Below are 115159 nucleotides of genomic sequence, written 5' to 3' on the forward strand. Positions count from 1 at the left end.
AAGTTTTTATTCAATTTCTTCACCTTGACGTGCAATTTCTCCAGGAATAGTGTGTATTGATGTTGCCAAACTACTTTTATACTTGTGTGACAGTTGATGTTAAAAAGAAAAGTTTATTACTGTTATTACCCCCTCATTTGTCATCAAAGTTAAGAGTGTTAAAAGTCTTTTTTGATCATCCGGTTTCTATTTCCATCATATCCTATGGGAAAACAAACCCGAATGGATTGTGTTTGACTTTCCTATTTGCGGCGTATTTGTGGTTTGTGAGAAGTGCTGGGAAATAAAAAGGCAGACAAAACATTGTGTGAAGTACAGGAAAGTACTAGTTTTTATTCCTTCATAATCAAACTTCACAAACAGCTTGAACTTGTACAATACCTCAGAGAGTGAAAATTACAAAAAAAGTGCTGGTAACATTTACAAAAATCATCCTTACTTAGCAACAATCAGTTTATTCTTCCACACTTTTTTTAGTCTTTTGTATTAAGGCTTAATACTTCTGTATAAAGTATATGCAAGATAAGTCTTCACAGTTTTTCGAAAAAAGTCACAATATTGTGTAACATAATGAAGCTTTTACGGCTATTTTCTTTATAATAACGAATACACATCACTGGTAAATATATGTGAAATACAGGGCTTATTGTAAAATGGCAAGTTATGATACTGGTTGCTGAGATAAATGGATTCCACACACTAGTTATAGGAAAGTTTGCGAGAACTGAAGCAGGAGGAGGAAAAGAAGAAAAATGATAAGTGTCAACAGTTGGGGAGATCGCCTCCAAACTTTGGCACATCCCACGAATGAGCAAGTCGCACAAATATGAGATTCCAAATGAAAGAAGAACTAAACTGGCATAAAGTGAAAACATGCTGTGTAGTAAGGTGCTAAATTAGAGATATTACATTGCCAGCCTTTTTTTTTCCTAAAAAAAAAAAAAAAAATCATTATTCTTTTGTTTTCCCCACATGGACTGACATGAATAAGGTGCATTTTAAGACTCAACACATGTCCGCTTTTTTTTTTATTAGTTGTTGACAAAAATATGTAATAAATACAAGTTAAAATAAAATTAAATTGACCAAGAGTCTTGAGGCGACCTCATGCGTTCCCGTGGATTGAAAAAAAAAAAAGAATACTTAATTCTCTTATCGTGGCATGTGAACATAAAAGCAGTATTGTAGTTATGGTGTTGCCTGTTTTTTTTTTTTTAAATATATATCACAACTTTTTTTTTTTTCAATTTTTTCTTAATTTTTTTTTTTTTACAATTGAAACTGTGACAAACCGGATGACTAAAGGAGATGGAATCAAAAGCCGAGATATATTCACACGATCCTCAAGAAGCTGCACTGGGTTTGTTTACAGGTCGACGGATGGGCCAAATTACCCTCATGCATACTGTACGGTTTAAAGTGACGCAACAAGCTCGCTTTAAATAGTCTACATCACAAAACAAAAAGCAATTTGGTTTTTAGTGCAAACACAATTGGCTGGCTTCAGCTTCTCAATAATAACGAGATTACAAGAAGGCACGTACTTATGCTTCCTCGAACACGCAACATATTCAGACAAACCGCGACACCAGACAAAGCGGTGGGAACAGGAAGGAAAGCTACTTTGCCGCATATGATGGTGACTTTTCTCTCTCTCTCTTTTTTTTTTACACTAAACAATAATTTATGTCAAGGTCAGACCTTGACTTTGATGGTGGGACAGAAAAAGGAGATTTGGTGGATGCAGCCAAATGAAGTTTATATCACAAAAAGGTGCATTTCATTTTTGGAACGTTCTAGATTAAAAAAAAAAAAAAAAAAAAACCCACTCAAAATGACCAAATATTCAACGTTTTAGTTTGTTCATACGACAATAGTTGATGAAGACTCAGAATGGATCCCCTCCCTTATTAACCTAACCTATCTCATTTACCTCACTTCTGCTTTGACTTGTCTACATAAGCGGGAGGAAACTTGAATGACCCTCAAAAGCGGAAAACATCAATGTGTGCCACGACGGACGCCAACAAACAACTATGGTTTTGACAAGTTGTTCAGTGAATAATATTGCTTTTTGATAGAAGACCAAAATGAGTCTTTAGTGCAAATTTCTTTTCTGGCTTGAGAAAGTGGAACAATGAGAAAATTGGTTTATTATCGGCTTAACCATAGCAAGAAGGCGTCCAATCTGGAATATCCCTTTATGATGTCTTACCCTAACCCAGTGGACTAAGGAGGGGTATTATCATTATTATTCGTCAAAAAAATACACATCTGATGAGCAATTGATCTAAAAAAAAAAAAAAAAAGGTTCTGAATTCCTGTTTCTAAGCCAACCGGTGCACTTCATTCGGACTCAACAGCTATGCAACAACCAATTGCGCACGATCAACAGAGTTTTCCCAATCAACAAATGAATTGATTATTATGCCTTGGCAAGCAACGATTGGGAAGAGCGGGTCACCTACGTGGGTATACACCCCCCCTTCACCCTAACAAAACGAAATGTCTTGACATCTCAAAAATTAGCCCCCCCTCCCCATTTCCTGTGCAGTCATGTCTGTCAAATACATCTCTCAGCTTGGAAATGTTGGAAAACTCACTCCAGTCCAGTGTTTGACAAAACGTTATATTTAAAAAAAAAAAAAAAAGACGTCCATGCACATACTGAAAAATTCTCCCCTATTTCAGAACAGCAGTCAAAACATTTCAAACAAGCTTGTTTCATAACAATAATAATAAAGTATAAACTTGGAGGATAAATGACCAAAAACTAAAGTCGAAAACACATTACTGCAGCATATATCTCAGGGTTGTTTAGTTTGATGTCATCTTTAACTACCGTTTACTACAACAGCTCCACTTCTGACAAGGTTTTTTTTTTTTTTTCCAAGGGGGTTACTGGGTGAGTTTATAAGATAGCAAGAGGATTGAGGCAGAATCAAAATATACACACAAGCAACATCTGAGTTTACAAAAAAAAAGCATGCCATCTCCAAAAAAGATATCAGAGCAACAAAAAGCCAGATAACCAAAAGAAAAGACGAGAAAGTGCCCGGCTTGTAAATTCAAGCAATTTGTCTTTACGCCAATTACCACAATTCAATTACCTATTTTGAGAGCACACAATAAAATAATATACTCCAGAATCTTGACAAGAATCTTTGAAAACAAAATTCAGGATGACGCTTTGTTGTTACAAAATGATGACAATTTTGGAGCACATTTACGTATATCGAATTTTTCTTTGCTGCTCCAGTGAGCATAACGATATTTCACGTGTGGTTATTCTCAGTTTTTGGCTTCATAACTTACAAATATGTGCAAACTTAACATCTTGGTCCATATCAAGTACAAATGGCTAAACGTCTTCAAAAAGTTGTGATGTTAGTTTTGTTGTTGCAGGGATAGCCTTTATAATGTGTAAATCCGATATTTAGAGGGAAAAAAAGCTAAGAACAGAGAGTAAATTTTAAAAATGCAATCTATTAAATGTAAAATAATGTAAAAGTGAATTTCAGGGGTCATCGATGAGTTCAAGGTGGGGATGACACATGTTCAATGTTTGTTTGTTTGTGGAAGAATGAATGTGGTTTTATTGAAACAAATATCAATGGGTGTGCATTTTTGAATAGCTTTATAGGATTTCCTAATTAAAAACCTTTTTTTTTTTTGCCCTTACCCTAATCCTAGCCCTACAAATGAAGACAAGCAAAACACTACAAATAAACATTAAGCTTTCTGCCTTTAAAACAAAAAGCAAAAACTTTAAGAAAACAACCCCTTTTTTCTCCAAAACAATCTCAACCCTTCTTTGGTTTGTGTGAACTAACAATGTCTAGTTCCGTTTTTCCTCACCAAATGGACTTCAGAAAATAAATACGGCTCCATTGATTACTTTAAGTCTTGATGACGTCAGTTTTTAATGTTTGTGGTTGAGGCCAAATATTTAAATGTGTTGTCGTGCATGTTGTCTACAGAAGTGGTCTAGCTAGAGAGCTTTGTGATTTTGTGGAAAAAAAAAAAAGGCAAATTAAATGAAATACAGTTGAAGGGGAACACTGACTGGAATGTTCTGGATTGAACGGGAACGCAACCGAGTTGAACAAAAATGGCCGTAAGCAGTGATTCTCAACCTGGAGTATCATTGGCGTCATGTGGCCTCCCTCTAGTGGTAAGCAAAGGAAGTTTCAACAGCATAATTAATTTTCCTTACCCTGACCCCACACATTTTAACACATACAGTTTAGTTGTATTTAATTTGCATTTTTTTAATCTACATGTTTTCAAATATTTATTTTGGTAAAAAAATTTAATTTACCATTTATGTGCAATCCATATGAACTGAGCTATTTTTTAAATACAGATTCATTAATGTTCAAACCGCATAATCTTTTAATTCCCAACCAGAGAAATCATCACAGGTGCAGAGGGAAATTATCCAATGTTATTTCATCTGTCCTAAAATAATCGTTAAAAAAATCATTTTTATTCAAATAAATTCAGACTGGATCATCATTATTTCAACGTCAATTTTTTTGGGGAAAATAATAATAATAGATGTTATAACGCAATTTGAGAACCACTGCAAGATTTTTAACAGGACTAAATGATACAGTAGACTTGTACTGATACGACAGGTGGCAGCTTTAAAAAAAATGCAATAGTGTTGTGTAATAATGGAGAAAAACGGTCATCGGGCATATAATTGTGGGTGGATGTCGACTGTGTGTGATTGATGCGTGGATGACAGGGACAAGTTATGTTGCCTATACTGATTTTGAATGTCAATGAAACTAAGCCTTCCCCCCCAAGATATCTGTTTATAGTCACAGCTGTTTTCTCCTAGTGAAAACTATGAATGATGGAGGACTTAAAGAATCAAAGTAAAGGCAATCACTTTATTTGGTTTCACCTCGGGGATGTCTTGATTTTCAGAACTAATTTAGAATGTAAGCACCCAATTAGGAATTTTGCCAAAGTTACCGTAGTTAGGCTGTTAAATTTTCAAGGATTTTGTCCTCATGGGACAATTCTTTTTTTTCTTTCTTTTCTGTGCGGCCTTAATAGTCCTTTGTACTAATTGACAATAGTAGTTTTAATGTGAAGTGTTCCCACCCCGCTAAAATTTTCAATTTGGCACGTTGACCAGGGTGGAGAATGAAAGTATGGTAATGAGTCCACAGGGGACACAATAATGAGCCGGTCCAAAACCTTTCATCTCGCAGCTACACCGTCATCGCCATCCGAAAACTTCATGTCTGACACAAAGCGCTTTTAGAGATCTTTGTGCAATAATCCTGTGTTGTGTTCACTTAATTTTCTAATCTGATTACAAGACTTTACCGCCAAAGAGGGGTTATAAATAAAAAAATGCTAGTTTCTTTTTGCACGTGGCCCCATTGTACGGCTGTATGAAGGCAGGAAGTTAAAACATTCGTTAATATGAGATGAGAAAATTTAGCATCGGGTAAACATAGCCAACTGCTAATCTACTGAGGATGCCGTGTTGACAATTTGATATTTACCCACAACTACTCCGAAAGCTGCATCAAATAATAATAATAATAATAAAATCGCTGAGGGGACAAGCTGAAAGTCACAGCACCTTACATTCATGCAGCTTCTTCTACTGATCGCCAAGCCGCATTGCCTTCCCGCGACAAATGTGAACAACGTGCAAGAAGAAAACAGTCATTAAACATTTGTAAGTGACTGTGCATCTTTGATATCTCTGAATCCTCCATATAGCATACATGGAAAAAAAAAAAACACAGCTGCTTTTACTGTATATGTATGTATAGAACATTTCAGGTATTTTAAAGGGTTCGGATGCATTCACAACCACCTGGTTTTATTTGTATAAATACTGTCGTATATTTTTAACTAAATAGACCATTGTGAATATATTGTATCTGTGCAATGTAGGAGAGAAAAACTATGAAAATTCTGTATAGTTGCTGACTGTACTGCTAGGCACTTGATAGGTATATTTCCAATATCCCGCAAGGAGAAATGCATTCAACTGTGTGGAGAGATGATGATTTCTTTTTTTATATACATTTTATATATTTATATATACATATCTTTACCAGACGTTATCTGTTTCACACTGATGTGTGCTGTAGAAGAGCAAATAAAAAGCTGTTACGTATAATCTGAGTGGTTTTATTCTGAACTGTGACTTAATTCAAGCTCGAACAAAGAAAAACTGATGGAGACGGACACTACTATGAACCCTCACCATTCCTGTCCTGTATTTTCTTAAGCCTATACTGTACGCATATGTATAATACACTGTGAAAGAAATGACTTCATTACTTGACTACCCTCGACCCAGCTAGATGGAATCTATATGTATGTATTAACAACACCACCGTACTGTGTGATCACCAGAACACAAAAGCAGGATGAACTAAAGAAGTACTGTGAAGAAATGAAGAATCAAATGTACGGCTAGAAAGACATAACAACATATTGTAGACCCCAAATGTCTATACTAAGATAAATAAAACATGTCATATGATTGGCAAACACAACACAAACAGCTGTGAGATTGGTATCCAGCATTCAATAGGGTTTGTTTTGGAAAATAAGCCAACGTTTTGACCCCCCCCCAAAAAAAAGGAAAATCTCCCTTAGCTGAAAGTACAAGAAATGCGCAAAGGACCTGCTTTCCCAAAAAGGGGCTGCAATCTTTTAAACCATTTTTACAATTTTTCTTTGCAATACCCGAGAAAAGACTGTGAAGCACCACCCACAATTATCTGAAGCAGAATAAAGAATATACTGTCTTGTATAAGTATGGACAGTGAAAGGAAGCTAATGCACACCAGGGAGAAGAAGAAGAAGAAGAAGAAGAAGAAGAAGAAGAAGGCTCAGTTCCTTCCAATCTTATCATACAACAAGTCAACTGATGATGGGATAAGTTATTAGCACTCATCCGGAGAGATTGGCTACTTGTTATTCCAGAAAACCACCACCACCACAACAACAACAACATAAAAATGATAGCAAGACACTCTTATAGTGTAATTTTGAAATGAAATATTGTCCAAAGCCAACGACAAGCTACTTAACCTACTATTTAGACCATTGATACCACAAAGCTGGTTGTACTCATCTAGCTACAGTCTATAGTGCATTGGATATATGTGATTACACAAACTATGCAAAAAGCGGGTGCCGTGAAGGAATGCTAAATCACTGAATACGTACATTACACGCATACAACATGTCTGCCTCTGCGCTGAAAATTAGTTTGGCAGTGTTGGTGCTCGGCTGACAAAACACCGTAAGCTGTGTGCCCAAAAATGTGGCAATACTGTTGGAAAAGAGAACTCGGCAGTTTGCTTACATAGACTATTTAGTGCATTGTCTGTTAAGGCAAGAGATGACCCTCCACGTGCTGTGTCAAGACAAATAGCACTAGCACTAGCATGCAGCACATTTGCCATCCTGGCAGCGACAGCTACAAAACAGAGACGGCACACCATTTATTCGATTTGACTTTTTTTTTTTTTTTTTTTTTTTAGGCCAATACGCAAATGAGACGAGGAAATGTGAAATAAATGTTCACACGGTTTGGAGAAACCACTACAGAATCTCAGTCACGTTGGATGAAATTTGGAAATGACTTGCGACTCATGATTTCTTGCGAGCCCAAAAGGTTTGGTGAGGAGTCGCTCCTCGTCTCGTACCTGCGCTGCATATTGCAAAGGAAGCCCTAACAAGGTCAAGATAGTTTGCTTCTCAACAGTTTGATTCGGCTTAAAAAGCACACAGACAGACGACACCCACTAAAGGAAGGAAAGGACACGACGGTGCACAACCCACAGACACATACAGTATTATCAAAGAAGCTGCATTCCATCACCGATCCAAGCCCACCCAAAATTTGTACTAGGACATGGATATCATCTATGTAACACCCACACACACGCACACACACAATAATAAATCATCATTATTATTATTATTCATAGCGTGATAATGGCTGTTATTATCACTACCACCGAGTCTGACAGAAGTTGTCGTGATTATTACTGTCTTACTACTGTTTCACTGTTTGGCTCTCAGGAAAATTCTGTCTCTTAAAGAAATGCAACTGAATTATTGAGTTGCAGGGAAGTGACTCCATAAAACATTACCTTAAAAAAAAAAAAAAGATCAAACATAGATGCGCACACGTCATGTTACACATTTAAATAAATGCTTGCATCGGCACAAGTACTGTACTGTACAAACAGTATATGGACTGATATACTGTCGGTGACTGCAAGCAATAACGAGAGCCGAGAACCGCTCGATTACTTTCAAATTGAAACAAAGCTATGCTAACACGTGAACTCTATAACCAAATGTTAGATTTTTTTTGTTTAAAAAAATCCTCTTTTCTAAAACTATATCTCTGTTAACAGTAGTGCACTTATTGGTTTAAGCAGTGCAACATATATGCAACAAAATAACGCAGTCCACTTATCAAGATTTTTTTTTTCGAAAAAATTGTCTTTTCTGACTTTAAAATTGAATCAACAAAAAAAATCATAGTTCATTTAATGAATATGATTAAATATTAAGCACAGGCATTTTAAGAAAATGTGCAAAATAGCACGTTTTTGTCTGGGTTTATTTTATATCTGCTGCACTGTGAGCAACATAACTACAAAAGTTTGCTCATGCAAAGGAGCAAATCCTTTACAATGCAATTGTGTGTCTTTATTTTTTTGTGTATACTACTGAACACTTATACAGTGTGCATATATATATATATATATATATATATATATATATATATATATATATATATATATATATATATATATATATATACACACATACACACACACACACTGTAAATAGTCTGTGTGTTTATGAGTTGGTGCATCTGTGTGTCCTATTTGTTGAAAATATTGAAATCCAAATATCAGCTTACAGTGCTGTCATGATGCGTGGATTTTTTCTTTTAGAAAAACTGGAATGTATTCTATTATGTAAAAGTTCATCCACAATTTGTTGAGTGTGCGTGTAATATATATATATATATATATATATATATATATATATATATATATATATATATATATATATATATATATATATATACACATAAAAATTGTGTGGGAGAGCTACTTGTTTTCCTCCTATCTTTCCTTTCAGAACGCAGCAGTCTGTTTGAGTGAGTGCTGTATCGTTATGAACAGGTTCTACAGGTTCTATCTTACAATCAGACGGCAACTATTTCAAAAACTAATTGGGACTGCAATTAAATGTTTCTCTTTTTAGCGCTGTTCATATCCACAGTCAACCTCTGATACATAAACTGAGTGAAAAGAAAACGAAAAACCACGTAGGATAATCAATAACAACAATAGTTTGAGATAAATCTTGTTTTAAAATCTACAGGAGTCCGATTTAAATGGTGGAGCAGCAAATACGAAGGAAGGAGTTTCATCTCGTATTCTGAGCTGCTCGAACTGTAAATGGAAAAAGGCTAAAAATGAAAATAGTATTAAAAAAGGAGGAGGAAAAAAAATCGCTCTCATTTTATGATTGTTGTAACCTTGACTAACAGTCTTTTAGGAGATTAGTGGCAGTGTATGCAAATGAGTTCAGAAAAACATTATTTTTTTCAGATTTTTTTTTCGCTTTGTCTCATCAACACAGTTTAATTTAGTAAACTAAATCATCAAAAATGCATGGACAGTTACAAAACATACGAAATATTATTCCCGCCATCTTTGATGGGAAGTGATTGAAATTTGTACCTTAACAGCTGCATTATAATCTCTTAATACCATAGGAATAAATAAAACCCAGTGTCAAATTTACTTTTTCTTTTTCAATTGTCTTTAGAAGGCAATCTTGTGACTGTCAGTATTTTAGAGGGAATATATAGCCCAACCCAGATGATTTTTTCCTTGTTGTTATTGTTGTTGTAAATTATACCACAGTAAGTTTGGACATCTATCATTTCCAAACAGGTCAGTATGGGTTCACAACTGCCATTTTAAATGGCATTTCTCTCTCTCTCTCACACACACACACACACACACACACACAAACCCTCCACACACACATACACACACTGGGAAACATGCAGATCCACACACAATGCACACTTATAATCGCTCAGATAGATCTACACTAAAGGTGTGTTTGTGTGTACGTTTCTTTCGTAGGCCTTTCGGTAGTGTTCAACACATAAATCAGTATTTTAGGAAATCATACATTTAGAGGCCTGTAGTTAGGATCCATCCAGTAGATCAATATCAAACTACTAAGCCTTAAGGCCACCATCTTTTTTGTTTATTTAGAATAACAAAAAAGAAAATCTGTTTGTTTTTTGTTTTTTTTTGGGAAACTTAATGTGCCAGTGTCTATACTCATTACTCTCCATACCTCAAAAGAAGAAAAGGAAAATCTAGTGCCATTTTGTTTGTCATTCTTTTGGAGTAGTTTATCTAGTTGTACTTATCCGTCAGAGACATGCATTCGCATGTGGTCGTTGAAGTGCTCCATTTGGTCGAACTTGACGGGGCAGACGGAACACATGTAGGTGGTCCCATCTTGGCAGCTGGCCTCCGCCGCCACGCCCACTCCCGTCGGGACCCCAGGCCCTTCTCCCGCTCCTCCGCTCACGGGCATGGCGAGGGCCACAACCCCGGCGCCGGGCTCGGCCATGGGGAGGGGGATGGGGATGGAGACGGGGATGGAGACGGGGCCGGGGGTGCCGGCGGGGCCCGTCAGCCCGGCCAGGGCGCTGCCCGTGCTGTGCAAGGCCATGTGGCGCTCCAGCAGGGTCTTGTGGGAGAACTTCTTCTTGCAGATGACACACTCGTAGGACTTCTCGCCACGGTGCAGCCGCATGTGGACGTTGAGAGAGCTCTTCTGGGTGAAGCGCTTGTTGCAGATGCTGCACTGGTAGGCTCGCACCCCTGTGTGGGTCACCATGTGCTTGATTAAGTAATCCTTCAGGGAGAAGGAGCGCCAGCAGATGCTGCACTGGTGAGGCTTCTCTCCTGTGTGGGCATGAAGGACAGATATACAATTATACACTGAATGCTCACCCAGAAGCATAAAAAAAACATTTGACCATATTCTCATCAGCAGACTCATGAGTGTAAAAATATTTCCCCTTTCCTTATTCGAGGCTGAAGCTGCTCCATCTGTTAACGAAACGCACGTCGAAGCCAACACTGGTCATTTACACAAATCTGCAACACTGTGCATGTACTCGGCACCGGAAGCCAAACAGAAGGTGTCCAGTCCCCATTTCATTAAAGAATATGAGCTCGTCAGCAAGCTGACAATTCAAAGTTAATGCTCCTGCTGACTTCATCTAGTGGACGCCTCAAGGCCACTGGTGGGGAAGCATTAAAACGGGCTTTGTGTCTGGCTAGAGAGACATTTATGTCTAGACTTACTTTATCTAAATTGAAATTATGAGCATTCTAAATTTTATATTAATGGCTCTTGTCAGATATAACACACATTTTACACAAGGAGACATGTCAATATTCCAATCACTCATTTTCCCAAGATGACTGATAAATGTACTGTGGAGTGTGGAGGCAGACGTTTGTCAGCAACAACAAGTACTCAAGCATAGTATTTAGTATTCTTTTTTAATTAAATACTGATTGCCCTGGCACGAATACTGTCTGAAATTTGAGGGTTGAAATTTATGGGCAGTCTGGAGCCCGGAGCTGATTCATTTCAAGATGGAGTGAGGCAATGTGACTTACCAGTATGCACAAACATGTGTTTGACGTAGTTCTGTTTTGCAGTAAAGGTTTTACAGCAGAGAGTGCATGCATAGGGTTTCTTCTCCCCCTGACCCATTGCCTGCTGCTGCTGCTGGGATGGCGTCGGGGGCACGGCCATGGCGTTGGGGAATGATGGTATGGCAGGGGGCGGCACCGTCACAAACTGGGCCTGCTGCTGGCCCGGAAGGTAAATGAAAGACTTGCTGTCTCTGGTCGGCTGCGGGGGGAAGAGCGTGGGCAAGAAGGTGTTCCCGGCGCCCAACACTTGGGAATTGCTGGTCACGGCGTGCGGCATTCGGAGATTGCTGGTGTGTGACTCCACCTGCCGCAGGTAGTGCGGTGTGCTGGCCAGGGATTGGGACATGATGGGGTTGGCCAGGGGATGCATCATGGTACTATCACTAGTGCTGTGGCTCTGGTCGCCCTCGTCGGGCTCCTGCGCTTGCTCCGGGGACGAGTCGTTGACCTCGATCTGCACCGGTCCGCCTTCCCCGTGAGGGCCTTCACCGCCCCCTTCCCGGTTGAAGCTCAGGTAGGGCTGCTGATCCATGGCGTCTGGTTCGGTACTGATGGAGGAGCTGACGCCCGAGTCAAAACTTTCCACCTTGGACTCGCTCACCACGCCCTCGGTGTGGTCGTTCTCCACCTGGCAGTCCCCTACGTTGTTGAAGCAGCCGTACTCGTCTTCGGCCTCCTGCTTGATGTGCATGCCACCTGTTTGTAGGCGTACCGGTCGGGGCTGCTTGCGGCAGTGCGTGGTGGACTCGGCCGTGGAGATGAAGCGCTCCACCGGTTGGCTTCGATCCGGGATGCGGTTCATCCAGGGGGGATCCTGCGACTGCTGGTCTTTCTGAGCGCCGGCACTCGGATCGTAATTGCTCGTCAAGGGGTTGATGTAAAGCGAGCGCTCGCGGGTGCCGTTGGAGAGGCCGGAGTAGGAGTAGAGCGACGTGTACGCTCGATCCGCGTTCTGCTGGGTTGACGTTTGCATACAGCCCGACTCGGCGTCGCTGCTCGGGCCGGACGTGGCCGACTCGGGCGTGCCGCGGGGGGTGTCCTGACCCGAGTCTCCCGGTATGACGGGGAAGCCTCCCGGGCCGGCCAGGCCCACATTCTGGGACACGATGCGAGTGCACTCATCGATGACGGTCTTGATCTGCAAGATGCTGGCGGCAGTTAGGATCTGCAGGGCCTCCGACTGAGACACTCGCAGAATCCCGCTGTACATAAAGTCAATCAACTTTTGGATGGATTGCACCGAGACCACCGAGGGGATCTCAATGTCGCTGTAGCCCAAAAGTAGCTTGTCCTGAAAGAAGGGGCTTCCAGCGGCCAGCACGCAGCGGTGAGCTCGCAGCATACTTCCATGGATCCGAACAGTCACATCACAAAAGTGCCCACGGTTGCGCTGCTCGTTCAGGGTCTCAAGTACAGAATTGCTGAAGTTGTGGAGATTGATGTTATGAATGCGCTCGGTCATCCCCTTGCAACTGATGTGACCTGAAAAGCAGGGCAGCAACACACCTCATTTAGAGAGACGCTGCATTATTTAGCTGCGTTAGTCACACCGCACTTGTCCCGTGTGTGCTGTTACCATATTGGAATTGCTAATTGCAATAAGAAGCCGTCTTTAGTGCCATTCTCGCACGCGTGATTTAAAAACGGACAAAAACACTGGGGGCCAGAAAATCTAACCTTTGTTGGAACACATGCAAGCATTTTTTATGTACCATTAAATTACTAAGGCTTAGAAATATAAAAAAAAAAAACACATCAATTATTCATCCATTACATATGAAATTGTGTTAATTAGAAAGAAATTTGTGTAAATTTCTATAGCATTTTAAAAAGACTATATTTAAATTACATTAGTATTGTGCAGATTTGCTCAAAATATTAGTTTGTATAATGCAAGAGAAATAACTTAATTTTTCCTTTTTATGGATAATACTGCTTGACTAATTGATAAACATTGTGTGCACCACTGAAAGCGTTAAACCAATAGCTCTTTGACCGTGTTGATTAAAAATCTTATTCTTGTAAAAACAGATGTTTTAATTCATTTTAAATCTCATTACACTGAAAAAGTATGATAATATAATAATAGTAGTAATAATAGTAATAATAATAGTACAGTAATATTAGTGACGATAATAATAAGAATAAGAACAATGCATTTGACTGAACCTTAATCTTCATTTCACAGTGCAATGAACAAAAAATTTGTAAATTTAATCAAGTTTATTTTCTCAAGAGGTATCACAAAACAAAGTCATCTGGATCCAGATATATATTTTTAATTTGATGCATGTACAATGAAGATTTTATTTCGTGCAATTATTTGACAGAATAAAATGGAATAAATTCAACATTTTTTCTCAGTGAAGATTTTTTTGGCGTGTGTGTGAGAGACGCTCCTTTAATCGCCAGTGGGTGGCGCACAGGGCTCAGAGGACAAGCAGACTCTTTTGTTGGTCATGTGCTCGCTATAATGGTGCTTTTAAACTCAAGACACACTGAATGTGCTGCCGTAGATCAGTGTGTTTAGATTATTAATCTTGATGCGTTTTTTTCCCCCTCAAAGTTTAGCTACAAAATAAGAGAATCATAGTTTTAAATTACAAGTGAATTACTTTAAATTTGCTCTTTTACACTACTTTATACATAGTATACATTTAATTCATTATCACGAGGGAGCTGGGGCATGTTAAAAAAAAATACAAAAAAAGAGCATAATGCATAATTTAAACCACAAACGCTGGCCCCACATGAATAAGTGCAAATGTATATTTAAAGCTAGTTAGCTTACCCTGTGAGCAAAGGGTAAAAATGATTATAAAATATATTTCGAGTCAAACAGACTGAAAAACAAAGCATGGTCACAGTGAGCCAAGGCAAATAGCTTTTGCTTCAAATTTCCACTTGCGCATCGGTGCATGATAGATGTGAAATTAACAAAAAGTGTGGAGCATATAATCATAATGTAATACCCCTAATATTCCCATAACCTGAATCCAAATGAGATGATATTTCCAAAAAGATAGTAGTATTATGCATAACACAGTTGAATATGAAAACGAGGGACTCACAGTTAGATGACGTGCGGCTGGTGATGAAGTGCGGGTCAAGCTTCAGTTTGCTGGTGGAGATGGCTGAACAGAGGCCGGGCGCTAGGCAAGGCTGTCAGTCCTCTCTTCCCAAATCATGTGTTGCTCTGCCAAAGTGTTTGCAGGGGAGAGAAGAAGGAAAAAAGACAAAGACAAATCTTTAGATCACATCGATATTGCCACTCCCTCGACGGACCCGAAGCAACACGAATGTCTACCTCCGACATGCTGCAACAGATGTGTGAAGAGTTTTCAATGCCAAATTAAAACAAAAAACAAAAATGGACTGTCCTGTGTACAATTCGGCAACAGGGTGAAAATTATATCGGAGATAGCTAGTCTCTCAGCAGTTATCTGAGTCACTGGGCAACAAAACCACACCCTTAAAAAAAACGATCTTGATTCCACATTAATTAATGCACTCAGTGTGTGTATGTGTGTGTGTGCAAGCGCGTGTGCGTAAGTATAAGTGAGCGTGTGTGCGCGCGAGCGCTATTTTCTCATCTCCAACAGCTCAAACAAGACAAAGACGTCCCGCAGTTCTTACAAGTTGTAATAATAAAAAATGAATCCCAATATTAAACACACAAGACATTCATTGCAAAACACAAGCCCGCCATTCAACACCATTAAGCATGTGACAAGCTACTTTTGGTAATGGTTAGGCAAGCATTTATCCAGCAACTTTAATACCGTATATAGAGGGCAGTCTGCAGAAAGTTAAATTAAACTAGCCAAGATGAAAAAAAAAAATCTGAAGCAATGAGGTATCATTTCAGGTCACTCACACTGGGGGGGAAAAATAATTTGGCGCAGTGTGAAATTTCCTTTTGGTGTCCCAATCAGATTTCCAACACGAAAAAGTGCATATTTTCAGTCATATGGGAAATGGCGGTAAAAGCAGCACTTGAATGCATTTGTCAGTTAAAACCTGCAGATTAAAAGTGTATCTGACCTTCACTCAAGTGACCTCTGGTATTCTCCCCTTCCCTCCAACTGAGCTAGGCCAGAACATGTCAGATCTCTTTGTGATTTGTGTCAAAGAACTGGGAATGAAAACCTGAAAGAGTAATGTATTTACTTGCTGTTGGTGTTTCATTGTTATCGGAATAATTTTATTGTGGTCTTGCGGAGATTGCAAGTACAACCTGCTTTTTTGGCACACAAAGAGATGGCTTTGAATTTTAAGTACAAAGTATTAGTACTGCAAATGAAACATCAGTAAGCAGAAGTCAAGCTGAAATCTCTAAGTCTGTTATAAGTTGAACAGTCAAAAATTTAGGCCAAAAATGTATGACTGTCCTCAGGGCAGTTTGTAGTCCAAAATGGGTAATTCTGGTATCATCTGCATTAAATGGAAATAGATAACTTTGAAGAGATTTCCCATGGCAGCATGCAAATGTTGGAACGGAACTGGGCCAAGCACAAAACCCTGAGGAGCCCCACCCCGCAAAAGATACGGACAAGGCGATCCAACAGAAAACAGAGGTAAGAATATGAAGCATTGAAAAGACACACCTATTGCCTTGAGCAGAACCTAAGGAGCAACAATGTCAACCTAAGCAAGTCAGTGTCAGAAAGGAAAGGAATGAGCAGGCCAAACGTGTGAGCATATTTCGAGAGACCTTATTACAGAAACAAACTCTCCTATAAGTGCAACTTGTGTTCTCAATAACCCGTCTCGCTGCCTCATTCGATTTGACTTTGTCAAATTTGAAACTGAATAACATTCATGAATCTGCCAAAATTGTATTTGCCATCACCATAGCAAATATTATTTGTCAGGTTTGCCTGTTGCCAAGGGCGCTACAGTTAGGCAAAGCAAACAACATACTGTACATATATCTGCCTTTCTGGCTGCCCTGGTTAACGCCGACATGGAAATCCACCTGCCTTAGGGGTAGACTCAAGTGAACGGTGCCAAAAAAGGGGTGCAGGCCAAAGGAGGCAGGCTCCACTTGCCCGGACTGCCACTCACAACAGTGATTCCATTTTAGCCATGACACAGTGGGTGAGCAGCAGCCAGCGCCTACCTGCAGTGAATTCTAATCAGCCCAGGGGTCTGCCTCGCGCCCCCCTCCCCTACCTCCAGTACCCTGCCTCACACTAAAGGGCCTGATGATCCTTCAAAATTAATTAGATCCTGGTAGGTGGCAGCCATTTTCTTCCCACATCCGCACGCTCCACCAAAAAACAAAATTTCTCCCAAATCCAACCAAATCTGAGCCCCCACTCCCCAGCCCCTCGCGCTGATCTCTTTCTCTGTATCGCTACCTGTTTCCTGTTTCATCATCCACCTCGCCGCCTTCCCCCTCCATCTGTCTGTCTCCCTGTCTGAAACAATCACCCACCACTCCTCTCCTCTCCTTTCCCCAGCTCCCCACCCCACCCCACCCCGCCCCTCCCCTCGCCGCCTGCCTCCATGCTCCGAGCTCTGTGTCTGCCTCTGTGGAGTTTGCTGTCAATAAATCCCCAGAGGTCAGTTTGTCTACTGGAAATCAGACACAATGCTTCAGACCGCCAATGCGAGGCATGCTCTGCTGCAACCGCCACAACAAAGACTGAGGAGGGCTCAGGGGTGGAGAGGAGGTGGTTTGGAAATGGCGGAGGGGGGAGTCCAAAAAATTGGGTTGTAACTCCACCAAGCAGCCAGACTCCAGGTTAATCAGCTGCCTGTATTACGTGACAAGCTCATGAAATATGTTGCATCAAATTGGACATCAGTTAATAAGGCGGTGGTGTTGGGGGGGGGGGGGGCTAGGGTTTTCGAGGCTGGGGCGAGGGGGGGTGAAGTGGCGAGACTGGGGGATGGGGGTTTAAAACAGACAAGAGGCACGCACGCGTATGAAAGGAGCAGTATCAGCCATGTGAATAACATACATCTTGAATATGCTAAATAGTGCTTACAGCGTGCATTCAAGGCCTTTGCTACATTGGCCACATTTACATCTGGAGACAAAAGGCCACATGCAGAGAATTGCGGCCACAACACAACACAACACAAGATCGACATCGCTCTGTTTTTAAGGAATCCTTTATGGGTCTGTTTGAAGCTCCGACTGATTGATGAATACCGTTCGGCGCTGCAATTATTTCTTTTAAAATCAGTACGCCTTGCGTACGTAGATACGTCACGTTTAATAAAACGTGTATAGGGAGAACAATGGTGAATTAAACGGCGTTGATCAGACAGGTGAGAATGACCTCAATAGAGGAGCCTGTCTTTTATTCTCTTTTCTGACTAAGCCCCTCATTAAAGTACTAAAGAATGCATTAGGTGTTTGTCCATAACGCCGAGGCGTTGTACAGCACGCGGAAATGTTTCACTTACTGAAAAACATTTTTCATTTCTTCAACTTGGAATTTGTGAGGCGTAACGCAACCTAACTGATTCAATGTTTTTCGAGTGAGTCATGATGTCATGTGATTATTATGGAATGTTTGAATTACATGGGGAGTTAGGGTTGCCTTTACATTTTATTCAGGAGACATTTTCTCCTGAACTTCGAACTTGCCAAAAAATATGCCAAAAGAATACATTTACATAACAGATACAAAAAAAGATTTATCTTGCTTGCATAGCTGCTTGAGTTGTAAAGTAACAAGAAAGGGACCAAATAATGCAACATTTTTCAGCTCAAATTTCTTGAATAACTACATTTGATAAACTAAATATACTTGGTATGATACACACAAAGGCTAAATACAGATTAGGGCTGAATAACAACACAAAATCAACGTGTTAAGACATTCAGTCCAACAACAGGGAGAAAAAAACTGAAATGTGGTGAAATGAAATAAATCCCCGCAGAGAACAACATACAATAAACACAAGTGCAGGACAGTCTAAATATTTTTTTTGACAGGACAGCTTGCTCAACTTTCTGTCAAAAACACACCCACCACCACCCGTTAGCCATAGCAGATCCTTTGTCCAGTTACAGATGGGAGCAAATTCTACACCAAATTTCTTTCTCTCTCTTTTTTTTTTTCCTGTCGAGTAAAGTTAGCACGGACATTCACTTTATTCCATGGCAACATTTCACGCTGCATCTCCTCATTAAATACTGCAAATATTGTCCATGAGCTGTGCTTTTGTTAAAGAGCATTTGACCCAAAAGACCCATCTGACAACTCACATGACCGTCTCCTAAAGTCCTTCACCCGCCTCCTCACCCAAAGGCAGGTAATGCTCATTTCAAGACTTATCATTTATGATCATTTATCAAGAGTAATTAAGCATCAGCAGAGGCTGCCTCGTTACAGTTATGTCAAGGATGATTTGTTACAAATTCCGCTTCAGAAACAATAAATGTTTTTTGTTAGTGTCACAATACCAACAATATATAGCACGAAATATGAAAAAAATTTAACATATTATAAAGTAGACTCAAGTCATAACATCCAAATAAAAAGTCTCGCAGCTATTGTGTGATGAGAAGAAAAATGCGACAAGGTTGTTTAGTGTATTGTCTAAAAAAAAAAAAATATTAAAACAAATCCAACTGCAATCGTAAGAGTGAGAGTATTTTGAGGTTATAGTGTTGTGTGCGTGAGTGTATGGCCATATGTAGTGACATGTGTGTGTGTGTTCCTGAACGCTTTAAACACTTCCAACTCTGTGACCTACATGTTACATCCATCTGTGCATTTAAGTACACAAAAGCAACACTCTTTATCCTTACATGGACACAAAATCCTTTGGGTTGGAGTTTTTTTGGCAAAAGATCCTTGGCTCTCATTATGCCGATACATTTATTGGCCACATTGGATAGACCGGCACGATCTGAGACTGAGGAGCTGAATCGAGTGTTAAAAAAAGTTAATCGTGTAGAGTTTATTAAGGTTTTCATTTAATATTATATTTACTATTGTGCTTGTTGTTTTGTGTGCTGTATAAATGAATTAAGGTTCAATATGCAACCACAATCATAAACATTCAAGTATTCGACTCAAAAGTATTTCTTTTTGTTATTTTCTCTTTTTATCTTTGTATAGGAGGAATGTTTAATTCCGAAAGTACCAGCCTGTAAAATGGATTGATATCAACTGGATTTTGGCAGTGTGTGTTTTAGCACGAGGTGAGCAGCTGAACATTCGACAAACAGCGTGTACAAGGGTGCTTTAAGCTGTTCAGCTTGACCCTGCACTTTTTGTCAGTTGGCCTGTGTTTCAAGGGGCCGCAATTGAGCCCCTCTTTCAGACGGTGGCCGGCTCAAAACACTCTTTGGAAAAACTGACAGGGACAAATAGCTTAGCGTGACGGATGAAATGGGGAAAACACACCAAGATCTACGACCCGAATGCTGCATGTCACGGTGCATCATTGATCAGCTAAACGGCTGCTTTAGACTTAAGCATTTATACGTGAATGTCATATCCGTGAATTCAAGCACTTGGAAGTGTATTTATAGTTTGGCACGTCTTTGTGTAGTAAATACATGCATATAATACAAACCTCATCAGCTCACTTGACATATGACCCATCTGAAAGTGTCACGCTGACGCACTGAAACGCGGCTCGACCACGTGACGACTCGTGCACCAAGTGCTCTACGACCCAGCTGAGCGATTCCGATTATGTAATATAACTTCAATCATATACTGCGCCGTGCTACGGCGCATTGAAAATGCAAAGGTATCATTTTTGTCAGTCAGGCAGCAAAGAGCTGCCGTCTGAGCTTATTAGGAAATATTATCCATATAATAGTGTTGCAAGATGGATCTGTTAAGCAAGCTAGGTCCTGCATTTCACAAGAAAACAAAATGTCTCTTTCGCAACTGTATATAAAATCAATGACGACATGATGAAGATAATTAAACAGAATAAAAGCTATAATGGGCCTGAATGGAAAATTGCATTATTCAGTAGAGACCATCAGATAATCCATGGAAAGTACGGTCAATCAATCGGAAGAAAATTGCAACTAAAAAAGCTTCTTTACGATGACCAGAGGCACAATCATGAGATGAGTTTCTAAGAATTTGGTGTGACACATTGTTACTCAACACATTGGAGTTATCTGTCCCCACTCCAAACTAGTTGTATAATCTAACACGCAAATTTATCTGTGCTCGCCCCACTTTTATTATACAGAATTCTTATGCATGCAAACGAAGGAACAAAAAAAACTTCAAGGTTGCAGACGACCACTTTGTGTACGACTTGGCACCCTGAATGAAATTCCTGAGGTTGTGATACTGTACATGCACCATAACATTAACAAACTGATGTGTCAACTCCAATTTACCGTCTAATCTGTAAAAAAAAAAGAAAAGAAATCCGCCAAGATATTCATGTTCAGCTGTAACTGATACTATCTTGTATATGTATTTTATATTTATATATATTTATAATTGTACTTTTCAACTAAACTCTAGAACAGTGGTTCTTAACCTGGGTTCGATCGAACCCTAGGGGTTCGGTTAGTCGGTCTCAGGGGTTTGGCAGAGCCACCACTGCGGAGGTCCGAACACACCCGTTTTATCGAATAAATTTGTGATGATGCATATCTGAACTGGTCTTGCAAAGGCAACAGCAGATGTCACATTGACTTGCATGTATGTAATTTGTTTTGAGTTCATGCATTGTGTTGGTTTTGTTCATTGAACAAGGTGATGTTCATTCATTCATGGCTCATTTTGTGCACCAGTAAAAAACATCGATGTCTTGAATTTGAATTTTTTTTTCCACTAAAGAGGAGTTTGGTAAATGCGCATATGAAACTAATGAGGTTCGGTACCTCCAACAAGGTTAAGAACCGCTGTCTTAGAATGATGCTCTTTCATGGACACACTTCCGCCCTTGCATCTCACTTCAATTGCATAAAATCTATAAATGCACAGAACTTTGTGCTGATAAAATTCCACGAAAAGCTTGCGTCCTATCATTAACTTTGTCATAATTAAATATTTGGTAATGCTCAGGTATGACTCCAGGAACAAAATGTCAAGGTGGTTTTACGAGTTGTATTGCTTATAAATTACTGAGCATACAACCACACATTATACTATCATACAAATGGTTTACAAACATTCAAGTTTTCTTAAGGAAATCATCTTTTTTTCTAAGCATTTCAATTTGACTAATTTTAAAAAGGGGAGGGTGATTATTTGTTTACTGTAATACAAGCCTCCAGCTGTAAGTACAGGCTCAAATGTATCTTATCACGCTATGTACATACTTAGTTGTTTACTGTTTCTAACCAGAAAAGCCAGTCTAGCCGTACAAAGCCGAATGCAATAAAAATAAAAGCCCACTTTGTTTGCAAGCGTTTCCAACGTCTTACTTGACTAACGTTGTTTGTTGCTAAGAGATGCAATGGATTAGGATACGAGCAACACCACAGAACACTGTGCCTTCCCCGGCGCTACACTTCACAGATTTACTGTCATTTACTGTTTAGTGGCGTAGTTGTTGTCTCGAATGTGAGTCACTACAGATACGCCTCATAGCACATGATCGCCCTTCAGTTTGGCCAGTGGTAATCACCAGCCTGGCTAATGCACATGAATGGCTGGTTAGTGTGGTCGCTTTGGATGTGGCAGAATTCTTCTCTTTGAAGAGCAGTCCCCCCCCACACCCCCCACCCTACCCTGAATGCAACCAAAGCACGTCAGCTGGTTCTGGTAACATTCCGCTAAATATCGTGCCACGTGACCCTCCGTGCGGCTTTGCCATCTGAATCCTTACCGAAATACCAGAGGGATTGAAGGCGGGTTTTCGCGTAACTTTTTTGCGCAACAACTCTTTAATGACTACTTGCTGCTACTTCAATAGGAGTGTTGCAATACACTGACCATTAACCCTCTATAGAGGTAAAGAATGAAAAATAGAAAACGGAAACTGCAGTTCACTATAGAAATGAATGAGACATATTTAGCTGTTGGACTGAATTTACGGTGTAACATTTGCTGGTGCTATTACATATAGTCAAAATTAGTCAAATGCGTGGTGTCAGAATGTGTGACCGCAGCAGTTGCTGTTGATTTTTGAATAACACTGACTGCTGCCAAATACATCTTCATGCACGTAGGGATTTTTTGTTTGTAAATGTTGTTGTATGTTGTATAAAAAGTCTCCCCCCCCCCCGTGCACCCCCCCCCCCCCCGTTCATCTGCCATGTTCTTGTTATAAAAAAATGAAACCAAGATAAATTGTTCCAAAATGTTTCCACCATTTATGCGACCTGCAACCTCGACATTTCATTTAGCTTTTTTCAAGGGCGGGGGGAGTAAAAATAAACAACAGGAACAATCTGGTTGCAAAGGGGGTTATTTTCTCTTGAAAGTACGCACAAAACATACATGTTAGTCACTTTTATTTTGCAGTGACAAGGTCTTTTTTTTTCCTTAGACCTTGGTCACAGTGAAAAGAATTATGAACATTTCAAAATAGCAATCAGTGTTAGCACAAAAGCTCTGGGCTTCTGCTTGAAAGCAAAAAAAAAAAAAAAAAAAAAAAAAAAAAAAACCATGTCAAGACAACCCTAACAGAACAGCAAAATTTGATTTGGGGTTAATTGGAAGAACTTCAAATGTAGGCAGTTGTGTGCTGACTAACATTTAACAAGAGATTGAATGTGATTGGTTAATTTCACACAGTCAAAATCCAACAATTAGAGGGTGTGCGCACTTGTGCAAACACATTTCAGTTTTACTTTCCTCTAAAACGTTTTTTTTTTTAAATTGAGATGTATATGTTATAGGTCACATTTTTGGTAAAAAATGCCCTATGATCATCACAAAAGCTGGCATTTGAAAAAAGGTGTGTAGACTTTTGATATCCACTGTACAGTGCAGGTATGTGCGGACTTCCCCATAAAAGACCCAAGAACAATGGAAGGGAGGTTTTTACTCTCTCACAAAAAAGCTTAACATGGTTGTGCATGCGCATGATTCAACGTTATGCATTTATATTATTTGGAGTAGGACTCCTTTTGCATGAACAGTTTTGATCAGATTTTAACTAGATACCTTGGTGAGAAACATTCCCATGACCTTGTTGCAGCAAAAAAGAAGAGTAACCAACTTGTATCTTTGTGTGTACTTTGAAGAGAAAATAAAAACCTTATGTGTGGCAACAGCACAATACATTCCACAAACCTGAAGCTGCGAGTGCTCTGTTTGGTTTCTTTGTATTTATCCTAAACGTCAAGCATATTGTGAAACAGTCTCATTAACTTTGCCTGAGACCAAAATAGTTTTTCACCATTTGGTAGTTGAGAAACAGGTACCGCATACCTTTCCTTTCATCGTGAGCATAAAGCTTTGGCAACCAACACGAGGAAGAGGGAAAAAGTTTTGGTTCACAGTTTACCGTTGAAAGCAGCCAAATTAATAACGACTCTCCAGCAGGAGGGGGGGGGATCTAGATATCTTTCTGTGTCTTTATCAAGGTTGACTTTCAGGCAATAAACAATGTCGACAGTATCCAAGAGCGATATTTGGAGAGGGATTATATCACACTCACAATAAAAATGAGAATTCAAAAAAGAAAAGTGTCTGCCAAAAAGCTTCTTCTAATAAACAATGTGCATTCTTTTGGCTGTATTGGTTAGATTGTGCGGGGAAAAATGCTATAAATTCAATGTAAACACCTCCAAAATGTCTTCATTTTAAGACAGCGCAACAATGTAAACAGTATTGTGGATTTAGTTTAGTCGTTTCACAGTGCATACAGACAAACCTGGAGAGAGAGCCTGTGCGCAACCTTAACATTTTGGCGGCTGTGGCTTCTGTTTGCTGGCTCAAGGCTTAAAAAAGGTCTTTCCCGAGCCAAGATGGAAGCAGAAAATACAAAAGTGTTAGTATATTAGTTTGAAAAGTTACCAAGCATTCTTTGAATAATAAAAAAAAAAAAACTCAAACCTTAGCAACATAGCAAACTGCTCAACCTCTGCTACGATTCTTTTCCCATGCAGCGAGGCCCAGCTCACCATGACTTGTAGCGAACCATATGGGTAACAGGGTGAACTGAGGACACACATGCCTCTTGGCAAACTCACATCTTCACTATTAGAATCCAGGATACATTTTTCACATGATTTGAATGCCAGGACCTGCTTGTGTGTTCAAAGCAACCGAATGCAAACTAAGTTTCAACGCTTGTGTCTTTCTCTCTCTATCTCTCTCTCTCTCACACACACACACAAATGAACTTTTTCACAAAGTTTACGCCACACATTCTATTACTTTAACAGAGCTCTGTGTTATTAAGAACTTTACTCGTGGACGCTAAAAAGCTTCGGGACAAGCTCTTGTTTTTATAGCAAACAGAAGAGGCTTTGAAAAAGTAACATGTAAAAAGAATCATGGCAGTTGAGCTAAGGTAATGGCAACACATGGTCCCACGAGTCAATAGCATCTGATGAACACTGTAATTACTTTAAAATGATTTATTGTGCGTGATTATTTTACAAAGAACTGCAAACCCTGTGAAGGACTGAAACGATTTGACATGAAAGCTTTACTGGCTGAAACATGACGTAAAAACTTGTTTTCATTGAACACGGCAATACTGTGCTATAATAATTAAATAAATAATAAAAAGGTGATTTCTTGTTCTTTTATTTTTTTATTATTCCCATAGCTCTCTGTACCATCTCTACTGTTTTGTCTCCGTCGTTCACCGTCAGGTCACAGATAGCCCATATAGACTCTGGAGGTATGGTGGTGGTGTAACTGTATACTCTGTACATTAAGCAAGAGCAGTAACATTTCGACATGCCGTCCCATGTTGGAATGTTTGCTTTGTATTTGCAGTGTCGAGAATATCAAACAATGCAATCCAAGAAATGCTGTATTTATTATCGCGCCGAACGACGGCAATGACATTGTGCTTCATATGAGTGACATTTAGACAGTATTGCATCGGTACAAAAGCCTGCTGACAACAACGTGCACAAATTGGGCCTCAATGTGTGCTTTCATTATGCATTCCTGTGATACTGGCAGGGAGCAGAGATTCCAAAGCGAAAGAAACCAAAAAATATGCCTTCAAGTTTTGTGTCTGACATTTTGGCTTTGTGAGTCAAAAGATTTGGAGGGGTTCCGAAATTTGCTATGCAATTCAGCCAGTTTCAAGAACCTAAAACATATTTCCTTAAACACGGGAGCATTTGAGCCTGCCAAATTAAAAAAAGAAATAGTCATTATGAAAGTTAAATTTAAGTCCAATGAATGCATAAAATTGGATGGAAAATATTTAGTTATTCCATGTTTGATCTTGATTGAAAAAGAAAATTCACCACATTACAAAAGATCACCACACCCACCCCTCCCTGCCCAAACCAGATTAGTTTCTTTCCTTGTCTTGCTGCTGAGAGGAAAATTACCAAAATTCATGTAACAGCATTTTTCAATTGCACGAAAGCAGCGAGAGGTTGCGCCGCAGAAAACTCTCATTAATTACATGCAACAGCAGCACATTTCCCTGTTGTGTTACTAGTATGGGACAAGTTGTTTTTGTTGGGGCGAAAATATAGTTCTGTGCAATGGCAGCAATCCACCAAATTATTTCTTGTTTGCTAACATTCACATTCGGCCCAATATTTAGGAGGATTACCATTTTTTTGCAGTCGCTTACTTTTTTTTAAATCCATTCACAAATAATGTGTTTATCTGAATAATACCAGCTGCTGCCACAGGTTTCTGCTACTGTTATTATTATTATTAATCACAAAAGGATTTTTTCCCCCTGTTCATCTATTAATCTAAAACTCGACATCTCAATGCTGTTCTATTTTTTCCCGGCTGTTTTATAAAACAGCATATTTGAAAATTCACAAACACCAATAATTTTAGCACTAAAAGTATCCTTTTTGGTCACACAGCTTCTCTAAGTAGGTGTATTTATTATTAGCAAAATATAAATAATGCAGCATGCATGCATGAATACATACAGGCATACAGACATATATACATACATATGCATACACATACATACATACATACATACATACATACATACATACATACATACATACATACATACATACATACATACATATATATACATATATACATATACACATACATACATACATACATACATACATACATACATACATACATACATACATACATACATACATACATATATATACATATATACATACATACATACATACATACATACATACATACATACATACACAATCCTCAGAAACCTGCCCAGAAATTTTTTGTGGTGTTATACTATACATTTGTACTGCTATTTGTAATCATATTTACACTAATGTCTTATGTATAATTATTACTCCATTTGTATTCATTACACATATATATTGTGTATTTTTTCCACATACTGTAGTTCTACTGCCTTACAATGAGTTGGATGGTAACCATTTTGACTTGAGCTTCCCTTACCAAATATGCTTCCATGTAAAGTGCTACAAAATTTCACCTGAACCAAAGATTAGCTTTCCTAAAGCTTGAGAAGAGTCTTTTACCAGGCAACATGTGGGCTGGAAAGGACGAAAAGTGCTGATAAAGACACAAGGAATGGACATCAAAAGAGTTTCGGTGTGTATCGTTTGTTCCGTCAGCAAATTGAAAATACACTGCCAAAATGGTTGTCAAGACTACAGTGGAGCCAAGATGGACTCTAAAGGATGATTGGATTTCAAGATCTGCAATTTTTTATAATTTTATTCTCTGAATACATTACTTAAAAATATTTTGTGGTTGAAATGCATAGCACAGGGACATATTTCTGCCAAATTTTTAATAAAGCAATATCCACAACAGAAGCATCAAATGTATACAAATATATTTTTGTGACGTAAACTGTACCCCATGACTAATATTGAATGCTTTTTGACACTCACTTCTATCTTGAAAATATTTGCTGGTAAAAGGTTTTGTGCAAGAGAAAAAAAAATATATTACGGAAATCTAACACCACATGGTCCTTCAATTGGGGCCATAGTCAATAACATCATTTGAAATACTGACCTGTAATTTGTATGCAGGTTTGGTCAAAACAGAATTTGAGACAATCACTGTGAATATCACTGAATTAAACACATCTGCAAGACTATTTGGAATATTAAATGTGTGACTTGATTGAGGCTGTCTAAAGATTTTTTTTCTGTTGTTTATGTGAAAAATACATTTGAGGATATGAATTGTTGACAAGCTTCAGACAACAAGAGAAAAATGGTGACACCAAAAGAAAATTGGGATTGATTGCTGGGTGTGGAATAGCACCCTCTTCACACACGCACGCACGCACACACACACGCGCGCGAACACGCACACACACTCGGGTGCGCGAACACACACACACACACACACACACACACACACACACACACCTAGTTCCTTTCCTTTTGCTTTCTCCTTCATATAATAATGAGCTTCTTGGTCTGCAGACATGCTCTTAAATATTCATTAGTCATGGGTGGGATTTTAAGCAGAGACACAAAAAGCGGACGCACGGTGATGCACAAACACTGTGCATATTAATGTACACGCGGAATATATGCATAAAATAAATAGTGATTCCACCGAGATGAAACATGTCACACTGAGGCCTTATCTCGCCTCCTCTGGGCTGATGAAATCACTTTTGGACATCAAGCTGCGGTAAGAGCTCACACACACACGCACACACACATAAACACAAGTGCTCTTCAATTCATCAAACAATAAAAAATGTCCAAAAATACAGGTGTTGAGTTTAGTCTTTGCAGATAAAAGGACTCAATCCCACATGCACATTTTACTGCACTCTCCCACATGCCAGCCAGTCGATCAATACAATCACATTTGCAATGATCTCACATCACATGTGCCACATCAAGCAACAATAGTCGCCCTTCCACATGTGTCAAGTCACAAATGAACCATTCATTCCATAAGGGACTGTAACTAATTTCTGTTATGGTGGCAATTTATGGAAGAAAATCCCCAAAACTGAAAACCAAAAGGACGGTTTGGGGATAAAATAATCGGGACTGGTTTTGCTAGGTTTGGGGCAACAACAGGTTCAACCTCTGACATTGACCCACAACGCACCCTACTTGGATGGTGCCGCATCGTGGAACGTTTAAGGCACACAAGAACATGCATGATGTCCATGAATCTGACGAAGACAAGCACAGTGGGACAACATCTGTCAGCAACTCACACACTCGCACGCTCTGTCTTGTCCTCACACACATACACAAAAAAAGCTCACACACATTTAGGCGCACGAGTGTATGATGCCGTAATAACTGTCAAGTTCGGCCCCGACAGATAATTTGAGGACATCGTATATACATCCACCTTTACGTAATAATACTTAAAAAAAACCTAGCATGTGACCCCTCCTCCCACCATCAAAATACCCTAAAGGCGCACTAAAAAGCTCCTCTTGCAACTTTAATCACACCACAGCATACACGGCTCCAAATCTAGGCCAGCCTCCGCCAAAAAAAAAAAAAAAAAAAAACATTTTCACATATCGCTGGCAGATCATACAAGGTGCACAATGAACTTGTGACACACACAACCGATTCGAAGCTTAACTGTATTGTTGAAGCATTAGCCAGGCTTCCTTCTCTGCTCCGATGAGCACGTCTACGTGTATCACCATCTCCAAAAGCTCTATTGATATTAATTCGTGTAAAAAAATGTGGGGCGGACATGTGCTCGGTTGGAATCGAGGTTAAGTTCCACAAAGTGATATCGCATGGAGAAGAAGTGGGCGCTTGCGTGCCATGCTTGAGAAAGCGAATCTGAAGTGACCTAAAATCCAAAACGCGCACACTTGTTCCGCTGTGTAAAACGTGAGCATCGCTGACGGACACTTGAACGCAGCAGCAGCATTGTTCTCAAGTAAAAAAATAAAAGAAAAGAAAAGGGTCAAAAGAATAAAGTACCGGGTGTTACGTTAGGTTGGGTTATGTTAGGTAGGTGGGCACGATGAGAATAGTGACAGATGGGGAAACTTGCGTCATGTCCAGCTTGTTTCCCCCCTCCCCGAATATAAATGGACATTGAAGCCTGGTGGCAGCGTGGACTGAGCCCACTTCTCTTGCACGGAGGACGTTTCGGTTTCGCCGTCCGACATTTATTGAATTATCACAATTAAGTTCGCGATATGACCAAAAAGAGTGCACGCAAGTCGCGAGCACCCCCCTCCCACCCCCGCAAAAAAAAAAACAAAAAAAAAAAAACTCCACACGGAACCCGTCACACATATAGGAAAATCCCTCTCTCCAATGCAAATTTCCGTCCGACCCCTTTACTTAGTTACTTCCAAAAAATCCTTGTCTTACCTCCACTTCGAAGCTCGCTGCCCCTTGCAAAAAGTGGCATGGATCTTCCCCCACGACAATGTCTGATCTAGAAGATGTCTAACGTGTCCCTTTCACTTTGTTTCATTTCTCACTTCCATCTTCTTTTCATCTCATCAATAAACACACGCTGCAGCCTACCTTCATAGAAGCAGCTCGCTTCAAATGTGCCCTCCCATTTTTTAACTATACATCGGGTACTTTGAGAGGGGTGGGGGGTGGTGGAGGGTGGGGGTGCAGGCACGCCTTTTCACTTAAAGCTGCCATTGGGGGAGAACAGTGCACCGTCTTGGGTTGCTCGTCACTTATTGAACCCCCCACGGAAGAGAGGGGAGCGAGAGAGGCTCCATTATGTGCAAGCAGTGGGAGTTGTTATAGTACTACTACTAGTGGTAGTAATGTGCCTCCTACTCGTTGAGGAGCCACAATATTTACAAATAAAAACCGCGGCGGTGACATGTCGGGCTATAAACACGTATGGTAAACCTCACTTTGAAATCGTCACGTATGCGTGTTTGGTGCAAAAAAAATAAGGAACTCATGCTGAGAGAATCAACCGCGTCCACAAATGTGAATGAACTCTCATATAGCTTCCCCTCTCTCTTCCTCCTCCGCCTCCCTCGTCTGTCACAAGGACGGCGGAGGAGCCCATCATGTGTCCATCACGCGACACAACTTCCTATTGGACGCTGACGATGTCACTCGGTAACTCGCCTCCCGGTTGGTTGGAACCGCCGCCAATCGCGCGCTGGGCACCAAACAAGCTAGATTGTCTGTCGTGTCTTCCACTTTCTACGCATTTCTATTTTCTCATTTATTTATTTTTTAACGTCCCGAGCTGACCTCGAGTTTGGGAGCAGGGGGGAACAAACGGTGCCGGTTCGCCCGGCCAATCAGATTTGGTAGAGGGATTGCTTTTTTTCCTTCCTCGTGTTGGTTTTTTTCTCTTCTTCCAATGCCTTGAGATAGATTTGGCTGGCACAGAATGAAGCAAATGGGTCATGTGGGACCGACCCCCCCGGACCCCCCTTAATGTCCCCCCTCCCTCGCTGTCTAGACAGTGACAGGTGTGCGTGTGTGCGCGTACACGCGTGTCTGTAGTCCACATCAGAATAATGAAGCACGCGGTGGGTCGTATTCGATAATGATCGTGTATTATTCATGTGTGAAAAGCGTGCCGTGGATGGCCACGGAGACGTATCAAGCAAAGCATCGCCTCATCTTGGGAAAAAAGAAAGAAAAGAAAGGGGGGGGGAAGCGTTTCCTGACAAGGAGGTCAGCTAAGGTTACGCGCGTGCAGCGCGATTCGTCTCCACATAAGCGTCGCGAGTGTTCGTGTAATGGCGGCATTTTTGAAAAAGAAAAAGAGCCACTCTTCCAACAACTTCAACAAGTACCAACAGAAAGGTAAAAGAGGCGAGCTTTCAGACAATCGCCATCTCTGAACTGTGCTGCCAGAATGTGGGGAGACCTCCGTTCAGGATGTTGGTTGCGTGTGCGCGTCAGCGCGCGCTGGGCTATGCGCGCCCTCTGCAGGCCTCGGATATGGCTCCGCGCCACGGGTTCAACGGAGGACAAGCCTCCCGCCATTGCTTTGACCTACATCATTACGTGCAAGAGAAACGCCCTCGTGAAACTGACTTCAGCCACTTTTCTACTTTAGTAAAGCTATAAACGCCTAGGGAAACAACAACAAAAACCCATTAGATTGATTTGATATTTGTGATTGCCTTTTGTTACTTTTGTACTTTCATAAACCTACTAATTCAATTGACAACTTTGTTCAAATCTGTGGTTTTGAAACTGTAAAATGCAATGCTTTGCGCTCTGACCATTGAAATACAGCAAAGTAGTAGGCCTAAGTGTTCATCAAAATGAAATTTAATTAATAAACAGTAAAAAGCTATATTATAGAGGTTCAACATTAACAGTACTCAAATACCAAAAAAAACTGCAACTAATAATTCACTTAAAACTGTATTGCACATAAAAGTTAAATTAAAAATGGTATTTGATTGAATTACATAATACATTTTTCAAAAAAAGTTCTTAAAGAATAATTACAAATGCTTGTGCCTAAAAGTTACACAACCGAACAGTAATATAGCATTCTTTTAAAATAAATTACACTGTAAAATGTTTTAAAGAGGTTCCATGCACAGCTTCAGGCTTCATTCTTATACTGTATGATTGATTGCATTTCTCATATTAAAAAGACTTTAATTTGTATTTAATTCAGTAATTATTTCCCATATAATATATTTTTCCAAAGGTATTGGTTGCTATGGACTATTAAAAGATGTAGATTATACATATGTATACCAAAACTTAAAGCATGTTTTTCTCAGCCACATGCCACAGATTTTAGCCACATGCCAAAGCATGTGTGTGGGCGTGTGTGTGTGTGTGTGTGTGTCAGTTAAAACTGCTTGGCCAAAATGAAGATAATTAAAACAGTGACTTTTGCATAGCACTGGGCTGTATGCAAATTTCTAATGTAACTATTTTATTTACCAAATATGTATGGAAAAAGCTTGAATTATAGAATCATTCTTGAATGTGCTCTTTAAATTTGATTTCAAGGGTGTTTAGTATTAGCTTTATTTGCACAAGCTTTAATAGTTAAGATTGGAGCATTAGAGTTGTTAATATTAGTTGCATGTATGGTTCAAAGCAGTGTCTTTGTCAAGGTGTGGCTTATTGAGAAGAAAAAAAAAATGTCCGGTAACTGATAACTTCCACGGTCTTCCTAAAGTTTGCAAAACGTATTGAAATGGGATTTTTTTTTTATTTACATTTGTGCACCTCTGTATTGATGTTTTGAAATTTTAAGGATCCAAAGTTCTTTTTCACCCACACAATTTCAACAATGATTCTCCTCTCAGCTATATTTTTCCACCTACCTAACCTTGACAGCCGAACCTGTTATTGTGTTATAAATACATTTTCACAGAGATAAAGAAAGACGAGGGGAAAAAAAAAGAATAAATTATGCCTGATACATTCTTCATTGATTCTCTCATCAGTAAACACCAGAGTCCTTATTAAAAAAAAAAAAAAAAAAAGCTGTTAACCTTAAGGAAACCTTACGGAAACCCATGCATGTGTGCAAACTTTGTTGTAACACTTGAGTTTCCAGAACTGCAGGTCAAGCAACATCTGTGGATAGAGCCAACAGAGGGCAGCAGTTGGATTTGTCCTCTTTCATGTTTTTGTACATTCATTCAATTGACCTTTGGCATTTTTGTGGAAATATAAAAAATACTTTTACTCACTAGCAATTTGTCTGAAATATTTAAATAAAATTCAGGAAATTATTGAAGTTCCATGAACTTTGAAATGTGTAATGTGTCACAGTGTTATTAGTCAGGTCAGGCTGCTGATTGTTTCCCTTCTCTCCTTTTTGATTTAAAACATTAATCTGTGAATGGCCGCGGGTTTTTAATTTTACAGGGTCGAGACAACTCATTACAAACCAAATGCCAACCTGCAATGTTCAAACTTGTTTGGAACAAATGAGATTAGCTGTGATTCAATTAACAGTGGAATTACAAATGTTATTACCAAGCCTAACTTTTACAGAGTCATTTATTTCATATTTTGAATCCAATAGGTAGAAATTGAAAGGGAATATACGCACATACAAAATGACACACATTTCCCTGAAGACTGCAACAAGTGGGCCAATCCAAATATTTTTTCCAAGGTCCAAGTCTATTGCAGATGAATAGAGTACATATTAAATGACATACCACAAAAAAATTCATATTAAATGACATACCACAAAAACGCTCCAAATGTGGGAAAGTGGTGGACATTTTTTTGTCCTGGCTCAAGACTGTCTTGAGTGCCTCAGGTGTCTGAATGGTTGGTCAAACATTGATACAAAATGTTTTCTTTTGATTGTGGTTCCAGTATGCTAAAAGCTGTGACAAAGTACACGCCATAAAAATAAGAAAGAATGGAAAGTATATTATAAAGTCAGCTATTTAATACTTACGTGAAAACTCCCAGACACATGCATTAAGTTTTATTCTTTTTATGTTTTAATAAAGAATTGTAACAGTGGCCTCCAATTGCATTTAGGAGGGCCCGTCAGCTGCTTCATATAGTTTTTTTTTGTAGTTGGTTTGCCCCATAAATCAAAGTATATCACTTTTTTCTGGGGTGTTCCTCAGGGATCAGTCTTAGAGCCCATGTTTTTAAGCTCTATACTTGAAAACTGAAGTATTAATTGTAACAATATATAAATTAATAGCTGGGCTCCTAAAGCTTTTTTGAGACACTTACTAAAAATGTTTTAAAAACCTATTTGTTAAATTCACATTTCTTTTAGCTAGCACTTATTTAGTGGACATCAAGAAAACACACATACGCACGCGCACGCGCACACGCATGCACAAACACACACACACACACACACACACACACACACACACACGCACACGCACACGCACACGCACACACACACACACACACACATACACACACATCTACTCTGTCAAAAGTGTTATTAATAAAACATACTCATTTATCTAATTAACCAAACAACATGAAAAAATCACCAGCCTGGCTTTGAAGCTTCATTTATCTTTATCCCTCCTCTGTCATTGCTGTTGATTGACAGCCGTACTTATTATATTATACATGAATCTTGACTGAACTCAGATATAAACACTACGTGTGACATTATAGGGCATTTCAATTTTGCTTGCAAAACAGCTAGCAGCGACAAAATTCTGCTATATGCGCCAACTGTTACAACCACAAAAAAGCAATCCGTAATGTGAGGAGGCCAACAACATGTACTCATATTTGTATATTTGTTGTTAAGATATATTAAAGTTAAAATAGCAAGTAAACCAAAGCTTGCAACATTTTGCAAAAGGCTTCTCATCTTCTAAACACACTCACAGAACACAAGCGCACAAAAGAACACAACTTTGCTCTCTTTTGGGTTCTTTCTGGTATTTTGGTTTTAATTTGTCAATTACCGGTCCTAAAATAACTTGGGTGGCAGTGCACAGTGACAACATTGGTATTACATGTTACACTCAATCTAACAAGATGTGATCACAGACGTGGTAGATGTGACAGAGTAAAAGGCCTCCTCACATGACTGCCAAATATTTTTTTGGGGGGTGCTGGGGCACCACTTTGTTGTTGAATCTCCAAAAAAACTATATTTTATTTTGTGCTGTGTTTCATGTGTGACTGAGGCTTGTGTTTTTCCACAACATTTGAGGATTTTAGACAATGATCAAAACCAAGCAATAAGTCGAGATTGCTTTGTCCCCCTTTTTATTGTGTTCAGACAATTGGGCACAGCTTTCAACATTCTTGACAGTTTTTGTACTGCTAATCAGTGATGTCAAAATCCAGCGTGTGTTCTGGTTTTGTCCGATTTAATTTTTGTTAATTTGGAATGCAAATCACCACATTATCCAAGTTAACCAATGGGAACATCAACCAAATATCAGCTTTAATTTCACAATTTGGAATTCTTCCCCTGGTTCGCTCATTTGAAATATAATAATAACCATAAAAAGTGCACTCACCTCACCACCCCATTACCAAAGATATAATAATACTCATTAAATGGAAATTCCTATTGTTCACCTCTCTCAGACACAATTTAGTTTGGAGATTGGAGTTTTCTCCTCTCCTCTTAAAGGATGACTTTCACTTATTGTGGCTCATTGGGGAAATTATGAAAAACTTATTTTTTTCTACTAGGTTGAAAGAATAAAATGACCCTTTGTCCTACACACTTTCCATTTTATTTCTCTTTTTTTAATCTTTTTTCTGCAAATATTAATACCGTTTTGTCTCTTTGTTATTTAAAAAAAATATATTTTTCAAATATAAACCTTGCATCTTTAAATAGAGATGAACTGCAGAGAGCCTATAACTGCCCAAACATAATGAAAACTGAAAATGTTGTTCTTGAAGAACATTTTCACGTTCTGATAGCTGTTATTGCTTCACGTCAGTGTGGCTCAGGCTGGGTCGACGCTACAATAATCTTAAAATTGATCAAAGATGACAAGTTCAACCCCCTCCCCCCCCAAAAAGCATGTTCAGTCTAGTTGAAATGAGCTGGCACAGTGCTGTCTTTTGTGTCCAAGTGGTATAAATGATTAATAGGTTTCTTTTGCTTGTCTTTTCAGTGCCCAAGCCTCCCTGGCTGTGTCAGTTGTCTAGCTGAGATAAGAATACTGTGGCCTCCTGTCTACCTCATGATTCATACTTCATCTCAAAATGATGTTTTGGAAAATTTGAGCAGATGAAAATGTTTTATTTGAACTGCAACAGGCAGCTTTACTCGTATACACATGACACACAGTAACCTCGATATTTGGGACTGGAAAAAAAAAAAAAGATTTCATGAATAGCTTTTTAGAGCTGCGTGCAGTGTGTGTCAACAAAATGAGCTGAAATTCTGTTTGGCTGACTTTGCCTACCTCGACAATCTTGTAGCATGTGAAATTTTGTTTAAAATGTATAAAAATCCATAATCATTGAGGGCATTTGTTGACTGAATGAGCATAGCGGTAACAAGTTGACATGCTGAATGAGCAGAGAAATAGCTTCATCAACTTGAATTCCCATTGAGTTAACTGGAAAATGTGAGCAGGAATGTACATTTTTGGCTTATTCATCCCACTGGGCACACAATTACCCTTTCCAAAGCAAGAATATGACTGATATGACCTTGTTTTAACAGCTTTTCATTCTTTTAAAAACATTCATAGGTGCACAACGAATAAATTAATGCAGTGTGGGTACATGGAGCAAAGATGACATGTATTTGTTGGAAATGGAAAATACTTGTGGCTAATGCTGAGTGAAAGATGTTCCCCCCAAATAGTGATTTCTATTTCTGCACAAGGCCTGTCCTTGACTACACGAGGAACCTTTATCATAATAAAATGAAGCAATTCCAGCCTACCGGTGCATTGTCTATAAAGTATTCACAACAAGCTGCTCAATTCAATTTTTGCAATTTGATATTCTTCATAAACTGAATGCTTTATTAGCTCAATAGGACCTCCCTCCCACCCTCAAAGGAAACAAAAAAGTACTTCACTGTGAGGCTATTCACATCCTATTTGGACTATGTTACATAGTGTACATGCTGTCCTTCACTTTCTACAGCGTTGTCCTTCACTTTCTACAGCATTTATCTTCAATAGGACTCCAGTCTGTCTCATGCCAGTCGGAGTGCACATAACAAGTGTATTTGCACTTAATAACCTCCAAAAGAAAGCATGTTTCCATGGCGTCTTATTAGCACACGGGATCTGTCTCATGCAGGTACAGTATACACATGTGCTGATATCATCCGATAATGGCCTCAAGGGACAACCGTGCTTACAGGTCACACCCAAAATGCACACTTGGATTTTTTTTCATATAGCAAAAATAGCGCCTGCAGCTTCTTTATACTGGCATGATTATGATACGCAGGTTTTACAAGTCAAATCTAACATTTGTCCTGTTTTGCATGCCTCATTTTTCGGTTTCACTGGGTTTGAACTATTTAAACACAAATGAAGACAAAGACATGTTGCTTACACAAGCACGGTCTTATGACTGTGAACTGAACATGTTGCACATCCTCCAACCCCCTCAAATAACTAACACACAGGCGCATCCATGTGCAGGCTTTAGGAATGCAATGAACCCATTGACCCTAGTACGTTGTGTATCTTGCCACGAACAACTGGAGGACAAGTCTACACTAGGAGGCGGCGTTCAACTCCGCGTCATATTCCCATAATGCCAAAAACAACTCAACAACTTCCATTTTTATGGCACTCATAAAAACAAACAAGAAAGAAAAAAGGACAAGTGTTCACCAGAAGATGGCGTTCAACTCCAAGTAATTGTCCCATAACTTCAACCACATCTCAGTCACATTTTAATGGCGCTCTTTGGGGAAAAAATGCATAAATTAAAATACAAGAGGACTGCATGAAAATCGGCTACATACTCATAATCCATTGCGATCCTGTTGTAGTTCATCCCCAAAGTTTTTGACGGAGTTGAAGTCAGGGTCCCTGACATCAAACTCATTCAACTATGACAAATACTGTTAAGAATTTGAAAAAAAGGGGAATGCTGCCCTCCAGCGGTCACTTGGCAAAGCCTTTTTTTGTCAATCTCATCTGCCACACGAGGTTAGATTTATTTTATTTTTTAATGTATTTACTTTATTACATTATTTCTTGGGCATATAATTAGAAACGGCTCTCTGTGTCATAAAAGGAAAAACGAGCATTATTACATTTGCATGGAAATTCTTCCCTATACTACTCTTCGATTGCTCAGTTGCACCACATGCTAGCAGCCTTTTAATGAAACCAAAGTAAAAGCATGTTCCTATGCAAACCGAAACTAGAAACAAGATATCAGATGACATTATAAATATCCCTCTGAAAATAAACACTGCGCCAGCTGAATGCAAAATATTACTTTTGGGACATATTTAAAGGCTAAAATCCGGCCTGCAGTCGATTTCCACAGGAAGTCGCACATGGTGCTTAGCAACACCTGCACGACTTCTTGCCAAGTGCTTGTGCCATCCACGCAGCAATTCTGCAAACCCAGTCCTCCACCCCGCTCAAACTGAGGCCCTCAATGATGCCAAAAAAAGTCTCACTCCGTCATGCAGAGCATAGAAACCTGTCTGTGGGTGTCTCGTCCTTGATGACTCAGAATCGCTTTTCTTTTGTCATTGAAAAGGTTTTCTTTTTTTTTTTTTTTTTTTACTTGCGAGAAAAACAAAAGACTCAGAGGAAAAACCATTTAAAGCTATGAATGTGTCAAATGTCAAATGAGTCGGAAATAAACTATTGAAATCTTGTTATGACAGAGCATCTGAGTCAAACTATTGTCATTATGTCATTACGTTGTTTGCAGGCCCAACCCAGCAGCCTCTTAAAAAAATTAAACTTTAAACAATAATTACGTGTTGTAGAAACACTTCATTCCAAATAAGGTCCTTTACTGGGGTAACAGACTTGGTGTGCCCAAACGAGTGTGGCACCAAGGACTTGCCATGTCCATACATTATGGATGTATACACGCATAACAATTACTGATGCATCTGATAGGCTTCAGCAATAACATTTACATACATTTAAATGATTCAGAATCTATTTGGGGGAAAAAAAAATCACTTTTGGCAGACTGGTTTATATTTAGATTCATTTGTATCTAAGTGAGACGTATTTCAGAGGAAGTGTCAAAGACAGTCAGGTGTGACGGAAGAACAAACAAATTAAACATCTCAGATCTTCTGCAGTGATGGAATGATAGGCAATGACTATTTTATGTTAATATCAGACCTCACATATTGGCTAAAATGTTGTATTATATTATATTACTATATATGCTATGATATGATTTGATATGATATATTGTTATAATATAATTTTATATTATATTTTATTATATCTAATTATATTATATCTTATTATATTATATTATATTATATTATATTATATTATATTATATTATATTATATTATATTATATTACATCTTATTATATCTTATATTATATCTATTTAGATCTTATATAAATTGAAATAATGTTATATATTGAAACAATTTACTATTTATATCTTATTTTATAACTTGAAACAATATTATATCTATTTATATCTTATTATATTATTCAACTATATAATAACAATCAAATGTGAGCTGATTATCCATTTACAGTATGTGGTATCCACAGTCATAATGGCCCCCTGAGGAAAACACTAACTACAAGGGAAACCATAATTACAATGTGGCCCGCAACGAAAATGAGTTTGACACTGCCGATTTATCGTATTCAATTCAATTAACATGCGTGTTTTGCGCCCATATTTTATTGAATCGTGCATCCTCAAGGGTGCTCATCAATAGAGGTGTAATAAAAAAAGCTATGTATTTGATACAAATGTTCAAATCATTGGCATATACTTGGATGTTAAATATTTCATTTCCACTGCAGTTTTAATGAGGTGATGAAGAACCTACATTGAACAAATACAGTAAATACTTCTCTGACAAATTACGGGTTTCATTGCTGATTGTTTAAAAGCACAACACTTGCAAATTACAAGGTTGTTTTTCATTTATAGCCAGCTTTCTCTTTATTTAAAGCTAAATAGAAGCCCAATTTTCTCAGAAATAAACTGTAAATAAATAAAGAAGCACTGCATTGCATATTTTGTGCATAATAAATTGAGTTGTCAGAGGGCATTACAGGTTGGAGGGACTTCTTAAATGTTATGTGGCAGTAAAATCTCACGATAAGTGAGAATCGCTAATGCCACTCCAACCCTATTAAGATGCTACACAAAAATTTTGTTTTCATCAGTTGTGCACAAAGTCAAAAAGGTGACACTGACATGTCACACAGCAGGTATGAACTTTAAAGGGATGAAGTTAGATGTCTTAACATGCTCAGCATTTGCAAAGGTTCCACGTTTCTTGATGCGTGAGTGTATTTATAACACCGGCCATCTGTAGAACGTGGCCATCTGTAGATGGAATGGAGGAGTTGCTCATTGTTGGGTTGTACTTTTTCAATCCAATGCCCGTGTAACGCTTCACCCTGGGGAGCAAAATGTGTGTTCATCATCCAGAATTGCTTGATTGCTGTACCACTTCTCCAGCATTGTGGGGAGTGAGTGGAGGGGGCTGGATTTGTACTTAATTATAGAACTGGTGATGCAAAGACAGTTAAGCAAACATTCCCCTTTTACACAACCACGAGTGGTACAGTCCAACATCTTAAAGGCAGAGCGCATGTACAGCTGACTACATGCATGAGTACATGTACAGCTTCAGCAGTCCTTATGAATATTTACTTCAATGTCCTGGTATGTTTTTTTTTTTTTTTGCCTTTTAAAGAATTTCCAAGGCAGTGGAAAGTGCATAAGCTCATTCTAACACATGTGACACAGATGTGTAAATATACCTGCCTATTGAGACTACAAAAAATGTAGCACATACTAGATATGACAACACCAAGCTTACCATGTTACCATGGCAACAATTGCACCAGGCAACAGCTGCTGAGTGTTGAAACAAGCAGAAGAAAAAAAAAGCCATCTCAGTTTCAATCCAGTTCTATAGGTTGCTCTGCTTCATGTTTGCTTTTCTTCGCCGATGCACATGTAATTCACACTCTCCTCCTCAACACATTTTCTCGCGGTCTAATTCCTTCTGTCTTCAAACACACACACACACACACACACACACACACATATAAATATATATATATATATGACACGCGCGCGTGCACGCACACACCCACTCGCCAGCTCTCTCTCCTTAGCTGTCCCCTCCCTCGCTTCTTCCTCCTCCATCCGTGCTCCGCTGTCTTATTCTGTTTCTCTTTTTCCCTTCCTTTCCACAGTGTGGCTTCCCCTCTCATTTTTTTGAATCCCCACCATCTCCATCATCACTCCATCTCTTTCCACATTCACACCGCCCCCCTTTTCTCCCAAGAAGAGCGGATGTGCCCTCACCTTGCCGCCTCGCCTCCACTTTCTCTCTCATACAAAATTCCGAGAGCAGCCTCTCTCTGTCTTTCTCCGCTCACTCTCTCTGTTTCCCTGTGGCCCTCCCCCTCCCTTTTCATGTTTCCCCCTCCCTCCATCCTCTCTTTCCCTCGCTGGTTCAGTTAGTCAAAGAAGAGATCCACAGAAGGAGAGAAAAGGGGGGGAACGGCAGGACGAGAGCGAGAGTGCAGGAGTGGGGCAGGCTGGGGAGCGGGGTGTGGGGCTCTCAGCCCTCTGTCGTGGGGGGTTGGGGGGGTTGAAACACACCCCGATATTTCTTACTAAATACCATGGACTGCCTCTGCATTGTGACTACAAAGGTAAGCTTCTTCATGGTACTCATGCATGTGTGTGAAAGCCACAGCTGTATTTGTATTGTACACACAAGAGAGGGAAGTGCTCATTTTTCCACGCTCCCACAATTATACAACACACTTCCTCACTGTGTGTTTTTTTTTGGGGATAAAAGGAGCGGTGCTTTACATTTCTCCCACTCTGGATGACCCTCACTCACATCTCCCACGCTCTGTGTCATGTTTTCTGAGCTGCCAACCTGCGTGGAGATAATAAAAGTGGTTTCTTTGAGGGGTGGGGGGGTGGGGATAAGCGATGCTTTGTGTCACACTGGAACTGCAGCAAGTCAGTGAGTCCACATTGGAAGCTACTCTGCTCTGCATGCTAATTTCAAGCGTCCAGCAGCTTCATCTGTTACCTGGCCACCACACAGCTTCTCTTAATGTCACACACACATGCTCGCCGTCTTGTCATCGTGAAAGGCAGACCCAAAAATATCCTGACATGATTTTAAAAAAAAAAAAAAAAAGAAGAAGAAGAACAAGAAGCAGGTGTGTGCCAGTGTTAGTTGGATTAAAGTGAGAGGTGGACATAGAGGGACACCTGGATGCACTTTCCGACCGGAAGTGACGACACACTCACACAGCAGCCAGTTAGGGGATGCATGTAGTCTAGCAACCAAAGCTTTCGCATGGATTACATAAATTTGCGCTTAAATTCATTTGACTCCCAGTTTCCTTGGCAACAGGGATTGTTGGTCACCTAAACATAGATAAGTAGGTGCAGTCACGCAGCGAGGCTGTATTGGACCAAGTGGAACTCTTATGTAAAAGGGTATTATCCACATTTTTGTCTAATTGTACCAATGGAAAGTAACAAGTTAACGTAACGCGAGATCAACCAGATATGTGGCTTTATCTCTGCAAGCGTTCGCCTGCTTTGTGACTCACTAGAAAGCAAAACACCTTATTAAGCAAAAGGGCACAGTTGGTAAGCGAAGATATTTCCTCAGACTTGCGATCAAAGTGAGAAAAGACTTAGTGTAAAGCCGGCAAGACAACCTCACACTCTGCAAAGGATTGTGAGACAGATGGTCACTTTAAAAAAGCAAAAGAAAAGCTCCCTTTAACACCAAGCCAGGTCGGTTCCCATCTTTATGATGGCCAGATTTCTACTTTTCTGCTGTTCGTGGTCACAGAATATCCAAACCTTGCCACCACTTTTCAACACATGATTGTTGGAGTAGCACTCACAATTCACATGTGTACGTTGCCGCTACAATCTTAGCTGACAGGGCGATGGAAAATAGTCACTTTCATGAAGAAAAAGTAAGACGGCAAGATGTGTTCTATGAGCATGACAATATCTACAGGTAGAGTGATTTGTGTGCATGTCAGAAATGAAATAATCAAATAAAAACAGTAAATACAACGGCACTGCAACTTACACTGCATTGTAAACCACAAAATTATTCATTTTTATTCAGACAGGCAAACCAGATAAAGCCACAGATTAAACTATGTTACCAGTGACCACAGTATTGCTGTTTCAGGCCACTGTGGCCAAAACCGGACGGGTGTGAGACAGAACAGATGGACGGGCTGGGCAACCGTGACAGGCTGTGATTGCTGTGGATACTCAGAGAGATCTTTAAATTGTCAAAACATTTGCCATGTCAGTCACGGTCCAGATGAGAAATGGCCGTAGAAAAACGAAACAAAACATAATGACATTAATCATGGGGTAATTGTATTTCCTCACGTGAGTGAGTGAGTGAGTGAGTGAGTGAGTGAGTGAGTGAGTGAGTGAGTGAGTGAGTGAGTGAGTGAGTGAGTGAGTGAGTGAGTGAGTGAGTCTACTGTGCCGTATACAGGCAACACTCTTTTGTATGCTTTCTACAACAGTTGGATGAGTGAGTTATTTTTTGACAGAAGTGAACATTTTATCGAGCATCAGTATAGCCTAAATATGTCTACTGGCGCTGACGTCGACTCTTCGAGCCAAAGTCCGGCAGGGGACCTGATTTTGACTAACCCCAAAAGTACTCCAAAACTCCGCATCATCTGTTTCACCCATCACACAAAAGTTCCCATAAGCCACAGGTGTCAAACTCAAGGCCCGGGGCCCCAGATACGGCCCGCCACATCATTTTATGTGGCCTGCGAAGACAAATCATGCATCAAATTCGTGTGTCATTACTAGAATTACAAATTGTCTTCACTTTTAATAATATACGTATATTTTTTTAAATATTTGACCAGTTTTTACTCGTCTGATTTGAAAACAAGTTATTTGTCAGTTTGTTTTGTAGCTTTTAATGTATATAATATGAGGTGCTCATACACTTATTTGGGTTGACAGTCATAATGGCCCTCCGAAAGAAGCTATGACTACAATGCGGCCCGCGAAAAAAATGAGTTTGACACCCCTGTTATAAGCCTTCAAAAGTCCGGGATGCCCCATCAAAGTTACTTTGACATGCACCAGAAAACTTAGCAAGACTCAAAGCACTCTATGTTTTGGTTGCCGTGACTGTTTGGAGGAAACGTGATTAACAGCCAATGAAGCGTTTGATTCTGTGGCCATAGCTACTCAACCTGAGATAACGCGTGACAGATGCGTGCCAGAAAAAACAGATGATGCAAGCGTATTAAATTTTAATGGCAACTGGCTGCATTGCAGGTGAGCCGTGCCATCGTGAACCAGAGCTTGCCAATGCATAAGGCGCACAAGGTTTGGCCGTGCCGAGGTGACGACATAGTCACTCGAGGAGTGACATCAGATAGAGACGGGCTCTTAAAAATTGGTTGGCCGGAATGACACGGATTGATGTCAATGAAACTCGTCGTATTTCCAAGAAGAGTTTTCACTGTGTAACTTTATAAAAGCATAAAAGAACGTGATGGCAGAATATACAATAGTTTGATTTTACAGAAAGGTTAAATATGAAGAGCACTCAGAACCGCTCATTATTAGCCAGTATTATTAGCATATGATTTGGAGTGGTTCTTTTCTAATACAGCTTTTATTAGACATCAATCAAGTATCTGCCTACAATCAAAAAGATGACAAAAAGATGACAATGAATAAAAAGGACTTCTTCATATGGTTAGATGCTGATGCAAATCAAGTCCGGAATGGCTCACTGGGGCGTTTTGACTCCCATTTGCGTCATTTTCACTCCTGAGTGCTGCACTGGACTTTTAAAAAAAAAAAAAAAAAAGCTTATGTAATTTTCTGCTGCTTCCTACACTAGAATCTTAAGAGAAAATAAATAATGAATTGGAAATCAATGTATCACACGGACGAGGCATTATGTAACACTTGAGAGCGTATCAGCGTGCCGAGACGTCACAGGATTTAGATTCGGTTTGGAGCTTGACGATACCTTTGAATCTCCCCCATCGCCGAGCACTTGGTCAGAGAACAATCGGATATTGGCGAGGATGTCGGAGACAAGATGGCGTTTGATAGAAAATAGTAAAGAAGTATTTCTCCATCTGCCACTCATCATATTTTGATTAATGCTGCTGTCCTGCTCGTCACCCTGTACTTACACGTTGCCAGTTCACTCTTCTCACTTTCAGCCTCCTTCACCGCTCCGGCCCCCACACTTCCATGTGCTCTCCATACTCCGGACTCCCCCTTGACCTACTTTAGAGCACTTTTCGAGGCCTCTCTTGTTAGTGCTTCTTCATATCAATTATACATTTGATAGCATGTAGTTGATGTCAGCAGCTACATGCGCTTCGTGCTCGCTTCATGCTCGCGCCATGCTGGCTCGCTTAGGGCCGCCGCCTCCTGCAGTACACGCGCGAGCCGAGTTCATAAAACAGCCCGTATGAAAGCGGGTCAGGATTAGTGACCGTGGAAAAAGCTCATGTGATCTTCGCTCAAGGGCACGAGCAACCTTGCGTCCACGAGTCCTTCGCATGCAACTGCCGAGACACCGATCCCGCCAAGTTGCTCCCTGGGCGCGGGGAGAAGATAGCAAGCAAGGCGCAGTGCACATCTGATGCCATGACTGCACGGCTCAGAGGTCTTCTTTTGTCTTCAGTACATACTGCAACACTCACCCACACACTTAAACAAGCCACGCACGCACTCAGTGCTCAGTCTGGATTGGGACTTGAGTTCACGTCTGGGAAAAGTTGCCAGCTTTAATTAAAAAAAGAAAAGAAAAAAAGAAAAAGGGCACACTTTTCTGTACGGCACTACTTGTGACAGTAATCTTGCATAGTAATCTTGCACCTACAACTACACCCCCATTCCACCCCCTAAATGATGGCCCAATTGCGAATTAAATGACCTCGGCTGTACTGTAATCATCTAAACATACATCAATCTCTTTGTTACATCTGTTTGAAGGCCCACCTTGTATTATAGCTCGTCCCGTCAATATTTATTACTGCATGTTGCTGATGAGCCCCTCGACTAATTTAATGATCCGCACCTCCATCAGGGGGCCCATTTTGCAAAGAAGTTATTAACAGTTTGTCTAAGGCGCATGTCAGAAAGTCTGTTAGGCATCTCAGTCGAATGAAGAAGTCGTGTCTTCTTACTCTTACCGTTTTGCTTGATTGACATGAATGCTTGGGAGCTCCTTACAATAGATTGCTGATTATTTGTTGTCATCTTGAAGGGGGCGTGGTTCATCCACCATCAGGGTGGTTTGTGTGAATGAAATATGAAAAGATTAATAGTACAAACATGCTAATAATGGGCAGACTGGGGACTTAAAGACAAGTTCTTGACTTGAAACAATCAAATGTGGTACGATGAGTAATAAATAATAAATGGGATCTGAGGTCAGGCAGGGTCAAGCTTAAAATAGGTCCTCATGTAGTATAATTTTAGTAGTGAATACAATCGAAACCTACTTATGTACATGCGAATATGTGTAAAAAGAGGTGGACACGACATGAGCAATTTCGGTTTTATTTTTAGCAGTTTTGAAAATGGTGCACAACGGCACCCAGTGGTCAGTTTGTAAATCACAAGTGTCAGTGACAATGTGGATAAGGCAAAGTGACAAATTTATGCTGCCTGTGTCATTCATGCATGCAACACTTTGCTGCATTACAGGAGTTGATATGCTGAACTGTGTCAGCATATTCTGCACAACGCCCTTCACTTATTTCAAACCATGGCTACAAACTGCAAGCATGACTTACTCAATCGCATAAAACAATACCCTTTTAATTAAAAGCTGAATAATTCAATAATATAGCAAGAGCCCTAACACACAAACTCAAAAATAATGTGCAATTGCACATATTGGTGGGTTTTGTTTGTCTCTGGCTTTGTATCTCCATGTTCCTCTAGTAGGTGATGTCAGTTGCCTAGCAACCACGCAATCAGGGCCCGATTGTTGCCATGACAACATGGCGAGGTATCATCATGGACAGAATAGAGATGAAAGAAGGAGGGGAGGGGGAGGAGCGCGTGCGAGAGAAAGAGAGAGAGAGAGGCATGCCTGCCATTGAAGGGTGTTGATAGTATGAAGCCCACAGTGCGCAGGTAGGAGTCTGACCTCTGTGTAGGCGGTGGCCTAGACTGCTCATGAATGCAGAGAGGAGAAAATTCATATTTAGTGTCAGCTTGCGCAGAGTTAGACTCTCCTCAAAGAAGAGCACAGATGGAAATGTCACCATGTGCTTTACTTGTCTTTCATCACAGATGCAAAAGCAGAACTCCGTGTCTCACTGAGGATTTCGGGACGAACCTCTGTAGGTGTCATAACCCATCCGTCACCCATAATTAGTCAGCTGTGAATAGGTCATGGTGCATTTGTTGTGTTTACGCATCCTCTCAACCTTGTTTTGTGTTTAATTTGGTCATGACGCACGGTGATGGTGTTTGAGAGGGGAACAAAACTGCCTCAAAACAAAAGACAGGACACTTAATTGCAGTCTGTTAACAACAAAGAGACACTTATTGTACATTGGTTATTTATAAAATTACATACTCTGTAAGGCGAGCTCAAGCTACCACCACACTTTATACGGATCTATGAATATCTGAGCCACTGATGAACTTCTGCCATTTATAAGCAGTAAACATTCAAGTTAAAAGTATAAAAATAAAAAGAATGCACTAACAACGTCACTGCCGGTGTAATGGTTCATTTGCATGACTTCTATTCAGGCAGCGTGGGTTAAGTCCCCATTCAGTGAAGGTGTCAACGTAAGTGTGAATGGTTCTCAGTGATTAACACTCAAATTCTCTGTGAATCTGTACAGGATAAGTGGCGTGCAAAATGGATGGATATATAATTAGGTACGCTTTCCTGTTTAACAAAAAAGGGGAAAAACTGTACTGGCAAAAATGGAGTTTACCAAGCAATATACAGTGATCCCTCGCTACTTCGTTTCGTTTATCGCAGCTTCACTACATCGCGGATTTTTTTTCCAAATTAAAAAACTATTTAAAATTCAAAATAAAACTTCTAAATTGAGGAAACATGTGTCTAACCTTTAGGACAATGTAGTATTGCTCCAAATGTTCGTTTACATTCCTTTAGAAGTCCGTTTTCGCGTGTTAGCACGATCGCGAATTAGCATCTTTCCGCTAACTCGTTAGCCTGCCCAATACTTCTTGTTGGTGACTGTACTTCACGGATTTCACTTATCCCGGGTGGTTTTTGGAACCAATTATCCGCGATAAATGAGGGATTACTGTAGTTTGTTTTAGTTCAGTATAGTACAGTAGGCTTAAAATAAGGTTGCATTATTTTACAGGCCAGTTAATTCCATAAAAACAATCATATATGCACAAACAGTTTTGAGACCTGTCAATACTGCAATAGAGCAGTCAAGAGTGGAACTCGACACGCTGCAGTCCATTGATTGGTTAAGGGAAAATGTCACATTCATGCACCTACAAGAATTGAGGCATGACGCCAAGACACATAGCATGTCACGCTGCGCTGGGCGTAGAAAAATGATAGGAGCAAATTGTTTAGGATCAACATACTTAAGTATTTTGGAAGCTGTATATACTGTATAGGTTATGTGGAGAAAGTTATTTCATGGACGCACACACGCGCACAAAGAAGATCAAACGAAATGATAGATTTGCGTTAGTGTGTGTCTCCATGTCTGATTGGTTCCCCTCCCTCAGCGTGAGGCAGTGACAAACATTATATTCTGAGTCACAGCTGGAGCAGGCTTCCATTCCACTAAATTCACACCCAAATGTCCAACACCAACAACTCGGGCATCCAGGAAAACTCTCTCTTCTCATCTACTACGATACGACATCCCCCCCTTCCCCTTTCCTCTCTCCCCCCGTACCCGTCCCCAGTCTCTGTAGCTGTCTCCCCGTTCCTCTCCTCCTCCTCCTCCTCCGCTGCGGGTGTCTGGGAGGCTATTTTTCCTCTGTCTCTCGCTCATGAAGGGCCGCACTAAGCTGCCTTCTCTCTGCCCATGTGTGGTAGGTAAAATACACCTCTGTGTTTGTGTCGTCCTCTGCCTCCATCTCACTGCTGACGTGTTCTGTTTTGCATGTTAGCTCAATGCCAGCTAGTCGTTCTGGCAGGCTTAGATTGGGGGAGGCGTGTGGTGAGGGGGCGGGGGGTGTCTCTGTTTGTGCACATTGCATCGAATGCGATTCCAGAGTCATAGATGAATCAGAGGACTACGTATGAGAGATGAGCCATCTCCGTGTGTGCTGCCTATGTTTATTCATGCGCTGGCTGCGTGTGTTAGGTATGAGCGTGGCCTGACACATGTGGGTGTGCATGAGCACGCTACCGACATGCGGAGGGAGTACAACTTGTTGATTAAACCATTGGGGAATTCATACATGGAAATACTTGATTGTGTGTTTCATGTATGGAGAAATTTAGGCAAATATATTTCAGATTGGTGTGCGTGTACATTTATGAGGACATGCAAGCATGTTTATTTAAAACTACAAAAAATCAACTAAACGTTTAAGGGTATCTATTTATGATTAAGCAGGGCTTATAAGTGAGTCATCATAAAAAGAAAGCTATGCATAATAGTAACATTAATAGTCATATTCAACAATATTTTCTTTTTCCACATCCTTATAAATAATTGATTTATTCTGTTGTTAAACCTGATTGTATTTTATTAACCTAAAAAAAATCTCGTTTGTTTCACAAAATTCTTATACCTCTATTCATATTTTCCTTGTCAATAGAATTACTATATTTGTTTATCCATTAGGGAGAGATTGATTTCATTCTAGAGCAACATGTTTTGTGTTTCATGAATTTAAAAATTACACAATCCCTATGACTGACGGGTTTCCATACACAAAGTCAATAATGAGTACCTTTATATGTGTTTACATGCATGTCTCAGATGTTTGGCTTGTACTTTTTTTTCATTTGAACCCCACACTGACTTAATTATAGATCAACAGTCAGAGCTGATTACACACACACACGTGCCAGTGGCAAGTGTAAGGACCATAGTACACCAATAAAATCATCAATGGACTCACCACAAGACGCCAAAGTCTCCAGGAGGTTAGATTGCAGCCACATGGGGGTAAAGGTCTGCGGGAGTGACAAAGACAGAGTGAGTTTAGTGATGTCAATCACAGGCTTAATCATTTGCTGTTCCTGATAGGTCTGAGTCAACATAACAGTTATTTGAAATCCGGCTCTAAACAACGGGATAATGTACAACTGTCCACCTCTCTGAAATTTTGAAGACTTTTAACTGTGGTCATCTATTTTGGATAAAGGAGAACTGAAATCACCTAAATTTTTAATACAGTGGTGCCTTGAGATAGGATTGAACTGAGCTTTTTTTTTTGCTTAAATGTGCACCTGCAAAACTTGAGTCAGAAACTCACTTCACTTCACAAGACACAGCATTAGTAATTATTCTTCAAAACAGGTTTAAAAGGTTTAAAAAAAACTAAACATAAAACAAATACAAATTTGAAACAACAGTAGCACAAAGCTAACATACAATGGAAAAATAAAAACAACTGACAGAACCCACAATCTCCCAAAGTTTAATGAACTCTACTTTGTTCCCTTTTTAGTCCAGGAGGAACTTATTTCTTTCGGTCTAAGCAGAGGCCAGCATGATTATTGGCAACGTGTTCTCATGAGAATTAAAAAGAAAATCGAACCGGCCTAGTTGGAGCATGCGTCATCGTGCCGATGTGTGGGCACAAAAACCCTGGAGCCGTGAAGAAACCTGCTGCAAAATGACCACAAACTATTCCGAACGTAGCAGAACCTCAAAGCTGTGAGGCAAATTTGCTAACCACTTGGCCACTGTGCCGCATTGTGCAGTTGGAATAAATCCATGTCATGAATTCATAGCAACTGACAAAGCGTGGAAAAGCCTGTACTCGTTTGAGCATGAATAGCTTCCTATTATGTGACTATGTAGACCACAGGTGTCAGACCCAAGGCCCGGGGGCCAGATACAGCCCACCACATCATTTTATGTGGCCCGCGGAGACACATTTTGCATTGAATTTGTGTCATTACTAAAATTACAAATTGTCTTCACTTTTAAAAAATAGAGACATTGCTAGCAATTTTTATTATCATTCGTCATTCTAGAATATTTGAACAATTTTTACCAATCTCTAATTTCAAAATTATTTATCAGTTTGTTTTTTTAGCTTATACTGTATGTATATAGAAGACATTAACAGTCATAATGGCCCTCCGAGGGAAATTATGACTATGGTGCAGCTCGTGACAAAAATGACACCCCTAGATTTTTTTTCTAATGTTGTATTTTACAGTTGTACACTTCTGCAGTTACCTAACTAAATTTCCCAAGCAATTGAGTGAGAAAACACAGTATGCTTGTTTTCAGGTGTTAATTTTTTGTCAGCATACAGTAAAATTGTAGTTGCAGACACCTGGTGGCTCAGTGTTTATCTTCTTGGCCAGAAAAGCATGGCCATGGATGACCAGTCTGGAAACATGCTGTGCTCACTCTCTCTGCCAAGCTAAAGCTATCAGCCGCAGCCTGGGCCTCAACAGCAATGCCCACCACGCCACCAAAAAAAATAAAAATTGCAGAGCCTGTTTAAATTGACTATGCAGCAAATATAGCCACAAATTGGTGCTTCATGTCACCATGTTGATCATTTTTGCCCTTGTGGAAAAGAAAAGTTCAAACCAGAGGGAGTAGGTGGGTGTAGGGTATTATGTAATGATTACCAATGCGCTGCCCACTATGAGCAGTCATGGTCATGCTAGAAAACTTATACAATAGCAGAATGCAAATCTAAATGTGTATACTGAGCTGTAATGACGCCCTCAGGCACATATATACGGCCACGCTTTAACCACCATCTACTGCAATCAACAATCTCATTGAAGGATGGAAGAAGTGAATATGCAGCCATAGTCGCCATCCAAAACAGTGGAAAAATGACTACTTTGCTGTTTTTTTAGGCTTTGGCTCCATCTTGTGGCATTTGACAGCAAAAACTACAGATTATTTTTTCTCTTAATTGGATAGGTTCTACAGAAAAATTAATGTAAATAGGTTGATTTATGAATCGCGAACAGCAAATCATAGGGAGTTAATTGGTCTTATTTTAGAACTGATTAGATTGTGCATGTGTACCTAACGAACCCGAGAACGTACCGAATATCTTGTGGGGACTATTTAACACGTCAACGCGAGTCAGAATCGAGGCTGCGTTAAAAGCGTAGAGAGACTGACAGCAAGCTTGTCATCTGATGCTTGTTCAACAACGGACAGCGATGGATGAAGCATGAGCTGACAGTCAGCGCTTATCTTTCAGCCATATTTTTCTCATCATTTAAACCCTCAAGACAGGAAACAGCTGCCACAGGATGGTCCGCGTACTCGGACAGCGCAGGGCTGTCTACTTTAGCTGAAGAGGAGGAGGAGGGGCAGTGGAGACTGGAGAAAGGGAGGTGATGGTTTTATGAAATTAGAGTGGCAGTTGCTGTGTCACGTTCTTAGCTTGTCACTGGAAGAGCATGCATTAGCCTTTCTTGATTATAGCCTAGGTGTAATTTAAGGTTGATGCTCAGATTTAACCATCTCACCCCTTACTTAATACGTGATCTATTTTAAAGCCCCACAGCATGTCAAAGAAGAAGTAAATGTATTGCACTTTGTATCGGAGCTTTTAACCATATTTTTGACCTATAACATGCACACCGAAGCTCATGCATAATGCAGCTCTCCGGGTCGTCACCATTGGTGATGACTCCATTCTGGCATGTAAAATTTACACAGCTGGGTGGTTCTGCAAAACACACAAGCAGTAATGTGTGGTGCGGAGTCAGTCGGATGTGTGGAAGAGCAGCAGAGTGAGCTTTGAGTGCTCCTGCTGTTGAGCCAAAGCAATGGCATGCAAGATGCTTGTTTTTGTTGCCATTAGTTGGACCAAGCAGATTCGGTTGAAGATTGGATTTGGGCGGGGTAACGAACTGGGCCCCATTTTGGATACTTTTGTTGTGTACTGAAATTGGAGTTACTTGTTAGAGCTGGTTGGTAGTAAAAATTGTATTAATTTGAACTATTCTGATCACCTGGTAACACATTTCCTGGTAGCTTTAACTCATCAGTAAATTTGACTTGTCGAGCATGACTGATATCCCGGTGAATCCTGTCAGCCAATCAGCTTGCAGCATTTCCCGAGGAAAATTGCCCTGTTATGATATCCCGGTGAATCCTGTCAGCCAATCAGCTTGCAGCATTTCCCGAGGAAAATTGCCCTGTTATGAATTTTTTTTTCTCGCTCTTTTAGTGCGCAAGCAGTTTTGACGGAAGTACATTCCATAAATATGGTGATGTGAACACTGTTGGCAAGTGGAGCGTTTGTTAGACGTCTGCCACCCCCTTTCACGCGTTGTCATGGAAACACTCCAGCTCTTTTGGGGTTCTCTCTCACTCTCTTTCACACAATGCAGTATTACGACATTAAAACCTACACAGTGGAATACCGCGGCTCATCTGTGACTGTGGCCTTACATAACGCAGAGGTAGAGCAGGTCAACTTCAGTTAACAGAGCAGTTCACAGTACTCTATATAGTCATATGGTAATAAAAGCCAAACAATTAGGTCAAAAGTATTTTAGAGTCATACAAATTTGGACTAATGTTTTGAATAGGAAGGTGTAACGTCAATCCTGTGAGGTTTTACAAGTACTGATGGACTGAATCAATAATCGGTGTATGGTGTTGATACCTAATCAATTGTTGTGCTTATTTGTATTGGATCTATTTCTTCCTCCATTTTTATCATCACGCATGAACGCCATATTTTTGTTTCCGGTTCTCATCTCACAAGATTTAGTGCAATGTCCTGTGATGATAATTTGAACTGAAGTTTCATTTTGTAGCCAATAGTTTGAAAACATATACCGCATCTACTTAGGACATTGTGAAGAGTTTGATGTCAGGGATGGGAATTTGTGGGAAATAAGTGGAACCTCCGGTCTGTGATTCAGAAGAAAAGGGCCAATTGCTGGCATATTACTCATCATGACAAGCTCACAGTCAGAACATTAAAATGCATTAAGTGCTGCAATCAAGGACGTCTGTGTCTTTAACAAAGCAATATCCATGGCAACCGTAAAGTGAGTTTAAAAAGTCATCTCGGGGATTCTAATGTCATGTGAGAAAAGCACAGAATGACTATGAGGAAAGACGTCATTTAACTTTAGAGGTGCCGCACACACGCCACCCTCACATTCATTCATCTCCACTTATACACACAGTAATTGTGGTATGAGCTAAATATGCTCAAATAGACGGATTGCTCAGTTCAGAGAGTAGCTGTAAAGCACATTTTATAATAACTCCTTTAGGCCTTGACCTGATATTATTGACCTGCTAGCATGATTTTTATTGCATGCTTCCCAGGATATCCCTCACGAGAGTAGTGAGCGATGAAGTCGCTTGTGTATTGGATTTTTTTTCCCTTTCTTTCTTTTTTTTTTTTTTTTAACCGCTGACGTCACCTGGGAGCATCGAGCCCAGCGCCGCAGTCGGTCCTGAGATGAATGCACAATATTTAAATGTAACCTAGTCGGTTCTCTCACTCCACCCTGTGGGCTCTTAATGTCAACACAGTCCTGCATGAGGCACCTTGTGCTGTAACTCAAAATTAAGCCTAATGGATTTTTTTCTTTTTTAATAACAGACAACAAAATGAGATAGACAATTTCTGAAATGAAATAAACTGCATGTTTTGACGTTGCGTAATGACCAATGTAACAGGGAGAATTTACAAATTCCCATGATTAAGTTGATAAGAAAAAGTAAGGCATTATTTATGCGCTAAATGTACCCTCTGTTAAGTCTCCACAGCAGTATTTCAATAACATTACAGCCCTCACATTCACTGCGGTGTGGGCAAACACCAAAGTAGCTTAATGCATCACCTTTGTGGAATGGTGAGTGTGTGTTACTGACACTCTTGGACTCATTTATTAAAGGCTAGGTGGAAATCACCTTGAGCGAGCACGCTAATGAATGCCAGCGGGGTTCACCTCAATCACTAAAGTAGACGCACCACATGAAGGCACTTTGTCTTTCAGCACCACGGACAGCTCCACTTAGACTGGCGACTACTGAGCCAACAGGGGGCGCAGACATCCCATTCCAAACAGCGACAGAAACATACCGTTCAACTTAGAGCGGTGTGATTTAAATATAATAATAATAAAAATAACTGCATAAACAGCTTGCTGTGTGTGCTGTTTATGGTTAACCGTCTCCTGAAATCTTCCTTGTTTGATTCCCGTAAACTTTCTGTAAATTAATAGAAAGAGCGAGCACGTCAGGGACCACCCCCGACCCCCACCCCCACACACTTCCGCGGCTCTCCGGCGATCGTGTCGCGGCGGCGGTAGCAGCGGCGGACAGAGGAGCGGTGTGAATGTGAGGCGTCGGACGGATGTCTCTGCCTAATATCAGGAATTTAAAGTGTCTCTCGCCGGTCATGTGCCAGTGTAAGGTCATCTGCAGCAACCGGACGCTGTCGCTCATGTTCGGATGTAAGGTAAGGTGAGCCCCGGGGGTGCATGCAACGCACGCGCTGCTGAACGCTGGCTGCACCAACGCCCGCCGTCAGGTCAATTTGCGGGAGAGGATTCCGTGCAATGCGGCCGTTTTTTGGAGCCTGATTGCCATCTCATATGCCGGATAGCTTGCGAGCGAATGTTCAAGGCTGACCGGGGTTTAAACCTGCACGTAGCAGTTGCTAGTTTCTTGCAATGAATGAAATCACTTTCTCCGTAGTAGGTTAGGTCCTTCAGGGCTAAGCGGAGCTATTCATGCTGACTGGTCCACATTTAGGTTTGCATCATAGCAGAGGGAAACTGCACTACATGATTTTTTGACCTTGGGAAATGCACATTGTCTAGCCCAAAGCCACTTCAATATCCTTCATCACCATGCAAGGAGAGCCTATATGAGAGGCTTTATCCCTCCTTGGAATCAGATAACCAGAACACTCCTCCTCTTTTCTCTTATGGCCCAAGGGGGAATCTGAAGCAGGCTGCTGCTTTATATCTGTGACAATGAATAACAGCCTATTATGTTAAGCTGTGCATTTCCAGTCTGAACTTTGACTTATTGATAAGTAGGAGATGATGGCCTTTTTTTGGTCCTAAAATCCAGGTTGCCCACCTTGGTAGTCCATCTACGTGATGTGGTGGGTGGGTTCGGGTTAGGTACACTCAGTGTCAGGAAGTATAAACAATATTGATGTGCACAAGTGTTCAGCTCGCTATATGGAATTAGCATTTACCCTTACTTCTTTTCAATTTTGCATCATATGCATTGTATGCAGCCTACTTTGTATTACGAACGGCCAACTAATGCTAGTGGGAGGAAATTGTTTTCCGCAATCCGTGGAATCACCAAACACAAATTCATAGGTCTTGGGTCAAAGATAAAAGTGGCTACCACCTATGTGCTGATCCCATTTAACATACGTTTAGATTGCTTCATTCTGAACATTGCCACATCTCTCTTATAAGAGGGTGTGCACATTTGTGCAACCACATTATTTCAGTTTATTTTCACATCCCTTTTTGTATACGTACATATATATATTTAGAGGATCTGCTCTACTTATTATCCATCCAGCAGCCTAATAGATCGTGTCCAGTCTGTTGTGGTCCCATTGTGGGTTGTTATTGGTGCTACCGTGTTTGACCGAGTCTTTTGGGACATCATGTATCGACAATATATTGCGGGGCGACTATGTACTGTTTACAACTTTCTTCTATTCTGCTTGTTTGGTGCAAATGTGCACAATAATCCCAGGACGTCTTTGCCAAGGTTGCTTACATAATTGTTGCTGGATTGAGCCTCTCAGTCATCTTATATTCCAGATCTTAATTAAAAGGGTCTTTGGTGTGTCTTGAAGCATTCATGAGTGCTTTAATGGCCTCTCTTATGCTTAATGCTCATTGATGGGCTGCACAAGGTTTAATGAAGACGGACCGTCCTGCTTAAGTGTGTCTTTAAAGATACAATACGGCGCAGTGCTCAGTCTCGAAGAAGACGAGGATCGAGTTGAAACGGCGTATTAATGCATTTAACGATTTAAGGCTCGGATCAACGCGTTGTCATCTCTCGATCCAAATCAATGATCACCTCACTCTCAGGATCGATTCGGGTATAGTTTGACTGGAAAATGGGCAAGGCGATGACCCCGGTGTCAGACAAACAATGATATCACCAAGAGTCATGGGGATTTAAATATCACAAGCTAGCTATAATGTACATATCAATCACTGGGATGACATCATTACTTCACAGCGTCATATGGATTCAGCACGGCTTGCTGTCGGCTTCAACTGTGACAGCCTGAGAAGCAGCAAGAGGAATGAGTGGCAGCGCATATTTACTGATTCAGTTCATGTCTACGTCTGAACCATGCAGGGTCACCTCTACCTCCTTAACTTGTTCTTTCCACTTCATCTGCTATCAAACACTACAGCTGTTCCTTGCAGCTCACAGGAGCAAGTAACACGGGTTAAGAGCTCTGGAAATAAATGGTGCTTGCTTTTTAAAATAGAAACCCTGCAAAGTAGCTACCCACGGCAATGAGGTACTCTTTTGATAATTGTAAATAATGTTTTGTGTTGCACGATTGTGGTCTATGAAGTGTATCAGAAATGTTCCAGGACTGGTGGCATTAAAAGATATGTTTTACATCAAAACAGATTTTCCCCTCTGCAGTGCATCACATTTGCCATTTTTTTTTGCTAAATTAATTGGAAAAGACTCAGCAATGTTGCTATCTCCAATAGAATCCATTCTTAGCCAGAATTCACAGTATGCTTGTACAGTACATCCATGTCCACTCATTTTGCATTCTAATAGCAACGTGATTATCTATTACGCTGCATTCTCCCAGATGCTTAAAGTGAACTCCTGACTTCCTCGTGCTTGTGCATAGGCAGCCAATAAGAGACGTGCATCTTATTAAAGTTCAGCGTGCTGACAGAGACTAATCGGCTGGCTGCATCAAAGCGCTTCTTTCTTATCACGCAACCACAGACCAATGGACTTGCACCGAAGTGCGAATGTGTCAAGTGTACATAATTAAGGTAGAAGCATCTTTTTGCAATCAAAATCAGAGATTGGTATGAAATTCTGCCTGGCAGGGCTTGAAGTATTTCAGCCCATGGTGAATGCAAAGTGTGTTGTTGTGCCTCACATAGCTACGCCAAGACTAACACTTGTCAAAGTGTTGTGCCGAAACACCTTGGAGAATAGTCTGAAGGTAGCACTGGCAGAGAATGAGTGGATCGCCTGTCCTTGTGAGGCACACGTCTACATAAAAAAAAAAAAAAAGTGTACTGTTGGCTCGCAAGGTGATGGCTGGCAACTGAAAATTGCTATCATGTTGAGAAGACATTGAAAATATACTGAGGACAGGATTGGCAGTAAAAAGGAAAGGATGGAGTCACAATACAAAAAAACTAGAGGCTATAAAAAGTCGACACACCCTTGTTGTAATGCCATTTTTTTGTGATATAGAAAAAGAGAGATTAATCATCTTCAAACCATTTCGTATTGATATGACTAGATACACCTCAATTGAATTTTTAATAGTGGCTGTAATTGGTTAATTCTGAACATTGCCACATCCCCATTTATTAGAAGGTGTGCACAAAACCACATGATCATGGTTGTTTATTTGTACTTGAAAAATACTTCCCCAAACACTCATCCTAGCAGCAGTTGTTTCAATTAATAATAGTTATTTTGTGAAGCATTAGTGTAGATTATTTTCCCAAAGTAATGCATATTTTAACACATGCGGTGTGAAGACAAACTACTTGCCTGAGAGGGTAAGCTTGAGTTTCCTTCCTCCACCATCGTTTGTCATCTAAAAGCTCAAGCTCGCTCCTTGAATTACAAACTGAGATGACGGAAGATAGCATCTGACATTTGCTCGACATTATGTTAAGTCATCGAACCATTAAGGGAAGGGCTGATTCAAGCTCTCCGTGTAGAAATATTATCACAATACATGCAAATGCTTGCTGCGAGGACATCTACAGTGACCTTTACGAGATTATTCTTTTAAGAAGCAGAGGTTTCCCGCTCTGATGATATCATAATTCAATGAAGGGATATTTTGATTGTTGCAAAGTGTAATTAACACACTTCCTTGCATAAGCAAGAACCAAGGGAAACTGTTCCCGCATCGGAGGTCCAATTATAGTAATTAAATCTGATTATAGCCTTTGCACTGCTCATATTGACACGCTTGATTCATGTGAGTGAGTGTAAATTACATCAGAAGTAAAAAAAAAAAAGCTGTTTGGCATTAACGAATCTGTCTTCAACCATTTAAAGTGTTTGCTTTTTATTTCTTGTAAAAATGAAATAAAGAGGTGTGTTAGATGCTATGTTTCCATGACGCACAAATACACCTCAAGCCCCAACCCAAGTTACAGCGTACGGGGAAGCGCACAGCATCAACTGCCACCTCCCCCACTCGTGGGGCAGAAGGCAACATGGCAGCGTGATGGTTGATCATGCAGCAAAGGGGCAGGCACCAAAGTGCTTCAGGCTATTTTGTGTTGTGGCTTGTGTCATTAAATTGCTTTGTTTACATTTTTATTCTAAAGACTCAATTTACTGTTGCTAGACAGGCTTGCTTTCAATTAAGAGATGAGTGAAAAAAAAAAATGATGTGCTAAAAAATATTTTTGTATTGAATGAAAAATCAGCCGTGAATTATGGCAACACCAACAACAAATAATAGTCTTTGTGGTTGCTGCGCTGTTGTTTTTTGCTTCAATTTATCAATTGTCATTTGCAAGCATCACACCCGCTCCCCCGCCCGCCTCCTCCACCCACCTCTTTCCCCCTCCTTGCCTTACTTGCTGTCTCAGTGAAATGCGATCCAAGCCCTATGCTGGCACCCCCCAACTGTGGCACTGCAATCTCTGTTCTGCTCTGGTTGCTAGGCAGCCTGTCTGAGATGGGCCTCGATCATGTATCCCCTTCTTCGCCTATATCCAAAAAAAGAAAAGAGACTGAGTAGGCTCACCATCAGACATTATTCAGATGGTACCTTTCATTTTTTTGTAACGGGCGTATCCAAACACAAATGCCAAGCTAAAAAGACAAATGTGGCTGCTCTCCACTGTGACACTGCCCACCTTTTGACACGCATGTGATGGAAAATGCTGCCTCCGGATTTTTCGGTCATCACACCTCCGACAAAATCTGCCGTGTGTATTGAACGCGGTAGGCTGCTGGCCGGCTGCCCATGTGTGGGCTACCAGCAGGGAATTGTGGGGGGTAATTTTACGGGGAAGAACACGCATGATCTCGACTGAAGTGCTGCATGAGTCACGGCGCTGCATGCTCCGTGAGGTTGTGGAGGACGCCGCCTTGCCAGATCAAATGACTTCACTTGGAGACATCACGTACATGCATTATGCTAAAGTCACCAAAAATAAAATCCAAATTCTTTTATGAAGCCACTTTTCTTTTTTAATCGAATTTCACTTTTTTGTCCTCGTTTCTGCAGAAGTACAGGTACCAGGATGAGGAGACGCCCCCCTTGGAGCACAGTCCAGCACATCTGGCTCCAGGAAAAAGTGCCGAAATGCTGCACATGAGCGACAAGAACCTCGCCGCCATGGAGGCCATACATGGCTACACGCCACACACACATATCTCTCCTGTCAAGGTGAGGACAACACACACCAGCTTATGGTTGTTGTTGATCAATACCTAACACTATGACAACAGCTCAAGTCATCAGCTTGCAAGTCAGCAATTGTGGACCGTGTATTGTGCAGCATAGACATAAACACTACAGGAGCATAAACTATCCAGTTTAAATATTTTAGATTTACCCAATGATGTTCACTACAGCAAATCTAAATTGATATTCTACCAGTCATTAAAAGTATCACAGCACTTTTCCGGTAGCTGTAATATGATCATGGAAGTTTCTAACATAATACTGCATTAAAAAGTAACTTTGCAGTTTCAATTCTTTTGAATGTGCATTAGGATCATAATCACATAAAAGACCAAGCTAGTGCATATCTGATATGGCAGCTTAACAGCAGGATAATCAAAGTGCAAGGCAACATGAGAAGCGGTCAGGAAATATTAGTCAAAGCTTCATTTATTTTAATAGGTTGAAAGGTGGAAGGCCATGCAGGCTAAAACAATAAACACTTTATAGCTGCTCCAATAATGAATTCATTACTAATACAACTGTGCAAGAGTGTAATGGATCCAATTTTAATCTAGGTCAAGGTTTTGGCCTTGGAGGCTGTCAATTCTGCTTTTGAATAGTACTGCACTGTAAGACATTTACAATATTCCCAACTTTCCACATTGTACTAAAGACAACACAAATGGAAGAAAATCCCTTTGGTTCCTTCTACAGACACCAAACTGCTGTGTGTGATATTAATTTGACACACTGCCACAGCTTGAAATGCAAATGCAACTAGACACCAAAGCAAACTCGCATCAATAGAAACATGATTGCTGTCACTTTGTCGACAATGCAGGATACGTACAGTAAATGCAAGCTGTAAAGCCCACTTCATAAATATCAATTTCACGTGCCAATTTGTGTTGCTAAACACCTGGAACTGCTTTTAAACGTACATCTTTCTACAATAACTTTTTTATTTATGACTCACGTGGGACTGTTATCACAAAGAAGCAAATATGTCCGTTATTGTCTCTTTTTTAATGAGCAGAGAGACACACTGAGTTCTGCCCCGGCTACTTAAATCAGGTTGAGCTGCAGTGGTCATTGCGCTTTGTCCTGCGGGCTGCTGTGAGGCAGTTGGTGAAAAGCTGTCAAACTGGCAGCAATGTGAATAAACTGGCATTGGGAACTCAGATAGCAGCTCATTAGTGGACACAGTGCATCAGGCTAGTCTCTTTTTAATGTCATTTTAATTTACATCACATCTGTGTGCAAGAATAAATTAGGAACATATAGGAAAACAAGCCCACTGTAGAATTGATTTAAAAAAAAAATAAAATAATAGATCCTATGTACGTGGCTTTGTATACAGGCTGTCGAATCTGCAAGAGGGGGGCTGCGCTGCTGTGGGAGTAATCATAGCCAATGTAAAGAAAATGGCCAGTGTTTGATTTCTTTCAAATTAGTGGTCACTAACCATTTATAGTAGCTTTTTCACTGAACTCATTTAGCGGACTATTTTGACTTGAGTCACATTATTCCAAAGTGTACTGTTGTAAACGTTACAGTCAGCATTAAAAACTATGCTGAAGCTCACACATGGTGGCAAAAATACTAAAAGTAATAAAATGTGGACAAAAAGATCTTTTTGCCTGATTTAACTCCTTTGAAAAGGTACGAAATACAATGTCCCTTACCAATGTTTCTTGGCGGCTTGATTAATTCCCTTAATCTTAGGGGAGGTTGTCATCCAGCACCGAACTGCGGAATCAGTAATTACTCCAAGATGAGAGGTGCACCATTTATAATGGCTACATGGGGGGGAGACGTGCTTCTTTCCCTAAAATCTACTATTAACGGATAATCAAAGTCTATTTAATTTAATTCTGTCACTCGGTGCTGTGTGCCACAGAGTATTTCGAATCTATTACATGAGTCATTCATTCCTCCCAGCGGCGAGTGGTACCAAAAATTTATTTCTTCTCTCTGCATGTGTGAGTCTACTTGAGAAAAGTGGCATTGTTTAACACTAGATGTGATTGAGAGCTACTTTGCTGTTCCTTATACATGCCGTGACACCGGCTATTAAACAGGATGGTATGTATTTCTGTGCGGTCAGCAGGAAGCAAAAACTTCATGGAAGAGAGCCCAAAGAAAAGGAAGTTGACAATTTTGAGAGGCCAGCAGGAAAAAAAAATTGATGATTTTGGTCTTTTAAGGGAAAGAAACTAGGAGTGATAAATAATGTAGCAGTGTCTGTGATATTCTGTTAATTACCACAAACCTGATTTGTCTCCTGCCCTAAACTTGGATGTACAGTAATTTCACTGTTTTGATTATAAATCCATGCTAATTATTCATTTACATGCCATTCCCAAATATTCAACTCCATAACACAGCTATTTTACAGGAATTCAACACTAATACGTACAATTTCACGCTATTCACTCCATTATTATAACGGGGTAGACAGTCAAATGAGGCCAAACCACTTTTTTTCTAACATGCACGTTCCGATGCTTTTATTAGAATCCATTAAAACACTCTACATTGCAGTATAATGAGGCATTTGATAGCACACAACAAAGCACTGACGCAAAAGTGATTAACTTTAAGGTGTGCTTGCATACACATAATATGCAGCCACCTGCCGACAAATTAGCGCAGTCCACTCAGTGGCGGAGCTAGTGGAGGGGTCGCGGGGGGCATGGCCCCGCCCCCTGAAATATGCTTGGACCCCCAGGTGCCAGGCCACGGACTTTCCGTACAGATTTATTGCATGCTTGGTGTGCTTTTTATTGCTGTTTTGCAAATAGTTTGTGAATTACTGGTTTCCCTTTACTGCATGCGGCCTATTTCCCATATTATAGTTTCACACAAGCCGATTGATTTGTAAGATTCTCCTCCCCCTTTGCATTGCGCCAACACCTCCTTGAACCTGCTTAACAACAATTTATTTTATGCATAGTAATTTTGGCAAAAGGTCCATATTTTAGTTTATCAATGACTTTCAAATGAATTTGAGAGATCACATGTTGCCGACATACCTCTCTTGCTAGTTGGTAGTAAAGTTAAAAAATAATAATAATAAAAATGCTAATTGCAATCCAAGTTCCAACCCTAAAAATTAAAGACACGGTTATTGTGTGTGATGAAACATCTTAGAGGCCATTAAAACACCGTAAATCAGCTTCATAGTGCTTGCCCAGACTTTTGGACTTGAATGTTGAACAGTAGAGTGTAGTTTAATTAGGAGGTGATGACATCTTGGAAACAGTAAGGGCAAAGACATAAATAAGTATGGGCTCGCATTTGGCACAAGAAAAAAGGGTTATAGTGAGAAGCCAATTGAGAATATGCAAGGCCAAGATAAGGATGCGTTCGTCTCTGGGGGTTCAATAGAAGGCAGGTTGGAAGAAATACTTAAACATCTCGTACATTATGTATGGGAACACACAGTTTACACGTGGAAACAGTAAAAGACACTCAAGTCTTCACGTTAATGTCATAGCGCAAATGCTACTTACGTTACAAATGTCTCTGAGGTATGTTGTGGTCTTGCGCGACATCTTGCGCTATTTATGCTGGTCCACTTTGAAATACTGGGGGAAAAATATATTTGTATGGTTAGTACTTAAATAGTAGCCAAACTGAGGTATATATTGTCTGCTTGATGGTATATGGAGTCATATTTTATCAGAGATGTTGGTCAAATTCCAACTTGTACAAGCTTAGTACATCAACTTTAAAGCTTCCAATGTGAAGCGTATAACTAATTCATGATAATCAGTACAAGGGCTTTTTTGAACCACAATCTGTGATAAAAATAACTGCATATGTAGCGGAGAATACGTTAAGATTGAAATGGGCATGGTCCAAGCTAGCAACTTGGGGAGCAATATTATATTTCATGGATTTTAATGATAGCCTTCATCAATATTTATAGCAGCCGATCTCAGTTCTTGTATCAGCTCTGGTGACCTGCTTTCCAACATTTTTTGCTGAGAGCTCACTGCGACATGAAGCTGTCAGCATCCGCTCTGTTAAATTAAAACATAAAACAAGCCTTTGTTCTCCCCCATCCCAGAGCCCACCCGCATGTCCTGCACAATTATCCTCTCCCCTTTCCTTGTTTTGCAGCCAGTGTTGATGTCGACAGGACACACTCCAATGTACACCTCTGCTGTTTCCACACTGGTAAGAGCACCAAGCCTGAGAGCCTGAAAATTGTCATTGCTGTATTGTCACTGTCCAGACTTGCATGTCTGCTCGTTTCTTCAGCCGAGTCACTTAATTTGATCATCGTCCATTATTGCAAGATATTTATCTGTAAGGATGAGGTCATCTTTTTGATGGTTGTGTCACAGTGCCCCTACTCACTCGCTCATCCATTCATTAAGCTACCAGAGACGTCATGTTGTTATACTGTGCGAAATCAAATGTTGTCTACTCTGTGTCGGAAGTGTGTGCAATGCAGGATTGTCACAGTAATATGCATGTATTTAAAAGTTTTCTCTGGGTAACGTTGCACGTACAAAGATATCCTCATATATGTTGATGAGCACGTTGGTTGAAGGAAAAATGATGGAACAAATCTCCCAGGGGTCACCTTTTCAAACGTCCCTGGCCTGTCTGTGTTTTAAAGCCAAAACATCAATAATCTTGATTGCAAATTGCACATTAACCTCTAGGTGTCAGTGTTTGAGTGGCTTTCCTGACCTTGAGCAGATCATTATTATCATCTCCTAATAAACGTCAGAATCAAACACAGGTGGTGTTAATCTCATCCTCCATGTTTTTTTGTGTTTTTTTGTTTTTGAAAAACGACAAAAAAAAATCGACTACTCCACTACCGTGATACGCAATGGCGAGCAATGAATATTGTGAATTTCACACATGCTTTCTATTTCTCTGACAAAGCCAAGAAGGCACTCATTGCTTCTGTGATGCATTGCAGTATGTGCGTGGGCACCGTTGCAGCTGGTGTAGTACTCCTGTGGCGGCGGGCGTTAGTGTGTAGGTGGTGTCGTCACTCTGTGGCTTTATTACATTCATGGGGAGTGGGTCGCCAGCACCTCATTGATCTACAGCTCTCAGCAAACAACAACTCTCAACCTAACATCTGGTTTAACTTCAAAAAGCGATCAGTCATAATATGGGACAATGAGTGCGTGGTTGAAATCATAGAGAACCAGTTGGCAGCTTTTCTTATCTTACTCTGTCTTTTCTAATGTACAAGGGATGTAAAACACAGTAGCTCCAAGAGGAAAAAAAATAATTTAATAATTTTCCACGCAAATCATCCTCAAAGGCTGTCAACCCTTTACAGATGTTTCTGACATCCATCTTTAATTCCAGGCTTCTATAGCATTTCCCCAAGAGAGCTGGATGATACCATCCCCTCCCTGCTCTGCACTTTTGTCGTCCTGTGTCTGCTGTCTCTCTTCATTTTCCTCGTCCTCCTTACTTTTCTTTAATAAATGTTTAAAGATGTCCCTGAAGCTTCAGTGTAATTACTGTGCGGCAGCAGTCCAGGTCCGCTGGGAAGGGAAGGGCATAAGTATGCATGAAAACGGATGGGATGAGAACCGCTCACGCTGTATGAATGACAGAAGAGATAGAGAGGGCCCGCATAGTGACAACCGGAAAGGTAAGAAGGAGGATTTTTCACTAACGAAATCACAACGTCAGCTGACAGCTTGTCCTTTTTATATAAGGATGATCAATGGGTACAGTACTTTTTTTTTTCCACAATCCCAATATATGAAAAGCATAGTGGATCTTTTATAAATACATGGGGGAAAAAATATGAAAAATAAATACATTAAAAACGCATATTTTTCATGTATGTACAAATTTTGTCCCGATTTAAAATATCATTTTTGTTTGGTATTCCTCCTCCTCTCGCATTTTATGGAAAAACGTTCAAGTAATTGCCATCAAAATTCCCTGCTTGCTCCTCTTTGCCTCAGCGCCACGGGAGGGGCGGAGGAAAGTACAGTATAGCGGCAGAAAGCATTAAGTTCATTTTTCACCGGGCAGAGACCAGCAGCAGAACGACGTCGCTATCACTGATATGGATGATGGACGACGTCAGGGATTAGATTTTTTTTTTTTTTTTTTTTTTTCCTCTGGATGGGTGACTTCTTAAGACAGGACGTCTTGGACTGGGATAATAGCCATGAGGCATAGCCGGGAAGGGGAATTTGCAAATCTCAAGCTGTTGTTTTTAGAGCTGCAGATGAGGTCTATACTGGCGGCAAAAAGAGGAAAACACTAAATGGGTCATGCTCACTTGAGGTCCATGTTCTGCTCAAAGTTCTGTACTATTGACGTGAACTTTAATACATTGCTATGGAACCCACTGAATGATCGCTTTGCGTTAATGCTTACACGCTGTTTTTTTACAATCAAGCGAGCACCAGAACTCTTCTCGACACACAATACTGAGTGGCTGTGTCGTTTTTGAGATTTGGGCCTAACTCAAGCATTATTCAGACTTCTGCACTGAGGTCAAATGTTCATGACTGTGTGATACGCTAAAATGATGATCTGCCAGCTCTTCAGCAATGTACGGAAACCCAAGAAACGAGTACGTCATACTAGGGTAGGTTGGTTATGTAGTTTTGTTTGCCCATTTATGGTAGTGGGAGTGTTGGATTCTAATTATCCATTCCCCAGGCTTTTAAATTTGCAGCCACATACAGTATGGAACCAAAAAAAAGGAAATGTTCATGGTGGCTACTTGCAGCCCGCAGGCCCCACATTGTCGACCTCACTTTTAAATCATATTCACTGTGTACTTCTGACTCAACTGCTATTTATGTCAAATATTCACTTGTGTGTTGGTCATATTCCCGCAAACATGGAGGTGGTGGCCATCTGGGTACACATTAATGCACCATGCCACCTTTTCTAACACTCCGCACTCTGGATTTCATAGTGAGCCAACAAATTGATTTGACACCCAAATTAACTTCCGTCCTGCCATGCACTCGGCCCGCACTAAAATCAGCACACGTAGCTTCATCGTATTGTCTCAAAGACATGACCGAACTGCCCTGGCATGGCACAACTAGGACACATTCAGAAAACGCCTCACACACACACAGTGCTTCTCATTATAGAGTCTTAATGCAATACTCACTCTACGGTACTATTATCTAACTCATTCTGGCTCCTGTAATAGGAAAAACATCTGTTCTTACTGTACTACATAGAAACGTTGAGTACTTCCCACGATGCTTGTATGCTTAATTGTTGCGGTAATTTATTGGGTATTTGAAAGGAAAACATTAAACTTGTTGACTGCTTAATGAGCCTTCCAACTGTGAGGTGTGCAGTTATTTCTTAACTCACCTCTCTGATGCATCATTTGAGTTTTACAAATTGAGGTGGAGCCGTTTTAACTCCCATTAGGCAACTGATTGATGGTGATTGGTATTATATTTTGGGATGTTTATTTGTTACTGACACTATGTATACATATTTGCACATAAAACAAACATGCACGCTAACGTTATTTAAATGTGCTACTTCATTCTGATGGGGCTAATGAGACAAAGCAACCAAACATAGCAGAAAATGATAAACACACAGTGTCATGCATTGTTATTGCCTCCATATTGGCTTGGATGAATTTGACGTAATTCAAATGCACACGGCTACACATTGCTGCTATGCGCAATGCTGTTTTAATGGTAGAGTGAGCATGATGTGGAGGCAGCAGGAGACTTGAATTTATGGTTTATGCAGTTGCTAAATTAGAACGGTTAGCATTAACTTGAGGATAACAGCAACCCTCAAAGTAATGATTTCAGAAATCGTTTCATCGGCTATTTACGGCGCTCTCTGACATGTAAATGCATGGCTATGAAAAATAACATTCACTTGCACTAGGCCCAGCGTACCCATTGCACAAATAGTTAAGCACTTTAACTCGGCATCGTGATCATCAATCAATGGCAGATATCGCGGAGGGAACGTGCAAAGCATTCATGAAATCCAAATGAACGTCTGTGAGAACAGTTTGAAAAGGTACAACCAGAAGTAGCAACATTTTTTATGAACACTACACAGTGAGTGTTATTAAATAAATGCTATAAGTTAATGTTTATATAATAAACATAATAGTTCAGTGATCGTCACCAGAATCTATGCTCTTGCAGGTAATGCTTGGGTTTGTTTTAATGTTGCGCGTCAGAGCTGTCAGGTTAGTGAAGGTCAGCAAGCTGATTCGATGGCATTGCTTTCTGAAGCACTTTACATGCATACACATACTAATTAGTCTGGTAGGAGATGACGGAAAACAGTACATACGTGGCTGTGTTTATAAATAGCTGCTTTCTATCCTTAACATATCACACCTCAGGCAGGAATGTATATCCTGAAAAAAAGTATGACATAAGAAATACACGAAAGGTGATCATAAACAGAGGAATATGCGCACGTGTTCTTTATAATTTGTCAACATGTTTAGTGTGTTTACCGTCATGGAGAATTACACTAAGTACGTGACATGTCACATTTTTGTTGGTACAAATAGCCACTTACAGCATTAATAATACACAGTACAGGCAGTGGCTTTGAATTGAGGCACTAGTGGTTAGGATGAATTATTTCTCTGACTACCGTGAAAATATAATAGCAACGAGTGTGACATATTATTCATTATCCTTTATCCTTACTGTAACAACCATAAAAAGTGGGGAAAGCGGTGCATAGAGCTGAAATGGCCATTTGTCGTCGCGACGGAAGGTTTCACGGTTATTCTGATGAGAGCTGCCTTGTCTTTGACTTTCTGACATTATTCTATTATATAATGAGCTTCTCTTCTCTCCCTGTCTCTCCCTCCAGGGAAATAGTCCTCCTGTGGTTGTGAACACGGACACACTAGATGGATCGCCATATGTAAGGACCATGTCGAAACTCTAACACGACCTGACATGAGAAAATTCACTAGAAATTCCTTTGCATGTTTACATCTTGACTGGTGGTTGCCACACTGATGTTGACATTAAAATAAAGAAAAAGCATTTCAAGCATATTAAAGGTAAACAAAATGAGAGCACTGAAAAAGGCTTTACACACACACAATTATTTTTGTCCCACTACAACTCTGGGAAAATAAGTTGTTTTCTAGGTCAAATATAAGTTTCTTAAATTCTGTTTTCCACTGGGACGCCTTTAATTGCTGAGGTAATACTGATGAGTTGTTATGCTATTCAGCCAGATGGTAAATTCGACCAATAGAACAATGTGGCTATTTATCAGTCAGTCTGGTCCTATCATAATAATGCTTTAAATATATATATATATATATATATATATATATATATATATATATATATATATATATATATATACACACATACATACATACATACATACATACATACATACATACATATATACATACATACATACATACATACATACATACATATATATATATATATATAGCAGACTGAATTGCTCAAACATCATGTCAGTGCCAACAAAAAGTACTTATATTTTTTATTTTTAATAATAAGTTTAGAAAATAATTTGCATCTTATTCTCGCTTGAAAGCCAAATAACTTCTCTTTATTGCCAGGTGAATGGAACAGAAGGGGAAATCGAATATGAAGAAATCACACTGGAGAGAGTAAGTCCAAACAACAAATTAATTGTCTCTTTAAGATGAATCAGACTCTGCATAATTACTTTCATAGTTTTGCACAATTCCGTTTTTTTTTTCTTTTTTCTCTTGTTTTTTTTTTTCCGGCTACTACATTGTCACAATTCAACACAATTTCATTTTATACACTGGTTGACACATGATTGGATGAGTAAAAACTTTATATTTTAATATTTTACTACAATATATTTTTGCTGCATGTCATTCAAATCCCCAAACGAATAGACTGGCGTACTCACCTGTTGTCCTGCAGCACCTGCAACTCAACAGCCACATGTCCAATTAAGTTTGAAACACTATTCAACGTCGAATATATGTAGATTTTTGGAGGACACAAATTTACTGAATCCTCATGCACTTCAAACAAAAATGTCGACACAGTGGGAAAGGAAAAGGAAAGGATATTATTCTCATACTTTTGAGGTCGATCTTATGACAGCCACCGCACGCTCTTCTTCACAATTTCAGCCTCGGGATAAGAGACGTTGTTGAGAGATGTCTGCCGTCTTGTGGCTAATAGTGATATTACATCAGCAACAGTAAGCGTTTGTAGTTTCCGAAATGGGAAAAATGAGTTGCCCTGCAGTTATTCTTTAAGAGACTTTCGCTGGTGTACTACGGACACAGTCAAAACTTTAGAATTATTGGAGGGTTTTTTTTTACTATTATTATTTCTCCAAGGGTTGTTGACAATTTGGAAAATGGGATTTTGTTTGGTTCATAATTAGCCAAATATGCCCAGTCCCCTCTCAAGTCATGAAAATAGATGATGATATAATAGATCATGATAATACATACAGGATCCTTACCATCTTCATTCAACTCAAATGCCCCTGACATGATGAATTATTCACTGTGTTTTTACTTGTAATTGCTACTGCAGGGAAACTCAGGCCTGGGCTTCAGCATAGCAGGGGGAACCGACAATCCCCATGTGGGCGACGACCCGAGCATCTTTATCACGAAAATCATACCCGGAGGAGCAGCGGCTCAGGATGGACGCCTGAGGTAAAGCACATGGGGCTTTACAATAAACATGACAGAGACACGGAAAATGTCAAATCATTCACTTTGTTCAAATGAAATGCATTTAAAAAATTCAAAACATTCAAGGTGACATCGATTTGAGTTTCAAAGCCAGTTAAAAATGAAAAATGTTAAAACTTCCTTGTTTTGTGGAAACCAGCTATCGTTTCCCTCGGGAGGCATGTCCCAAACTTTCTACAACCCTCAGCAAAGTCTTACAAAATTGTGCACAGTATAATTGAACAGGCCACGAAATCAATATCAACACATGCAAATGGAATAGTTAAGTATAGTCTCTTGGAAAGGGGACTGAATATTCTCAAAAAGAGAATGAATTAAATTTTGTACCATGACATTCCCGCTGTAGTCTGAAGACCCTTGACATCACTCATGACTACTGAAACCTTTTACCTGCCATTCCCTTTCGTACAACCCAATTTTGTGCAGCCAGTGTGGGATCAATTTTAAACGTCTACCCCCGCCATCTCTCTTCCCTTTGATAGTGTGAACGACTGCATCCTATTTGTGAACGATGTTGACGTGAGAGAGGTGACACACAGCCAGGCTGTGGAGGCTCTTAAGGAAGCAGGTGCTATCGTCCGGCTCTACGTTCTCCGTCGAAAACCTGCGGCGGAGAAAATCACCGAGCTCAAACTTATCAAAGGGCCTAAAGGTATATTAAAATGTGGATCGAATGTGGCTTTAAGTGTGCTTTCACAATGCCAATGTACTTTCAGAGGTGTTTAGCCATTCCTCTTTGCTTGGATGTCCCATTTTTAGGGCTAGGTTTCAGTATTGCTGGAGGAGTGGGAAACCAGCACATACCAGGAGATAACAGCATCTATGTCACCAAAATCATAGAAGGTGGAGCAGCACATAAAGATGGACGTCTGCAAATCGGGGATAAGATCTTGGCGGTAAGAGACCACCTCAATGTCACAATTTAAAAACAGCATTTTTTTAGGACCGCCCATGTCATCAAATATTCACACACGTATACGGTCAGACATTCATACCTACTACATTCATGGATGAGTGGAATGTTGAGCGGTAGCAATAATAGAACGTTACTGCCACCTGCTGGACAGCAGGCACAGTAGCAGTCGAAGAATACTTTGACAGTTAAGGAGGGGAAGAAAGCATTCACATGATCTTTTGTGGCATTATTGATCATTATCTTTATCTTATGGTCAACATTTAGGTAAATAACGTATGTCTGGAGGATGTCATGCATGAAGATGCTGTGGGGGCACTGAAGAACACAGCCGAGGTGGTGTACCTCAGGGTGGCCAAGCCCAACAATCTGTTTCTCACCAACTCCTATAACCCTCCAGATCTCACCAACAGTAAGTCTGTCTCAAAAGGGATCCTGGACAGTCCTCAAACTGTTTATTACGAAAATGTCCAAGCCTTTGGTGATTGCATTTCCAGTATTATACAGCCACTCCAAATTTAGAACAGCAGTTAAAAATAGAGGCCCAAGGACACAACATCTAAATGACAAATTCTAACGTCTATTTCCTAGCATATTCCCACATGGATACTGAACTCAGCCACCCCAACTATCTTGGCTCAGATTACCCACAAGCCCTCACCCCCACCTCACCGAGTCGGTTTTCACCTGTTCTGCACGGCCTGATGGGTGACGATGATATCCCCAGGTGAGAAATGTCATGAAATGACATCAACAGATTTATAGTACGTATTCATTTTGTTCTCCTTTTCCAGAGAACCTCGCCGGGTTCTGATTCACCGAGGCTCTACGGGTCTCGGATTCAATATCGTTGGTGGGGAAGATGGAGAGGGGATTTTTATCTCGTTCATCCTGGCAGGAGGACCAGCTGACCTCAGTGGAGAGCTACACAAGGGCGATCAGATCCTCAGTGTAAATCTGCGTTCATCAGATTTCTGATAAATACCACTGGCGGACCTAGGGGGGGGGGTGCAGGGGCACTGGCTCCCCTGGCCAGAACTCTTTTCCACATTTTTACCTGTCCCTTAAAATACTGAATCTTTATCAATATTTTTTGAAGACTTTTTTGGGTTCCATGGAACCCCAAGGGGAAAAAAATCATTGCTCCGCCAGTGACAAACACTCCATGTCTTTTTTAGTGAGTAGCTGCTAACATCCATCCATTATTATATGTTTGTCAGGTGAATGGGGTGGACCTGCGAATGGCTACACACGAGCAGGCGGCTGCGGCGCTGAAGAACGCCGGCCAGACAGTGACCATCATTGCTCAGTACAGGCCAGACGGTAAAGCTTAAACTTCATTACGTCTGTCCACAAAGAAATGTTTCCAAGAATCTCAAATAAAATGTTTGATGTGTGCTTTTTAGAGTACAGTCGTTTTGAAGCAAAGATCCACGACTTGAGGGAACAGTTGATGAACAGCAGCATGGGCTCTGGGACGACCACACTAAGAAGCAACCCAAAGAGGGGCTTCTACATCAGGTAGATCACCGCGACCAATCAGGGTTTGGTGTCTTTGGTTAAAATGGAGGATTTCAATTTTTGTAATTCACAGGGCTCTATTTGACTATGACAAGACGGCGGACTGTGGCTTCCTCAGTCAGGCGCTTGGCTTTAGGTTTGGGGACGTTCTCCATGTGCTGGACTGCGGCGACGAGGAATGGTGGCAGGCGCGTAAGGTCAGCCCCCCGAACGAGGCTGAGGAGGTTGGCTTCATTCCCAGCAAACACAGGTCAGACACGCTCTTGACAAAAAAAAATACTTGTTTCGAGCCCATTGACATTCAACCAATTCTAAAAGGTTAATAAGAAGAAATGAAACAGAGCATTTGCGTCATCATAATTTGCAGCCAAGATGATTTGTCATTCATAATCACATAATTCATACCACCCCTCCTTAATTCCTGATTTTATTTGCTTTTTAAATGCTTCTTTGCACCCTCTGCAGGGTGGAAAGAAAAGAGTGGTCGCGTGGCAACACCAAAGAGAGGGTAGGTTCACCTCATCAATGGAGACTGGCTCATTCCCATTGCTTTCTAGTGTGTCAATCTTTATTTTTGTCTTTGTAGGATCACGGTCGGGATACCCTGACGCAAGGTAATTGGCTTCCTTTTCTAGACTTTTACAAAACAAAAATTCAGTACTGCTCACGAAGCTAGGAAAATTCAAATGAAACAGTCCACAGTCATTGACGGATCTAGAGGGGGGGTGGCGAGGGCAGAGCCCCCTCCATGCCCCCCCCCCTGAAAAAAAACAACCAGTGTCCACTGCAAACATAAGATATTACTGACATTATGAACAATTTAGTTCATAACTCTTATCAGAAAATGAATGCTCAATCATATTCGCCTCCATTCCTAGGATTATTTATTATAAATGACTGTAATTCTTAAACATCCATCACACAAATGAGCTCACACATGCCAACACAAACCAGAATGTCATATGATATGATGATGACAAATCTGGCTAATTGCTTCCCTGATCTGTTAACAGGGAGAGATAAAACATCGCACAGTTATGAGACCGTCACACAAGTGGAAGGTAAGACGGAAAAGTCAAGTCCATTACTTTAGGCAATAAAAGTCTTTTTATCGTCACTTCCTATGAATGCTGAATGTCCGTGCTCTCTTCTGTCTTCGTCAGTTCACTATGCGAGGCCCATCATCATTCTGGGTCCTGTGAAGGACAGGATAAATGATGACCTATTGTCTGAGTTCCCTGATAAGTTCGGCTCGTGTGTCCCACGTAAGTAATTGCGCTGTCACTCACTGACACAGAGCCACTTTTGGGAAATATCTACACAAGTCTTTCCTCCAGGAAATGGATTTTGCTGTCATTTTGTGCCAGCATGCATCATATTCAATGTTTTTGCTCTCTCAACAGACACCACACGTCCGAAACGGGAGTATGAAGTGGATGGGCGGGACTACCACTTTGTGTCATCAAGGGAACAGATGGAGAAAGACATTCAGAGCCATCGCTTCATCGAAGCGGGCCAGTACAACAGTCATCTGTACGGCACCAGCGTCCAGAGTGTTCGCGAGGTGGCTGAACAGGTGCGCAAGAAGCAATAAGAACAAAAATGGGATTTTAACATGCTCCTACAAAACCTTTTTGAATATAAAGGGCAGTCCAGCCAATGAAACATATGCTGGGAAGTATATGACAAAGGTTGATCTTTTTAGTTGTAATTTTTTAAAGCTTGCAATTGAAAATGCTTGTTTGTGCATACAGCAAGGGAAACACTGTATCCTGGACGTGTCGGCAAACGCCGTACGACGACTCCAAGCTGCTCAGCTTCATCCTATTGCCATCTTCGTCCGGCCTAAGTCATTGGAGAATGTTCTGTATGTACACTTGCATTTTGTTCAAAATCTTTTCAGTTACATGAGATAAATAATTGTAACAATATTTTGCTTGTCTGGACAGAGAAATTAACACTCGCCTGACAGAGGAGCAGGCCAGGAAAGGAATGGACCGAGCTCTTAAGCTAGAACAAGACTTCCTCGAGTGTTTCTCCGGTAAGAGCAGAATACTTTTACACCAAAAATGGACCAAAGTACAGAGATTGGATATTTAAAATATTTATATCACGGCAAATTTTTCATTTTATGTGTGAGCTGTTTGAGCAGACCCTAAAAATGTCAATTGCTTTTTAAAATAAAATTTATATTGGCAGTCAACAGGAACAGGTGGTTGAATCAGAGCTGAAAAAAAATATATATAACACCAACAGTTATTTATGTCTACACCAGATATAACAAAAATGAGTCCACTATAGAAGTTGTGAATTTTTGGGAAACCTACTAGTAATGATTGAACAAATTAGAAACATTCCCATGCACATGGAAACAAAACATAGTTAAGGTTAAGGTAAAATGTGTGCACCTGTTAAAATAAAATAAAAAAAGTGGGGTGCAAAATTGTATCTCTTTCATACTTACTAGCGAAATTGGGTTATGGCAAGAGCAGATAGTAAACGTGAGCAAAAGCATCTGCATTTGTACCCGAATGCATTTTTAGTCATAAAATTGCTCCATTTAATGCAGCAGAGATTTTCAATACAGATTTGAGTACACATTTACACTTCATTGCATTTGATCACTCCAGATGGCTATGTGTTTTTTTTTTTTTTTCCAACTCCCCCAACAAATGTGAAAACATGCACCTTTTGCAACAATGAACCTCACATTTATATTTTTGGCGCATGACTTTTGAGAAGCCTCAGCATGTTTTAACATTTAAAAGACATTTTCAGGGCAAATACCAGCAGTTGAAGGAATTGAAATGAGGACACACAACTCCAAGAATCCACTAGCCTTTCAAGTCTTGAACTTATTTTTCATTCCTTTCTCTTTCCCTTGTCCCGCAGCTGTTGTGGAAGGGGATAGCTTTGAAGAAGTCTATCACAAAGTAAAGACAGTGATCGAGGAGCAATCAGGGCCTTATATTTGGATTCCCACCCGGGAGAGGCTGTGATGCCCTCCCTTCCCCCGCATATCATCTACCGACTCACGCCACCCTCCACCGCCAAAACAGCCTCGCCTCCAGAAAAGTCCGTGCTTGACTGAAGAAGACGGATAACAGAAACGCGGGAAGTGACACAGTGAGAGTGATCCCAGAAAATAACTGACAGACACCAATGTGTAATTAGACTGAAACAGACTTAATTAGTATTCCACTTTCACGGCTGAGTTCTGAGGCCGCGTTCACACTTGGAACTAAAAAGCCATTTCACCCCAAAGCGGGGACACGGATGTCTTTTACGCAAATATGATGGGAACCACCTCTGTTTTGGTTCTTTGGTATCTATAAAATGTCCTCCCATACGCCAGAATGGAATCAATGTGATTACTTGTGGCATATTCCAGATGCATTTTGGTGTCAAGTGTGAAGTGATGCGTAGCTCATCTGTCTTGAAACAGTCTGGAGGTAAAATAAGACAGATAGTTTTCAAGCCTACACCTGAAATGAAGGTGCCCTAAAAGACTTTGGTTCTCCCATTTTTCTATACCTGTATCTGCTGGCTATTGATCCACCAGTCCACTCTGCCTTGTTTCAGGACAGAAAATGAGTGTGGGTGCTGCTGAGACCAGAAGTCTTCTATGGGCTAATCTTTTACTGATCACCTGTCAAATATTACAAGGCACTGTTATTTAGTGAAAATGATTATATTGAGGAAAAAAAAGTGAATATGCATTGTGCATGCATCCTCAAAGACAATGGAAGGACACGACACGAAACAAAGAAGGGGAGGGGGTGGGGGTCTTTAAATTAAGTCGAGCTTTTAAGCATGTCTCGTGATGAAGAAGAGAGACACGGTCACTTGTGAGCAGAGGGGAAACTCTTGACACACATTTTAACCCCTTACGCACACACGTCCGCACACTCTGCCACATGTCAAATTGTAACCTCAGCTTTTACCAATCACCCAAAGGGAGGGGGGAGGAGAGGGGGCGTCTGTCTGTTCTGACCTTTGTCTGGTCACAAACCTGGATGAATGTTATCACTCTCTGGGCACAAACAGCACTGTCCCATCACTCTTCCGAAATCAATCCCTCAGCCACAGACGTTCACACTCTTCTCCAGTGGCCGTTCTAAAAGCCATGGTGTCACGGTGTTTGTGTGTGCGTGTGTGTGTGCGTGCGAGGGAGGTACACGTCTTCTTTTACTCTCTTGCTTCCAGTTCTACTCTGCTTTCTCCCTCTTGTGACCACACACACATTAAAGCTAAGTTACAAATAAATGGTCAATATATATATATATATATATATATAAATATATATATATATACAAATATAAATATATACACATATATCTTTTTTATGACGATTTCTAACAGGACTATAGTCTGTAAAAAAAAAAAAAAAATCCAAAGTTCCATTGGTTATTTTGTTTGAATTTGCAGTTTGGTTTGTGGAATTTAATCCCTCAGCAAAAAGCTACGCCAAAATGAAGACCTCACTATTTGACGTGTCAGTCATATGTTGGAAACCAATGGAAGCATCTATACAATGCAGATATGTGTGTGAGTGTGCGCGCACGCGTGCGTGAAATATGATGAAATATAAATTATATGATATGTGAATATGTCTCCTTTAGAACAGCCACAATCAGTTCCGATAGATCAACGGGTGGTGTGCGTACGCGTGCACGGACGCGCACATGATGTAGTGCAATATGGCTATGATGTTATGCAAAGAAAGTTCTACGTGTGTCCAGATTAAAAATTATTTATTGCACTGACAGCATTTTATGCCACAGGTAAAAAGGATTTTATGAGCATGTATTTGTGTTGAGTTATTTTTTCATTTTACTGAATTCTAAGAGTGCAGGTAAAGTATTGTCATATTTATTGTTGTTGGGTTTTTTTTTTTTTTTGCTCAATTTTTACTTTTGTTTATTTATTTGAAATTGTCTGTATATTTTTGTATTATTTTCCACATTGAGAGGGTTTTTGCGGTCTTGCTGTAAATATGATGCCGTCTGGCTTTAGATTTAGCTGTGGACACTGCACAATTGATGCCGACTACTCAATCCAGAACGACAGCCCAGTTGAACAGCTCCAAAAGAGAAACATCTGCACACACACATACACAAATACACACACACACACACACACACACACACATGCACACACACACACAAATATAAAAGCAAGCATCCAATCACATCCATGAACAGAATGTTTTCAGTTTGATTATTTGAGGGTTCCGTGTATTTCTTAATATCTCTCTCAGCCATCCATATCATAGTGTGATATTCCATATTACAAGAAAGTATATTAATTTTTACAGAAAAGATTGATTATAACAAAGTTGACTGATGCAGAAAACTTATATTTAAACAATGACAATATCGAGCAAATTAAAATGTTCCAGTTCAGTGATGCGCTTGTTGTAAATTAGCTATGAAATAATAAAATTAATTTAAAACGCTTTTGAAAATGGACTCACAAGACTTGTTTATGTTTGATAGAAATTATTTGTGTTGATGGTTGGCGGTGCGACCAGGGGAGGGCACTCCTCCTCCGTTTGTAAACTCTCATGCTGAGCTCCTCATCTCAGCAACCATTTTCTTTCTTTGACAAAAGCACACAGTGGAAGCCCTTTGAGAACACGTGAAACAATAGTGCGAGCAAACAAGAAGACTTTCACAACTACTACATGCTGTAAAATTAGAGCAGAATATAAAAAAATATACCTCTGAGGGTATTGTTATGTCTATCTTCAAATGTTGCTGCACCGATTGTTTTCAAATATCCGTTTTTTTTAAAGCCACACACTGTTATATGTTAGCCCATAGGTGTCAAACTCAAGGCCCGGGGCCCAGATACGGCCCCCCCACATCATTTTATGTGGCCCGAGAAGAACATTTTTGCATCTACTTAGTGTCATTACTAAAATTACAAATTGTCTTCACTTTTTAAAAATAGAGCTATTGCTGGCAATTTTTATCATATTAATTTTTTTAAGCTATGCAGTTTTCAATAATCTCAGATTTCAAAACTAGTTATTCATCAGTTTGTTGTGCCTATACTGTATGTATGTAGAAGAAGTCATAATGGCACTCTGAGGGAAACTATAACTACAATGCATCCCGTGACAAAAATTAGTTTGACACCCCCGTTTTTAGCATTACGGATATGGACACAAACCCATTCATCCACATTCGTCTTGATTTATTCTAGCAGGAAGTCTCTTGCAAAAAGAAGCATCAATTAGTTGATGACAGATGATAAGGCAGAAAGAGGGTTGAGTGTCTATCCAAGGTCAAGAATAAGTTTGGCTGATATCCTCCAATCAGCCATGAGCAGGTGTCCGCAGCAAACAGAACGCCACGGAATGCATCATTCCGGATGGTGTGACATGCGCACTACTGTTCTTTGCAAGACAGATGGATGATGAGAGAAATCACTCGAATAAGTTCTCTTTTTAAGATGTCCTCACTCATGGCCACACATGGGAATGGATTTAAAAGTGCATTCTATGAGCTCATTTTCAATGACCTGATCACAGTTTCCAGGCTGGAACGATGCGATGCATTTCATATAATATATGACAAATGATAGCGTAGCCATGTGGTCCATAGCCTCACGTGTTTTCTCTTTAATTTAGAAAATTTCAAGATGTTCCAAGTCAGAAATGCGCTGCTAATTTACTGCAAGCATCCTGTTAGTGCTGCCAGCAAGCCAAGTAAATCTTACAAAAGAAGCCAAAGGAATGCTTCCAAATTGTATCATTACATCAAGCCGGTGATTACGGTCCAATTTCGGTTCCGCGTCTTCCAGCGAGCGTGGAAGACGCAGAGAGAAATTAGTGTGATGATTTGGTTGACTATGTGAGATCAAGGTGGATTTCTTTTCATGTCATCCTATTACATTACCAGAAGAAATTATTCACTTTTTTGTTTCAAAAGAGGCTGATTTCATCACTGTAAGTCTGCAGTGCTTCACTGAAAAGGGGGGGGAAAAAACTTGGATGAAATAGCAGCTGATATACGAGGAGTCTGGTGCGCCGTGGAAACCAGAGCTGAAAAATTGGAAAGGATTTCCGAGGCGACTTAAAAGTGGTTGACTTCTGTCTGAATCCATTGAAGTAGTGCAACGTTACACAAACGATCAAAGATGGAGTCATCAGCACCAAAGCAAAAAACACAACAGTTGTCATTTGGAGCTTTTGCAGTCTCCTTCCTTGCAAAGCATTCAGTCCAAAAAATGAACCTTTAATTGATTACATGTCGCATGAACATTTCCATTGCGTGAGGTATTTGATGCATCAGTTTATAATACAGTGCAGATTTTATAACCAGGATGCATGCTTATCTTTCATTTTCCCCAAAAAATTCAGCTGCTAGTCATCAGCCTGCGGAAGATGGCGGCTATCGGCGTCATTTGTTACCTCCATTGCAATGTGACAGCTCCAGTCGGGAGTAGAGGTTCAAACAGCTGCCTTCAATTGTCATATTCTATTTTTTATTGCAGCCTGCTGAGCTGCTTTTGCTCATTCATTCTCTGTCGCCTGCCCCCAAATCCTTTTTCGGGGTTATTTGGGCCTTGAGGTGCCAGCTGGCTGCTTTACACAGTGCGCTCATTTGTTACGTGTTGGTCAAGCTGGTTAATATTATGTACAGCTCAATAGCTGTGTAAGCTAACAGCGCTAACAGAGAGCTTCCCATTCAGACAACATTATCTTGTTTGAGAATAGCTCAATTTTATGTTGGTGGAAAAGTAACAAACCACATTCATATAAATGATCGATTTAGTCCTTGAATACCACTTATAAAATGGACAGAGCAGTAACACATTGCGAGAAGCTTTCTGCCTAATGAGTACAAGCTTAAAAAGGGCTGAGAATGACCGATGACGCATTTCTCATTGAACTCCTTTTCATTGGCAGACAACAAAAGTGGATGACAGCATAAAGCTTTTCTTAAAAACATTTCACAACACAAGTCAAGATCATTTAGCCAATTTCACACTGGCCATAGAAAACACCTTTTTTTTCTCCCATTGTGAGCCTCCTGCAAAAGGGACCAGCTCTCAATAGGAAGATAAAAGGATCACGTAAATAGTATCAGTAGTAGTCTCGGAGGTGGAACAGCAAATGCGGGAAAGATGTGTGAGGTTTAACACTCAGCAAACACGTATCCTGCCCCTTTGTGTTGAAATCCATTCTGCCTCCATTCTCCATTCATTACAAACGACGTACCGTGTGCTAGCGTCAACATCATCACGCATCTAAATATTTCTTAGTCAGTGGAAAGTCAGTGGAAATCATTCTGTTTTTTGATATTAGCCACCACAAGCATTGTCCGTCCATCTATCTGTCTATCTATCTGGTTTGTTCTCCCCTTTCTATAATAGGATTAGACTTGTTGTAAAAGGCAAGGGTTGAGTTAAGAATATAGCTTTGAGTGTGGTGTTTGTTAGCTGGCCCCTCTGGCCCCATTTTAAAGTGGCCGGAATTAGCCAGTCACCCCCTCTCCCCTAAATGCACCAATCTAATCCTATTCATTTTCAACGGAGACAAAAGACATCTGTCCAGCAAGTTACCTGTCTTCTCTCTCAAGAAAATCCTCCCTGCATGCAAGCAGCCGTATTGATTGGATTCAATCAAGTGGAAACATCTTTAAAGAGTTTTCAAGTCTGATTTAGGGTGACAAAGTCTTCTTTTTAAACCGTCATCTTTTGAGAAGAACCTGACAGATCATCACTTTTCAAAATTTCTCCTTGACAGAACTTGGAGAAATGAAAAACATCACAAAAGTGAGATGATAGGATCTCCAAGCTGCGGAGTCCTTTCAAAGCACTGCGGGAGATAAATCGGTGCTCTTCTTCTTGGGTTTGTTGTTTGCAGTGTCCCCACAAGGCCTGCTTGGCCCACATATGACAGCTTTAATCACCAGAAGCTTGAACTCTTTCACAGAAATGAGCTCAAGGTGATGTCAATACGACAAAGCCATTGAAATGTATTGAGTTTCTCACTTATTCAACTTCTGCCAAAACATACACAAGTTGAACCCCGAAACCAAGAAAAAAAAACTGGCCCCGCCTTGCCAAGATGAAACCCTGCCTGGCTTTGTTAGTCAGCTGAATGTCTTATTTATAGTTGTCATTTAGCCATGAAATTTGCATTTGCTGTTATTAATGCAGCTGTCTTTCACAGATCTTTTTCAACAAGTTATGAAATTCATTCCTCTTGAGAAAATGACTCATTAATTAGATTTTGAAAGATAAAAAAATACACTCACCGCCTATGCTGCATCACTGATGTAATGAATGTGCAATGTTATGGCACTCATTAAAAAAAATGCTATGCAATGGCTTATTAGAAAAACATTGCACATTCCAGAGAGATGTCATTAGACGTACAAGTATCAAAGCAACCGCTGCGATAGTACAAATGCATAAGAGCTCATTTTGAATGCTGGCAGAGTTTAATTATGCAACTTCAATATTATCTCAACAGACTCTTTCCGCAGACTCCAGCTTGTGAATATTGCAGAAGCTGCAATGCTATATTTGGCAAAATGGAAATACACTAAGTCCAGTATCTACATTTCACAGGCTTCAGCCATTTAAATCCCAGGTTAAAGGTTATCTGGCCTAAGGGATTGTCCTTGAAAGCTCGTATTCTTCAGGCCCCAACATGTATTGTGGCCTAGAAAATCAGAGCACTCCACCCACCGCCAGCAGAGCCAAGATGAGGGCCAAATACAGGACAGAATCGGGCCAACTAAATTGGGATAGAGTGATAGTACCCGCATCGACCACAAGGTTTCATCTAGCACAATTTAACAACGTGCGCTGGGATGCTCGATATCATGTCAATTGCAGTTAAAAAGGGATATGAAAAGAATTTAACTTCAAAATAAAACAAGGAGTTTCATTCTAGGCGCCATTCTCTGGGTGGGAATATACAACCAAAACAATGAGGCAGACACACCTATCAATTGAAAGAATGCAGAAAGCAAATTCTGAGCATCAGCAAACTACAATGCATGCCCAGACTCTAATGTTAAATTTCAAACATCTCATCTGCTTGATTAAAACAACATTGGACAGCAGATTTATCCGAATTAGTTTTGGCAGGGTGCATATAAAGGCTGAAATATGATAGGACAAAAAAAATCTAAAATACAAAATAGACTGTTGGGATTAATTAATACAATATTAGATTTCATCTTGGAATTTTAGGCAGTTTTTTTAGTCCAGCTGAGCCGAGAAAGCCTTGCTGATTTATTATCAATAATGCCTTGAATTATGAAATATATTGAAAATATTTTATTTTTGGATTAAAATTACGTGGGTGGGTTTTCTTTTATTTGTACGTTGCCTTCCGGAAAAAGCAGTGGTATCGCACGCCTCTGAGGTTCGTTGTCCTGTGACAGAAGTGGGCGGAGCTCGCTGGTGCTGCCTGCCGTGCCGCTGGACTCTGCGGCGAGGATGAGGATAAGTCGCTTGAGGGCTTTCTGCAGACAACTGCAGGCGACTCAACTTTCATCAAGTGCTTCGTCTTATTTATAGTCGTTTTAAACGAGCTTGACAATTTTTGTCCATTTTCGCCAGGTAAGACCTGTCCCTTTCCCCCCCACCGTATATTGCTCTTAATATAGGCAATAAGAGTGGCGCATTTGCAGCTGAACACGAGCGCGCTGCGCGTTTTCTTGTGTTTATCAAAAAAGCTGGAGGACTCATGAAAATATCTTATTGGAGATTTTGACATTTTGGGTGTTTCCCCCTGGAAGCTGCAGATTTGGGCAGAAGACTCGTGCTTTTATAGTAAGAGCTTAATAAACAAGTTGTTACCATGACAGAAAACTTGTGATTTTGCGAGGACTTTGACCAGCGGGACTAAATATGACGCACCTCCAATTTTATTTTTAATTTTTTTGATTTTTATTCCATCATCACACGTATCTTTGATAAGAAGCGCACTCCAGCAGCTCCAGTATTTTGGTCTCTCAGTAGTCCACTTTAAATGCAGACTGGTCTGTGGTCAGCGAGAACACAGCAGAGACGCCGGTGCCATCTGATTGTTCATTCAAGGCTAAACAGAGGACACAAGTCCATTGTGCACCACCATTTGCCATCACTATGGAGCTGACATACAGGATCATTGGCCTGCTGGGATGCATCTTCCTGGACTGGGCTCCTCTGACTTGTGCTGAGGAAGGTGAGTCATAAGTACTTTGTTTATTTTATTGCGCCCGGAGGTGAGTTCCAGTTTGGAATCGTCCGTAAGAAAGTGCATGGAAACCAAACCGCAAGGAATCTTCAAATGAGGCTACTGCAAACATCACTTAAGTTCCATTTCATGGCAGTAACCATAGATACCTCGATACGGCCGTGTCATGAATTCTAATAGGAGTGTGTGCGTGTGTGCGTGTGTGGGGTGGGGGCGTGGGGGGGTTGTGTGTGTGTGTGTGTGTGTGTGTGTGTGTGTGTGTGTGTGTGTGTGTGTGTGTGTGTGTGTGTGTGTGTGTGTGTGCGTGCGTGCGTGTCTGTGTGTGTCTGTGTGTGCGTGTGTGTGCGTGTGCGTGTGTGTCTGTGTGTGTGTGTGTGTGTGTGTGTGTGTGTGTGTGTGTGTGTGTGTGTGTGTGTGTGTGTGTGTAAACATTCCCTATCATTTAGGTTTTATTTTAGAACGTTTTTCTTACAATGGCAAGTTTCGAGTCCCCTTCAGTTGTGCAGTACCGAATTTAAATTGTCATAAAATTACACTACACACATCTTGTAATGAGCAAAACTTGTTCGTTGTTGATTCTGGACAGGATCCAGATTCAAATATTTAATGCAGCAGGCAGCAGTGGCAGCTCAATAGGCAGTGGCAATTTGTTTTGTTTATTAAAGCTCTTGTTATATTTGGTTCCTGTCAATCAGAAAAATACAAAAAATAGAAAAGATAGACTGAAATTTCTAATTTACAAATGGTTACTTTTTAGGGGGTGTCATTACACTGATGTCCCCTCGGGAAAAAAAAGCCTTATTGTCTTTTTCATCCTCATAAAGATGTCAACTGTTCGTGTCAAGTTCTTATTGTGTTGGTTTGACAGATTTTATATTTTGATATAAATCCATTATGGAAATGGAGCAGCATACCAGCTGTTAGGTTTGTACTCTGAACAGCAAGCCCGTGTGGGGCTTTTGATTTCCCAACAGGTTTTTCTGGTTAATGATATTTACACATGTATGCACAACTGCTGATATTAATGTTTCCTCTTCAGACCTCCCCCTGATATTTAATCGCAACGGCGATCCTGTTAAAAGTTACCTCAACTCCAACTGAAGAGCTGACTTTGTGTTCCAACAATTCTAATTTCCCAAACTATTCCAGCACTGCTCATCACTTTTGAACATGAAACAATGCATCTCATGCCAAGTTTCAATCAATGCCGGTCGTCAACAGGAACACACGGAACATGCTTGACTTCACTTATTCTGTGGCAGGATCTCCAATCTTTCAGCTGCTTCTGCTCGGCCCTTTCTTAGAACGACACGCACAATAATGTAGCTCAGATGAGGTCAGCCTTGCTTTTGTTGTGTGCAGTCAAACATTCAAAAGTGGGAATCTACATGATAAAAGTCTTGATGACCAGTGAAGTTGCTTTCCAGATGTACAAATGATCTAATGTTAAGCTGATTTTTTTTTTTTTTATTTGGCATCCCATAGACAATAATTGTTTGTTCGGTGGTCAGGCAATGTGATTTCCTGTGTTGTGGATAAAGGTCCATCTCTCTGGTGACTTTAAACAATAGCGGAATGTTAAAGTTCAATGCCCCCCATTGCTTGTTTATACTCTTAAAAAAAGTTCCCATATGGAAAAAAAATCTTTCATCTGCTCAAGCCACTTCAACCAATCTTTTGATAGCGGTACCAATGTAACTTTTCAATTTCTTTTTGGAGGTTCTACTCTGTCATCATCTACCAAGTTTTTGATTCTGCACTGGTGCGAAGGCAGATGATACTCACAGCTGCCAAGCCTCTCCTCTTTTATTTTAGCGAGGCTGTAAATGGCTTACAAGATCGTTCCGGGGCGGGATCTCTCGTACTTCTGTCCCTGTAAAGATTAAAACCCAGAGCCCTTGATCGGATAATTGCCTTGGCTGGAAATTTATAACAAACTTTGAGGGTTTGAGGGTTTCAAGTAGGAAAGTGGTTCAGAAACATCAACAAAAAAGCTTTTTGCCCCCCCCGTAGATTTAGGAATTACTTTTCGTATACAAACGCACAAATCAAATCCCACAAGACAGAAGGTTTCAATTCTTAGAAGACGACATGCCATGCTAGGAGATTAAATTATACGAGCGTTGCATTACTGAGCTACCGTGGTGGCGTTAAAAAACACTCTTAGGATAGCGGCTTTTGTTCCTGACCACTTTTTGGAGAGAAACATCACAAAACTATAACCAGAGCATTATTTTGAGGGGCATGACTAGCCCTGAGGTGGATGTTTGGAAATGCCTCCTCCTTCACTGAGGTGACCATTTCCACAAATGAGACTATTTCCATGCAAAACATTGGTTGGTATTCTATTATGTGGCGGTATCATGGCTCAAAGGCATTTTCCTCAGCTTGCGTTACTGAATCATCGGCTTGATGATTGTGGTTGTCATGGTATAAACAGTGTGCGTACGACGATAATGCTTGTGACTTGCTATTGTCCGCTAATGTTCAAGAAGCAAGATGGAGGCATTATTATTACAGAGCAAATTAGTGACTGCTTCATATTGGACTCATCTTTAAGCTGCCGTGTGGTACCTATGATAGTTTAGTAAAACGTAGTTTTACAAGAGAGTCAAGTCGCCAGTCGAGTTTGTTCAGTGGGGGCCAGCCTCATTGTGGCGGACGAAAAACGTTGACAGCACTCTTTTAGCTGGTATCTATTGGGGGGGGGGCGCGCCACCCTGACTGTTGCAAATTTTACTATGGTGCTCAGCATGCAAATTATAACAACTGCTTCAGCCATTTAAATCAGAATGACATTATTTTTGCAATATTTGCACTATCAGGATTATCACCATTACATTAAGTATTTTTTGGTGTGCGTGTCACAAATTTGCCATCTGTTATTTGATATTTGTCGTGCCCTGCTTTCTGTTTTGAAAACTGGTGACACGACATCTTGTTTCGAGTTTGGTTTTTTACCACCTACTAATTAGAACAACCGAAAACAAATGAAACTCTTATCGTCTTCCAATGCGTTAATCGCTCAAAGGCTTTTTTTTTCACGTCCGCTCTCCACAAGGCCTCACGTGAGCGTCAATGCTTCCTTTAACGCACATGTAGGCTTTTCTTTTGCCGCTCTTTTTGCACATCCTCTTGTTTCCTTGATGCCTGACTGCCGCTATGCTATTTATTTCGCTTGCTGATGCTCTCCCCCTGCTGCAGAATTGTGGATCTTTTCCCAGAAATCCTTTTAAACGGAACCGATTTTTATAAGAAAGGGATTTGCATTTAAAGCAAGCCTGCCCCCTCCCCTCCCGCGCTTTGCTCTCTCGCTCCACAAGCTGCTCGCCCGTCATCCTCTGCACCTCAATCCCGTGATTAGCTTCCTCAAGAGTTAAACAGGCATCCAAGTGCCACAAGTACCCTCGATCCGGGGATGCGTAGTCTCTCATGGAAATGCAGGTGGATGATAGTCCAGAGGATGCCCCCCCCTTCCCCTGCCCCCCCAGGGCCCTCCAACCCATATACATCCACATCAGGCATTCACTTTGGTCTGTCCTCCACACACACTCTGCTCCCTGAGAGTGGGACACAATGGGGACGGGCTTCAGCAGTGTGAATGAGGCCAGTGCCTATCAGCCCGTAAGCGCCAGAATGGCACTTTTTGGTGTGTGTGTGTGGGGAGGGGGGGCTCTCTTTCACACCAGACCTGAGTCTGAGTCTATCTGCATCATGAGCAATTAGCATTTTGTGATGATACACACCTGGCGCCACATTTGTGATCATAGTGGCCTTTAATTATAACATGTATCTGTCATTCCATGGCTTGCATTTAAAATGGGAATCTACTTTCCTCACCGCTGTTTTCACTCATTGAAGAATTGGATCATACAAAAGCAGCTTGCAGCCATCTTCAACCTTGATGTACAATAATGTGAAGAAGCAAGCTTTTGAAATGTAATTTCCCTCCTTGACCTACATCTTATGTCGCATGCGCTTTTTTTTTTTTAACTCCAAATGTAACGTTTGCTGGCACCCTGGGTGTACGCAAACCGGCTCAGCATGTCTCGAAGGGGCTGCCTCGCACACGGTGCTCTGTGTGGGTTCTGCTTTCTCCAGCGTAACAGAGACATTCCTGTGAGAGGGCTGCCCTCCTACAGCTGCACGCAGTTAAGAGCTTAAGCGCAGAGTCGCATTTTAAATCTGAGTTGGGTAGTTCATTTTACGATGCATTCAAAGGCCATTTTTGGCAGCTGGCTGACTCCCTCTTTTTAAGGAGTGCTGCATCCAACAGGTTCCTTCACATTTTGTTTTGGCCTGTTGTCATTTATAGTCCTATGTACACTTCATAAGATCTCTAATTGACTAATGGAGTTTTTTTTAATTGTGTTTTTTTTCTGATATTTTGCCATATTTGATGCAGTTGGATCTCATTGGACTGTAACTAATAACGTGACTGTACAATATTATTAGGATGATTTCACCCGCAGATTGGACGGAGTCATTATTTTACGTTTCCAAAAAAGTTTGGATAGCATAATTTGGTTGCAACAAAGAAAAGAAAAAAACCCAATAACGCTCTTTGTACTCAGATGGCTTCACATCCAAAGATGAGTCTATCTTTAGCCGCAAACTTTTACAGGCTGGCTGGAGTAATACACAAACTAATTAAAAGAGTGTGGCTGCTGTGATTTTGAATGGCTAAAATCAGGACAAGTCCAAATAAAATATTTTTTGGTGTTGTAGTGAGTCTTAGATGGTTTCTTTCACCAGAGACAGCACTGCTTGGAGCAGCCCACCTCCACAGCGGATTAGTCACTGGGGTATTTTTTCCTCCTCCCAAAATACATTTTACATTCTGCTTTCGTCAAATCTTTGAGTTAAAAAAACCTTAAGTACATCAGCAAATAATTCTGGAGCTTATACATGCTTTGGCACAAACATGTTTGGAGTGGGGATGAATATAAAAAAATAATGTGACATTTTGTTGTAGAAAACTGACAAATGCTCAACTTGGATTATTCGAAGCATCCAGTAAAGGGGGTGTGAGAATCTCCTGCTGCTTTAGGAGATCATCCCAGATTTGATCCCTGCATGGCTTCAAATTGTCCTAGCCACATGAGGTCACTGACCCCTGAACTCTGGGCCTCTTTGTGCACGGGGGACAAGAGGATGAAAATGCTCCTCCAAGAGCACGAAAGCAATTCTTTCCCATGGTGCTTTTGTTTGGATGGCACACACAAGCTGCTGCTTCTGTGCTATCAAGATGATAGCATCTTATATCAGTGCTCAACTTTGAAATGCATGCATGTCTTCTGAGACACTGCCCTCAAACTGCCGCCATCATAAAACCGTCAAATAAAAGACATTTTAGTATGCTAAACGACTATTCGAGCATCAAAATGTGATTTTAGTACATTTTTAGTTTTACTCCTTTGACAAAGTCTTGTTGAGGTGTTAATATTGTGACTCTTTTTCTTTTATGTTTTTAATGAAGGTGTTTTCATATTCTCTGTCGCACAACTTAAAATAAGCGTCGCATCAAAGTGTTGGAAAAGATGTCATCAGAGACCAGCGTGCATCCGTTCTCTGAACAGCTGCACGCTTTTTGCCCTATTAAATCCTACCGAGCAATGTTTTGGGTATATTTCGTCAGTTCAGCTGCAGGCTCCCTGCAGTGTGACACTTTACATTATGAATAAAAATGTTCTTGGCTGCGTTAATCAATACAAGTGACCCACATTTTCAGGGCACTTTTCCTCCCATCCAGCAGAAAGGAGGATTGGAGATTTGGGGACGTGCTCATTTATTTTGGAGTCCAGTTTTTTTTCTTGGCGTGCATGGAATTTATCCAAAATAATGGGAGGTGGTTGAGATTGTTGAATGGAAAATATGGAAGATGAGAAGACATCTACAAACAAATAGTACTCTAAAAATCACTTTGAAGTGTTTCTCATTACACTTAATATAAAAACCCATAACAAACTTGTAAAAAATATATATATATATTATATATATATATATATATATATATATATATATATATATATATATATATATATATATATATATATATTCTTCAATCTTTCTATTGTAACTCTTTCATCCTATCAGCAAAGTGCCGGGCCGGGAGCTGCAACAGCGCTTTCAAGAAGCTCTTGGTTTTGTCACACGGCCGCTTTATTTTTGAAGAGCGCTTGAGAGAGCGCTGTCCATAATTGGAAGACGAGGGAGGTGAACTCACTTAGTGACGGATCAATATTCCAGAGATGCTGAAATGTGCTGTGGAGCGAGGCAATTGCATCAATCATAACAGCCCGAGTGCAGCACATTAAAGGCTCTAATGTGTCGATGAAAGAATGCCTTCTAAATGATGGCCGCGTTCGCTAATGGAGTCGAATTTAAACTTAGATGTCGGCCTTGTGAAATATTTGCAATTAAACAAGAAAGTCACACACACTTGAAACTATTTTGCAACAGTTTGACTAGTTAATTTTTCATTGCATACAATAGTCTCCTTGGGAATATTTTGGTCCAAAGAGCTGTGCTGTATGTGAATGTTGTTTATACAAAGGAAGAGATTGTTTGAGTCCAAGACGCACAAGCTCCATACAGCATTTGACACCCCGGGTCAGAACTCATTACTTGTGGGCGGTGATGTCAATGGCGCAGAACCAAGTTGATGTGTCATATCCTTTTTACCTTCTGTTCACCTCCCATTTCACGCTGAACTTTTATACCACCCTGATGGACGTGGCCATTTGAACTTGAAGAATGCAGTGTTTTCTTTTCTGCTCAATGACTATTAATTCAGCTGCAATTGCTGTGAACGTTTTGTTTTGTGCTCAAACAGCCCAGACAAAAATCCTATATTGAATGCTTTCTGGACGCGTTTTCAATTTAGGACATGGTAAACAACGATTGTTGCTCTGGCGGTGAGAACAAAGTTAGGTTGGGGGAAAAAAAGGGCCAGAAATGAAAACAATTTCAAGCTTGTACTGCAAAGAAAGGAATAGTCAACCTTTTACCACTTTGAAAGCTGACCTGTGCAAAGTCTGACATGGCTATTATTTAGCAAAGGCTCATTGGGCGGGTTCTGCTTCAAGCCTTGTGCATATTGTGGAGCATAAGGTCTCGACCTTAAGCGACGCTTTGGGGGCTAAACATGTACGGACCCAGCGGTAGATACTGAAATTCTGCAAGCTAGCGCTTGATGCTGATTGGTCCAGACTCGACTGTTGCGACAACAGACTCCGACGCTTTGTCAGTTGGCTATTTACAACAAAACTTTTCAATGCCGACTTTTTGTGTACATGACAACAATTTGGAGCCTCAAACTGAAGGTTAAGTATTTCTTTTACACAAAGATCCTGCATCTTTGTGTAACAACAACAACAAAAGCCATCTTTGCTTTTCCGAAAGAACCCCAGTGTTTACATACTGAACTGGCATCAGACAATTAGATGTGTAACATCAGCGCCGCATCCGTGTCCAACAATGTCCGTATTTACCTTTTACACAAGCTTCATTCCAGATCTGTTAATTACTTTCGAAGGCAGAATATTGACAGAAAAAAAAGTCCAAGCTCAAACTGTGACCCAGAAATCAATCCTGGCTTGAACAAACACTATAAGGGTTCAGTTTCTTTGTGAACATTTTTTTTCCCCCTAAAAATATATTCTATGTTTCTATTTCATCAATATTTCCAACTCGGTTGTCATGTAAAAGTAACGAAAAGTCTGCGAGAAGAATGACAGCTGGCAGAGCGAGAATGGGGATGATTTCTACCTTGGAGTTTATTTTTGTTTCTTGAGGTTTTGTTCAAATGTGAAATAGGACACAAGAAATTGTTTATGTTGCGAAAAAAAAAAGTGTTGTCAACTCCTCGGTTTATGCTACTATTGAAGCAGAAAGCCAGACATGGACAATTAGGGGGATTTTTCTGTCAATGTTCTTGCCACCTGGTGAGTTCCTGTGCTGCGAAACCGCCTATTAAAGTAATATGTTTGTCCACTCTGATGAATGTGTGGCTCTTAGCCAAAAAAATCCAGAGGCTATGTTTCCAAGAAGTGCACTTTCATCTCCTGTGGATTTGATTGACAGCTGTGTGGATCCTCTACGGTCCTATCTATAGTTTCTGTCCAGTTTTTGAGAATACTTCAAAACTAGGTCACATCCCGTACTGGGACGGAGAGCAGCTCTCTCGCTTATTGATATGCATCCCTACAGACAAGAAAAGAGGGAGCGGCGTCAAACATTAACACCTTTCTTTCATCTCAAACTCTCTCCTCTCGCAAAGCATTTCATGAGCTCACACGTACTCAAAGTTGCTGAGCGTATCCACGCGGGCCACGGGAGGCTTTTGTTATTCAGTGTTGAGCAGTTAAAAAGTGTCTGGCTCGCTTAATGTGAATGAGTTGCACGTCGGTGAGCCCCCCTCCACCCTTCCAACCACCCACCCAGCAGACCCCGGACACAGGAAGGGGACACGAATTACAGGAAGTTGAGGTTTAATCTGACTAGACACAACTCTGCTATAAGACATACAAACACGGCGCAGCGTGCACACTCAAGTTTGAATCGAAATAATTGAATTGACAAAGCTGACAGAAGGAAAAATTCTTGTTTTTTTTCACTCGCTGCTAACAATAATGTTATTTCCACAAATGGCGTACAAGTACTATGATAATCCTCTGCAATTATTGAAATTCTCATCTGACAAAACTGCTGTAATTAATCCCAGACGTTCATACTCAAGCTAACGTAAAAAAGAGAGCCATTAATTTACCCCGGTGTTGTGTTAGCAGGCAGAAGGAATTCATCGAAATGGGTTTGGGGTTCAGAGAACTGGATTGCCTTTTGGAAAAGATGCATATTTGCTTTCCTAACAAGGCTTCTAAAAATACAAGAATGTCTGTTTGTCATGAGAATAAATGAGGTGGAAACAGCCAAGCTTGCTTTGTCCAAAGATAATAAAGCTCCAATTTAACCAAAAGTCCAGATATTGTATTTTAAAAAAGAAAAAGATATTTACTTAAATCAAAACAGGCAAGCTGACCTTTAGTTTAGCGTCTTGATGTGAAGCTAATTGTTCAGCACCATTGCAAATCAATCTCTTCATCTAACTTTGGGCCAATAAATCTCTTCCAAAAGCTTCATTTGTAATTTTGAAACATGCGCCTAATTTCTTACAGCACCAGTCATACCGTTTACAAAATCTAAAACATATGCAAGAGCCCTCCATCCAGTCCAGTTGGCCATTCCTTCAAACGCTTGAAAAAAATATTTTTGGTTATTGTGGGATTCAGGCCATACTGAAAAATAAATACAATTAGAAAATGTTTTTTAATCGCCCCATATAAAAGCATTTTTAAAAGCTGTATAACTTAATTGTTGTAGCAACATTTGTTTTCTTTTCCATGTGACTCTAATACTAAAGAAACGCAAGTAAGGTTTTTGACATTAGCCATAGGTGGCGCTCGATCAAAATGACAAACTGACCTTTACCTTTTCTTGCTCATATCGTATTGCCGGAAACGCCTTCATCTTAACTTCTCAGATTACACTGTAATCTTTGTTTTGTCCAAAGCCTTTTGTGCTGCAGAATATAAAGCAAGCCACATAATGCTGTTAATTTATTTTAATTCCACTAAATTTATTGACTAGCGATAGTGTGACGACAGTCTTTAAAATGCACAATAGGTTTAAGAGACGCCCAGGGTACTATTACTCAAAAAGCAATTATTTTCCGCCTAACAACAAACAGAAAACAACTACATATTGAGAGAGCAAACAAGATAAGCGCAAAATGCCTTTGTTATTCCACATACATTTTTTTTAGTATTAATCGGATTTGAACATTTTCTCTCCTTCTCTTTCGTGACCACATATTGTTGTCCTGAAGGTGTGTGAGGATAAATGAGATTATTTTTGCTTGAATTAAACAAACTCTAATCATAGCAGACGTACGCCTGTAATTCTCCTCTTCGTTTTCCGAGCCCCAGTGGAAAATAGCAGTAACACCAAAATGACCAAAGCTCAGAGAATGATGTCAAAAATGTCCTGAAATTGAATATTACTTTGTTAATCTCAAGCCTGAAGAAAAACCTAGACAAATTGCGGGGGCAGTATTGGTTTTACCCGACTCTTTTGTTTAAAGAAAAAAGACTGGGTCAGGTTTTACATTTCAAAAGAGATCCATGCACACCCTCTATTGTTGTCTCCCTTTCTTGCAGAAAACTTAACACCTTCTCATTCCGTGTTTGTTGCACCGAAATAATTTGGATTACGTAACCCTCCTCCTTTGGACTATCATTTTCTTGACTGGGCAAGCCTTTCCTTTCTCGTGAAGTCTATAATGTACAGGGCCATTATCGTTGAGCACTCAAGTTTAGTGTAAACCTCTCTAATCTGTCCCTAATAAGGACAATTGCAGCGTAATTACTGTACAAGTGTTTGTTTTTGCAGTTAAATACGGCCAGATGACGAGCCTTTATTGTTTCTACTGTTTTCTGAGATTGTGAAATTGGAGGGGAGGGCGCTGGGCAATTTTCCGGCGAGTGGGTGGCCAACCCCGCCGCTCCCGAAAGAATGTAGGGGAAGCGCTGACTTCCTCTAATGAGACTTAATTCTGAGTGATTCTCAGCGAGCGGCAAAGCCTTGCATGCACATAATAGAAACACTCAGCATCTCATCCAAAACACTCACGCTCACGCATCCTGTCTCATAAACCTTAATGATAGAGCTGCGATAAACAGTGATTACTATGCTCGGGCCGGGGGAGTGGTTGTTGGGTGCCGCTTCTTTTTTTGCTCCATCAAATCAATATATAAAAGTGTGGCAGGTGTGCATTTGAAAGAAAATATAGTGGTTGTTACAATCCCGGACTTTCTCATCCCATTATGGTCATTTGGAGATTTATGGCGTTGCCACGTCATAGCGTGTAAAATTAATGGACTGGCTGAATTTGAAAAACATCAAAATGGAGACTTGCAGAATGTGACGTTGTTGGACACATGCAGCAAATGTTCTTTGTTATTGCTCATGCTATTATTGTACAACATTCTTTGAGTCCTATAAGAGCCAAATGTTTGACATTTTCTGCCTCCAAAGTTGCAGACATGACATAAACAAACGACCTATACAACACAGGTTTGTTTTTATCACTTTGTAGTTAAAACATCCTCACGTAAACATCCTAGTGAAGCTGCCGGGCAAAAAGCCAAACAATCTGAATTTGGGTTGCCTTCAAATAGTACACTTTCATTGATACTCAAGCCACCTTCTGTATATGCTTGCATATCTTTAGGATTCCCATATTATCCCCAAGGAAATTGAAACAGAAAATAATTTGGATCTTCATCTGGAGCCACAAAATGTTTTACCTATACTGTAGTAATTTTCCTCCTGCAATCAAACAAACTAGATTTACTTATTTATTTATCTATTAGCACCAAATGTTTGACTTTAATAGATTTCATGGATATTTTTTTATGCTGATCTAAACAGGCGTGAACCTACTATGTAATAAAGATTAATGTATTATTTACCATGAAAAATGAAAACTAACCTTTGCAATTACATAAATGCGGACATTGTTGATTTTGCCACAAGGAAGCAACATCCTCAGAGAAGGTTAAAAAAAAAAAAAATGTGGAACGCACATTTGGATGCTGTGTTGCAGAACACTCACCCAGAAGAGAAAATAACACTGGAGTGGAATGCTGAAAGAGAGATTTAAGCAATTTGGTTTTGTCACAGCGAGAGTCGGGTTGGGATTGAATCCTTCATTGGTGTGTGTGTGTGCATGTGTGTGTTGCCTGAGAAATGTATTGAATTAGCTGGAGGAGATGTGAGCTGCTGTGGGTGTGAGCAGCAAAACAAGGACATGTCAGCTGACATCTGATATTATTTATTTTGTGTTCAAATGTTGTCTTAAGAAGGAAAAGCAGCTGTACAGAGGATGTTCAATAATGTGCATTTTATTTGCTGTGTTTTGATAGAAAAAAAGGGTGCCTCTCTGTGTTGCTCTTTGGGGTGTGGTAAGTGTCTCACTTTACGCAGGATCACAGAGATGCATAAGTGTAGGCACTGCACTTCTCAGTGTAATTAAATAAAATACAGCCAGTGGTGTTGAACACCAGGGAGGCGAGCGGCGCTGACTGGCTCACAGCTGCTAGTCGTCTTTCAACCGATGGGAGTTTGGGAAGGAATTTTACACTCCGCGTGCAGCCATGAACATTTGCAGTCATATTGTGTTTCATACTTTTGACAAGTTTGAATATGAACAGCGGTTGTTGCTCTGGCTAAAGTTTTCATCAGGAACATAAGGGGACATCATAGTTGATAGATGTAGTTTATATTTAATAGCCTGATTTGGATTTTCTCTTCAGTGCTTCAACTTTGTTTTGATTTTTACTTACAAGATGTACTGGGTTGCGTCAAATTGGACTAATGACAAGTTTGCTGAAATCAAGTAAATCGGAGACACCCACCGCATGAAATGTGAGCATGTGCTGGACAACTGAGCAACATGCTGAGGCGTGTCTGGGATAGAAACAAGAAGCGCCACTCTGACTTTGTCGTCATATTAGTGTCAAACGTTCAACTGATTTTAGCAATTTAAAAAAAAACCAAAGGAAACATTAGATGTGGGGGACAACAATGGTGTCATAAATTCCAAACATGGTGATAGAGGGAGGAAGTCTGCTCGCTCAGCCAAAGGTGATGCTCCAGACCACCGTTTGATCCCTGCTTGTTGATTTTACAATCAAACAGAAAACCTTTCCTGTGTAAATGTGAGCAGTTGAAAGATTGTTTTGTCACTTTCAAGCAGTTTTTTTCCCTTTATCTATCTATTCCCTAATAAAACAATTTAGAAGTTTTATTGACAGTGCAGGTGAATTTTAATGAGAAATGACACGTAGTCGACGGCAATCGATGATGGGACGGATTCAAGCAAGCAATTTAATAACCGCAATGATAAACGCAGCTTGAAAACTCAATTTCCTCTTACATCCATTTTCAAGCACTTGAGAGTTGCATTAAATCCTATTTATTGGTCCAACCAAACTGCCGAACCCTACAGATGAGATTTCTGGTGGCCTCTACAACCTCATCCGAGCCACAATTCTTGTAGAAGAACTGCGAAGCCAGCTGCGCACCAGAGTGAAAATGTCCTTTTTAAACCAAACACTTGACATGCTGTTCAGGTTTTACTGAGGTCTTGAATGGCTGCACAGCCTTATTGGTTGTTTTTCGGCTTGCGGCCGACAATGGGGGAGAAAAAAAATCATTTCAATTGTAAGCGTGGATCAAGACCGAAAGGGTTTAAATCCTGATATACAATATGAGCATCCGTGTGTGTTTTTTAATGTAAGTGTGGTCGTGAAGTTGCTTTAGCGTGGCGTGTCGCAGGAAGCAGGCGAGACGTGGGAGAAGGAAAACACATTTTAGAGTCGTGGGGATCTTCCTGGCCAAACCCCTTCATGCTCAATTAATGTTGCATCCTAACAATAGATTAAGTCTTTGCCTTGAACCTACACAAAAATTCAGGAGCTGCTGAGCCTTTATGCGGAGTCCGTATTTGAAAATGAACCTGTGTCCCAATATGAGGCAGCAGTTTTTCAATCATGCAGGTGTGACTAATGTTGTGGCCAATCTAATACGTTACAATTTCTTTTCACAGAAGTGCTGATGAATACTAAGGTAGAGACGTCGGATCTGAGATGGACCATCTTTCCACGTGCCAAGCCTGAGGTATGTAAGCACGCCGCCGCCATCTTATCTGTATTTCCAGCCCAGACTCAGTTGTGATGGGAGAGATTTGGGGGCACCTCGAATGTTCTATTGGGTATGAAAGAGTTCCTTATATGGCAGGTAAAGTCGGCGAGAGCGAATGTGCGATTTGAGAGTATATTGGAAGCAGATGCTTTGATACATCCCATCACCCGCGGAGTGGAATCCACTGGCAGCCCGCAATTTTGAATTCCAGCAACCCTAAAAACAGGCAGATTTGTAATTTGATCAACCAATGAGTGGTTGCTGGCTTATTTTTGCCCGCAGAAACCATATTTTCTCCTCTATTTGTGTCTTAGATGGGAATATGTTTGAAAGATAACTATAAACAGCATTCTAAACAGGAGAAAAAAAAATTTGCTTTGAGATGTGTAAATAAAATGTTATCAGCTGTGGCCCCTTGATCAACAGTTCGGGGTATTTAATGGTGAAAGGAAATGCCGATGAAACATTTTGCCCTCTTTGATTGACTGAGTCGTGAATTTTGGTACATTTAAAGATTCATATAAATGTCTGCGTGAATTCAAGAACACGTTCTTGTCACTCCTGTAGAATGTGTGGCGCGTCCCTTGACACAAGCGGCATTTCTTGATGAAAAGATGAGCTGCCACATTGTTTCATTTAGGATTAACTGAGAAAATCTCGCTGAAAAGGGCTGTGAAACCTGCATCAGCGCTCTCATTCAACATGTCATCTGCGCACCCATTTTTTTTTTTTCGGGGTAAACATTTGCATATTTACATAAGCGACATTCTTGGGCACATCTGCAAGATTCAGCCTTGATTATGTTCATGTCGAGGGTGTTTCCTGCACTTCAAAACATTCGACGATGAACATGACTGCTGTACAAATATTTGGTGCTGCTTTTAGTCTCTTGCACATTTGTGCAAATTTGTTCCATAACTTGTGCATTCCCATTTTTTATTCTAAAGAAAAGACAGTGGAGGTTGCTGCAATGTGCTCTGCTTGACAAGTGGGACTTAAAAATCCCACAAGCTGCACTGCGTCTCAATGTGTGGAATGATTTAAAAAGCCAGAATCTAAGTCATCATGCCGCTGAATTCTCTGTGCAAGCCTCTGGGTCTGTACCTGAATCGGTGGGCCAATAAAAAATGAAAGATTCCTTAGAGGAGAGACTGGCCTCTAAAAGACTCCAGTTCATACTGGACAATTAAGAGCAGGCGGGCTAATCGAAATGTTCTACTGTTTGACTTTCTGGGTCTTGGCTTGGATCTCAGTGGGAGGAAGTGAGCGGTTTGGACGAGGAGGGCAACAGCGTGAGGACGTACCAGATCTGTCAGACTGACAGCTCATTCAGCCACTGGCTGCGTAGCGGCTTCATCCAGCGACGAGGAGCCTCGCAAGTTTACGTGGAGCTGCGCTTCACCATGATAGAGTGCTCCTCCGGGAACAGCCACCACCGAAGCTGCAAGGAGACCTTTAACCTCTACTACTACCAGGCCGACTCCAATGAGGCCACAGACACGTACCCGCCGTGGATGGAGAATCCTTACACAAAGGTAGGCCCGGTAGAGGCTGGTCAAGTGCAGAAGCAGAATCAATATCAAGTGCAACGATTAATCGGCAATTAATCGATGATCAAATTAAGCGATAACCAATTTTTGGTTTGTTTTGTTTTTGAAATGCTCACTGTGATGAACAGCCCATAACACACCGGGGCATGTTTCATGTCTTGGCAAATAAAGGTTTATAGAAGTGGGAAGCAATGTTTGCCAGGAAGTCAATAAATCAATGTAAAGCCCTTAATAGCTTGCTTGGAGAATGTTCAATTATGTAAAGCATATGTGACGCGCAGTTAATGTTTTCAAATCTGTTGAATACTGCAAAGCGTGTTGTGCTGGAATCGGGCCATAGTTGGACTTTCTTTGCTCTTTCTTCCTGTCCTAGGTGGATACAGTGGCAGCTGACTTTCTCCTCAGGAAGGGCGGCGAGCGGAAATTCAACATTAAGACCATAAGACTGGGCCCTTTATCCAAGAGAGGCTTCTACTTGGCCTTTCAGGCTCAGGGCTCCTGCATGGCCTTGCTCTCTGTTAGGGTCTTCTTCAAGAAGTGTCCCCCCCTCATTAGCGCACTTTCCTCTTTCCCTGAGACCATTCCTCGCACTCTGGTACAGGAAGCGCAGGGTGTGTGTGTGGAGCATGCTGCGCAGCAGGGCCCCCGAACTCGCTCCCCAAAGCTTTTCTGCGGCGAAGACGGCCAGTGGGTGGGCCAGCCGACCACCTCCTGCGCCTGTGCTCCTGGATACGAGGCCGCCGAGGGACATACCAGATGTACAGGTGGGTTTAAAGCGAGCTTAAGTTTCCGACTGTGAGTAAGGGCGTCCATGCGGACGACGCCCACTCCACCAGCAAACAATGGTGAGCTGTGGGTGGGGTGCGCCGAGGGTAGACGCTGTGCTGCATAGAATGAGGAGGGGAAGCGGTGACAGAAAGAGGACGGGGCGAGAGGTCGGGTAGAGCAGCACTTATCTCAGAGGGGAAGAGAGGGGTCAAAGGCTGGCTGCTGGGACATCTTGTGGTTGAGTGCGATAGAGGGGAGGTGGGGAAGGGCGCTTTATATGAAGACGCTTTGAGACCATCAAATCAAAGGCTTGAAAAAGACGGCAGAAGAAGTGGCAGCTCTGTCTATAATGAGTCCCATTAGCGAACGACTTCCCCCTCGCAAACCAAATTAACATGGCTTCACATGGCATGCACTATGTGTACAAATCAAATTTTAAAACAACTGTTTTTATCTCAGTTGGGGTGAAATCATTTGTTATGACTTGAAAAAACACAATCTAACTTCTTTCTTTGTTGGAAAGTAGCACTTGGCATTTCCAGCTTTCTGTCATGTCCGAGAGCTGTGAGAGGAAAAACAGCCACCAGACCATTAAGGGAAATTGCCTTTATAAGAAGATTGAATAGTTAATTAGCTTCATAGGCTGAGCGTTTGGGGAAAATGAAATTGAGTCTGCTCTAATCCCATTACCTTGCATACAAACAAATGCTACAACATGCTGTCATCTTGATTCCGTGTGATGGATGTGCTCGATTATTTGGGCGGCGCCATTAAAACAAAGATCTTGCTGACCATTGACTCGACTATTCATTTCCCTGAGGGCCAAATAGGTGTTTTCCCACTGATTTGTAGCTTTTAGTGAACTCAAGTTCATCTTTGAAACAAACAATGCAATGAAGGAACTTCCTGTAGCCACGTGACCAACAACTCAAGACGCCTTGACTTGAAATTGCTGCAGTCAAAGTAGATTCCTCGGTTTTTTTTGTGTCCAGGAACAGGAAATGTGTGTTTTTTTCCTTATCTCTCTAAGGACGATCATGTTTTGGTTAAACCGCCCCCATATAAATGACTGGGGCTATCTGATTTATGACTTAGCTCTCATTACATTCTTCCCTCGGACCATCTGCAGCCATCTGGCACCTGAGCGCGGTTAACATGCATGTAGGAGCCACAGGTCATATCTAATGTAAGAGACTCATAATGCTTTTCCTTCATTTGTCCTCTGCAGCTTGTCCCGTGGGTCACTTCAAGTCCAGCACAGAGGGACAGTGCACAGTCTGTCCGGGAGCAAGCCACGCCTCCATCAGGGGGCAGTCTACATGCACATGTCGCCCTGGCTACTTCCGAGCACAATCCGACACCCCTGACACTGCATGCACCAGTGAGTAAACATAAAAATGGCTCATATATGTTTGCAAATATAAAAACGCCAAGCTTTGCACTCACTGCGACTCTTCTGTTTTTGCCACCCTTTGTGCTAATTTCCCTGCTTTCTTAAATGTGCTTTGTTTCTTTTGTGGCTATTGAGATGTATGTCATTCGTGACAGATTGTTATGGGGGTTGGGCTTCCTCTCAAAAGTGGAGTAGCCATTGATGGTCTTAAATGACACCTCCTCGCCGATTCAGGAATTCAAGCTCATGTGTGATGCGTGAAAGGAGCATTTGACAGTAAGGTGCACTTAGTCAGATTAGCAGTCAAGAGGATGTGAAACATTTATCACTTTAACTTCATTTCACACCACTTGTATTCAGTCCTCTCTTAACTTAGCATGCATCTGTACCGTGGAATGATGTGAGAAGACGCCAAAGTAAAATTGGGAAAGATTTAAACCTGAAGCCTCTTTACGGTAATTATAAACTACTAACGGGCCTGATTTAAGACACCACATCCCGAAAGGGAAGGCCAAACGGCACAACTGTACGTAACCATGACGAGGAGACGCAAGCAAAATGAGAGGCGGCTGGGAAAGCACATTGTGTCAACATTTTTGAAATGCCAGAAACAATAATGATTGCCACATGGTGTCTATCCAGTGATGCAATTTCCGAGCTTCCGAATGATCTAAGGTCTGATTTGGGGCCAGTCACCTTTGGCAGAATTCCTTGTAACTGTTCCTGGGTCATTCTATTTATTTGTTGAGCAGTTTTTTTTTGTACCAAATTTTAGATGCTATGTTATGCAGAGAGGGCAAGTTTTTTTTTTTTTTTAACTCCGGATGAAAACTTTGACGAGACATATGCAAGTTTGATTATTATGATAAAGCTTAATCTGGTTGTTAAATGAGAAAATGAATCACCTCCAAAGTACCTCCCCCCAGGTGATGAGTGGTGAATTCATAGCTCAGCCGCAGTCTGTATGTTGGCCCACTTGGGTGAGAAACGCAAGACAGCTGGAGGCTCTGTGACAAAGCTGCGTCTCCTTGGCAGCGGCAGAAGCGGAGTGCTTCTGCTTAGCTCGAGGCAACAACTATCTTCTCACCATTATCACACAAATGATCATTATCGTCCACGTTTTGGTGCACTGTAATTGCACCGGTTAAATTCTGCTGCACATTCGCTCCCGCGGTGACACAATCATTGTTCTGCTTCCTGGCTACATGTAAAGACTGAATAATATGTCTTCGGCTATATGACAAACAAAATAGACTGTGAAGGTCATTGGAAGGTGAAACGGCGCAAAAACAGAACCGTAGGGGTTATAATTGGATTTGATGGGATAATTTGCTATGCCATGATTGCAAACATGCCCAGAAATGAAATTATGATTATTTTTTTGACTATGTTATAGGCAGGACATGGTATTCATGACTTTTGGATTTGTTTTAAATCAATGAAGTGTTATGCTGCTATGTCTTTAACTGTAACTATAGCATTAATAATACAACTAAAAAATGAAATATTAAATAATATCTTGCGGTTGCTTCAGGAGTGCTGTTGCTATTCCACGGATAACACCATGGACACATCTGATGCCGACTCCTGTTACTAAAAAGAAAAAAAACACTATGTTTACATTTTATTGTTGATTTCAAGGTTTGTTAATTTTCTAATGTCTTTGACAAATGAGCTGTTAGATGGGGAAGTGCAAGGTGTTCATAAAATACTTGTGGGATAATATCGTCCTCTGTTTTGCTATTCCAAAACATAATTTGGTCTGCTTGTCGTGTCGTAATGTGACTTTGAATGTGAAATAGCTTAGTATATCAATTCAAATGTAATATCATCAAGTTGTAGTGTGCTAAAGAAGCAGAAAATGAATCTTGAAAGTGATTGAAATATGTCTTAATTCCACCTTGGACGATAAACAAAAATATTTTGTAATGATTCAAACTTTCATAAAATACTTGTGGGATAATATCGTCCTCTGTTTTGCTATTCCAAAACATAATTTGGTCTGCTTGTCGTGTCGTAATGTGTTTGAATGTAACTTTTAATGTGAAACAGCTTAGTATATCAATTCAAATGTAATATCATCGAGTTGTAGTGTGCTAAAGGAGCAGAAAATGAATCATGAAAGTGATTGGAATATGTCTTAATTCCACCTTGGACGATAAACAAAAATATTTTGTAAAGATTCAAACTTTGCCCACAGGACCTCCCTCGGCACCACGCAGCATCGCCTCCCAGATTAATGGCACTTCGCTACGACTGGAATGGAACGAGCCTCTGGACAATGGCGGCAGAGCCGACCTCAGCTACAGTATCAGATGCCTCATGTGCCGAACGCCGAGGAGCTCGTGCGTGTCCTGCGGCGACAGCGTCAGCTACCGACCGGCTCAGCACGCCCTGACTAGTCGTCGGTTGGAGGTGTGGGGCCTACTGCCTCACACCACGTACACTTTTGCCATCCAAGCTCTCAACGGGGTGTCTCAGCTCAGCGGCAAGGAACCCTCCAGCGAGGGTGTCAATATCACCACCAGTTATGATGGTAACAAGCAGCGAGGAAAGGTATGAGGCAATGCGGCGGCTTTTTAATTCTCTTTCATTATCTTCACAGTGCCGTCGCTGGTGTCTGTGATTCGTAAAAGCCAGTCCACAGAGAGCAGCTTAACGCTTCACTGGTCCGTGCCTGTGCAGCCACACTACACCATTCTGCAATATCAACTACGCTACTGTGAAAAGGTACAAGCGTCTGGATTTTTCTTTTCATAAAACTCATTTGGATGCATAAAGTAACCTCATCTTTAGAAGTAGGATACAAAAAGTATAGCATGCACGACAATAAATATTTTATCAGAGTATTCATTCTTCAGCATCTACTTGTTAATTATTATTGTTATTATTGTTATTATTATCATATTAAACATATTATTTTATATTAATTATATTATATTTTATTATATTATTATTATTATATTATTTTACATTATTATTATATCAAACAGCAATCACTATTATATTATTTTTTGTTTCCGTTCATCCCTAGTACTTTTTGAGTTAATTTCATAGTTATCAACATATAATGAACTTATTCGTTCTATAATCACATCCGACGAGTCAAGATGAATTTTGTCAGAAAGCACTGGTGCTTCGGGTGGTGTTCCAAGCACAAACGCTGTATTGTAGCTGTCGGGCACTCTTGTTTGACTTGTCTGTCGTCTCCTCACTCATTGCTGTTTCACTCACACCTCCATCCTTGCCAAACCGTGTTTTCCTTCTGCATGTAGGAGCGGCGCAGTGAGGATCCCTGCCACTACACAGAGAGTAACAAAAACCAGGCCGTGCTGACGGACCTGCGCAGAGCCACTCAGTATGAAGTGCAGGTCCGGGCGAGAACCATGGCCGGTTATGGCAGCTTCAGTCCTGCAGCAGTCTTCCGCACCCTGCCCGATGGTAATAGAAAAACAAATAAGGAATATATCGTAACCGCAAAAGCACTCGTGTGAACGTAACGACCCTGTTCACCTCCTGCCCGTGTCATTAAAAGTCATGCATTATTCATGGAAAACATCTTGCTATGTTAACAAAAGTACAAAACATTCCAGAGTCTGCGCCAAGATTTACTGGGTTCTGCCGACCCTCTAGAGTTTGCTCCGTGTGTAATCTCACTCACTCACTAAATCCTAAATGTGTTGAAACCATAACCTCCTCAAGGGAGGTTAAAAAGAAAAATTTTGTTTTTCCTCATTTGGTTTGTTCTCAATGCCGTTTTGTGTAATCTCACTAAATGGAATTAATGTTGTCCTTGTACCGGGTTATCGTCTCTGCACAGACAATCTTATTGTAGTTCTTTTTCGGGCTTCTCTTCATTTCCTGCTCTTCTCATACTTTTGTTCTCAGTTGATGTGAATCTCCTCCCTTGACTTCTGTGTCGGCTTTAATTCTCTGCTCTGTTCTACTCTGCCAGGAATTGACTCTTCCTCTCAGTTCTTGGTGCCCGGCATCCTTATCGCCATCGGGATGCTGCTGCTCGTCACTTTCATCTTTGTGGCTGCCTATTGCATACGGTGAGAATAACGGGAGTGGGAAAGGGAGGGAGGGGGAGACACTGCAAGAATAACAGGAAATGGAAAAATGAGGAGAATGTGACGTTTTACTGTCTAGCGCCACTTTGTTCTGTTGTTTACACAAAAATCATTTGTTGTCCTGCACTCTGCTTTGCGCCCATGCGGAGTCAAGCAGTGCTTTTGTTTTGCTTGCACAGCTAAAACTTATCCTGTTCATTAGGACGCGTTCCTGGGGCTTCATTGTTTGAGTAAACTGTGCGATGCCATCTCCACTAGAGAAAGTGTGTGTTTATATACGTTTTTATGTGGGTGAGAGAGGTTGCAATGACGGGAGAGGTAGCAGGCAAGGGGAGACAGGATGCAGGCGTCCCAACCCTGTTTCCACAGGACAGGAGAACAATAGCAGTGACCTTGTGACACACACATACACACGTATACACACATATATACACACACACACACACACAGCAGATCTGCTTCTAAGGGCGGTGCATTAATGCTATTTTAGGTTTATGAGGTGGGTAAGGGACTAGAAATGGAGGACGGCTGAGTTCCAGCAGCAACAAGGATGATGCAGTTTTATAGCATCATAATTAATAATATGTAAATTTGTGATGAGAAGGTGCTTGCTTAATTAAGCTTAATTAATTAACCCTTGTCTATATGCAGAAATAGGCCTCTTCTATTTAACTGGAAATAATTGGGTTACAGTGTTTTTTTTCTGCACATTTTCTCATTTTATTCAGCCACTGAAAGATTTTGTTATTGTTTCTTCATCTTGTACATCTGATCATTTGCATGAATATGATTTGCCTCGCATTCGACCAATGAAGCATGACAGTATTTGTCAGGAAAAACAAAACAAAGCTAAGTGTGCATCTCCAATGGTATTTTGTCACTGTCTACCTGCAGCAGACACAGCCGCATAAAGGATCCAGAAATGAGCGACAAGAACAGCCAGTACTTAGTAGGCCAAGGTAAGGCGCTCGCCATCATTTGCCGAAAAATCCTCCTTTCATCTTGACGACGCTTATCATTGCTCATACTTCTCTAACCTTTGTTTTCTCTTCCTTTCCCACGACTTTGTTTGCTTTACTCCCAAAGGGGTCAAGGTTTATATCGACCCCTTCACCTACGAGGACCCGAATGAGGCCATACGCGAATTTGCCAAGGAAATCGATGTTTCCTTTGTAAAGATTGAAGAGGTTATCGGAGCCGGTAAGTCGTATGCATGTGTTCGACATTCAATAAAAACTTAAAAACCTTTTACGGAATCTTCTATTTAGTTGCGGATTATCTTCTTTTGAAATGTTATTTTCTGGAATAAATCTAATTTACTAAGCTAAATGGATTCTGTGACATTTAAAAGCAATTTATATTCTTCTTCTTTATCGGGCTGAATTCAATATTGTGGCACAAAGCTATTAACTGATAAACATGTTAGGTGTATTAACAGCTTCTGTTCAAAGCAAAGGGCAGCACTCGCTGCAAGCAAGCTTTACATTTACCCGTCCTCTTAATGACGTCAACTCCTTTGTAAAGCGGCTAAATGTGTTTATGTGGCTATTTGGTGACAGGGGAGTTTGGGGAGGTGTGCCGAGGGCGGCTGAGGGTCCCCGGAAAAAAAGAAAACTACGTTGCGATAAAGACCCTCAAAGGCGGCTACACCGAGAAGCAGCGTCGTGACTTCCTGTCCGAGGCGTCCATCATGGGACAGTTCCAGCACCCCAACATTATACACTTGGAGGGAATCATCACAGCCAGCTGTCCGGTTATGATCCTCACCGAGTTCATGGAGAATGGTGCTCTGGATTCTTTTCTGCGGGTCAGTTTGGTGTCAAAATCGCACTGTGGCATCAATCGTGCCTTCCCCAACTGAAACTTTTTCTCCATCTTCAATGTAGCTTAACGACAGCCAGTTCACGCCCATCCAGCTGGTGGGGATGCTACGCGGCATTGCCTCGGGCATGAAATATCTGGCCGAGATGAGTTATGTCCACCGAGACCTGGCGGCTCGCAACATCCTAATCAACAGCAACCTGGTGTGCAAGGTGTCCGATTTCGGCTTGTCACGTTTCCTGCAGGAGAACTCTTCTGACCCAACCTACACAAGCTCCCTGGTAAGATGCCCAGTATAATTAATGCACAACTTTGATTCATTGAACAGTACGGTACAAAAAAAAAAGGATATCTTTGGGAACTCTCATTTCACTGAATCCATACTACTTTATTTAGTTAATATGAATGCTAGTGATGAAGCATGCATTTTTCACTTGTTCAGGGAGGGAAGATCCCAATCCGCTGGACAGCGCCCGAGGCGATCGCCTTCAGAAAGTTCACATCAGCTTCAGATGTGTGGAGCTACGGTATCGTCATGTGGGAGGTCATGTCCTTCGGAGAGAGGCCCTACTGGGACATGAGCAACCAAGACGTGAGTTTAGGACTAAATCCATGTCACAATATTATTAACAAAGATGCAGTCACTTACGGGCCAGTCATTCGGTACAACTAAGGGCTAATTCACTATTTACAGCCAAGGAAAGGGTCGAATCTTGGCTAATGAAGCTGCTCAATAGAATATCAACTGTCTCTAAACCACTCTGTGATCATTGATTTTTTCCCATGCGTCCAGGTAATCAATGCCATCGAGCAAGACTATCGGCTGCCGCCTCCGCCCGACTGCCCCACCCACCTACACCAGCTGATGCTGGACTGCTGGCAGAAGGATCGCTCGGCCCGGCCTCGTTTTGCTGAACTCGTCAGCGCCTTGGACAAACTGATCCGGAACCCCGCGTCGCTGAAAATTGTGGCCCAGGAGGGAGCGGGGTGAGTTCACACACATGTGCTCGGTTGAATGACGGGTTGGCGGTCAGATTAGGAGTATCGGCATTCGCATCCTTTTGTGCCGATTCCTCAGCTATGTAAGTCATGTGACAGGCGCCCCACCCCTGCCGTTCATTTTGCGTAGCACCCTCAAGTCCCGCTGTGGCCTGTCAGCAGCTTGATGTGCACGATTGACTCCGTCCACATTCTAGCTGTCCCCCAGCACAGAAGAGGATGCTCCATCCCTGACAAATCCCATTGTTTCTCTTTGTCAATCACGTGGCCCCTCATGACATCTCGACAGGAATGCAGCTGCAGGACAAGTACTACGTATGTAAGCTTCTCCTTGTTGTTTTGCTGACTTCCTTTGTTTCTTCCTTCCTCCCTCAGGCCCTCCTACCCCCTGCTCGGCCAGCGGTCGCCGTTGGCCCTCTCGTCCTGTGCTTCGGTAGGGGAATGGCTGAGGGCCATCAAGATGGAACGCTACGAGGACAGCTTCCTGCAAGCCGGACTCGCTACTGTGGAGCAGCTGGGACAGATCACAACACAGTCAGTCCTTACTTAATGCAAAACACATGAGTGTGTGTGTGTGTGTGTCCGTTTGTGTGCGTGTGTGTGTGTGTGTGTGTGCGTGTATACATACACACGCCTATATATGTATATACATGGATACATATGTATATATATTGTGTATCTTTTCAGAGACTTGCTGCACATGGGTGTTACTTTGGCCGGCCATCAGAGGAAGATCCTCTCTAGCATCCAGAACATGAACTTCCAGAACAAGAGCACAGCACCAGTGACCTTCTAGCTTGTCTGAACACAGATGTCAAAAAGTTAGCCCAGAGCACTCTGGATTCCTCTCCTGTGACATACATTGGACCCGAAGCGACACGTTGTCAGAATTTTTTTATGAATAACCCGGAAAACTGAGAATCAATGCGAGTTGCCTGGAGCTCAATCATCACAGAAGATGCCGACACGTGCAGAAGGACTCGTCGCCCAGTAGGCTGCGCTTATGTGTCGAAGGACCCCGATTTCAAGTGCCAAGCGTAGAGATGAATAAAGAACATGGTGATGAAAAGCAGCTGCTTGTCAAATGCAGCAAAGAAGCTAAAGGCTAACGAGAAGGTCTCGCTGTTGTGTTCACACAAGAACCGTTCACGCAAGTCTGCTTCCATCTGGATCACAGCTTTCATATCAGCAATTGAACACTTGAACTGTGTTGGACTGTTTTTTTTTTTCGTCTATTTGATTTCAAAGTGACCTCTCTTTACTCAGGTGTGACGTGTAAAGCCGGCTTTGCCGTGCTGGCTTCTCATCATTACTCTTCTCATCCTCTTCCGTCTGGCTCTAGCGTGGAGGAGAAGAAGAAAGACAGCACTTGTCGCAATGGCGGGAATTTCAATGTCCGTTATGCTGTGACTTTTTCTACAGCATGCTTTAACGGAAATGTGAACATGGACCAAAACGTGACCAGAAACTTCTCTGGCCTCAAATGTCAGTGCTTATGTTGATTATCTTCCAGGGCCATTTGTGTTTTAAAAAAAAAAAAAAAAAAAAAAGTCAATTTTTGAGAGGTTGAATATTTTTACTTCATTTCAATGTACAGCAACTATATTTTTATTCTATTATTTTTCTTTTCAACATTGTAAATTGTTTCTGTTTTTGCCTCTGTACAAAAAGTCTTCTTCAAGACTCCGATTACAAATAATGCACCCAGTGTGCCGAATCCCCTGGTTTCAGAATGGAATGCTAATAACTGCACAGAGCTGCTGTTTGATTAGCACCACCGCCCCCTCCTTGTCTTACTGACTACAGGCGCTTGCTTGGTAAAAGAAACGACTGTAATTCCATTTTTTTTTTTTTTTACTCCCAAGATTTTGCAACTTTTTAAAGGATAAGGCCAGTCCTTCTGGCATTTACGGCAATTGGTTTACATAACGTCCCCCAGGAGGCTGACAGCCCTGCAGTGCATGGGGGAATACATACTGCCAAACAGTAAAGTCACATTCGAAAAGGCGCACCACTTCTTGCAAAATGGTTTATCCTCTGCGCCATAAAACACAGAATGCTTTTTTTGAGCTGGCATTTTAGATTTTAATTTCCCCTCCTGTTTTTTTTCTTCGCTGTACCTGTTGGCGCAGATTGTAGCTCACGGGAGCTTAAATATGGCTTTTCTATCATCTGGGATCATTTTCGGTGGCTTTAAGAAGATTGAGGCGCAATTAACCCTCGCTGATTAACAAGAAGACGCCAAAACGAGGTGCAGGAAGTGTGCAGGCGTTTTATGGCTAGGCTTTTGTAATCAATAGAAAGTGGACTCAAGACTCCAATCAGTGTAAATCAAACTGGCGCTTAGTGTGCCATTTTTCTCTAAAGCTCATCTAAACCATGACAAGCCTTCATCCAAAGCACTGGGGATGTGACGCAAGCATGTCAGTAGTTCCTTATGAAGGACCGTGGCAAACGTGGTCTTCATATTGAAGATCTCAATATTCACTTTGAAATAATAGATTTTAAAAAAGATGTTTGATTACTGTCTGATGTGTAGGATTATTTGTATTCAGTATTCATAAATAAAGACACTCATAAATATTCATTGTCTGGTGTGTTTTTATCTCAGTAGATGCAAAAAGCAATTCTAACAAAATCAAGCGGTGAGTCTAGGATTTTCTTTTTTTCATTTCAATGCCACAACTAAGTGTGACAATAAACATAGAAGCAGAAATATTGATATCATATGAGTCAAATGATTAGTCATGCAAGAATGTTTAAAAATGACAAAAACAGGGTTTCACTGTTGATTTTCTTTTTTTCGTTTCAATGCCACAACTAAGTGTGACAATAAACATAGAAGCAGAAATATTGATATCATATGAGTCAAATGATTAGTCATGCAAGAATGTTTAAAAATGACAAAAACAGGGTTTCACTGTTGAATTTCTTTTTCCTGTCATTCCCTTCCTTTTTATGTTTCATAGTTTGAACAACGTGTTTGGCAAGATTGTGTTGGCCCCTTTCAATGTTCACTGATAACATCAGAGAGTCCCCCATGTGGCCTTCAAGTGCAAATCCACGTCATTAGCCTGTCTTCAGTCTCTTCTGACAGGCCCATGTGACCCCACTGTGACTTCTGTCTTAAAGTCTAATCACTACAATAAAGCAGATCCACCTTTTGACCAAAGACATTTCCAGATAGATTTCAACCTCCTTGTTGTAAAGTTCTTTTCATTGCTAACAGATGTTAAGTTGCAGCTCCTTGTCTCTCTTGTTCATATCAGAAAAGTGCTAACGGGGTGTTTTTCTACCTTTTTTTTTTTTTGTCTCTCTTATCTTTCCCGCCGCTCCACTTTTATTAATAAAAGAGCAACTCTGAGGCTGACTCCCGGCTTGTGTTTCTTCAGAGAGCATTTGCCCCAAAGGCTGGGAGCTTGTCCTCTCCTATGTTTCCCTTCTTGGTCCTCAGCCCTTTTTAATCAGGAGGATATGAGCTTTTCTTCTCTTCCGCCTCAGGCTCAGATGGGCTCACAGCAAAGAAGAGGCTTAAACTTCGGCTCTCTGCTTCTTACCATAGCCAGGTGAACCTGCCGGGACTTTTTAGAACTCTGCTTGATGAATGCACTTTGATTATCTCTTTCCTGACTCATTGCTCTGCTTGTGATACGCTTGTGTGGCCCAGAAGCGTCCCGGCAGTGGCGGTAAATAAAAGGCATATATTTTTGTTTAATCAAAAGACAGCCCTGCATTCATCTCTGGTTTCTACTTCTGTCAGTACTCGGAGTGACCCTTGACCTTAGCGTATAGCGCAAATCCAGCTGCAGCTTTGTCTCGTAGTCTGAATGGCTATTCATTAGCGAGCTGGCCGAGCAGCTTTTTGCATTTGCCGGATTGTGTCATTCCACTCGCATTCCTGTGTGCATTCAAGTGTGGGCCCGTGTGTGTGCGTGGAGGGGGACAGGTACGTGTGTATGCATAAGGGGGGGAGCAGCATGTGATCCTGTATGGAAAAAAAATAGCTCCATTGCAGTTACCTTTAGTTCATGCATGGTTTTCTAGATAAATTTTTTTTTAAAAAAAGGTAAGCGCTCGGCTTAGCGTTTTATCTATTGCATCAACTTTGAGTTTGGGAAAATGATGTAACATCAGTTGTGTACGTCAGCAAATGCAATCGAAAATAGCAATTGGCAACACATCATGTATGTGACTTTCTGACAGTCTAATTGTCATACAAGTGGGAAAAAGATCATTATTGGGAGTAGTGGAAAAATAAAACTAACACAGCGGTTAGAACTCTTGACACTTTGACTGAGTTGAATTTCACACTTGGCTGTTCAACTCTAGGGAGGCTCCACTGTATTTACGTTTGACTCCCTTTATAATCAGACTTGACTGAGCGAAACTGGCTTCTCCTCCTTTTTTTTCGTCCTTGGAAGCAGAAAGAAGGACATTTAGATTTCAAACTAAATCAAATGCAAACTTTAGCTGCCAGATCTCCTTGGTGCCAGATTTGCATTGGCAGACAGTTTGAGCCAAATGTCTTGATGTTTGTGGGTCAACCAGCCAATGGAGATGACGCTTTACTTTAGATCACCTGTGTTAAAGTTATGGCTCCCGGGCCACATCTGGTCCAGCCTGTCATTTTATGTGGCCCGCCAAATCTTGCCACAATATTTCCTTGACTTCCATTATAAAACTAATAATAACCAACTTCAGGGACAATTACGTATGTAATATAATACTGTGATCATTAGGGTTCCCACATAGAACATATAAAGGAGGGAACAAGAAAGGTAACCTTGTCGGTAGGAAACACAGAGCAGAACAGCTTCTGGATAGCAGACATTATGGCAGTGTTGAAAAAATGCGTGCGTGTGTTACACTTCCAACAATTATACAAGCTCCCTGAGGGCGACCATCACTACGATGTGACCCGCGATGAAAACAAGTTTGATAAAGCACTTGCTCAAGAACCCACCCTCAAGTGATCTTTTGGGTTGTCATGTCACTCCCTGCTGCTTGCCGTCCTGTCTGTTGACTTTTGAGGAGCCAGGCCGCTGTTGCCCCACCTGCTCAAACAGCGAGGCTAAGACTGTTATTACATTCTTAGGCTGCAGGGAAGTCAATGCAGAATTAACGTTGGACTTTCCATCACCCTGCGCATCTGCAGACAAAAGACCCCCCCTGCTGTCTCGTCAACGTTATGATTAGCGCCACTCGCAATTCATTTCTCAGGGAGATTACTTCCGAGCTGCTGC

The 115159-nt window shown here is 40.8% G+C and overlaps 3 protein-coding genes and 1 long non-coding RNA gene across 8 annotated transcripts; 2 read left to right on the forward strand and 2 right to left on the reverse strand.

The window, feature by feature from the left end:
- Nucleotides 1-303: 303 nt before the first annotated feature.
- On the reverse strand, nucleotides 304-30311 carry zbtb20 (zinc finger and BTB domain containing 20). Of its 3 annotated transcripts, none has more exons than XM_049743462.2 (4): nucleotides 30145-30311; nucleotides 14858-14982; nucleotides 11748-13268; nucleotides 304-11021 (listed from the first exon to the last, which is right to left on the reverse strand). In XM_049743462.2, exons 3-4 carry the CDS (start codon nucleotides 13246-13248, stop codon nucleotides 10474-10476), a joined length of 2049 nt encoding a protein of 682 aa, XP_049599419.1. In that variant the 5' UTR covers nucleotides 13249-13268; nucleotides 14858-14982; nucleotides 30145-30311; the 3' UTR covers nucleotides 304-10473. The 3 variants fall into 3 exon arrangements, with proteins under 3 accessions (XP_049599419.1, XP_049599421.1, XP_049599420.1); XM_049743464.2 differs by lacking the exon at nucleotides 30145-30311 and adding an exon at nucleotides 29393-29546; XM_049743463.2 differs by lacking the exon at nucleotides 30145-30311 and adding an exon at nucleotides 15094-17127.
- Nucleotides 30312-39983: 9672 nt separating this feature from the next.
- LOC125981943 (uncharacterized) lies at nucleotides 39984-71336 on the reverse strand. 2 transcript variants are annotated; one of them, XR_007486209.2, is made up of 5 exons: nucleotides 71098-71336; nucleotides 64707-64781; nucleotides 60374-60505; nucleotides 50497-50551; nucleotides 39984-40775 (listed from the first exon to the last, which is right to left on the reverse strand). It is a non-coding gene; the product is annotated as an uncharacterized lncRNA (long non-coding RNA). The 2 variants fall into 2 exon arrangements; XR_007486208.2 differs by having other exon boundaries at nucleotides 60351-60505.
- LOC125981942 (disks large homolog 4) lies at nucleotides 55841-79806 on the forward strand. Its single transcript, XM_049742032.2, has 22 exons — nucleotides 55841-56022; nucleotides 61030-61191; nucleotides 65320-65376; nucleotides 70036-70089; nucleotides 70775-70825; nucleotides 71742-71866; nucleotides 72388-72557; nucleotides 72665-72801; nucleotides 73086-73230; nucleotides 73410-73545; nucleotides 73613-73769; nucleotides 74039-74141; nucleotides 74225-74339; nucleotides 74413-74589; nucleotides 74805-74847; nucleotides 74926-74953; nucleotides 75353-75400; nucleotides 75503-75604; nucleotides 75743-75915; nucleotides 76094-76206; nucleotides 76289-76380; nucleotides 77232-79806. The coding sequence occupies exons 1-22, from the start codon at nucleotides 55918-55920 to the stop codon at nucleotides 77336-77338; spliced, it is 2400 nt and encodes a 799-aa protein (XP_049597989.1). The 5' UTR covers nucleotides 55841-55917; the 3' UTR covers nucleotides 77339-79806.
- A 4957-nt stretch (nucleotides 79807-84763) lies between these two features.
- On the forward strand, nucleotides 84764-112503 carry ephb4a (eph receptor B4a). 2 transcript variants are annotated; one of them, XM_049742025.2, is made up of 18 exons: nucleotides 84764-84929; nucleotides 85348-85536; nucleotides 99218-99288; nucleotides 100566-100847; nucleotides 101236-101626; nucleotides 102859-103011; nucleotides 105224-105559; nucleotides 105629-105753; nucleotides 106299-106464; nucleotides 106979-107078; nucleotides 107991-108055; nucleotides 108183-108296; nucleotides 108656-108903; nucleotides 108983-109198; nucleotides 109360-109509; nucleotides 109711-109904; nucleotides 110292-110450; nucleotides 110604-112503. In XM_049742025.2, the coding sequence occupies exons 2-18, from the start codon at nucleotides 85458-85460 to the stop codon at nucleotides 110710-110712; spliced, it is 2958 nt and encodes a 985-aa protein (XP_049597982.1). In that variant the 5' UTR covers nucleotides 84764-84929; nucleotides 85348-85457; the 3' UTR covers nucleotides 110713-112503. The 2 variants fall into 2 exon arrangements, with proteins under 2 accessions (XP_049597982.1, XP_049597983.1); XM_049742026.2 differs by having other exon boundaries at nucleotides 85410-85536.
- The last annotated feature ends 2656 nt before the right edge of the window (nucleotides 112504-115159 follow it).

This window comes from Syngnathus scovelli, chromosome 15, assembly GCF_024217435.2.
Source record: "Syngnathus scovelli strain Florida chromosome 15, RoL_Ssco_1.2, whole genome shotgun sequence".
Lineage (NCBI taxonomy): Eukaryota > Metazoa > Chordata > Actinopteri > Syngnathiformes > Syngnathidae > Syngnathus > Syngnathus scovelli.

Coding starts and splice junctions, on each gene's coding strand:
- zbtb20 (XM_049743462.2), bottom strand. CDS start 13,248: ATGACCGAGCGCATTCATAACATCAATCTCCACAACTTCAGCAATTCT. Junction 11,022..11,747: donor ACACATGTTTGTGCATACTG/GTAAGTCACATT, acceptor ATGCCCACACAG/GAGAGAAGCCTCACCAGTGC.
- LOC125981942 (XM_049742032.2), top strand. CDS start 55,918: ATGTCTCTGCCTAATATCAGGAATTTAAAGTGTCTCTCGCCGGTCATG. Junction 72,558..72,664: donor ACTTATCAAAGGGCCTAAAG/GTATATTAAAAT, acceptor TCCCATTTTTAG/GGCTAGGTTTCAGTATTGCT. Junction 74,848..74,925: donor GTGGCAACACCAAAGAGAGG/GTAGGTTCACCT, acceptor TTGTCTTTGTAG/GATCACGGTCGGGATACCCT.
- ephb4a (XM_049742025.2), top strand. CDS start 85,458: ATGGAGCTGACATACAGGATCATTGGCCTGCTGGGATGCATCTTCCTG. Junction 108,904..108,982: donor CTCTGGATTCTTTTCTGCGG/GTCAGTTTGGTG, acceptor TCTTCAATGTAG/CTTAACGACAGCCAGTTCAC. Junction 109,199..109,359: donor CAACCTACACAAGCTCCCTG/GTAAGATGCCCA, acceptor TCACTTGTTCAG/GGAGGGAAGATCCCAATCCG.